At 39.9% G+C, this 126553-nt stretch overlaps 8 protein-coding genes across 28 annotated transcripts in view; 5 read left to right on the top strand and 3 right to left on the bottom strand.

Moving 5' to 3' along the window:
- znf280d (zinc finger protein 280D) overlaps positions 1 to 5951 on the top strand; it is a 24346-nt gene extending 18395 nt beyond the window's left edge. For 5 of the 6 annotated variants that reach the window (XM_046840505.1, XM_046840502.1, XM_046840504.1 and 2 more), the window contains 6 exons: positions 10 to 72; positions 1554 to 1672; positions 1756 to 1777; positions 3877 to 3901; positions 4006 to 4049; positions 4723 to 5951. In XM_046840505.1, the coding sequence (XP_046696461.1) occupies positions 10 to 72; positions 1554 to 1672; positions 1756 to 1777; positions 3877 to 3901; positions 4006 to 4049; positions 4723 to 5239 (790 nt within the window). In that variant the 3' untranslated portion in view covers positions 5240 to 5951. Of the gene's footprint in view, positions 1 to 9; positions 73 to 1553; positions 1673 to 1755; positions 1844 to 3876; positions 3902 to 4005; positions 4050 to 4722 lie in introns of all 6 variants that reach the window. The other variant, XR_006924545.1, reaches the window with a different exon arrangement.
- A 2958-nt stretch (positions 5952 to 8909) lies between these two features.
- Positions 8910 to 13856, top strand: mtfmt (mitochondrial methionyl-tRNA formyltransferase). Of its 2 annotated transcripts, XR_006924631.1 has the most exons (10): positions 8910 to 9503; positions 9590 to 9790; positions 10842 to 10964; positions 11124 to 11226; positions 11705 to 11780; positions 11873 to 11964; positions 12047 to 12125; positions 12274 to 12319; positions 13366 to 13442; positions 13521 to 13558. XR_006924631.1 is itself a non-coding variant. In XM_046841083.1 (9 exons), the coding sequence occupies exons 1-9, from the start codon at positions 9265 to 9267 to the stop codon at positions 13701 to 13703; spliced, it is 1173 nt and encodes a 390-aa protein (XP_046697039.1). In that variant the 5' UTR covers positions 8934 to 9264; the 3' UTR covers positions 13704 to 13856. The 2 variants fall into 2 exon arrangements, 1 of the variants encoding a protein (XP_046697039.1); XM_046841083.1 differs by lacking the exon at positions 12274 to 12319 and having other exon boundaries at positions 8934 to 9503; positions 13521 to 13856.
- A 1369-nt stretch (positions 13857 to 15225) lies between these two features.
- ppip5k1a (diphosphoinositol pentakisphosphate kinase 1a) lies at positions 15226 to 50025 on the top strand. Of its 9 annotated transcripts, none has more exons than XM_046840442.1 (31): positions 15227 to 15376; positions 18700 to 19068; positions 19971 to 20166; positions 20390 to 20480; positions 21226 to 21311; positions 23533 to 23687; positions 23981 to 24082; positions 24339 to 24500; positions 24584 to 24705; positions 26021 to 26122; positions 26219 to 26305; positions 26391 to 26466; positions 26594 to 26703; positions 27751 to 27836; positions 27938 to 28063; positions 29073 to 29194; positions 29673 to 29855; positions 29933 to 30074; positions 30191 to 30414; positions 31339 to 31466; positions 32183 to 32297; positions 32388 to 32495; positions 33136 to 33249; positions 33429 to 33569; positions 34393 to 34486; positions 36702 to 36827; positions 38590 to 38652; positions 45555 to 45692; positions 45777 to 45890; positions 47324 to 47868; positions 48525 to 50025. In XM_046840442.1, exons 2-31 carry the CDS (start codon positions 18919 to 18921, stop codon positions 48663 to 48665), a joined length of 4149 nt encoding a protein of 1382 aa, XP_046696398.1. In that variant the 5' UTR covers positions 15227 to 15376; positions 18700 to 18918; the 3' UTR covers positions 48666 to 50025. The 9 variants fall into 9 exon arrangements, with proteins under 9 accessions (XP_046696399.1, XP_046696398.1, XP_046696406.1 ...); XM_046840441.1 differs by having other exon boundaries at positions 15228 to 15376; positions 27935 to 28063; XM_046840443.1 differs by lacking the exons at positions 36702 to 36827; positions 38590 to 38652 and adding an exon at positions 42620 to 42799 and having other exon boundaries at positions 15226 to 15376; positions 27935 to 28063.
- Positions 50026 to 53804: 3779 nt separating this feature from the next.
- map1aa (microtubule-associated protein 1Aa) lies at positions 53805 to 86014 on the bottom strand. Of its 2 annotated transcripts, XM_046840607.1 has the most exons (7): positions 85812 to 86014; positions 84881 to 84982; positions 66243 to 66325; positions 65470 to 65610; positions 58482 to 65343; positions 58096 to 58328; positions 53805 to 57319 (listed from the first exon to the last, which is right to left on the bottom strand). In XM_046840607.1, exons 1-7 carry the CDS (start codon positions 85945 to 85947, stop codon positions 57164 to 57166), a joined length of 7713 nt encoding a protein of 2570 aa, XP_046696563.1. In that variant the 5' UTR covers positions 85948 to 86014; the 3' UTR covers positions 53805 to 57163. The 2 variants fall into 2 exon arrangements, with proteins under 2 accessions (XP_046696563.1, XP_046696564.1); XM_046840608.1 differs by lacking the exons at positions 84881 to 84982; positions 85812 to 86014 and adding an exon at positions 72746 to 72850.
- Positions 86015 to 89052: 3038 nt separating this feature from the next.
- On the top strand, positions 89053 to 107826 carry tp53bp1 (tumor protein p53 binding protein, 1). Of its 5 annotated transcripts, none has more exons than XM_046840610.1 (28): positions 89053 to 89197; positions 91887 to 92092; positions 92188 to 92269; positions 92551 to 92617; positions 92693 to 92754; positions 92837 to 93035; positions 93144 to 93304; positions 94644 to 94770; positions 95251 to 95345; positions 95447 to 95643; positions 96300 to 97539; positions 98168 to 98284; positions 98367 to 98561; positions 98742 to 98808; positions 99026 to 99115; positions 99694 to 99958; positions 100048 to 100110; positions 100422 to 100571; positions 100640 to 100860; positions 101341 to 101472; positions 102264 to 102622; positions 102705 to 102896; positions 103140 to 103313; positions 104474 to 104662; positions 105654 to 105748; positions 105826 to 106022; positions 106492 to 106628; positions 107540 to 107826. In XM_046840610.1, the coding sequence occupies exons 2-28, from the start codon at positions 91913 to 91915 to the stop codon at positions 107722 to 107724; spliced, it is 5238 nt and encodes a 1745-aa protein (XP_046696566.1). In that variant the 5' UTR covers positions 89053 to 89197; positions 91887 to 91912; the 3' UTR covers positions 107725 to 107826. The 5 variants fall into 5 exon arrangements, with proteins under 5 accessions (XP_046696566.1, XP_046696565.1, XP_046696567.1 ...); XM_046840609.1 differs by lacking the exon at positions 89053 to 89197 and adding an exon at positions 91292 to 91447; XM_046840611.1 differs by lacking the exon at positions 89053 to 89197 and adding an exon at positions 91292 to 91447 and having other exon boundaries at positions 100051 to 100110.
- tubgcp4 (tubulin, gamma complex associated protein 4) lies at positions 107809 to 116472 on the bottom strand. The gene is made up of 18 exons (XM_046840614.1): positions 116331 to 116472; positions 115925 to 116053; positions 114996 to 115118; positions 114826 to 114879; positions 114673 to 114729; positions 114499 to 114578; positions 113125 to 113326; positions 112673 to 112838; positions 112469 to 112593; positions 111719 to 111769; positions 111330 to 111435; positions 111087 to 111194; positions 110340 to 110484; positions 110012 to 110189; positions 109794 to 109928; positions 108897 to 109013; positions 108095 to 108234; positions 107809 to 107995 (listed from the first exon to the last, which is right to left on the bottom strand). Exons 1-18 carry the CDS (start codon positions 116406 to 116408, stop codon positions 107983 to 107985), a joined length of 2007 nt encoding a protein of 668 aa, XP_046696570.1. The 5' UTR covers positions 116409 to 116472; the 3' UTR covers positions 107809 to 107982.
- Positions 116473 to 116516: 44 nt separating this feature from the next.
- LOC124379961 (CDKN2A interacting protein) lies at positions 116517 to 121392 on the top strand. 2 transcript variants are annotated; one of them, XM_046840615.1, is made up of 4 exons: positions 116517 to 116664; positions 118525 to 118771; positions 118859 to 118980; positions 119295 to 121392. In XM_046840615.1, the coding sequence occupies exons 2-4, from the start codon at positions 118527 to 118529 to the stop codon at positions 119852 to 119854; spliced, it is 927 nt and encodes a 308-aa protein (XP_046696571.1). In that variant the 5' UTR covers positions 116517 to 116664; positions 118525 to 118526; the 3' UTR covers positions 119855 to 121392. The 2 variants fall into 2 exon arrangements, with proteins under 2 accessions (XP_046696571.1, XP_046696573.1); XM_046840617.1 differs by having other exon boundaries at positions 116533 to 116641.
- Positions 121393 to 123497: 2105 nt separating this feature from the next.
- On the bottom strand, positions 123498 to 125189 carry LOC124379972 (cocaine- and amphetamine-regulated transcript protein). Its single transcript, XM_046840635.1, has 3 exons — positions 125000 to 125189; positions 124797 to 124880; positions 123498 to 123790 (listed from the first exon to the last, which is right to left on the bottom strand). Exons 1-3 carry the CDS (start codon positions 125162 to 125164, stop codon positions 123683 to 123685), a joined length of 357 nt encoding a protein of 118 aa, XP_046696591.1. The 5' UTR covers positions 125165 to 125189; the 3' UTR covers positions 123498 to 123682.
- Positions 125190 to 126553: the final 1364 nt, after the last annotated feature.

The raw sequence follows: 126553 nt of genomic DNA on the forward strand, positions 1-126553 counted from the left end.
CTTCTTAAGGTTTCACAGCAGCTCTTCGAAACTGCGACTGAACAAAGTGACCAGACCTCTGCGTGGTGTACGGTAAGTTTCAGTCTGGAAAGTAGGAAGGAAGGAGGGATGGATGGGGGAAAAAAAAGAAGGAATGAAGAAAGGAAAAGAAGGAGGGATGGAAAGCAAGAGAAGGTTGGGAGGAAGGAAAGATGGAGAAAATTAAGGACAGAAAGACAAAAGGCAGGCTCTAATGGAGGAATGGAAGGAAAAAATTAAAAAAGAAAGAAGGAAAGAATCAAGGATGGAAGGAAGAAGAATGAAAGGAAATAAAGAAGGAAAACAAGGATTAGACCAAGTAATAAAAGAAGGAAGGAAATGAAGGAAGGAAAGAAAAATAATGGAAGTAAAGAAGGATGTAAGGAAGGAAAGAAAAATGAAGGAAGATTAGGAGAATGGATTAAAACTAAAGAAAGAAGGAAGGATGGATGGAAAGAAAGAAAGAGAGTGGAAGGAAGGAAAGAGAACGATGGAAGGAAGGAAAAAGCAAAGAATTGAAGCAAGGAAAGAAAGAATGAAGGAAGTTAAAAAAAAGAATGATGGAAAGAAAAATTAAGGAAGATTAGGAGAATGGATTAAAACTAAACGAAGGATGGAAGGAAGGAAAGTGAGAAGGGTGGAAGGAAGGAAAGAGAACGATGGAGGGAAGAAAAGAAGCATAGAAGGAAAGAGGGAAAGGAAGGAAGAAAAGAGGGAAAGAAAAAAATAAAGGAGAAGGATTAAAAGAAAAGAAGGATGGAAGGATGGAAAGACAGAAGGATAGAAAGAAAAAAACAAACAGGCTTCTACTTGTCACATGTACATCACAATGAAATTTTTTCCTCGTATATCCCAGTGCGCAGTGTAAACCATGTTACAGTGCATCATAATTCTGCAACAGCCCGGGTTAAGGGCCTCGCTCAGGGGCCCAACAGTGGCAGCTGGCCGGTGGTGGGACTTGAACCCCCGACCCTCTGAGCAGTAACTAGCTGAGGCTCTGGCACTAATCTGAATAACTTTAACACATTGGATTAGTTTGAATAGATGTGTCTTCCAGGAAGCAGATCATAGCCTCCATTCTCCTGGGTTGGTAGCTGTTCCATCATCTGGTTGAGCTGGAGGATGTAAACTGGCCATGAATTAATTTCAGGAGGGGATTTGGAGAGAAAGGAGATGTGTTAACACAATAACGTTATCTACAAAGCCATTATAGCTTTATAATTTCAGCACACATTAGTTTTAGGATGTTCTCGTTTCACCGGGATTTCGATGAAGAAACCTGAATGAAGCTATAAATCTAAAGCTGGAATGGACCGCATGGGTGAAGTGGAGATCTTGCTTCAGCCTTCATTTTACACTTTACAGGAAGAGGTTCTTTAGCAAATATTAATAGCACACGCCAGTCATTCTGAAACCAGAGTTTGGCAGAAAACGGCCTAAAAAAAACACGCTCATGTGGTCACAATTCGTTGGCAGTATTTTGTGCTCGTCATGGAAAGAAAAAAAAAAAAGTGTAACGATGATGTGATTTCCAGGAGTCTGACTCTTGTCTGTTTGAACTGCGAGTTCCTGGCCGACGCATCTGACGCCAACCGGATGTGTGAGCACCTGATCAGCAGACCCAATCACAGCTGCCAGGTCATTTTAGAGACAGGTAATACTCAATCTTTCACACGCTTTCTGCGTTTATACAATTCTCCGCTCGGACCTTGTGTGATTCTCTTGTACGCTTTGCAGATGCGGATGTGACGGCGGAGAGGTGAGCAGCTCGGGGCTTCTGACGCCGTTTCGTGCCGACTTCATCAAGGCTTTAATTCACTTAGCAGTAATAATTCTAGCTATTCATTTTTTTTTTTTTTTTAACATTTAAATCCTCTAAGCCTTGATGCACTTTAGGGACTAAAGTATTAGGAGGCCTGGCTTTTCCAGCCATACGTGGTTCTTCCTCAAACTGTCTCCACAAACTTGGACTCACACAATTGTATTCACTTAAATTAGGAGACCAAATTCTGGTACAGTAGTCCACAAACACAGCTCCATGAAGATATGGTCTGAAGTGGAAGATCTACTATAGAGCTCTAAACTCAATCCTGTTGAACAATGTGAACAGTGACTGCACTCCAGGACCTCCTCACCTAAATCAGTTCCTGACATTACTAACACCCTCATGTCTCCAAACAAGCACAAATCTCCAAAAATCTACATCTTTCCAGAAGAATAGAGGTTCTTATAAGAGCAAATGGAGATTCAATGTGGCATGGGATGTTTAAAAAATAATAATACACAGTATAGTGTATTTGTCTTTGGAGACTCATATCGGATCGACGCAACTTTACATGTAAATATTCAGTCAATCCAAGATTTTTTACTACATCAGGAATCTCCATAACTGAGGCAGATGCGATTCGTGTCCCGATCCATCGGCAAAGATAAGATTCATTACAGATACATCTGAAGCAGCGTCCGATACGATACAATTCACCCCCGTTACGATGCTCTGCAATTCAATATACAACAAATCCTCAATTTATTAAAGTGACAGTAAAGACAGATGAAATTTCTCCAGACTTTTTTTCCTCTACTGTCTCACGATGCATCGTGATACAAATGTGCACTTCTTTTATTTTATTATTATTTGAATTTTTTTATTTATTTATTTTACATGCTGTTTGAGACACACCTACTTCACACTCTTAGAGATCAGGCTTTTGAACGTGAAGTTTCTAACTAATTTTTAACTTCTCATATTGTACTCTTGTTAAAAATAATATTAATGACATAAAGCATTGTGATAAAATATATAATACTATAATATATAATCTAACAATATTTAATAGTTACAATTTTTCTATCGTAGTAGGAATAAGTAGTAGGTCTATCGTGTGTGTGTGTGTGTGTGTGTGTGTGTGTGTGTGTGTGTGTGTGTGTCTGCTTTGAATCATTTGTACAGTGTCATTAAGCAGGGTTGGAGCTCAGGGGAAAAATCTGTCTCTGTATGTTGTGGATTTTATTTAGATTTCTCTTGATTGTAATTGACCAGCTTCCTATTGTTGCTCAGGATTGTTAAACGTTACCTTCGAGGATTCTACCGTTCCATCACTCGGCTCTCAGCGGAGCTCCATGATGTATTGGGAGACGGTGACACCAGACGTCTGGTGCTTTTGTTAAACGTACAGGGCAGAGCAGTAAGGGACAAAAATAGAGACACTGATTCACCTCTACTGATTGAGACGAATGGGCCCTTTGTGATGAAATACGTGTGCAACTGGCAACCCGGTGACCCTGAGATTTCTCAGCGAACGCCATTCTTGTTGAAAAATCTGCGCTAATTTCATTAGACTCATTTGCTAAGCGAAGCGCCGGAGAACGCGGTGTAAATTAGGAGCGCGCTCCGGCCTTAATTAACGCAAAGAGAAGAAAGGGATGTAACTGATGTGCAGCGGTGAGAAAAGTCCTCGAGAGTCACGGTGAAGTATTGCAGGCTCGAGGTGTAAGAAAACGCACACTGCTTCCTTTTTTTTTATCCCACAAAATCGTACGCTCCCCAGGAGAGTCTTTCAGGAATCCGCCAGAGAGCTATTGTTCTGTTCTTCGGAATCTTAAAATAGATGTGCGTTCTCCGATTTCTTTATACGCTTCATCTGTTCGCACTGTGAATGCTGAGTGGTTGGTTGCCATTAGCGATCTTTTAATTGGTGGTGCGGGCGTGGCTTATTTAATTAATTAACTTGAGATCGATGTAATCAACTGTGAAATCAATTTTGTTTCATTTTTAAGTACTTGCTTTTAATTAATTGTGTGTGTGTGTGTGTGTGTGTGTGTGTGTGTGTGTGTGTGTGTGTGTGTGTGTTTATGTAGGTCAGCACTTTCTGACACTGATAAGGTGAGTGAAAATGTTCCATAGTAGTTTCCATTTTACGCATCACCCTCATCAGATTTCCGATTTCTTTGTATTATTTTTATTTATTGAATCATTTTTCCTAATAGGTCGAACCCCAAAGTCCAAAAGCAGAAGTGAGCAGTTCTGACAGGTCAGGCTTTATTTTATTTTTTTTTAATGTGTATATATACAGGACCTGTGAAAAGGTTGGAAACCCCTTGGACTTTTATGTTTTTTGTTTTTTTGAGACACATGCAGGTTCTTTGGTTTCTGTGCTCTAAATTAGGTCATGTAACAGTATGAAGTGTCCAGAAATGACCAGAATTTATTTCCAAAATTCTTTGCTGTGGCTCCTGTAGAACTTGCTAAAGATGTTTTTCACTAGTTGAAGGTTTCTGGTCATCCCAGAGCAGTTCAACAGGATTTAGGTGCAGTGACTGGGCAGGTCATTCCATTCACTTTTCTGGAACAAGTCTCCAACCTTCAGTGCTTCAAAAACATCCCAAACCATTGGTGTGTGTGGGGGTGAAGGAGTCTGATCACATCTTCTCATCTGATCTCCATCTTACACAAGTTCTTCTGTTAGAGACAAAAATGTCACAGTTGGACTCATTTGGCTTCCAGTCATTCCCTGTCCAATTCTTGTGTTTTTTCCGAGTTTGTTGCATAGAAACTCAAGGAATGTGGACGTGTCTCAAAAAGCAGATGATACTAGATGTTTCCACACCTTCGACAGGAACTGCATTACTATACATTTTCTGTTCATCCACACAGATTCTTTTACACTCATATATCTGGTCAATGTTTCTTTTTTTTATACCCAGTTCTGTTGAAACCAAAGTTCCTTCTTCACAAGCCTCCTCCATGGAACCAGGTTTGAACGAAGAGGACTCCCTGAGCATCGGAAGCGTGTGGAGCGAAGGACGTGTACCCGAGCCGGATCAGAACCAGGTCGCGCCTCAAACCGTCCACCGAGAACCCATAGCCGATACGGAGCAGCCCCGAAGCTCCGAGCCTACAGCCGAGAACGGCTCTGCGAGGACAGAACCCGAGAACGGCTCTGCGAGGACAGAACCCGAGAACGGCTCTGCGAGGACAGAACCCGAGAACGCTGACGCTCCGGTCGAGTCCTGCATCCCGACGGAAAACGGATGCACCGTGAGCGCGGACGACTTCCTGAACAAAGGCGATGAAGCGGAGTCGGTCAGCGTGCACACGCTCCTCGAGCCTCTCACTCCCTCCAAGGTCCTCGAAAGCGACCAAGCCGAAAACGGACCGGAACCGAAAAACTGTAAACGAGACGTGGAGGAGGACAACACCTCAGGCCTGATCAGCACCTAGAAGACCTTCGCTTTCCAGTAGCATAGGACAGGAACGCCTCCATTTTTACTGAAACAGATGTTTTTTTTAATCTGACTATAAAACGTACTTTTACAATCGTTACATCACGTGATCCAGAGCATTCTTCAGTTCGGAAAAAAAAGTGAAACTTCAATCGAGGAAACTCAATTACGTGAGTGTCCTTTTAAAAAAAAAAAAAAAAAAAAAGGGTTTGCCTTTTATAAAGAATCATTGCCCATTTCAGGAGCAAACTCCAAGACTGTGAAATGACCTGCAATCAGCATTGGGTTTTTTATAATAATAATAATAATAATAATAATAATATTTCCCTGTTACACACCAGGAACCTCAAAGACTTTCAGGAAGACCAGATCTTGGTCTTGGTGTCTGATAAATACAACGGATCTCCGGGGGGGGGGTTTAAGAAAAGAAAGAGAGTTTTATTGTTTTCAGTGTAAAACACTTTGATATACTTCTTTTAAATAGGAAAAGGAGGTTCTATGAGTATCAGTGACACTGTTCTAGTTATTCACGCTGGACACACAGGCTCAGAGGTAAGACTCCATCCAATGTCTTCACTCTAATTACAACCAATAAAAATGAACTTTTTTCCTTTTACTCTCTTTTACTCCATGCCTTGCATCACCGTGCTGCTCCAGGGGTTCTGAAAAATGTAAAAAGAAAATAAAAAAAATCCAAATTTTAGTCTTCACTTTTCTGTTCTCAGTTTTACATCAATTTTATCGTCATAAAAAAAAGTTGTTCTTTCTTTCCTGCATCTAAATATAATTCTGAGTACAAATGAGACCAACAGCCAATCAGCTTTCTGCTCTCTTCCCCCCCCCTTCCCCTCTCTCTCTCTCTCTCTTCCTCTCTCTTTCTCTTTCTCTCTCTCTCTCTCTCTCTCTCTCTCTTTTCCTCTCTCACTCTCTTTCTTTCTCTCTTTTCCTCTCTCTCTCTCTCTTTCTCTCTCTCTTTTCCTCTCTCTTTCTCTCTCTCTCTTTCTTTCTTTTCCTCTCTCTTCCTCTCTCTCTTTATCTCTCTCTCTCTCTCTCTCTCTCTCTCTCTCTCTCTCTCTCTCTCTCTCTATATATATATATATCTTTTCCTCTCTCTCTCTTTGTCTTTTTCTCTCTTCCTCTCTTTCTCTCTATTTTTATTTCTCTTTCTCTCTCTCTCTCTGTGTGTGTGTGTGTGTGTGTGTGTGTGTGTGTTTTTTATGTCATGATAAAAGCTCTTACATTTCGTTCTTAAAAAGATGTGAAACCTGCTGAAACCCTGTGTTTGTTTCCTCCGTCGAGATCGTTTCTTTTTTTGATCTGAAATCCTTCAGGTTTCGATGCAAACCTGCGATCACGATCCAGCTGTTCGTCCACGATTTGAAAACGATCCAAGCGAACGGTTGGTTTGATTGTAACATCACTTATGAGCACAAATGACCGGGTTCATGCGACTTTCAGTTATTTATTTATTTAGTTACATTTCATGACCCTCTGTTCCACTTCCATTTTATTTGTCTCTCTGGAGCATTAAAGTAGATGTTTATCAACCAGTGGTGGACATTCAGGAAGTAAATGTAATTCATTACTGTAATTAAGAAGCTTTTCCACGTATCTGTACTTTACTGAAGTGTTTCCATTTGGGGAGATTTTTACTGTAACTTCACTACATTTCAAAGTGAAATATTTGACTTTTTACTCAACTACATTTTGCCAAATCAGTCGTATCTTTTTATTTATAAGGATAAAAATTTAACTGTTGAAACACGCAGCGATCCACCAATCAGGATCGAGCGCTCGCTTTGTTTAGAACTCGTTTTGATCACCGCTTAGTGTATCTACTGATCACCAACATACAGTTCAGCATCAGTTCAACAGACCATTTAAAGAGGAATACATGATGATACATCTTTCCATCCATCCATCCTACTTTCTTTCTAGGATTTCTTTTTACTTAAGTGAAAGTTGAAATGGACACTTTTACTGGAGGAATATTTTATCACGTGGATCTACTTTAACTCAACTACATGCTTTGCGTACTTCATCCACCACTGATCGCAAGATGCAAACTGTACGCAATTAAATGTTTCAGATCTGAACTTTACCTTCACCTAAAGCCCATGAGCACTAATCTGATTTGACTTTACATGCAAACTCAGTGTGTTAAAACACATCAGCATCAAGATTTACATTTCTCTGCTGGAACACGTGTGTGTGTGTGTGTGTGTGTGTGTGTGTGTGTGTGTGTGTGTGTGTGTGTGTGTGTGTGTGTGTGTGTGTGTGTGTGTGTATTATTACAGCCAGTGAAATGTGGGTCTCTGGTTGCTCCTTCTTTCTATTCACAGTAAAGTCATCCAGGACTTCACACTTTTTTAGAGTAAATCAGGCTGTTTGCTGCATACCAGGTTTTCTCTCTGAGCCCTGGCATAGAAGCCTGAATCTCGCCTGAATCTCTAAATCTACGTAGCCTTACAGCCTGTTATTGACTATTTGGGGGAGAAAAAAAGGCAGATGAATGACCCTGTTTTTCTACATGTTCTTTCTTTTTTTTTTTCCAGCCAAAATCCAGTGGTTTTGTGAAAGCATTGGGCCCATGAGACTTCAAAATCAAAACCACTATATAACAAAATATATGTAAAAAAAAAAAAATAAATAAAAATAAGAATAAATAAAAGGTTTAGATTTTTTCCCCCTTTATACTTGGGATTTCTGATGCACTGGTGCCCTCTAGCGGTGATGTTTAGAATTCACCAGGGAGTATTTTGTTGTAAAGACTGCCGTCTTGTGGTTTTATTTGGAAGTGCAACCTAGTGTAGCTTTTATTACTTTTGTTTAGGTTACCCTTGTACGAACAGTGTCTGTCTGTCTGTCTATCTATCAATCAATCAATCAAATATTGGGACACATGACCTTCCCAGCCAAATGTGGTTCTGTTACCAAAAAAATATTTCGACATTCACTGTTCAAACACTTAGTGAATGAGATTAGATTTTGTGCTCGAAAAGAAACCATTACTTTGGAAGAAGAACGAGCAGAAGAGCCCTACTTGGGCCAAAAAATCGCAAGGAATGGACAATGTTAGATGTAGAGAGGTGAACGGACAGCATTTTGCAATGAATTTTGACGTCATCCCGTTTTGTTTGCACTGAGTGGGGCATCATTCAACAGAACCATGACCCCAAACACACCTCTAGGTTCTGTAAGATCTATTTCTCCAAGAAGGAGAGTGATGGAGTTCTGCTTCAAATGACCTGACCTCCATAATCATCAGCTCTAAATCCAACTCAAATGGTTTGGGATGAGTTGAACTGGAGAGTGTAGGAAAAGCAGCCAACAGGTACTCAACATATCTGGGAGCTCCTCAGGATTGTTGGCAAACCATTTCAGATGACGAGGTCATGAGAATTTGCAAAAAAGTCAAACAACCCAGAATTTTAGATTCTTCGAATTCGCCGCCTTTTGCTTTCTTAACACGTTTTGGTTTATTACCTTGGTTCCATAAGTGGTCTTTAATAATTTGGATGAAATCGGTATTAATGTACAATGTAGAACATTTGTTTTAAAAGAAAAACACTGAGGGGAAAAAGATGTGTCTCAACTATGTGTTTAAAAAGATTATTATTGTAGCTCTAACCAATTAAAACGGTGCATTACAGCTATTAGCCACTAGGGGCGCATTTCCGCATACGCTAATAAAATCCCTATTCTAGATCAGCAGTTTGACAGCGCAGCCCGTTGCCGGAAGTGACGTTAAACAAAGATGGCGGCGCACACAAGCGGTGCTAAGCTATGTTGATGTTTTTAATAACTTTTAGAAATCGCTATTTATTTCTGTTATCAGGATTTATAAACTGGTGTGAAATCAAGAGGACAACATTACGCCATGAAAAATGTTAAAACGGATTTATTTATTCACGTAAAAAAGCCGCGAGATGTTTAAGAGCAGCCTGTAGATATTGTATTAATGCTAGTAGGTCATTACACAGGCGTGTGTTTGTTTATATATAAATATTATAATAAATAAGGATGTGGAATCAACTCGTTGTGAAACTAATCCACGATGCTCCTCATTATCTTGGCGGATTTTGTCGACGATGCATCAAGTTCGCACCATGTGTTGGTCCAAATGCCAGCCCTGGAAGCTCCACACCGCTGGTGCCCTCTGGCATCCACAGCAGCTGCGTCTCAAACCGACCGTGGAGAATTTTATTCTTCGGGAGTGATGATTTCGCGGTCGAGTCTCTGAAACGGCTTCATGAGTCCCAGTAAGAACATCTGCAACACACCTTCTTCTTTTCCTTCAAACGATTGTGTGTATTGAACCAGGTGTTTTTTTTTGTTGGTGTTTCAGAACAGAAGGTCCTAATGGTGTGGTGGACTCTCTGGAGGTGGTCACCCTGCCCCGTAATGTCCCCGTGCGCAAGTTTGCTGAGCAGCACGAGCTCAGGATTCATGAGTGGCCCCAGGTGGAGTCCAGGGGGCAGTTCGATGTGGGAGTGGTGGTCTCGTTTGGCTGCCTGCTTCAGGAGCAGCTCATTAATACATTCCCATAGTAAGGCCATCAGTCCCCGTGTGGGCCAGACAGATCTTTCTCCAAACGTTCAGCTGAAACTTTCCAAAGGTGTTTTTCACTAGTTGGAGATTTTTCTTGAGATCCAGTTCATCCCAGAGCAGTCGAATTAGATTTAGGTGCAGTGACTGGGCAGGGCATTCCACGATATATATAACACTCCTAACGACTGTTTGCTCTTTAAATAAAGTTTACAATAGTGATGGTTGTTTATGAATGATTCATTTCGAACGAGTTTTTAATGTGACTCAGAAAAATGAGTCGTCTCAAAGAGTGATTCGTTTGTTTTCTACTGGAAGCACATGAACAAAGCATCTGAAAATCTCCATAGGTCATGTACAGGAAACAGAACTGAGTAGTTTATCTCTTGACTCTTCTGGTCCGAGTCGTTCGTTCTTCTGTCCTGTGACTCCCATAAACGCTATGCAGTGCGTTACACAGGAAACAGAATTGTGTTGTTCATCTCTTGAGTCCTCTGCTCCGAGCTGTATGTTCTTTTATCACATGACTTCCAAATACGCGATGCAGTTATATATACATATATTTATTATTGGAATTATAGTCAAAGTCGGTTTAGACGTGTTGAAGATCTGCTTATTGGAAATGTAACATTTTAATGGATGTAAATTACCAAAAAAAATATGTTTATTTGAGTCAATAAAATGATCCGATCTTCTCATCACTGGTTTATGGAACTTGGACGTACGATTCGGCTCATGGTCTTCTTGTATGGTGAAGTTATTTCCAATTAGATGGAATTGCATGGTGTTGAAGTATGGAATGGTAGCGATGTTGCCTTTCACGTTCCGGACAAAGTCTCCAACATTCCCTGCAAAACAACCCCAACCATTACATTTCCACCTCCATGTGTGACTGTTTTTCATCTTACACAAGTTCTTCTGTTAGGGACAAAAAATTGGCCATGTATGGACTTATTCTTCCGTTTCTGTTCTTTGTCTTTCACTGTGTTTGTTGCATAGAAACAAAAAGAAGACCGTTAATATTTCTAACTAAACTTCTTGTTTTGTTTCAGTGGGATCCTGAACGTGCACCCTAGTCTCCTTCCTCGCTGGCGTGGACCTGCACCTGTTTTTCACACAATTCTGCATGGAGACAAACTCACTGGAGTCACAATCATGCAGATCAGACCGAGGAGGTACGAGTTTCCTTCAACCCCTGTGTGAATCTGCACTAGAGATGGTTCAGGATGCGTGTCAGGATACACGTCAGAGTTCTTGTCTCTAGACTCCATGATGAAAGAAATTCCTTGCTGTGATGTTCAGTATGAATTCATTAATATTTGGCTTTGTTGCAGGTTTGACGTTGGTCCGATACTCAACCAGGGGCTGTATGAGGTTCCTGAGAAGAGCACGGCTGATGAGCTCGGAGGCACGCTGGCTGCTCTGGGAGCTCGGCTGGTAATTACTGGATTGCAAATGAATAAATAACCTTAATTCAGAGGTCACACATTGCCTCCATTAGTCCTGATCTGAAATCTGAGAAATCCACATCAAAACTGCAAGTGTCATGTGAACCTGCATTAAAGAGTCCAGGATAGACAGATGGACATGAGGATAGATAGATAGAATAGAATAGAATAGATTAGGATGGATGAAAACACAATGATAGATATAGATGGATATATAGATTAGGATAGATTAATGTGGATGGATGGATGGATGGATGGATTAGATTAAAAGATAGACGGATAGTGTATTGAGTGAATACAGAAGTGTGTTGTGGATAGTGCGAGTGTTAAGCAGAAATATGAGACACAAAAATTATATACAACAGTACCAAGATTTTCCCTGAATGATACTCTGGGTATATGTAGATAATATAAAGATTTATAGACATTAGGACATAAGTATGTATAAGTTTGTTTGTGTTTCGCAGTTAATCGACACTCTGAGAAACCTTCCAGAACGAATAGCAAATCGGACAGAGCAGGCCAGAGTGGGGGCAACATTTGGTAAGAGGAAGGTTTTTCTGTGATTAAACAGTACTCATGTGTGAGTCGTTTGAGAAGAAATAAATTGTATATGTGTGTGTTTTATATTTCAGCTCCTAAAATCAGCTCTTCCTTGAGTTGGCTTGTTTGGGAAGAGCAGACGTGTGAGCAGATCGATCGACTCTATCGGGCCATAGGGTCTCGGGTAAAACTTCTGCAGATGTTTTAATGTATACTGCTTGATTTGTGATAGTTGTGGTGAGTCAGCTGATTTTCTACATGCTTAGGTTCATTTGAGAACAATCTGGATGGGACATGCAATCAAACTGCTGGACTTTGTTGGGAATTGCGATGTGCCGTTAACGGGTAAGTACATCGTGGTGATGGTGGAGACTTGTTTAGAAATATTACTTCGGTTTTAATCTAACTCTAAAGATACACTTTTTGGACAAATCTTGGTGGACACTTGACTATTAAATCTGTGTGCCTTTTGAACATCCCTCCACTCTTCTAGGAAGATGTTCCAGCAGATTTTGTGCAACAAGGGTAAAGTAGGTGAGGTGAGGAGATCTGGGGTGCAGTCATTATTCCTTTCCATTGTTTAATACGGTTGACTTCTATAGCAGGAGATCTTCCACTTCAACCCTATATAAAGCATACAAGGTATTAGAAAACAGTTTTAAGACTAGTTTTGTAGTATGCCAGCAGATGGCAGCACAAGGCTGCACGCATAGTCACAGGGAGCGCCGACTTTCATAAGTAAGTGTGCCTAAAGACATTTGTACATTGGGAGCTGTGCTGGTGCTTTTCTGACCACCTGCATTACCACGTCTGCGATTTTATCGTGGACAAAAATTTAGAACAAAGTGCAAACGTGAAATTCTGCATGAAACTGTACGAGACGTGTGACATGATTCGGCAAGTCGTTCGAGGTGTTTCGATTGGCACGCTCGATTCAAGAGCGGAAAAACAACACTGGAAGACAACGAGAGGTCAGGAAGACTCAACCACCCGAAAACGGTAAAACCATTCGGCAACTCGTGCATGATGATCGTCGGCGAACAGTCCACAACATTCAGGCAATCTTCATGTGTGATGCCAAGATCGTCCCCAGGTTTCTGACACAGGAGCAGAAGGAACATCAAAGTCTGCCGAGAACTCGGTCAGCGGTCACCTTTATGTCGAAGATCATTTTCATTAATGAAACTTGGGTGTACTTGTACGAACCTAAGAGGAAGCAACAGCCTTTACAGCGGAAGAGCCCATCATCTCCACGACTGAACAAGGCGTTTTTTTTTATCACCTCGTATCTTCATGGAGCTGGCTTTGTGCACAGGATCACTGCCATGCTGGAACAGGTTTGGGTCTCCAAGTTCAGAGGGAATATTTAATTCTAGTGCATCCAACGACATCTTATACAATCGTGTGTCTCCAATGCGTAGTAACTGTTCAGGGATGAATCACGTATGGCTGAAAAAATTGGGTGTCCAAATAATTTTATTTGAAATAATGGTGATACATAAAGGTCGATAAAAGACTGTTACTGGGGGGTTAAAAGGAAAATCAAACCAATTGTTTTCTCTTTTTTTTTCTTTCTTTTTTTCAGAAATCTCACATTCCTCTGCAGTCCCTGGGTCCATCCACTATCACAAGGAATCGAACACGTTGTCAGTCTGCTGCAAGGTGAAGAATCCGACATCATTTTATCGTCGATTCGTTTCTATGTTTCGGAAATTTAATAGTTCTATGTTCACTTCTCAGGATGGCTGGGTTGGATTCAGAACTGTGATGTTAAAGAAAAGATTATCAGCGGCAGATTTCTTTAACGGCTACCTTCACCGGAGCGTCCTGAAAAAATCGCCGTCCCACAACGACTGCCGCTTTCAGAGCTACAGAGAAAAAACGGGTTCTGCCTCGTTTCTCCGGAACAAGACGAGTCGTTAAAGACTGTAAAGACGCATGAGAAAGTCTGTAATTTATTCATTACAGTGTTGAAATTATTGTCTGTTTTAGGACAGTGAGACAGATGTGATGGCAGATGTGTTTGCACCACTGTATTATGACTCAATAATAACACTCAGTATGTATAGAGATCAATGAATGTGTTTATTTTTATGACAATTGAACTGATTTGTGTGACTTCTTCACACAAAGATCTGCAATAACATGATGCTGGAGCAAAGGATTTTCTCACTTAATATACAGAGCCTGGGAAAAGTTTAAAAAACATCTGGACTCCTAGATCATGTAATGCAATGAAGATTTACTTTGACCAAACCAATAGAGAAATGTCCAGGCTTTTTTGTTGAAAAAAACCCAACCTGAAAATGTGCCTTTTATAAAACTTGCCAAAGATGTTCTTTACTAGTTGGAGATTTCTTTACGATCCAGTTCATCCCAGCGCAGTTCAATAAGATTTAGGTGTTGTGACTGGGCAGGTCGTTCCATGATCAAATGTTTGCTCTCTAAATAACTCCTGGAGCTCAGACATATCCGTTGCTTCGGCTCATCATCTTGTTGTACGATGAAGTCGGTTCCATTTAGATGGAATTGCATGGTGATGAAGTATGAAATGGGAGCCATGATGGTTCGGGATTTCTTTCACTTTCTGGAATAAGTCCAGCTCCATGTGTGATTGTGGGGGTGAGGGAGTCTGATCAGATCATCTCTCCTGTTCTCCGTCTTACACAAGTTCTTCTGTTCTTCTCATTTGGACTCCACAGAACTTGCTTTCACTCATTCACAGTCCACAAGTTGTTGCGTAGAAACTAAAGGAACAACCACGAGCCTCAAAAAGCCTTAGACTAGGTTACACTTTTGGTGAAAACTGTACACCAAGTTCTAGTAAGTAAGAAAGCAAATCCATACACAGTACAGAAACAAACATTTGTCAAATCACACACACAAAAAAGGAAGGAAAGAATATGTTCAAAGGCTTGTAGTCACATGACCGTCACACCCAGATTTTGGTTCTTCCCCAAACTGTAGCCACAATGTTGGAGCACACAAACGTCTAGGATGTTTTTGTTTGCTGTAGGTTGAGGATTTCGGTTCATGGGAACTAAAGGACCAAAACCTGTTCTATCATAGAAATCCCCTTACATGACCTGCATTTATTCCTGATGAACTGGAAATGAACTACATATCAGCTCTCACATATCTAATGTGCTTTATAATGAACACAAACACCTGCAGAGTCATGAAGGTACATAATAGTTTATTGGGGAAGCAGAGCATCGTTTAAGATGATACAGATTTTAGGTCAAGAGTTTTATTTGATGTTTAGATCAAACACCAGAATCCAGACAAGGTGTCTGATTGTAGAATGGCTGTTTTACATTTGTTATATATATATATATATATATATATATATATATATATATATATATATATATTTTGTTTTGTTTGTTTTTGTTTTTTTACACAATATTTTGAAACAAATAAACAATTTATTCGAACCTCGGTTGTAACGGTAAAGCTCGGCGATGACGTAACGCTTAGCTCGCCTTCCTATTGGCTGAAAGGTTGTTGTTTTTGTTAGGGCGCAGCAGGTTTGGTTTCACTCGCAACCTGTCAAACGAGGAGAACCGCTATGAGAAGCTGATAGGAAAAAGACTGTAAGTAAAATTTAATCCTGTTTACAATACAAATAACTATTGAACTGCTACAAAGTATGGATATGGAGGTCCTGATTGGCGGCTGATTTAGATTTTTATAGCAGGAGGGCTAACAGAGAACTAGCCGGGTTCATGCTAGCTTCAGGAGGTGGCTCAAAACAGGGTTTGAGTTCTGAGTCTTGCATGAAAAAGGCATAAATTAGAGTAAAATGCCGCCTAATGTCCTTATAAATTAGTGTTTGTGTGTATATACAGTATATATGTGTATATACATGTATGTATAGTGAGCACTAAGTGAGAACCTGCATGACATCCCTCAAGTCATGTTCCTCAGGGTGAAGAGAGATGATTGAGTGAAAGATCAATCCACAAACCACCTGTGGATCTCCTATCACTTCCACCCTTCCATGGAGAATTGCATTTAATACAGATCATAACAATGAATTCAACACTTGCAGATCCTGTCATTTTTTTTTTACTTCATGAAATCCATGTAAAAGTTCAGACAACATCCAGATACAACATCCAGGCACAACGTTATGGGCAATTCCAGGTGATGTGAAGAACACTGATGATCTTTTCATCTTTATATTTCATATTTATTAGACAGCAAGTCAACATTTTGTCCTCAAAGTCGATGTTAGAAGCAGGAAAAACGGAAGGATTTAAGAGTTTGACAAATTGTGATGTCTAGACGGCTGGATCAGAGCATTTCCAAAACTGCTGCTCTTGTGGGATGTTCTGGTCTGCAGTGGTCAGTATCTATCAAAAGTGCTCCAAGGAAGGAACAGTGTTGAACCGGTGGCAGGGTCGTGGGTGGTTGAGGCTCATTGGTGCACGTGGGGAGAAAAGGCTGGTCCGTGTGGTCCGATCCATCAGACGAAGCTGAAGAAGTTCATGCATTCAAAATATTAGTCAGGTGGTCGTAATTCTTTACTGTACAACACAATACACAGTAGGTTTATCGGCGACGCTATTTTGTCCTACACTGTCTTGTGTCTTCTGTCTGCAATGTCTTTGTCTGCACACGATGCACTTTTTGTGGATTGGACAACTTAGTTTAGTCCTTAATCCTCCCTGGGTTCTGTTATGTAGCTCTATGTTGTTTGTGTATATGGTTGTAAAGACTAATAAAAGCTTCTTGACTTGATAATGCCTGAACGGTGTATATGTACGCAGTTGTATAGGATGTCATTAGATGCGAGTAATGAAATTTCCCCTTCACATTAATTATGAGACCCAAACCTGCTCCAGCATGATGATATGCCTCACTAGGGATCTTGAGGAAGATCTTGAGCGGCCTTGTATGGAGCTCTGATCTCCTTTGGGATGAATTCTAACCCTGAGTGCACCCCCATCTCCACAAAATCTAGTGGGACGTTTTTTTCTCAGAAGAGTGGAGGTTACTGTGAGAGTGAATGACGACTAAATGTGGAACTGGATGTTCAAATGGACACCAATGTTATGGTCAGGTGTCCACATACTTTTGTCCATGTAGCGTGTAAGTGGTTCTATCCTTTTATTTTGTCCTCCAAGGGATCGAGTGTAGAGCACTAGCTTTCTCGCCTCACACACACACACACACACACACACACACACACACACGTGTGCTGAAAAAGGATTTCCAATCCATACTCTGTGTAAGTGAAGGATAATCTCGTTACGTCTGGTATCATCTTAACCCGAATTAAATCGTCTGCCAGAATCCCAAACATATTTACAAGCTCAAGCTGCTCTCCAGCCTGTTCAGGGGAAAAAAACACTTTTTATTGCAGTCGATCGTTGTAGTGTTTTTGAATTGCGTTTACTTCCTTGTGAACGAGGCAAAATGCAAACGATCGACTCGTCTGCTTTTCACTCACAACGTATCTTTTGTTTGATAATAATGATAAGAAATAATTTCTCAGAAATAAATTAATGTACAGAATACGACCCATGCAAACACGCGCACACTCACTAGGACCACTTTTTAGTTCCTATTTGCTAGAATATTTAAGCTCCACTCTTCTGGGAAGATGTTCCAGTAGACCTTCGTGCTCATTCAGACACAAGTGTGTCAGTAAAGTCAGGTCCTCATGTAGCCTCATTATAATTAATAGCACAGACGTCTGTCATTCACACACACACCCTCTCAGATCCATTATAATCACACACCTGGTCATAGGATTATCCTCTCACATAGGAGGTCATTTCGAGATATGTCATGAAGTCATAACGTGCCTCAAACCCAATGTTTTCTCTTTGAAGGTTTTGAATCTTCTACAGGCATCGATAAATATTTGCATTATTTAAAAACTGTCTCCTTTTTTTCCGAATCAGGCGACAATCTCGGAATATTCAGACGCCTAATCAAGCGTGTTTGTCTCGGTGTTTGTGACGATAAAACCAATGAATTCGAATTAACGAACCGATGGTTTTAGATTCTCGCGGTGACAAACCACTGGAGCTCCTTCCGCGTTTAGGATTATGGTTAAGGGTGCAAAATGTCCGGTACATTTCCAGAAACTTTCTATGTGAACTTCATCTGGGGAATTTGTGGTAATATTCCACATAATAAGTTGGAAATTTACCAGTGATTTATAGGAATTTACAGGAATTTATAGAAATTAATAAAAAATTTGGGGAAGTTTATCAACTGTATTTATTTATTTTTTGGTCATACGCTGACATGCATGCACACTAATATGGATTTTTTAATATGGATTTGATTGTCAGTATAATTGTGTCGCACATCAGCTTACACGCAGCACAAAGGAGTCTTAAACACACATGGACATGATGGACATTTTCTGACATGCATGATTGTAGAAATGATGTGTGTTATGGAGAAAAGCACAGTGTATTTAAAGGTATATTCAAATTTAGAATTCTAAAATATTAGAATTTTGTACATTTCTATGGCGCTTTTCTCAATGGACATTGTTTCAAAGCAGATTTACAGAACTTAAGAATGAAAGAGAATGATGTGTGTTTATTCCTGATGAAGCCGGGGGGCGACTGTGGTGAGGAAAAACTCCCTTAAGATGAATGAGGAAGAAACCTTGAGAGGAACCAGACTCAAAAAGGAAACCCATCCTCATATAGGTGACATCAATAGTGTGATTATAAATCTTAAAAACAAAACACCGGAGAACCACAGTGAGCACCGGAGTGTGTGATTATGAGTAATGTCCTTTTCTACAGTCTTATACTGTCAGGTGACTTTGTGGAACCAGAAGCTACTGAGCAACTCCTCAAAATCTGGTCCATAGAATTGCATGAGGTCCTTATAGTCTGTAACTGTTCATTTCTTTGTCACAGCTGACAGTTTGTTTTCTCTACAGGACCCCTGGTATGATTCAGCGTGTTCCTCGCTGCTCAGGGAAAACTTCTAAAATACCGAACAACACATTTCTCAAACAAACTCGCCCAGTCCCGGTTATCGAGTTCGGGCGAGGCTTCTCCCGCAGCCCGTGCCCTCACGACGCCCCAGCGGCGGCTCACGCTGAGTGTCGGCGTGCGATGGCGCGGCGGGACGCTGATAGTTGCCGCTGTGGACTGTGATGTCAGAGCCCAGCAGCCCGGGCGAGAGCCAGCGTGGCGCTCCCAAATTCTTCGTGGGCTGCGACGAGGATGAGAGCGAAGGCCTGGGCGGCTACGGCAGCATGACGACAGACATGGAGTTGTACGAGGACGACCTGGAGGCCGACTTGGTGAGCATCTCTTGATCCTAGCTGTTGTTTTTTTTTAAGCGCTACAGTCATGAATAAGATTTTTTTTGTAAGTATTATTTGGTCACAGAATTTCACATATACACCAGGTGGACACCTGACCATTTTTCTTTTCCACATTGAGCCCTTCCCTCTTCTAATAACTTCTCTTCTGGGAAGATGTTCCACTCGATTTTGTGCTCTTTCAGCTACAGGTACTGATGTAGGTGAGGTGAGGATTCCTGTGGTGCAGTCAGCGTTCACAATCATTGTTCAATAGGGTTGGAGCTCTATAGCAGGAGATCTTCCAATCCATGGAGTACAGCATAGTTCAGGTTGAGCTTTATGTTATATCAGGTTTCATTAATAACATGATAAATATGGGTTGAGGATAAAACACACGGTTCATGGCATTGGGAAAGTCTTCAAGGCAGAGGGTTTTGGATGTTTCCCCATCAGTAAAGCAGCCCTCTACAGTCCAACCAGTTATTAGGTTTAGGGGGCAAACACTTTTTCACATAGGGCCATGTAGTTTTGGATTTTGTTTTCCCTCAATAATAAAAACCTTCAATTAAAAACTGCATGTCGTGTTCACTTTTTACTAATATTTAAATTAGTTTAATGATCTGAAATATTAAAGTTTGACAAACATGCAAAAGAAATCAGGAAGGGGGCCAACACTTTTTCACACCACTGTACATGTTCTTACAAGTTAATGCTGTAAGTGCATTTGTTCAGCTTAATATCTTCCCACAACAACTCCTCGAGCCTGAAAGCTGGCAGCGTCAGCATCCTACAGGAACGATGCAACATGATGATAATAACCCTTCATAGATCATGACATAAGACTGACGCCACCCTTTTTTTTTCTTTCACCTCACACCACCCACGTGCTCTTTTTCCAGCCTCCGGAGCGTCAGATCGTGGTGGGGATCTGCTGTATGATGAAGAAGTCCAAGTCTAAGCCCATGACGCAGATACTGGAGCGTCTGTGCAAGTTTGAGTTCATCACCGTGGTCATCTTCCCAGAGGACGTCATACTCAACGAGCCGGTGGAGAAATGGCCTCTCTGCGACTGTCTCATCTCCTTTCACTCCAAAGGTGTGTGATGTAGAACCTTCATTTTTTATTTTTTTATTTCATTCACCATTTCCAGTGTCTAAGACCAGAATCGATCATAAATCACACACACACACACACACACACACACACACACTTCCTCCAATACTATTCAATATATAAACTTCAGACTGACTTTATAATGTGGAAGGATACAAAAATGAATGATAAAAATATAAAATTTCCTTCTGCTATCCACTGACAGGTTTCCCATTGGATAAAGCCGTGAGTTACGCCAAACTCCGTAACCCACTGCTGATCAACGACCTTAACATGCAGTATTACATACAGGACAGGTACTGAAACACCTCCCTACATAAAGGTATCACAGAGTTTCATTTGCACGTCTGAACGAAATCAAATTAAAAAAATTCACCTTGGTCTCTTATGGTTTTTGAGAGACACGTGTATGTTCCTTCGGTTTCTATGCTACAAACTCGGCCATGTAACAGCGTTCAGATTTTCTTTGACTAAACGAATATAGGAACATCCAGACGTTCCACTTTATTCTCATCGAAAAATCCTCCATTAGCATGAAGAACAGTTTTACGCGATCTCGGCATCCAGACAGTTCGGTTCTTCTAACGTGAGTTGAAGAATGGAATGGGAGCCATAATGGTTTAGGATTCCATTCACTTTGAGGAACAAGTCTCCAACCTTCAGTGCTCCAAAACAACCCCAAACCATTAAGCTTACACCTCTATGTGTGAGTGTGGGGGTGAGGGGAGTCTGATCACATCTTCTCAAATGTTTTTCGTCTTCTGTTAGAGACAAAAACGTCCCATTCGGACTCCACAGAACTACTTTTACTCGAGTAGAATATCCGGTAGCTATCTGACTAGCCTGTTTTTTTCACCCTTCTTCAGCATAAACAGGTCAGCGTTAAGTGCACATATGGCATCGAGAAAAACAGATTTGTGCTATTTGTGGACCCCAAACATTTTTTCCCTGACTTAAGTAACCCACTTCTAATCACTTAGTCGACTAGTGTGTTTATACTTCTCCTGTGAAAGCTGAAGATCTTATGTAATGTCTTTTCAGGAGGGAGGTGTATCGCATCCTGCAGGAAGAGGGAATCGACCTGCCACGCTACGCTGTGCTGAACAGGGACCCTGATAAACCCGACGGTACGTGAGTGCGAGACGTCCGGATGCCTTTATATGTTGTAAATCGTTCATCACAGTGGAAAGGGATAATAAATAATAAATAACAGAACTTCTTGGCAGAGGAACATCCTGTTCTCTGTCTGGGCTTTATTTCACCGCTTGCCTCTATAAATAGCTACTGATGTAGAGCAGTTAGGCATGGAACACATAAATTACTTAATGTGGCTGTCAGGCATCCATTAACCCCATGAGTGCTGATGTTCCTGCTCTTAGAAACACACCTTCCCACAGAGATCAATACAAAGTTCTCAGAAGAAGTGGGGTGTTAAATCTATGTGTGCTAGGTTTAAAATACATTCAATGGACACCAGAGGATCTAAGGATTTAGAACATCGCATTCCACAATGAGATGTTTCCTCTAGATTTTATGGAGATTTGTCAGTCAGCGTTTAGCTGTATAGCAGGAGATCTTCCACACCAACCCATGTAAAGCATACCTTCATGGAGCTGGAACAGGGTCTTGTCTCCCAGTCTAAGTGAAGGGAAAATTCAATTCCAGTTTTCAGAAGAACCACATGGCTGAAGTCAGGTGTCCCAGTACTTTTGTCCATGTAGTGTATATAGAATATGTATATAGTATTTTATATTATTTCCTATTGTAAGGTTCTTATAAACCATATATAATATTATTTGACTTATTTCAAGCGATTTCTACTTCCTGTTTGCTCCCTTAAAGCAAAAAGATTTCACACTGGAACTGCCCATAGTCTGCATATCCCCATACCACACCACCTTGTTGCGATGTGGTCAGATCAGACACATGAGTGTTATCAAGCTCATCTGACACCACCTCCGAACACTGCAATTATTTGGATCTTCTCTACTGTTATTACATTGACCTGGGCTTTGGAACACAGTGATTAGTGCATAATGCAGTCAGAAATCCACCCCACCCCCAACCAGAAAGCTACACAAAGCTCCATCATGGATGGTTTGGTTCTCATTTTCTTATTTTATTACCCGAGGGTTAATATTAAAGCCGTTCCCTATCTACATGTACTGTACTTGTTTATCTTTAGGCAAATGATTAGTTTGGCCATGTGATAATTCCAGCTATAATAGCAGATTGTTTATTGTACAGGGTGGTGCAGGGAAATGGGAAATTTTTGGAACTAGGAGGTCCAACCACTCCGCTGATCAGATCAAAACATCCGGATATTTATTGTTTTTGTAGATAGAGAAATAGTCTACTGTATTTTTCAGGCCAATAAGCCACTACCTTTGTCCCACGTTTAAAACCGCGGCTTAAACAACGAAGCGGCTTATTTATGAATTTTTCCTGGGTTTTTCCCGGTTTCACAAACTTCAAGCCAAAAAACTGAACCCCATAACATTAGACCAATGAAATTTCCAAACGGAAACAAAAAAACTCACCTCACCTGTGTTCTGAGCTGCACGGCATCGGGAGATTTTTATTTTTTTTTAACGCATGACGATGCCAAAAGATAAACTCCCGAGAGAAATAGTTGTGAAAGGAAGGAGGAAGACAGTGAACAATGACTTTCTTGGTCGGCTACTGTTTAGATACAAGCCGTTGTAACGTGTTGAGTCTGGGTGAAGGGAGAGCTCGCTAACTCCAGTTGCAACAGAAATCATATAAGCACAGACAGGTTTCCAAAACTTGTGATTTTTTTATTTTTCTTGGCAACAGCGTTACGGGTTAGTCAAAGAAACTTAGAAATCAGCATCAGAAAATAATAAGGACATATTCCTCGGTCTTGCACACATGCAGTAATAACGGAAAAATGCAGTGGCAGGCTATTCTCAAAATACCGCTCTGCTCCTAAAGGAAGCGCAACATATTTCACCCATTACACCGTGTGTAACATGTCTTTCGTTAAAGCCTGTGTAAAGTACATTAGTGTAGACACCTGTGGCTTATAGACAGGTGCGGCTTATTTATGTTAAAAATAAAAATATTTGTAAAATTCAGTGGGTGCGGCTTATATATGGGTGCGCTTTATAGTCCGGAAATTACGGTAATATAAAGAAAAAATGTCTAGTAGCTAGCATGAACTAAACATGCATAACAGGTGGTTATAGCCAACGAGAGCACTCCTGACAGATTGATTTTAAAAACATCAACAACGCTTACGTCTAGATATAAAAAAAAAAAATCACGTTGCCACAAGAGCCTGGCGTAAGCTCTAGAATGAAGACGATTGAATTCGATGCCTTTCAGAGTGTAACCTGGTCGAAGGCGAGGACCACGTGGAGGTGAACGGAGAGATCTTCCCCAAACCCTTCGTCGAGAAGCCAGTCTCTGCAGAAGATCACAACGTGTATATCTACTACCCGACCTCGGCTGGAGGAGGCAGCCAGCGACTCTTCAGGAAGGTTTGTTTTCAAACCCACTCCCAGATCTTACAACTTTGTGGCGTTGAAGCAGATCACTTTGTTCGGGCGAGGTTGCGGTCTCCTAGCTGCAAGAAAGAGTATACCAAATAATTTCTGCTTCACGTGATTTTATTTAGCATTTTGACATTTTTTGGTCAGTTACATTAAAGCATCACATTCTAGACACTTGTGGCATCGTTGTAATGCATGCGTGTAGTGTCGCGTAGCAAAGAAATGGACTGATGATTCATGGAAGGGTCTACGCACATTAATACATTACATTCCTCGTGCAGATCGGGAGCCGGAGCAGTGTCTATTCCCCTGAGAGCAGCGTCAGAAAAACCGGCTCCTACATCTATGAGGAATTCATGCCCACAGATGGAACAGACGTGAAGGTAACGTTTAACGAATAAACGCCAAAAAAAATCCCCTGACCTGTAAAGTTATTTTAGGCAGGAAGTGAAAATGCTTCAGAGATCAGTTTAATCAAGAAAAACAATCGCAGCATTATGTAAATAAAATCCAGATATTCTGTAAAAATTCCAACTTGAAATTTACAGCCGACTTTTTCGGAGGATTGTTCCAGCTCCGATCTGGAAAGTTTTTTCCCAGAGGCGTTTATATGTATGCGTGCGATTTTCATTCTCTCAGGTCTACACAGTCGGGCCTGATTACGCTCATGCCGAGGCTCGTAAATCTCCTGCCCTGGATGGTAAAGTGGAACGGGACAGCGAGGGAAAAGAAGTGCGCTACCCCGTCATGCTCACTGCTATGGAGAAACTGGTGGCTCGTAAAGTGTGCCTGGCTTTCAAGGTCAGTGTGCCTTCACTCCTTCACTCTTGTGCTCCAGTGTTTCTGCAGGATCCAGAATTGACATCCTTTCCAACTTCCTGCAGCAAACAGTGTGTGGGTTCGACCTGCTCCGGGCCAACGGACACTCGTACGTGTGTGACGTCAACGGCTTCAGCTTTGTAAAGAACTCAATGAAATATTACGACGATTGCGCCAAGATACTTGGGTGAGACAGAGGTTTTATTCGTTTTTATTATTTAAAATGTGATGCTACAGGAGGTGCACAGTATAATGCTCAGCCTGATCGAGAGCATGGGTTAGTGTCTGTATTAGGGATGTGCATCTCCGATTCACGTTTCACCCCTATTACGATGCAGTGAGATCCGATTTCGATTTGATCGAACACAATGCAATACGATACAATGGAAAATAAAATATGACGCTCTCTGCAATTCAATATGGTGCAGATAGTTCGCTTTTATTTCTTTGCTACAGACAGACGGCAAATCATCAATTTACTTAAGTGCCTTCTGACTTGGCCCTTTCACACACAGGTCTTTGTAGTACAAAAAAAATAAAGATTTAAAAAAATAAAAACAGACGTTCTTTTCCTGTTGTGTCTGCAGGAAGTTACAGTTTTACCTCTGCCATGTTAATCTGTATTCTATGTGACTCAGGACATGCCTCGCTCTCCGTAGTGTTGTGATACGTCATATTCACGAATATATATATTCACGGAAAATCATTCCACATATCAAGTACAGCGCATCTACTAATAATCATATTTAAATAAATCGTTTTTTTTTTACCGATCCTCATTGACATTTCTGCTTTATGTAAGTATCTTTACTAACCCAGACAGACAGACAGACAGACAGACAGACAGACAGACAGACAGGCGGCCGACAGGCAGACAGGCAGACAGGCGGACATCTATCTATCTATCTATCTATCTATCTATCTATCTATCTATCTATCTATCTATCTATTGAAGATTATATTCATATTTTTTTCTGTACTATTTTACATGGAGTGTTTCTTTAGATTCAGGATCCATACAAAACTGGATCAGTTAATTAATCGATTATTAGCAAGTACGATCCAATCTAGCTATCGACATCGGTAAAATCCACTATCGGTCGACCTCTAATTCAAATATGTTGTGATGTGGTCTCTCTCTCTCTCTCTTTCTGAATGGCCATTTTATTTAAAAAATGTGCTTTATAGGCCTTTTTATTTGCTTTAAAGTCATTTGTAAACTTCATTAGTAAGAAAAGCACTTAAAAGTTTAAAAAAAAATTTCACATCATGTATTTTTGCATTTCTCTCTCTTATTATAGAGAGTAGTGTCGGTATCGGTACCGGTATCTATAAACTGTAAACCAAACTCATCTCTAATCATATACCATGATAGTAAATTTAGAATAAAAGCATGGACTGATCTATACTGGTTTCATGGGAAAAGAATCCCACCCCACACTATGAGCGATATATTTTTGATTATAGCGTTATAGTTTTTTTTATTGTGATCTTTTTAACAGGAACATTGTGATGAGGGAGCTGGCTCCTCAGTTCCATATTCCTTGGTCTATTCCCACTGAGGCAGAGGACATTCCCATAGTCCCTACCACATCCGGCACAATGTGAGTCCTTGATGGTGGTTTCTGTGCATTTTCTTTTTTCTATCTGTATGTTTTTAATTGTGGAATAATGACCGAAGCGTTTTCTGACTCGCGCAGGATGGAGCTGCGCTGCGTGATCGCCGTGATCCGCCACGGAGACCGAACACCCAAACAGAAGATGAAAATGGAAGTCAGAAATCCCATGTGAGTTTCCTTGTGTGACTGTAAACTCTATTAAACCCATAGAGACCCACATCCTGAGGTATTTGCCCTTGTGGTCCTTCTACAGGTTTTTCGAGCTATTTGAAAAGTACGGAGGATACAAAACCAACAAGCTGAAGCTGAAGAAACCCAAACAGCTGCAGGTTAAAGCACTTATTGTTATATATCATTTCACTCCTAATGCATGGAGACATCTGCTCATTATTTCCTGTGTAGCTCTTGATAGCCGGTACACTATCATTACGTCATAGTTACTGTTTCACCCTTCAGGAAGTTCTGGATATTAGCAGGCTGCTGTTGGCAGATCTGGGGCAGCACAGTGACCGTGAGATTGAAGAGAAGAAGTCAAAACTGGAGCAGCTTAAGACTGTTCTGGAAATGTGAGTGAGAATCTGTTTCAAACTGGCACACTCAAATGGGAACATTCAGTCCCACTGGAGAATATATCAATATTGCTTTTTTTTGTGGTCTTTTATATGTAATGCAACTACAGAGCAAACAAATAGCAGCTGCCCCATAGCTGTACAGTATGATGTGGATTGTAAAAATTCAGATTTTTCTGGAACAAAAAGAAAGGTGTCCCTGTTTAAACATTCATTTAAGTACATTTTAAAAATATTTCAAATTGCATATAATGACATGTACAATTGTTTTAAGTATAGATTATATACTAAATATGTTGGCAAAGTTTAAAAATAAATAAATATATATATATATATATATATATATATATATATATATATATATATATATATATATATATATATATATATATATAATAATGTTGTATGGTTTAGAGACAGTGGCATTGAGTAAAAGACAGGAGGTGGAGCTGGAGGTAGCAGAGCCGAAGATGTTGAGGTTTTCGTTGGGAGTGATGAGGCTCGACAGGATTAAAAACCAGTTTATTTGAGGGACAGTGGATGTAGGACGTTTTGGAGACAAGGTGAGGGAGGCGAGATTGAGATGGTTTGGACATGTGCAGAGGAGGGACATGGGGTATATCAGTAGGAGAATGCTGAGGATAGAGACACCAGGAAGGAGGAAAAGAGGAAGATCAAGGAGGAGGTTTATGGATGTGGTGAAGGAAGACATGCAGGTAGTTGGGTTGAAAGAGGCAAATGAAGAGGACAGGGTGGTATGGAGACGGATGATCTGCTGTGGCGCCCCCTAATGGGAGAAGCCAAAAGAAGATGATGATTACATAAATGCACAAATGCAACAAATTGACAGATTTTTTTTTTGTAGTTGTAAATATATATATATATATAATATTTCACAATTGTAAAGGATAGGATTGTAAAATTCACAGAATCCCAACAACCACATCAAACATCTCGAGTTACACAGAAAGTTGTTTAAGATGAGATCAGTTTCGGGCTTTGATCACTGGTTTCTGTTTTCATTTATCACCATCATGCATGTAGGTATGGCCATTTCTCTGGGATAAACAGGAAAGTGCAGCTGACTTACCTTCCCCACGGCCAGCCTAAGACTTCCAGTGAGGAAGAAGGTACAGGACAACCAAAAGATTTTCACAGTGCTTTCCTGAATCGATCACATCGATTCGTCCGTGTGTTATGATGCTCTCCGTGTCATTTGTCTCACTAGCAGACGGACGTAACGAAGGTCCGTCTTTGCTGCTGGTGTTGAAGTGGGGAGGCGAGTTAACTCCTGCAGGCCGAGTCCAGGCCGAGGAGCTGGGTCGAGCTTTTCGCTGCATGTACCCTGGAGGACAAGGTACAGTATTACTTTCTTTTCTTTTACTTTCACACTCTCCCTACATCTCATTTCTATCTGTATCTTGGTCTGATAAACAGGAGCCAAGCCTCCATGGTTATGCGCATTTTTTATCATAATCATATTAATATATCAAGTAAATAAATAAATAAGCAGCTAATACAAAGTTAGAACAATTTATATTTGGAGAACTGGAATACTGAGTCAACATGGCTGCCGTTTCTTACTTCAACACCATGCAATTCTACCTGAAACAGACTTCACCACGCAACAAGACGATGAGCCGACGTGTACGTCCAAGCGTTATATAGAGAGCAAACGGTCGTCTGGAGTGATATCTATCACGGAACGACCTGCCCAGTCACCCCCACCTAAATCCTATTAAACTGGATGAACTGGATCACAAGAAAGAAATTTCCAACTAGTAAAGAACATCTTCGGCAAGGTTTTTTTCAAGAGGCACAGAAAAGTATTTCAGCCAAACGTTTGGAGAACGTTGAACATTTTTTAACGTCCACATTTAGTTCTCATTTGCCTTCATAATAAGCTCCACTGATGTGGAGATTTTGTGCTCATTCAGCCACAAGGGTGTTTGTAAAGTCAGGTACTGATGTAGGTGAGGTGAGGAGGTCTGTGGTGCAGTCAGCGTCTTCAAGCAGATCTTCATGGAGCTGGCTTATTGCACAGGAGCATTGGGATGCTGAAACAGGTTTGGGTCTCCTAGTTCAATAGAAGAGAAAATATAGTGCTCCTGCATCCAAAGACATTCTATAATTATTCGATTCCAACATTGTGGCAACAGTTTGGTGAAGAACCAAAAATGGCTGGAAAAGTCAGGTGTCTGAAAACTTGGTAAGTTAGCATTCCTGTGTGCAGAACTATACACCAGTTCCAGTCCTCTTGTGTATTTAGTATGTATTATAGTGATGAAGTGATTTACTTAGGCATGTCCGTGTTGTATTACTGTAGATATACTCTGATATACTCTTGTGTTTGTGTTTGTGTGTAGGGGATTATGCTGGCTTTCCTGGATGCGGCCTACTTCGTCTCCACAGCACCTATCGCCACGACCTGAAGATCTACGCCTCAGATGAAGGCAGGGTACAGATGACTGCAGCTGCCTTCGCTAAGGTAGTGGATAGTAGATTTTACTTGCCAATAATCAATTATTCAAACAATAGTTATTTAAGTGATACTGAATAAAACAACAAAAATAAGACTCCATGTAAAATAGAATTAAACTTTAGTGCAAAAATAAACTACTGAATCATAAAGATGTGCTAAATGGAATAAATATGAATATATTAATTATATTGATAAATACTGAGGAAAAATATAGGGCATGCATTGAAATTGAAACATTAAAATATTAAATAATTAAACATTTACATCCAAAATTAATAAAATAAAAAGACACTCAAGTAAACAGCACGTGATGTCAGTGATTCACCTCTAGAGGCCGCTCTCGTCCCGCCTAACGCAACCCAGAAAAACTATCGGTGTGGATTTTAGCCAATAGTTCGAGCAATTAACTAAATTGGAAAATCGATGAAGCGCTCGCCTTCTAGTGTCCTGTTTACAGATCTAATCTCTGTACTATGTCCGGCAGGGGCTGTTGGCACTGGAGGGCGAGCTGACGCCCATTCTGGTTCAGATGGTGAAAAGCGCTAACATGAACGGCCTGCTAGATAACGACCTCGACTCGCTGGGTGGCTGCCAGCAGCGCGTCAAAGCCCGGCTTCATGAGATCATGCAGAAAGATGAAGACTTCAGAGAGGAAGATTTCGACAAGGTGAACTCGAATTTCTCAGCACTGTAGGTTAGTATCTCTGCGTCCACGTGTTTATCGTTCTCTGTTTTTCCACTCAGCTGGCTCCAACGGGCAGCCCCTCCATGGTGAACTCTATGAAAGCTGTAGAAAATCCTGTGAGAACATGCGACAAGGTGTACAGCCTCATCCAGAGCCTCATCTGCCAAATCCAAAGGAGACTTGAAGATCCCAAATCTGCAGGTTAATTCATTTCTTTTAAACAACAGATTAGATTAGACTGAGACGGATCCGATTATAATGTTGAGGTCATTCTGGGGTTCAAAGCTCATGACATGGTTGTTTTCGTTCCCTTTCAGATCTGCAGCTGTACCACAGCGAGACTTTGGAGATGATGCTGCAGCGCTGGTCCAAACTGGAGAGGGACTTCTACATGAAGAATGGACGATACGACATTAGCAAGATCCCAGACATCTACGACTGTGTGAAGTATGATGTTCAGCACAACAGTTCCCTGGTCCTGGAGGACACCGTGGAACTGTTCACACTGTCACGAGCGCTGGCAGACATCGTCATACCACAGGTACACAACTAGCACAGCGTCATTTTTGCACAAATACACGTAGGTGTGTCCCCGACTAAGGTTTTACACATCAGAATTCTCAACTATACGAAGATATAGAAGGAAATATATAAAGACATTTTGGATCCATAAACCTAAAAAACAAATGCAGAAAGGCAGAGAATTTGCACTTTACATGTCGGCAAATGAAATGGTCTAAATTGGCGAGCAGGCTCAACAATCCTAAATTAATTAGCAAAATAAAATTAGAACAGATTAGACCTACAGGATCTCCCAGACATTGTTCATTATTTAAATCCCTGCCACCGAGATGCTCCTGTGATCTGTCACAAGGGGGTTGGATTTATTTACACACGTAAAAAATATTTATTAAAAGCTTCTTTCTTTGTTATTTACAGCAGTATAACAATGTGCTGTATATTAACTTCTTAGGAGAAAACCGATAGTTCTATGAGACTTCAGACATTGAGCACCCCCGTGTAATCAAAATGGCACAATCCTCATTTTTTCATAGCACCTCTGCGAACATCCGACTGCGAGATTTGGAGTCAAATCAGACTCCTCCTATCGAAGCATCGAATCCTCAACTATTCAGTCACCCCTAGTCACCCCTAAAGGATCTGCTCAGAATAGGACCAGTGCACAGACAACAAGCTCAAATCCATCCAACTGTAACTTCCTCAACTTCCTTTTTAAATCAACCAGATCCTATACAAAAGATTCCGTATCGGACTATCCTGTCTCACGCACTCTTTCCTGCCTAGTATTGGCTACAACACCTGAAATGTTTTGTTTTTTAATGTTTTACCCATCAGGTCTTCCTAAAGTTCCTTTAGTTGAATTAAAAATTCATAAATGCAGAACTTGTTTAAAAAAAAAAAATTCCCTCCTTTTTTTTTTTTTTTTTGTTTGATGTCCGTTCAGGAATACGGCATAAACAAGACGGAGAAGTTGGAAATAGCCTATGGATACTGCCTACCTCTGATCAAGAAGATCCAGCTGGACCTGCAGAGGACTCACGAAGACGAATCTGTCAACAAGCTCCATCCACTGTAAGCTCGGTCTGTGCATGTTAGGGTTACGATACATTGGAGATGCATATGAAGCAGCTACCGAAGCCGTGCGATCGATTCAGCCCTATTACAATGCAGTGCGATCGGATTCGACGCGATGTGACGGAAAAAATACGATGCGCTACAATTTATGGTACAAATACTTCACTTTTATTTCTTTGGTTCAGACAGACAGCAAATCGTGCATTTACAGATAATTATATAGAAATCAATCATTTTTACAGATTAGGCATAACATTATAACATCATGAGTGGTGAAGTGAAAAACACTAATTATCTCCTTATCATGGCACCTGTTATATTTATTAGGCAGCAAGTAAACAAAGTTGACGTGTTAAAAGCAGGAAAATCAGGCAAGAGTAAGGATTTAAACGAGTTTGACAAATTGGGACGTCTAGACGACTGGGTCAGAGCGTCTCCAAAACTGCAGCTCTTGTGGGATGTTCCTGTCTGCAGTGGTCTATCAAAAGTGCTCCAAAGAAGGAGCAGAGGTGAACCAGAGACAGGGTTGTGGGCTGCCGAGGCTCATCAATGCACGTGGGGTAGCAAATGCTGGTCCGTGTGGTCCGATCCAACAGACAAGCAACAGACGTTGAATTTCCATTCAATAACAAAAACTAAAATTATTTTAATACGGAGCTGCATACATTCATCCATCTGCGTTTGTTTATACAGTATGTGTCCTCTTTTTCCAGGTATTCCCGTGGTGTGCTGTCCCCAGGCAGGCACGTACGTACACGACTGTATTTCACCAGCGAGAGTCACGTTCATTCACTGCTTAGCATCTTCCGCTACGGAGGCCTGCTGGACGTGAGTCACATATAATTCAGGACTCTTGTACACAGAAACCCTTGAGATAGGCACAGCTTTACTCTAACCTGAGCTCCTGGTTTGTTCTAGGAGGACAACGACCATCAGTGGAGGAGGGCCATGGACTATCTCAGTGCCGTTCCCGAGCTCAACTACATGACCCAGATAGTTATCATGCTGTATGAGGACAACAACAAGGTATTTTATGTTTTTGCAGGCTGCAGAGACAACTTACACTATATGGACAAAAGTATTGGGACACAAGATTTTTTGAAGGCATGCAACTGAGAGCATGAAATTTTTCCTTCACTTGAACTAGGAGACTCAAACCAGTTTCAGCTCCATGAAGATATGGTTTCTATGGGTTGAAGTCGAAGAGCTTCTGCTATAGAGCTAATTGTGAATGCCTGACTGCACTCCAGGCCTCCTCACCTACATCAGTACCTGACTTTACTAACATGCTTGTAGCTGACAGCACAAAATCTCCACAATAAAATCTAGTGGAACATCTATCCAGAAGAGTGGAGCTTACTATAAGATTAAATAGGGACTACATGTGGAATGCAATGTTCTAAATTAAGCACAGACCAATCTTATGAGCAGGTGTCCACAAACCTTTGCCCGTATGGTTCAGAACTTTACAAACAAAGAATTGTGCTATGAAAGCTACTCTTAGGCTTCTAGTACAAGTGAATAAGCAAATTTCCTCAGATTATGATGATGATGATGATGATGATGATTGCCTCTATGTGGTATATGTAAAAGGTTGAAAAAATAAATTCTGAAGTATTTCCTTGAATAAATAGTTCTTTTAAATAGACTTTTATTTGCATTGCAGGACCCCTCGTCAGAGGAGCGTTTTCATGTCGAGCTACATTTCAGTCCTGGGGTAAAAGTGTGTGAAGAGGAGAATGCACCAATGGGTTTCGGCTTCCGTCCTGCATCTTCTGAGGTAGGCGGAGTTACTTTCTTTACCATAAAAGTGCTGGGTACTAATCGGTTATTATGCTTGTTGAAATGAATGTTGAAAGATACGTTTTGGTGTAATGTGTGTGTGTGTGTGTGTGTGTGTGTGTGTGTGTGTGTGTGTGTGTGTGGTTGTCATGTACGGATGATTTTTCTTTTTCTTAGAATGACCAAATGCAGACAGATCCAGGAAGTTTGGAGAATCTCATGAGGGATGAACCCGATCGATCAGTACCACTATCTGATTCAGTAGGCCCTCAGCGTAGATCTCCTCTAACTCAAAACAGGAAGACTAGCTCCATGGAGGTACAATATTCTCATCCTCATCAATTCATCATTATCTTTGTTTATAGGTGTACTTCTTAATACCCTGGCTTCTGCATGGACTGAAGTGTGTTAAATCGTATCCTGTTCCTTTTAGATCCTTTTATAAAGGTTTTTATAAAATTTATCGCGCCTATGGGAATAGATTCTGGTTTAATGCTTTGTTTTACGTCATAGAATTGCACTTTCACATATCGTCTCTTAGAGGTCGACCGATTTATCGGTTTTGCCAATTAATCAATTGCTACCAGCAAAAATGCATACATAGTTTTTCCTGGTTGCGTTTCACATTACGAGAGCGGCCTCTAGAGGCGAATCACTGATGCCGTGTGTTGTTTATTTTAAAGTGTCTTTTTTTAATAATTATAATTCATTGCTTTATATTTATTTGGAGGGATACTTTTTATTTCAGTTTGAACTCGTCTTTTATTTTTATTTTTTATATTTATAACTAGAAATAATATAGTTATTTATAGCACATTTTCATGATTCAGTATTTTTTTTTTTTTGTAATAAAGTTCAGTATTATTTAAAAAACCATTGGTCGATTTATCGGTTATCAGCAAGTGTGATCCAACCTAGCTATCGGAAAAAAATTCCCGATCGATCGACCTCTAATTGTCTGTAATAGAGAATGGACAGGAGGTGCTCACATAGTAAAAATAAGATTCTGATATCGTTGGTTTTTAAGATACAGGCTGATATTCTAAGAGTTTAGATTATTATGTATTAATTCCTGTAGTTAGACAGTTACACCAATAACAGCAGCAGTTATTTTTATTCTTTTTGTTTTGCTCTTGTGCAGTTCTTGTCAGAAACGTCGTCCTGTAAAACAGCCAGCTATCGCCTTTTCCCCTCGTGCTCACGCCAGTCTCCGGAGATGAAGCAGAGCGGATTAGGTGGGTCTCATGAGTCTGTTTGTCTCAGTTGTCCCCTGCTGAGATGTTTTGGAACATCTTAATCCACATTTAGTCCTAATTTGCTCTTATAATAAGCTCTATTCTTTCGGGGAAGATGCTCCATGATTTTGTTGAGATTTGTGCTCATTCAGAAGGGTGTTCCTGAAGTCAGGTCCTGATGTCGGTGAGGTGAGGAAGCCTGGGGTGCAGTCAGTGTTCACATTCATTGTCCAATAAGGTACAGATATACAACTGTCCAATAGAGGCATATATAACTGGAAAAGTCAGGTGTCCCAATACGTTTGTTTATATACGTAGTGTATGGAGAAATATTAATCATTTATGTTTGTATGAAGCAAAATTTAGTGGGTGCCTGACGTGCTGATTTAAATACTAACTTTGTGTGTCATCCAGTAATTTTTTACCTAAAATATATACATGTAGAAGTGTAACTGGGTTTTAGTTTGTATAATACGTTTATAACTACTATTAATAAAAATGCTACTTTTACCTTTACATTCATATAGATTTTATTTTGTGTATATATATTTTTAAACACTACTGAAACCTACCTTTCACATGTTGCATGGTAAATTCTCTATATACAGTGCATTCGGGAAAGTTTTCACACCGCCTTTTTCCAAAACGGATTAAATTCATTATTTATCATATCTTTCAACTTTCTTAAAATTTTACAAACAATACCCCCATAATGACAACGTGAAATCACATGCACATAAGTATTCACAGCCAAAATTGAGCTCCGCTGCATCCTGTTTCCACTGATCATCCTTAAGATGTTTCTGCAACTTGATTGAAGTCCACCTGTAGTACATTTAGTTGATTGGACATGATTTGGAAAGACACACACCTGTCTATATGAAGTCCCACAGTTACCAGTGCATGTCAGAGCACAAACCAAGCAGAATTCTTTGTAGACCTCCGAGACAGGACTGTATCGAGGCACAGATCTGGGGGAAGGAAAGGAAAAATTTCTGCAGCATTGAAGGTCCCAATGAGCACAATGGCCTCCATCATCCATAAATGGAAGAAGTTTGGAACTCTTCCTAGAGGGGAGCCGCCCGGGCAAACCGAGCGATCGCGCGAGAAGGTCCTTAGTCACGGAGGTGACCAAGAACCTGATAATCAGCTCCAGTGTTTTTCTGTGGAGAGAGAACCTTCCAGATGAACAACCATCTCAGCAGCACTCCACCAACGAGGCCTTTATGCAAAAGTGGCAAGACGGAAGCCACTCCTCAGTTAAAGGTACATGACAGTCCACCTGGGGTTTGCCAAAGGGCACCTGAAGGAATTTCTGACCATGTGAAACAAAAGGTTGAACTATTTTGCCTGAATGCCAAGAACCATGTCTGGAGGAAACCAGGTATCGCTCATCACCTGGTCAATACCATCCCTACAGTAAAGCATGGTGGTGGCAGCATTGTGCAGCAGTAACTGGGAGACTCATCAGGATCGAGGGAAAGATGAAAACCTGCTCCAGAGCTCTCTGGACCTCAGACTGGGGTGACGGTTTATCTTCTAACAGGACAACGACCTGCACACAGTGGTATTTGTAGAATTTTGTGTGTAAAAATTTAATCCATTTTGGAATTGGGCTCTAACAGAATAAAATGTGGAATAAGTGAAGCACTGCGAAAACTTTCCTCATACACTGTGGACAAAAGTATTGGGACACCTGACTTTTCCAGCCATATGTGATTCTCCTTCAAACTGTTTCCACAAAGCTTGAGGATCACAATTGTATAGGTCGCTCTGAATGTGGTAGCAGGGAATTTTCTCTTCACCTGAACCAGGAGACCCAAACCTGTTCCAGCCGGATGATGCCCCTGTGCACAAAGCCAGCTCCGTGAAGATCTGCTTTACATGGGTTGGAGTGGAAGATCTGCTATAGAGCTCTAAAGTCAATACTATTAAATAATGAATGTGAACGCTGACTGCACCCTGAATGAGCACAAATCTCCACGAAATCTAGTGGAACATCTTCCCAGAAGAGTGGAGGTTATTATAAGAGAAAATGGGGATTAAATGTGGAATGGGATGATGAAAAAGAAGCATATGAATCTTCTGATCAGGTGTCCACAATCTTTTGCTCATACAGCAACACGACTTTCCCATTTTGTGGGAAAATATCTGAATAACAGCATGCGGTTGTGGTGGTGACTAACTGACCTAATTCTCTAACCCTCCTCCACAGGCTCTCAGTGTGCAGGCCTCTTCAGCACCACTGTCCTTGGGGGGTCCTCTAGCGCCCCCAATCTGCAGGATTATGCCCGTACACACCGCAAAAAATTCTCCTCCGGCAGTTTGACATATAAAGATGGTATGTGCTCATACAAGCCGTTCTGATTATTCTGTTAATTTCATTCCTACTTGTTAGAAAGCAGTTCAGAACACACATTTCAAGCCCCATCTCGAAGGGTTCTTAGAAACGTTTCAGTGTTTCGTAGGTCATTAGTTAGTATTTCTGTTTCCTGGCTAATACATCAGACCTTTCTATTTTTATTTTTTTTAATTGTGCATCACAGTTGCCATTCGTTGTCTTTTATTGTATTTCATGCGTACCAGCATTGATTGGCTTCACGTTTGCTTCCTTTACTTAGTGGAATGTTCCACTTAGCTTCATCTCTATCTCATTCATCAGTGGTGAATATTATTTTTTTTTCCTAACCGTATGTTGTACTGAGAAAAGAAATTCATTTTTTATTTTGATGAAAATACCCAAAAAGCAAGTTTTTAATGATCGTAGCTTAACAAATTTACATAAATAGATTATATTATACATTTCAACAGATTCATGAATAAACTGTATGAACAAAAAAGTTTTTGGACACCTGACCATAAGCTTGGTAAGTATCTTAATCCACATTTTGTTCCCTATTTGCTCTTATAGTAAGCTCCACACTTCTAGATGTTTCACTAGATTTTGTTTAGGTTTGTGCTCATTCAGACACGAGGGTGGATAAAGCATATCTTCAAAAAGCTAGGGTGTTTTTTTTTTGCCATGCTGGAACTTTTTTTATAGGATAGAAAAATTAAATCCATGCTAGAAACACTCATGGCTGGAAAAAGTCAGGTGTCCAAATACTTTCGCCCAAATTGTGTGTCTAAATGACAGAACACATAGCTGTCATATTAAAATAAACTTGAATGACTCCTAAAATTAGAGTCACGGACCCTTTTGTTCACTTCATTTAGACAGTTTTGAGACTTGAGCCCATGGCTGTGAAAGGCTTCCAGAACATTCCTGTATGTAGAGAATATTTTTTGTGTGTCCACAAGGTGGCAATGTGTCACGAGACGCCTTTTCTCTCAAGGGCTATTTTATTAGCAAGGCTTTACACGTTCTAGTTTTCTCGTATCTACAACGTCTGTGCGTTCATCTGTCCCATGTCCACAGTCATGCTCATTCTGTGGTGAACCTCAATGTCAGTGTGAACCTTTCTGGTGTGGTGTGGCGTCTGTGGGTTTGATCTGTGTGCTTGTTTTCCTTTGTAATCGGTAGCCGTGTCCTCTGAAGGTATGAAAGGGTTAAGGTTTTGTGTGTGTGTGTGTGTGTGTGTGTGTTTGTGTGTGTGACAGTTAAATACAATTGCAATTGCCCTATTTTACTAAGTGAGTGTGACCCGAGGTTGTAAAACGTGGGAAGAGTTGGCAGAGAAAACGTTTTACACGTGAGCGAAGGTCAGCCAAAGATCTGGAGAACACATTATTGTTTCTCTGACTTGTGGGATTACGCTGATCTCCGGATCCATTACTGAAAGCAGTGTCTTATATAATCATGAAAAACGATATGGAGCTTTTTTTTTTCGTATCGTACAGAACTCCATGCTGCCCCCCCCCTCCTCCGTTTTACCTTCCTTGACTCTTTAACCGTGTCTTACAATAGCGTAGACCCCCACCACCACCCCCTCCCCTGCCCTCAATGACCTTCAGCTCTGTTCTCGCTAATGTCCTCAGAATGTCTCACGTTCAAACTTCAGCACTGTATAACCCAGACAGCTACCTCCCCACCCCCCCCCCTTATCCTCTTACAGGTGCACTCCAAAAGATGGTAACCCCAGTGACCTTTTTTATTTCCTCAGAGTTGTTGTCTATGCCGGCAGTAAAGAGATTTTCTGTGTCGTTTGCAAAGCATCCGACTAATGGTACGTCTGCTTCTCTTCAAGTATATTTCACATCTCTCCACCTTCCTTGTCTTGCATGCCCTTTCAGTGGGGAAAAAAAAGTCTTAAATCTCTTTAGTTATGAGCTTTTGTTTCAGTTTAACATGGTCACATGGGCATCTCCACCACTTCCTCCCTCTCGGCTCACCCGTTCATCTGGTCGCTCGCTCGCTCACTAACACCTCTCTCACATTGTGTTTATGACACCCTGCATAAGACTGTCACTCTCACACCTCAGTGTTGATACATTTCTGATTTTTTTTATTTGATTTTTTTATACAACTGTTTGATTGTGGGATGTGTCAAAGTGCTGGAGGTGTGTTTGTGTGTATGTGTGCATATATGTTGGTGTACATATATACATGTGATGTCGCATTAATCAATTACAGTTGGCCTGCGATTGCATGAATGTTGACCCTGTTCGCATATTTACTAGTGTAGACCCTATACAAAGCGAACACACACACTTGTATGACATATTTTTAACACTGGGTTTTTTATAAGGAAAAAAGATCTGAATTTAAGGAATATAAGATCCCTGGGGATTATTATGGATATATATTATGTGTTAATATTTATGATAAAATATTAGTTTTGTTTCATTTTGGAAGCACCTTTTGCGAATTAGGTTTGTGTGTGTGTGTGTGTGTGTGTGTGTGTGTGTGTATATATATATATATATATATATATATATATATATATATATATATCTCAAAAGAATCTCTCAAAAGTAAATATGGGTGGAGCTTCACAAACCTGTGGAAGACTGTGTCTACAAAATTGTGGAACAATTTTAGAAAAATATACCCCAATATAAAATTGCAAGGGATGAGGGCAAAAATCTTTGGGCCTTCAGGTGGCACTGCACAGTTTGCCATGTAATCCACAAATGCAGGTTAACTCTCTATCATGCAAAGAAGAAAGCATGCGTGAACATGATCCAGAAACGCTGTCATCCTCTCTGAGGCCAAAGCATATTTAAAATCTACTAAGGCATGACTTTATAGTAGCTGAGAATGGGTACTGAACTGGTCTGCCTGAAGACTAGACCTTTCACTATTTGAAAAAAATGTTATCATCATGAAGTGAAAAATACAACAAAGAACACCCAGAACTGTTGAGCAGCTAGAATCCAGTATCAGAAATCTATCGGACAACTTCCAACATGTACCAGTATTTAACCATGTTTTCCTGTTTGAGTTTCATTATATTTAAACAGTATTTATACCACAGATACTGAAAATACTTATTGGCAAGCCTGCATTAAACTCTTACATCAGGACACTGTGAATACATGTAACCATGGCGATAAGTACAAATGACCGCTTAAAATGGACAAAAATGATATTGACAAAAATATTGGGACACTTAGCTTTTCCACCTATATGTGGTTCTTCTCCAAACTGTTCCCACCAAGTTGAAGACACAATAGTATAGTTTTAATATGTAGCATGAAACTTTCCCTTTAATTAAACTAGGAGACCCAAACCTTTCCACCATGGCAATGCCCCTGTGCAACAAAACTAGCTCCACGAAGATCTGCTTTACATGGGTTGGAGTGGAAGATCTCCTGTTATAGAGCTCGGTATGTTGGATTTATAGTGACGATATGATGAGTGCAAACGTCCAACAGCTGGAAAATATACATCGTAAAAAAAATCTTAGGAATGATTTATGGATAGGAATGGTAGGAATGTGATCCTATAGCGCATAAAGCTCTGCTGCATACTACTCTTCCACACACACACACACACACACAAAAGACTGTAAACATGCACAGTATAAATACTCCACCGAGGCGATTTTATCTGCCTGCAACAGCATAACAGTCCAATACAAAATATCATTATTGGGGCATAGACTGGATTTGACACGTTTTCTGATTTAATCCTCTTTTTTTTCCCCCTGTGAATGCCTCCTAACTGGCACAACACAGAACTTGCACTTGTGATGAATCCTGCGTTTATCTCTATAAAGATTAATCTCTGTAACAGTGTGTGCATGGTCATGATGTTTGTACTGAATTAGTATCAGACATCAGTTGATGATCGAAGCTCTGAGATCAGTATCATATTAAGGCTCCATGGTATTAAGACTATTTATATTGTAGGGTTTGTGTGTGTGTGTGTGTGTGTGTGTGTGTGTGTGTGTGTGTGTGTGTGTGTGTGTGTGTGTGTGGTGTGACTGACTATGTTAGTTTTGCATGTTTCTCTGTTAGTATTTCAAAGTTTTCACAGCAGGAAAGTTACACAATCAGTAATATTAGTCTACAGATTGACAGTGATTTCGACTCTTCGGTTATAATAAAATAAATGTTGCACTGGGAGTTTTATATATATATTTGTATGGTGGCCTGAGAAAACCTTATAACAATTATTCTTTTGCATGAATCTCAACTTTAACTGATGTTACAACATTTAACATTAAAAAATTCACAATGCAAAATGAACTGAATACGTTTATTGCAGAGACTTTACCGTTTTTTGAGAGACACACGCATGTTCCTTTCGTTTCAACGCACCAAATTGGGTCATGTAACGGTATGAGGATTGACTTTGACCAAACAAATCTATAAGTTAGATTAGATTCAACTTCATTGTGCAGAGTACAAGTACAGGGCTAAGAAGTGCAAAAGCAATGGAAATAAATCAATTTCATATAAATATACAATAAAGGTATTTTGGGAGTGCAAATGTGAAGATAAACACAAAAGGTGACCATAACAATGAAAAAATAAATAAATAAATGACAACAAATGTACACACTTTTGGCATCCGGACGGTTCGTTTCTCCAAAAGTTAAATTGATATTTTTGTTTGAAAAGTTTGTGTCTCAAAAAACATAAAAGACTCCACACTTTTTTAAGCTCTGTATGTTTAACTCTGGCAAGTATCGATGCGATGTCTCAACCCAAAGTTTGACATTTATTCACAATTTCGATCAATTTGATTAGTCCTGTAGAACTTTTAGACACATTTAGCAAAACTGCTTGTGTTTACCACTTCGTTTTAATCGATTTAGATTAGAATTAGAATGAATTCAATTCAATTAGACAATCAACTTTGCAGAATTGCAGTCATTTACATGTTATTTTAGGTTAAATATTACATTACATGTATGGCATTTGGCAGACGTGAATCCATAGTGAATTTCAATGATCTCATTTATACATCTGAGCTATTGAAGGTTAAGAGCTTTGCTCAAGGGCTCAACAGTGGCAGCTTGATGGTGCTGGGATTAGAGCTCACAACCTTCTGATCAGACATCCAACATCTGAACCACTGGGCTTTTTAAAAACTAAGGTGTAAAATTAGGGTGAAGAAAGAAAATACCAACAGGCTTTTTTTTTTAGCCATCACAACATTCAACATTGTGCTATTTTAGATGTGCTACAGATATACAGTGTCTTATTTGTGTTAGAAATTTTTGTTTTTGTTTGTTTTTTTTGAGAGTATAAATTTACATTTACAGTTAAATATCTAACCATTTCAATATTCATATTGATCCTTAGTATTCACGTGATCATTTTTAGTTCAAAGATACCGGCATATAGCACACTACACTATATAGGAAAAAAGTATTGGGACACCTTGTAGCTGAATGAGCGCAAATCTCCACAAAATCTTGTGAAACATCATCTCCTACAACTCTGTTATGTTCTTAAGTGTTGGACGAAGTACACAAACCATGTAGGTGAGATATACAGATACAGTCTGTAAAATATACCGGGATAGGTGAAAAAGCTACTTAAGTACTGTAATGAATTACATTTACTTCCCTACTCTCCTTCACTGTTTCTTCATGGTTTTGTACGAGAATCTTTGCGGCTCATTGTGTGAAAATTTCTAGGGCTGAACTTTGTCATACACCCTTTTGCTCAGAATATACATGCAGGCATTATCAGGCCAACTCCCATCCTCTTCCCTGCTCTTCCACGCTTCTTCCTTAGAGCCCCTGGAGGAACAGCAGGTAGCCCAGCTGCTCCGGCGCTTCTCCACAGAACAAAATATCCGCCACTCACTTTTTCTGGACAGCACTCTGGCCCACCACCTCCACCAGTGCTACTACCACCTACGCCTCTTCCGAAACTGGCTAATCTCCGGCCAGGACCCTTTAGAGTACCTATACGGTTAGCCCTGCTGCACCATATAGCGTGCCCTGGCCTGCCTTGCACTGTGCTGCACTTAAACTGGTGTGTCATCACCAGACCAGCTTCGCCTTCCATACTGCTTGTGTTGAGCATGTGTAATGCTTGCTGTTGTGTTTTTTTTTCTTGTTGTTTTGCTTAGGAGTAATTTATCCTCATGCAGTTTAAAAGCAGCAGGTATGGTCGTGATCATGCTTTCAGACCCGGGTGGTGTTTGACAGACGTGTCATTGTGTACAAAGTCTGCATGTCGGTGGGCTTTAAACTCAGACCCAGAGGTTAAATGCTAGATCTGATACACGTACCTGGCAAGAGAATCTGTCCCATTTGATATATTTCTACACTGACAGATGCACTTATTCTGTTATAAAAATATTTCACTTAAAAACTAACCGTTTCCCCATTTTTTTTTTCCCCCAAATATAGTTAATTGTTTGAATTTTAATTTAAATTTTTAAGTTTGGCTTTTGAGCTACAGGACTAATTCTAACCAAAGTAAAGGAAATATATCGCAACCAAAATGTTTTCTACAGATACAGGGTTAGATAGATTGGCAATCTAAAGGACCCGTTTTTCTCAAAGGCTTCTAAGTAGAACATACCCTTCTGTTGGATTCTACATATAGTGGATATTAAAAGTCTACTTATTCCTCGTTAAAATTCTAGTTTTTTGGGGGGGTTTTTGTGACGTAAAAAAAAAAAAGTTAAATAACAAAAATTATGAAAAAAAAACATTCAACAGTAATTATAATGATAGTCAACAAAAAAAAAATCCAATAGTATATTATATAATAATAAAATGTATAATATAATAGATAATAATATAATGATTCTAGATACAGTGGATATTAAAAGTCTACATACCCCTGTTAAAATTGTCTTTTTTTGCGACGTGAAAAATAAAAATAAAAATAATAATATAAATTATATAAAACTAAAGAAAAAAATGTATTCAGGTTCAACAGTAATTCTGACGATCCTGTCAGTGAAGTGATTCTGATTAACCAAGAATAAGGATCTGCTGTTTCTGGAGGACTTTCTTGACATCTGCTAATTAAAACTTGCAAATCATTGTTGAAGACGTATTGATCAATACGTGTAAGAAATTAATGACGACCACGAAACTGGAGTGAAGTTACAGAAAACATGGTTTGTTTAATTATGCTAAATATCTAGAATAAGAATTATCTGAAAAGCTGCCAAAAGACTTCTGGGATTTACAGAGCGACTCTGATTCATTCACCTGAGCAGTTATGGGGTTTCGGGCCTCGCTCAAGGGCCCGGGAATGGCAGCTTGGTGAGGTTGGGATTCAACCAAATCGGGGTTCACAACCTTCAGATCCAAAGTCCAATGCTATAATGCCCTCTATGCTACCACCTCCAAATATTAGAATAGTTAAAGAAATAGCAATATACTGACCACTCTGCATCTCTCAACTCAACATGTCTGGTTTGCTGAATTTGGGGGGGTCTTTGGACAAGATTTCACTCAAAAAACACATTACTCACAGTAAAGCACGGTGGTGGCTGCATCATATAATAATGCTGCTGGCACTGGAGCTATTGTCAACTCTCAGGGAATTAGGGATAGCTCCAAATACCAGTCTATTTTGGCACAACACTTGCAGACTTTTGTTTGGCAGCTTTGAGCACAATAACGACAACCCAAAACACAAATCTCAACAAGGAAATGACTTTAAAATTAATTCTGGATAAAAAAAACACTACATGTAAAATAGTACTTAACGTTATTACAATAATAAAAACAATAGTACTTCTCTTGAAAATGGGCTAAATTAAATAAATATGCATTTACATGCAATAGATATGCATTGAAATTGAAAAAAAACTCAGATTTACATCCAAAATGAACAAAAGAAAGACCTTAACAAACAGAACGTGGCATTACTAATTCGCCTCTAGAGGCTGCTTTCATACTGTATAATGACAGCAACCTGGAAAAACTATCAGTATGGATTTTTTGCAGATAGCCGATAGTTCCAGCAATCAACTTTAGGTGCCGATTAATCGTCAAAACCTATGAATCGTTGGACCTCTAATCATTATTACTTTAAGTAAACAATTAGCCAATATAACCAAAATTTTGCTTTTATTTTGCCAATCAAATAGATGAAAACATGGCTTCATACAGAAAGTTCCCTAGCCACTTTGGGATGGTCTGTGTGATCTCCATTACAAAACAGATTTGAGGAATTCTTTTTTTTGTTTGTTTGTTTATAGAAAGGATTTTGGGTGAGATGAACTTCCCATACTGGCATGTGTAATATGTTTTCATTTTGCTATTAATTCTCACTACGTTTAAATAAATCAAGAGACTCCTAATGGGAAGCTTGTTGTGGTTGATTTCGAGTAATACTTGGCAACCGTTGTCGCTTCTACTAGTAGCGTTTAGTGAATTTTAGTAGAAATAACATGCTTGAGTGTGTGTGTGTGTGTGTGATTTTAGATAACACAATGTGTGTGTGAGTGTGTGTGTCTGTGGTGTGTGGCAGGCATCTCCTTTGGTTCTCTAACTAACCAGTATATACTAGAAAGTTACTGGTGTATGGTTTTGTGTGTGTGTGTGTGTGTGTGTGTGTGTGTGTGTGTGTGTGTGTTTGTCAGTGTGTGGTTGGGGATGGTTGTTCACTGATCTCCACACACTGCTGTGTGTCTCGCAGCTCACACAGATTGCATTATGGGTACATAGTTTTGTCGTGTGTTTTTTCTTCTCTGTAGGATTCGAAGGCTGCTCCATGGTGCCCTCTATCTACCCCCTAGAGACACTACACAACTCGCTCTCGCTCAAACAGGTGGACGAGTTTCTGACGGCGGTGTGCGAGAACGCAGGGGACTCCCACACCAGAACCACTAGAGGTAGCGGCAGTATGACCATGTGGTTTATCAGCTTTTGTCATTCCTTAATCAGCGTGGTTTCACCATGTTCGCTGTTCTCCACAGCTCTGTCAGCTATGTTTGACTCTCAGAACCAGCCCTCGGTGGACTCGTATATACCTCAGAGAGTGCTGTCCTCCTCTGCATCTCTACGCCAGCGCTCAGAGCGTCCTCCCTGGTGTGAGTACCGCACCACTTGGGTCTCGACACCTTCAGATACACTCATAGTCTTCTCACAAACATGCTCCTTTATATGTTTCGGAAAAGAACCTATGTACATTTCTCTCAATTGCTATTGACTGAAATAGAAAAAATTTTGTTTTGATAATAGCAAATATCAAAATGTGAAGCAGGGACACATCCCAAAGTTATCGATTCAAATATTTAATCACAACTTAATTGAACATACATATCTGTTTTAAATGTACCTTAAATCAATACTTTTCAAGTTTTTAATACTCTTATAAACATTTACAAATGTATGTTTATTACTGGTGAAACCAAACTCAACATAGAGCATGAAGTCAACATATTCTTGTAAATGTTTTAAAGTATTTATGGTGTTTTAAATTATGTAAATCATCAGGACACCAAATGGAACTTTTGCTGTTTCCACACGGACAGTTTTAATTGCTGGATGCGTGCGTCACGGCGGATTTTAGAGCTCGATTTGAGACTTTGTGCATCGGTAAAACGTTTAGTGATTTAAAAAAAGGTTTTTACAGTGTAGTTTATTATTATTTTTTGGATATCTGAGTAAAGTAAGGACATCATGAAGAAATATGTGTTGTGTTATAGGTTACAATTTTGCCTTTTTTAAATTCATTAATTAATATTTTGTATAAAAACTGTCAATAGAAAATGCGCGCTGCATTAATCGCACGTTAATAAAATCGGTGCAGTTAAAATGATTTTGCGTTAACGCGTTATTACGTGTTCGTTACAGACAGCTGTAATATATTTATATTCTTTTTTTATACATAATCGGGATGTGCATCTCCATGACTAAGGCGATGCGATTTCTCGATGCATAGACAACGATACGCTACATTACAGATACATATGAAGCAGTTTTGATGCAATACGATTCACATGTATTAGGATGCAGTACGATCCGATTTCAATTCCAATGAACACGACGTGATGCAATGGAAAAAATATGACGACCTGCAATTAAATATGGAACAAATAGTTCACTTTGATTTCTCTTCTACAGTTGGACAGCAAATCATCAATTTACTTACGTGTCTTCTGACTTCTAACACATGGCCCCTTTCACAAACACGCCTTTGTAGTGCAACAAAAAAGATAAAAGATAAAACCAGATGTTCTTTTCCTGTTGTGTCTGCAGGAAGTCACAGCTCTACCTCTGCCATGTTAATCTGTACTCTATGTGCCTCTCAGGACACGCGTCCGTCTCTGTGATACGTCATATTTACGTAGCAGCAGCAGTGCTGAGAGAATGAATCGATCTACATATCAAATATTGGTTATATTATTTATATATATATATATATATATATATATATATATATATATATATATATATATATATATATATATATATATATATATAAAAGAAGTAAAGGTCATTGTGTGTGTTTCCTGTGCAGATAGCAGCGGTCCCTCCAGCACAGTGTCTAGCGCAGGTCCATCATCTCCTATCACGATGGACACCTCTCCTCCTTTCAGCTTCAGCGAGAAAGCTGCTCTCACTCCGCAGAGCAGCGAGGAGTTCAACTCGTCCTCGCAAACTGCCAGCCATCACACTCCTCCGTCCTCCTCCTTTCTTCCTGAAGGCTCATCTTCTGACCCAAGCTTCGTCCACGAACCCCAAACCCAAAGTACTGACAAACCCAATGACCTCATTTTAGACAGCACATCGTCCACAGACTCTCTACCTCCGGAGGGTCCGGAACGTAAGCAGCACGAGGAGGCTCAGAGTACCACTGAAGGTGAAACAGAAAGCAGTCCCCCCGGTTCTCCTAGCGCTGGACACACCATGGAGTCCTTCTGCAATCTTTCCGGATCGGTGCCAGGCTCATTGCCGGTGCTCCTGGAGCTGCGCGAGAGCAGTTCAGAGGCTGGATCCAGTACCCAGACTCCCCTGAGCCCTGATGAGCCAGAAGACTTCTTCAACACTCAAGAGACAGTCGAGGTAGCAACATCAATGCCTTTTTACTACCAACAGCCAAAAGCAGCAGACAGCCTTTTTTAGATCCCGGCTTGTTAGGATGTTGGAGTCAGAGTGCAGGGTCAACCATGATATAGAACACCTGGAACTAGAAGGGTTAAGGGCCTTGCTCAAGGGCTCAACAGAGGCAGTTGGTTTTGTGGGGGCTTCAACTTCAGATTTGTAACCCAGAGTTTTAACGGTTTAGTCACTGCTGTCCACTTTTAATACCTAACATGCCGAACATCTGATATTCCTACACTTTCAGACCCAGTGCCAGACTGAGATCTGCTGTAGTGAGCTAATTGCATGTGTTGTTTAGATAATGTCCGCCTTATATATATACCTTGATATACGAGGTGGTTTCAAAAAGTTTTTGAGACCCTTGCACAGTAAAGCAGAGTTTTATTGCCACTTCTGGAACGTGTCCTGGAAGACTTATGAAGGTCGGTGCTCCCTGTGACCGTGCGTGCAGCCTTGTGCTGCTATCTGTTGGTGTGTTACAAAACACGACTTGAAACTTTTTTTATACCACCTCGTATGTTTTCTAGATGTTAAAAACTAGAAATTGCATTGTGTCATTAGCGTACATTTTTGAAATTTATTTGAAGAATAACGTTTCTGTTTCATGACACCCGCAGGTGGACATATGGAGGAGCGGCACGCACGGCCTCCCTCACCCCGGCACCCCCTTAGAGGTCGGCGCCCAGCGTTGGCCGAGTCCTGAAAACCCCGAACGCCCAGTCCAAGTGTGCATGCTAATCCATGCTAATCCATTCTAGTGCCTCTGTGATCTCATGTCAAGTGCTGTACACCTACTGTAGGTCTCGAAACGCCGGCGCTCAGTCGCCTGGTCAGACGTTATGGAGACAGCATTCTTGATCTGAAATGCTGCATGTCCTTTGTTTCAGTGTGAAGTCTTAGTGCTGAATCGTCCTCATCGGCTTGTTGTCGCACCGCCGGCGACTGTCTGTTAACGTGGCGATATAAAACGGCGTGATCAACTCCGTACGGTGCACCATGCTGGACGCTTTTCACGATTTCCAACATTTCATGGAGTTTTTTTGTGTTTTTTGGGATATCGGCACGTACTACTACTATCGATAAACCTCGTGCTGATGCAGTCGGCTGCTATTTAATTTGAATGCCTTTTATAGGCCCATTTTTAATGGAGATTAACATACGTGGACAAGGACAGAAGCCTGATTATAGTTTATATACGTTATAGCCTACTAATTTTTTTTTTTTTTATTACTCCTTTTTTTTTTTTTTCTCCCCTGCCAAAGCTTTCTTTCCGTACCAGTCGTAATTTATTCACTTGTAAGGAACTACACATGTACGTGTTACACAATTATTTATCAACTAATGCAAAGCGTATTTTTTAAATATAGAAACATAACGAATAAATTCTCATCTTTTATCAATTTTATATTTTTCTAAAAAATAAAGAAATAAAAAGAATCATACTGTACCACTGCAGCTCGGATCGCGGAGTAAGCTCTTATCACAGCGAGTTTATTTTTCCTTTAGCTTTACAGCTTTCCGCTCTATAAATAAATAAATAAACAAATTAATTCAAAAAAGCTCGTTTTTTTTTTTCTTTCTATTGTAGACGGCTAGATTTCGTTGACGTTCCTGACGCTGTACAATTCAAAGTTTATGAATGGGATCGAATATTATTTAATGTCGCTCGGTAGAAATGCTGCTGCTCAGATGTTTGCACAAGACGAATCAGCATTTCAAAGAAAAAAATGTAAAAAAATTTCTTTGTCGATTTGTACGCTAGCGTGTGGTCGAATTATTTTTTTTTTTTCTTTTCTCAGACTGACCTGTATGTTTGTCCAATGCTATTAGTGCACCACTGTATACAGCTGCAGAAGGGATAAGCGACTTTGCCATACCGACATTTCATTGTTACCTCCTACTAGCGAGTTTTATTATAACACGAGAGATATTATTTGGAATTTATGTATATTTGGTTCGTAATCTTCACTGACACATTCTGATCTGTTTGCAGAGTTTGTGTTGCTGCCAGTGCTGTTTACAGTTGCTGTAGTCTTTATAAATATATATATATGTGGCATTTTTCAGTGTTCCAATGCCACAATGTAATGTTCAGAATAAAATTCGAATTCCTGTCAAGTGTCACCGGTTTCTGTTAGAATCCAAGGAGAAAACGAAGTCTTAAAGTCACAATCGCGCAATTTTTCAACTTCTCTCAGTGCGAGTAGCAATGGAGCTGATTCTGAAATCCTGAGATGATAACGATGCCGGTCTCAGCTTTCTACTGATACGGTTTACGTTTACAAACATTCGGCTCTATCAGAAAATACGAGGTGGTATCGCAACAATTTTTTGGAGACTAATGGTGTAACTGGTGCTGTTTGACCGCGTCTGCAAAAAAAAAGAAAGAGCAAACTTAAAATTCTGTGTGAAACGGAGAGACGTTTGACGTGACATACGTTTTTGCTGCAACGAGTCGTCCGAGGTGTTTCGAGCTGAAGACGACGAGAAATCAGGAAGACCTCCGACGAGCAGCGGAAACCATTCGGCAACTAGTGCATAATGATCGTCGGAGAACAATCCACATGATGTTACTTCCCCACACACCCTGCTCGCCAGATTCAGCTCCTGTGGACTCCACGCTCTTTCCGAAGATGAAGTTACAGCTCAAATGTCGTGTTTTGACACCCTGGCAGAGATCCGGCAGAGATCACAGAAGGTGCTTAGGAGGCTTCATAAAGAAGACTTCTAGGATACATTCCAGAAGTGGCAGGAATGCTGGAAGCCCTGTAATGCTGTGCGATGGGACTTTTTTTGAAGGTGATTTGTGTAAGCATAGATAAATAAAGTACTTTCTTGTGAACAGAACCTTTTGATATCACCTCATACATCCTGATACTGGTTCAATAGGACACAGATCTGAGTAGCTGATGACCTCAACAGTGATGGAACTATAATGAATGGGCATTGTGTTAAACAAGAGGATGGGTTCTTCCTCAAACCATCTCAGGAGGTCAACACTCGGTCTCTCATTAGGGATAAATGTATAGGGACTAAATTGTGACCCTGAAATCAAAATTTTTTTAATGTTTATTAATGAAACTGTTACACCAAAGGTGTAGTGTCTTTTGTGAAAAGCAGTACACAAACATAATGTTGGACTGTAATACTTTTTCCCCTTTTGAGAAACGTTTTTATTCTGTGGAAAAGGTTTTAAATCCAGTTAATACAAATTTTGTCTTGAGGTTTTTAGTAAAAATTAATCCTAAACATCTTATTTAGTCTCATATTTGTATAAATAAACATGGCTGTTGCCATGAACATAGCCATTGAAGCCAACATTGAAGCCTACACAAATCGGGCTCTTCAGAAGCCTTATTGAAGCCTTTGATAGCTTCCTTTAATTTGTCTGATCATCTTCATTTTGATAATACTGCAGAGTTCCTCTCAGGAGTGTAAATTCCTAGTGTAAAGGAGTGTACATGTTAGTAAAGGTAGGTATTAATGGACATAGGTGAGGTGAGGAGGCCTGGGGTGGAGTCAGCATTTTAAATCATCGTTCACCAGGATAGGGTAAGAGTTAGTAGTTCAAATGAATCCTACATTCAAATACTGTACAATTGTATACCTCCAATTCCACAGTTGCTTCCACTTACCTTATAAACACACTTTATATCCAAAAGTCTGTTGCTCATCAAATCCATGTTGGAGTTGAAAACTCTCAACTGTATATGGTGTCTTTGTATGCTGTAGAATTTCCCTTTCCTGGAACTGAAGATGGCCTGAAATTGGCTCCTGATCTCATTGATGCTCTTGATCCTGACCACAATGCTTCAAAATCAAGTGGAGCGCCTTTGCAGAAGAGTGGAGCTTATTATAACAGCAAATGGGATGTCAATCTTGAATGGAATGTTCAACAAGCATATATGAGTGCAATTAAGGATAAAAATAAATGGATCTAATTCAACAGCGGTGTACCAAGCACCATATTCCACAAACTGTACACATCTGGAGTGTGCCAACTTCTTCATTATAATTAAACATTTCCAAAGGAAATGTATACTCTGAGACAAGCTTTTCAATATGATCCATGCTGGAGAGGGATGTAAAGAATTACTTGGTTATTTAAAATTCTACTAGAGAGGTTTCCAGTCTCCACAGGATACATACTGCTGCTTTAAGATCTTATCAGCCTGTGGTCCCAGAGTCAGACATTGGGTTTGGGTTTTACATTAGTGTTTTCAGTAGCTGTACATTACAATCCTAATTCCAAAATAATTGGGACAAAATATAAAAATAAACAGAATTTGATGATTTGCAAATAAACCCATATTTTATTCACAAAAGAACATAGAAAACATGAAATGTTTAAACTGAGGAATACGCTCATTAACACCTGCAGAAATCAGTGTCTGTGAACACAGTTTTCCATGTCATCCACAAATGCAGGGTAAATCTCGATCATGCAAAGAAGAGGGCATGCGTGAACATGATCCAGAAACGCTGCCGTCTGGGCCAAAGCTCATTTAAAATGTACTGAGGCAAAATGTAAAACAGTTCTGTGGTCAGACGAATTGAAATTTTTATTTCTTTTTGGAAACCATGGATACCACGTCCTCCGGAATAAAGAGGAGAGGGACCATCCGGGCTTGTTAGCAGCACTCAGTGTCCCAACTTTTTTGGAATTGGGGTTGTATATATATTTTTTTTACTTTTAAAGAAAATTTCCAGGCTGATATTTGTTCCCAGTTCACCCCTGATACAAACAAATCCCATCTGTGTCAATCGTATCAGCAGCTGCCAACCAAAAATGTTGTTGTTCACGGAACAGCGAGGCTCTGTTCTTGGTACCCAGCACTGAATTTGCACCCACACACAACCACTTTGTTTCTCCTTATTCATGTTCTGTAGGATGGTGGGAGGGGGGTTGGTTGGGGTGATGGGTTCGGATGAATAACAGCGATCCAGTAACCCAGATAGTACTCTTGAAGTCCTTTGTATTCAGTCTTTGCCAACTGAGATTTTGTAGTAGGTGGGAGCTGTGCTTATAAATAGGTACAGAATAATAGCACAACGTATCATCATTATCTATAGTTTGGTAGATGTTTTTTCCCTGGCTGTGGTCTTGTTTGTCTTTTTTTTTTCTGACAATCGTGGCGTTCCTGGTTTATTAAATGCTGGATAGTAATGAACATCTCACACCATTCATATAACCGAATGTATGCGATATTTCCGCATAATAATATGCGGCTCCAGGTGACATTTTCCATCATCTCGTATATAAAATAGGATTGATTACCAGCATTTGATTTGACAGTTGTGCAAATTGAATTTTCTTCCAGCTTCGGTGTCTTTTTTTTTTTTTTTCTTTTTCTAAACGTTAATATCAGTGTCTTCAACAGTCCTTTTTCATTGTGCTTGCAGAAATTACAAAAGTTTGTGGACACCTGACCATAAGATTGGTGTGTGCTTTTTTTTTTTAACATATCGTTCCTTATTTAGTTCCCCTTCACTCATAATAACTTCCACATGTCTGGGAAGATGTTCCACTAGATTTTGTGGAGATTTGTGCTCATTCAGCCACAAGGGTGTTAGTAAAGTCAGGTACTGATGTAGGTGAGGTGAGGAGGTCTGGGGTGCAGTTAGTGTTCACATTCACTGCTCACCAGGGTAGCGTTAGAGCTCTATAAAAGGAGATCTTCCACTCCAATCTTCATCCAGCTGGCTTTGTGCACAGGGGTAATATCATGCTGGGACATGTTTGGGTCTCCTAGTTCAAATGAATCCTTCATCCAAATACTGTACAATTGTGTGCCTCTAATTGTATGGTATCAGTTCGTAGAAGAAAGAAATGTGGCTTGAAGGGTCAGGTGTCCCAATACTTTTGCTACACATTCAATGTCGCAGAGGCCATGGAAAATTTTTCAACGACTGTATTTTATTGGTGATCACCAGGTTGACCCTTTTACAACAAATCTGTCGATATTCTACATTTAGAGAGATCTCGACGAAACACAATATTGCACATCGAAATAAAAGAGCAAAAGAGAAAACGTCGAAACGTAATCGGATAAATTTACCTCGAGGGGGAAAAAAACGAAAAAGCACACAGTATGTTCTTTTTAAACACCGCACAGAGTTCAACGAGAGCGTGGCCCAGTTATATATGTGCCATAGAGACCATTGAGACATTTTGATATATATATATATATATATATATATATATATATATATATATATATATATATATATATATTTTAAAATAGTACTGTATTTAATGTCATTGAACATACACGTTTAAATTGAAGATCACATGCAGAATCTAGCCAGGCTGAATGGAAAGCTGAATTCTAATCATCTATTACTGTCAAGATGTGAATTATTCAAAATGCATCTAAAGAAGGTACATTTTTTTTTTTTTTTTTTTTTTACACAGCACATCGATGAGTTCACGTTTTATTTAGTTTGTTACGTTGTTCATTAACTCGCGAGAAAAAAATAAAAAGAATGGTCACCACTTAAAAACCTCGAATATAAAATTTGATCAGTGATCTGGTCACATGATCTGGCAGTCAGATACACAAGAGCATTTTTGTTTTCGCTAAATTTTCCTTGTACGTGTCCGTCTTCACCCTCTGGTAGCGAGAAAACGTCTTCGTATGTAGCACTTGGAAATCAATACCGAGCAGCTAAAAAGTTGTTGTAAACATGAATGATAATAGATAAAGATACGGTTTAAAAAAAACAGCTGGCTATCATTTTTGGATTCCAAATAAGTAAAGTAAATAAAAATGTACATTTGGTTGTTTTAAATGAACAAATCTCACTGATTAGTGACCAAAACTATTTTTTCTTCCATCATGACATTTTCACATGATACAGAGATACAGAGAGCCACATTTCCTGCAAAAATGATACTATGCTGAATTGAATCCCACTAATTCAAACTGTTCGAGAAACTTTTTTTCCCTCTGTTATTATTATTAATATACATGCAAACTTGATCTCAAATTCGCTCTCAAAATGGGAATCCTGTCAGCTCTAATCCAGGTCGACCCTCCAGCTCCCTGCAGTTGCTACAGCAAACAAACATGGAGGACACAAACTCCAATTTCCAACAAACAAAACACACTGGTCCTCATACTACTACAGCCCAGATGTCATGTTATGAGTGATTAGCACACTGGAAAAACAGATCCAAAACGACAGGAAAGTCAAAATTGTGAAATAGGAAAGTAAGATGTTTGACATTTTTGATCGGAAGGTTGTGAGTTAAAATCCCACCACTAGTTCAAGTCCCTGTTGGACCTTTATAATGAGAATAATTGCGTCTGCCAAATGTCATGAATGTAAATAGTTGTAGCGATCAGCAAGTGACAATGCACCAGGAAAGACTACTACATTTTCGTTTAAAAACACATTTTTCTCTCCATTTTAGTTTTCCGTCCACACCGAGACGCGTTTTTAATAGACGAAAACGTAGCTTTTTAAACATGCTCTCCGAAGTGGATCAATTTGAAACCACATTTTATTTTTAAAGAAATTATTATTAAACCGCAGGGAAAATAGAGGCTTTTCAAAAACGGGGGCGTTTCAAATATTGCTGGAAAGTAAATAAACGGCAGGCGGAAATGACGCAGGTCCATCCGTAAACACGTTTTCAGAAGTTTCAGTGAGGGTGAGCAACCTTTGGGAAACGTTCGAAAACGATATTGTGGACGTGGAGCATGTTTTTCTCGATTAGCGCAGACGTTAGCCTTAATGTGTGTGTGTGTGTGTTGGGAGTCGGTGTCCTCCATGTTTGTTCGCTGTAGTCACTGCAGGGAGCTGAAAATCCTTAAAGCTGCCAGATCCTCTATTTCCGCTCAACCCTCAAACTCTATTTTTCACCGTGGTTTAAAATCACCTCTGTTCAAGACGCATCAAAATTACTAATATCGACTAATTTGGGGTTATTATTCAATAAGGTTGAAATATTTCGGCTCAATAATAAAAGAAACCGATCCACAATGTGCTTATCAACTCCCCAAACTAAGATGGTTCTGTATTAACTCCTGGGAAAAAGATGCCGGTTATTCATAGTCGTTAATTCCACCCACACTTGTGCAGGGAACACATAACCTTATCCCCGTAGCATTCACACCCCAATCTGGAGCATTTCACAGACTCATACCGGCGCTCCAGCAACGCAACATTCACAATCTTTTTTTTTTTCTTTTTTCTATTGCTTTGGCTTAGACTTTTAGATTCTTTCCCCAATTTTTCTATATTTACAAAGCATTACATAAAGCAAAAATTAAAAAAAATTAAAAAACGAAAAGGAAGAAATCATTATAAGGTGCTGATACATTTCATCTGCAATTGTCAAAATATACATGTAAAGGGTATTTTTTTGTTGTGTTTAGCTCCACTTCGACAGCACACACCGCACAAACGAATGGTCCACAGAAAACACAGACTTATCCTACATATAATCTAATTCTTCGATTTTTACGCTAAGACGGAGAAGAACGTCAGATCGATCGTGTCTCCTATTATCGGTCAGGTTGGTCTTCTCTATGCGCTTAGATACAGAGGCGGAAATGATGAAAATAAAGTAAGAAAAATCGCGTTTCTCAGCGTTAAAATATGCAGAAATATGTTGCGGTTTTGTCATTCTGACCAGGACAAACTAAAGCGTTAATATAAAGTATTTATTTTAATATTTTAAAGTATTTAAGCGTTATATAAAGCGTTGTTTTGAATGATAGTAAAATATCGCTTTCTGAAGAATAATAAATGAATCTGGTTGATAGTGATTTCGTGTGTATTGTGTGTGTGTGTGTGTGTGTGTGTGTGTGTGTGTGTGTGTGTGTGTGTATGATCATGAGAACCGAGAACATATAGGTGCGTGCAGAAGAACGATACGTGCGGAAATGAAAAGAGAAACAATAATGGGAAACTTCAAACGAGCTTGAAATGAAAAAAAATGGATGCCATTCGACACGCCAGGAAAAACTATATAAATGGGAAAGATCGTACGTGTTTCTTTCTTCGTTAAAGGGAGAAAATTAAAAATCCAAACATCAAAGGCACATCCTTTTCCGAGTCTTTCCGGATGATACCATCCTCGTTCAGGTTAGGGAATGTTGTACGAGAGAGAGAGAGAGAGAGAGAGAGAGAGAGAGAGAGAGAGATACTGACCGACTATGCACAATGTTATCTGAGGGAGTTTTTTTAACACTGAAGAAATAAGGCGTAGAACTGTAAAAGTGTGAACCTGGGAGCCGTGCCAGATTTAGAACTCGATCTTACAAGCGGGGAATGATTCATCCTGCATCACAACTGTGCTGCTGCTAGCCAGCACCATGATATTCAGCTCCTGTTGCTTCTCATGGGTCTGCTGATACCACTCCCTCATCACTTCGGTGTCATGTGTAGGAATCAGCGTCACCTAAACCAGAGCAGAGGGACGTGTTTAAGTCATCATCAGCTGATGGAAGTTTATTTTGTTCCTGAATCATTGACTACACTCCAAGAACCCTAGATGAATTGGTATTATTGGTGATGCATGTTTCCTCGACATTAAAAGTACACATATTACAGTTTTTCTCAGTTGCTTTGCAACGTTTCTCAGATGAAATTCTCAAACCTCCACATCCTGTAGTGCACATACTAAAATATACAAAAAAAATTAGAATAAAAATGTGTTGCTTTAAATAGATTGCGAACACTTTGGTATCTTCATTTAATCGATTGTGTACAATTGTCTGCTGTTTCATGATAATCAAAATTTTAATCTGGTTCTCACCTGAATAGTCTTAATCCCCAAAACATCTCAGCATCAGTTAATTGAATGCAAATTGGGTAAACTAGTTGTCATATTCTGTCAAGGAATCAAGAAACACCGAAACCGTGCGCCGTCACACTGACAACATTTCGACGATCTTGTTTGTTAACAATGACAAAAGGACCTGATGGCGATGAAATGCTCATTGACCCAAATACTTACTTTTGAGATGAAAGAAAAGAAATGTTTTTGAGAAAAGTGCAGCCTTTTGCAAGCAATCTGTGTTGTGCTGTTTGTACAAATTGTTTTGAGAAATGCACTTACTGCTTTGCAAAAATTAAGAATGATTTTGAAAAATGCTTTAAAGCAACTGAGAAAAAACTGTAAAGGACGCTTTTAGGTGTCTTTACAAACTGAGACTCGTAAAGATGTACGAGTACCTGGAGATTAGAGCCCCATTGTGCTTTTCCCTCCAGCAGTGCATCCAGGACCACACGGCTAGGCTCTCCGCTGCTGGAGTCGTTCCCGCTCACTACATAATAGGCAGAGCGAACACGTTTGAAGAACTCCTGGTCGACATTTTTAGCACTGCAGTGGTTGGGAATGTAGGCCAAGTCCACAAAGATGGGAGAAGCAGAGGGCACGGCTGAACTGGATTTTGGAGGATTTGAGCCTGATAGAAACAAGTGTATGAACAATGAAAAATCACATCGTGAGGACGCCTTGCAATGCAAATATCGGACAAGCGTCCAATACCTTTACCTTTATTGTCCAATTACCATCATTAAGATGTGTCTTCAAACATCTATTCTATCCACATACATACCTGAAATAGTTTTAATTCCGTTGACTAGGCCCTTGCCCGTGTTGTGACTTGACTTGGACAGGTCATCTTCCAGGTCCTTCTTCTTCAGCGAGGTGGTACGTGGAGAAGATTCCTTTGACGGAGACCTCTTACAAATGGCATCGGCTTTCCTGGCTGGCGACCTCGACTTACTTACTTTGCGAAGGCTCTTCGCTTTCGAATCTTTCTTTAAAGGTTTGTCGGTGAGGCTGGACATAGCATCGGGGTCTACCATGCAGACATCAGGCCGAGGTGGGTAAGGGGTTGGATCCATCATCGGTGAGGGCAGGGGATCATGACTTTTCTCAGAGCGGGATGAGGAGTGCTTTCCACTGTAGGCTCCAGATGATTTGTCTACAGGGAGGTAATCGGCATCCTCATCCGATTCTGCATTGGCTTCTGCTGTGATAGAGGGACAATCCTCTGTTCCTGGTGGAACGTCCGAGTCTGTCTGTGAGGGCAGAGATTCGCTTACTGAGGTCGGAGGTGTGTCCTCTCCAGCTAAGCCAGTTCCTGCAGCCATGGCTCCAGAGAGGCGATATGATTCACTGTCCTCTCTGTAGGACCCATGAAGTGGCTGGTTGTAGGATCGTTTCTTGCCTGCAGGGTGTTGCTGATCTGCATCCTGGCTGTTTTGTTCATCAGCTTCTTCATCACTGGACAGCTGGCAAATGCTTGGATTGATAAAAGATGGCGAGGTGTCTCCCTTTCTCTGTTTGTACTCAGAGGAAGAGTAGGCTGGGGATGAAGAGAAGGAGCTGGCACCCATGTCTGAATTGGAAGGATGATCGAAATCATCTTGCCTGCTTGAATCTTCTTTATAGAAGGAAGATGGGAAAGACTGATCGGCAGATGAAAGGGAAAGAGGACGAGGCGGATGATCAGGCTCCTTTTCCTGTTCTTCCTCATACTCATCCTCGTGACGATAATGAGGGGGCGATTCTCCTGGGTAGACGCCTCTTTGCTGCTTCATTTCCCATTCGAACGGGTTCTTTTTTTTGCAGGCTTCAAATTGCTCGCTTTTCAGTTCGGTTTTTGATGTAACCTTGCTGACATCAGCAAAGGCCTCTGGAGCTGCCATGGTGACCTCTGCAGGACCATTTGCAGTATCCGGTTTTGAAGAAGCATGAATAAGCACATCTGGAAATGTGCCCACTTTACTGGCAGAAGACACCGAAAAATGATCATCTTTCTTGTCCACTTCAGCTGTAAAAGGAGATAGTTGGAAGTGCAGTTTGTCCTGTTCAGACTCACAAATGTAGCCTTCCTCCTCTTCACTGCTCTCGGTGTCTTCGTAATATTGTTTCACGGGTAAATCAGCATGAGGTGATAAGGAAGCACCGAACAGATCTTTTTTCATCATGTCTTTCTCAGTAGACTCTGAAAGAGGATTGTAAGGTCCTGTAGCCCCATATTCAGCCTGCAGGCCTGTATCTGCCCCCCAATCTGGCTTGTAAAAGCAGGAACCCTGCGGGCCTTTTTCCAAAACACTACTGGAAGATCTGAGAAGTTCTTCTCTTTTATCCACTGAATGCGAAGTCACCGACTTGATCTCCTCAAAAGGTGATAGCGGTGAAAACCTTGCTAGGCTGGATGTGGATTCCGCTGTTATGGTGGCAGGTGTCACTTTCTCTGACACTTCCAAATAGTCATCTTTAACCAGCCCACCAGAACTGGAGAATAGTGAATCTATTACAGGTGACTGCTCATCTTTAAAAGGTGAATACTCGTATCCAACGCTGGCAGGGGTTTCTAGTTCATCTCCGAACTGACGACTTGTAGAGAGAGAGGCAGAAGCAGAGGATGAATGACTATAGGAGGATGAGGAGGAGTATGCAGTGGCTGATGTAGTTGTATAGCTGAAGCCTGGTGAAATGGTGTCTGTTGTTTTTTTCGCTAAAACATCTGGTGATTTTTGCTTTTCAAACTCAAGGTCTTTGTCATTATGGTGATATTTGTCCTCGCTTGGCTTTGTGGACATAGGGAAAAAAGACTGACCATAACTATCATCTTTGTGCTCTGGGTGGCTGGAGAGGACAGATTTTTTCACCTCATCAAAAGAATATTCATGTCCCTCATGTGATTCCGTCATGTGGCTGCCAGCAAATGGTGATGCTGCTTCCTTTTTACCTGTTTCAAAATGTTCCTCAGCATTTGTTTGACCCTTTGACAGATCGAAAGGAGGAGGAACTGGGGGCATGTCAGAGCTGACACATCCTGACCTATAGTCCTGTGAGGTGTCCTTCTTTTCCTCCTTGAACTCCGGAGGTACTATGTTGGTGGCACCAGACAACAAGTCTTTTCCTTTTTCTTTTTCCATGTCAATGTCACTGACATGTCTCCTGTAAAGATCATCATCGTCATCATCTTCGTCGGTCTCCTCTTCTTCTTCGTCGTCGTCATCCTCTCCGTGTGCTAACATCTTCATGTCTAGCGCACTTGCTCTCGCCATCTCACTGAAAGACTGAGCTGCCGCAGAGGTGCTGTTTTTTGCAGCCAAATAGCCAGAAGTAGCAAAGTCATCTTCATGATCACTTGACAGAGTTTCACCTATTGTCTTTCCAGTAGACTGCTCAAACTGGATGGAAAATAGGTCTTTTTCTGGTGAGAATGAATGAGATGATGTCTTGGTCTCCGATTTAACATCAAGGATTGTATCGGTAGATTTTTCACCTGAAATGTATCCAACATTCGATTCCATAGATGTTTTGCTTTCACCATATGATGCTGATAATGATGGCATGTCTTTTACTTGAGGAGACTCATCAAAATCAGACATTTTTGTCGTTTCAATAAAGGAATCCTTTTTCTCTATATCCTTCACAGAGTCAATACGATCATCCGACTTTTCAGCACAGTCTTTTGGTAAATTAGGAGAGTATGAATCCACTGAACTGGATTTACTGTCATATACATCAGAATAAGTAAAACTCTTCCCAACATATGGTGTATCCTGCCTTATCTCTCTCATATGGTCTTCTTTAGCATCTTTTTCAGACTCCGGGAAGGAGTACAAGTTAAAGTGAACGCTTTTATCACCATTTTTGGAAGTCACTGCAGTCTCAGAGTCGTGTCTCTCTGAGAACTCTGAGAACGTCATGTCTTTTTTGCTGTAGGCTCCTGGCACAGAGTCCAACTTGTCCTGAGGCCCTTTTATGCTCGAGTAAGTGCATTCCTCGTCTTCACTCTCTTCCTCCTCTTCAGAGCTCAGCACCTTGCCTTCTTTTTCCATATAGGTCATGTCTGGCAGTTGATCTTTCTTCTCTGTTTCCTCTTTCTCGTGTTTAATGAGCTTATCATCCTTAAACGCTTGTTCACAGGTGTCATCTTCATCAAGAAATGTGCTCTCCCTCTCTTCTTTGTATTTTGTTTTAAGACAGATCTTAAAATCTACCTTCCCCAAATAATCTTCTTCCTCTTCTACTTCGTCTTCAACATCATCTTCTTCGTCTTCCGAATCATCAAATGTTGCCCTTGTGCTTGAGAAACCAATTTTGTCTGGGTCGCCTTCATCTATGATTTTAATCATCTTTTTGTTTGCGTCACCGTCTGTTTCATGTTTAGTCAAAATTTGAACGTCGTACGTGCCTTTTTCCATTCTGTCTTCTTTCTCAATTGATAAAGACTTTGGTGCCTTTTCCTCGGTAGGTGAATAGCCAATGCTGGTAGGGCCTGACTGTGTAGGTGACGCCATCCTCATGGTGCTATCATCTGGACTTAGACATCTCTCTGAAGGTTCTGAAGCCCCACTCGCTTCTGGGGTGCCTAAGACACAGGGTGCAAAAGACAGTGTTTTCCCAGCAGCATCTGTTTTGGGCACATCTGGAGAAACTTTCTCATCCTTTTCTTGTGTGATGCAAGGGGTTTCCAAAGAGGAAAGAGTTACCATCGAGATGGGGCTTTTATCAAGCTGTTCTTTCACAGTGGCAGATGCATAACTCTCATGAAGTTTTCCGAGAGGCATGTCAACATTGGGTGTCTGGTCCTCTTCCTCTTCTTCGTCATCATCATCTTCTTCATGTGGTTGAGTGGTGGGTTTTTTGAGAGTAGTCTCTATTTCTGGAACTGTGGGTTGGCACTCTTCTGAAGGGGGTGATTTGAAGCATTTGTCTTCTTCCAAAGACGAGGTTGGAGAGATTGTACCAGCCGAATGCAGATATTCCTTTCCTTCGGTGCGACTGGACGACTGTGCACTGTTCGCGTTGTCCAGGAGTAACGAGTTTTTCCCTAGTTCCTCGGTCGGAGGTGCTGTGACAGATGCAATAGACTGATCTTCAGTAACCGACGCTGCGAAAGAGGATAATTTATCGTATTCTGTAATGGAGGTGGCTGAGGATATATGTTCTTCTTCAGCCAATGGTGCTGCAATAATATTTGCGGAATATGTAGATAAAACTGGAGCCTGGCTCATCTTTGTTGTTAAGTCTTGGGCAACAGATATTGCTGGGGGTTTTATGTCTTTCATGCCATGGAAGACAGAGTCAGGTTGATCAGGGACAGAGACATCATCATAGTGGAGATGATGGATCCTGTCCTCAGGCTCTTCGTGGATCTCCTCATCAGATATGGTCTGTTCGGTCTCTGAATATCCAGGGATGGTTTCATCTTGTATGAACAAGATGTGTTCGGTGGCTCCTGCAGGTTTGATAATTTTAGTGTCCATATGCTTGGTGTCGCAGTCTTTACTAATGTATTCCTTTTTGGGCCCCTCGGTTTTATATATCAACTCTTCCTCATGAACTATATCCTCTGCTTCTTCCAGCTCGGCTTTTTCTATAACATCCTCTTCTTCCTCGCTGTCGCTCTTTTTATGTTTCTTTTCAAGTTCTTTGTCCGTCTGGATGTCCATGCGTTTTTCGTCCTCCGCCTTCTCCGTAAGATCTGGAGTTATTTTGGTTTCGGTGTTGTATTCTTCTTCATAGTCATCCTCTGTAGCAGCGCCCTCATCCTCAAATTTGTCTGCAGTTTTGATTAGAGATTTGTCTGCCTTTTCCTCTCCATACATGTGTTTTTCCTCATGAGGTGATTCTGTCTCGTTGTCAGTAGTGGGTATTCCTTCATCTGGAGACACAATGTGTGCGTCCGGGAGAGCTGTATTTTCCAGATTTGAAAGCGCTTTGCTATTTGCAAGCTCAGAAAGTTCCTCTTGTCTCAGTGCCTCAAAATCCTTGGTGAGATCTTCTGGGGAGGATACCAGGGATCTGTCATTTTCCTGTATCTCTTTTGAAACCTGTTTTGCAGCAGGTCTGTTCTCTCGCTCTTTAATCGCTTTAGTTTTTTCAGCCTTTGGTTTGGCCTGAACCTTCGCTTTGTTAAGAGTCTTTTTGACCTCGGGGGTAAAGGGTTTTAAGTCAGGTTTGGTGATCTTCCTTAATTCCGGCTTACTTACTTCCTTCAGTTTGGATTCTTTGTTGTCATCTTTCTTAACGGAATCTTTCTTTTCTTTCTTTATCTGTTTCTTTTCTTTATCTTTCTTTTCCTCTGTTTTGGATGACTTGACATGTTTCTTAGGGGATCTCTCTCTTAACTTCTTTTTCTCCTGCTTTACTGTAATGGTTGTATCTGTGCTGGCTTTCACTGGTTTAGTGGGTTTTATACTCTCTTGCAATTTACTCGGCTTCTTTTCTGTTTTCGTTTCTTTTACCGAGTCACTTTTTGATTCGATGTCCTCGTTCGCCTCTTTCTTGCTTGCTTTGGTAGTAGCAAGTAATTTGGGTGAAGACTTAAGGCTTTCCTTGCTGTCAGTCCTCGGCTTAAGTTTGGTTTGTTTAACTGTTGAAGGGGGCCCTCCGGATGATATGTCTTTTTGAGTAGCGACCGGATAACGCAAGAAGTCAAGATGCCTTAGCTTTTCCAGTCCCTCAAAGATTTTGTTTTGTGGTGCATTTCCAGGAAACAATACCCTCACGATCTTTTCGGTAGGGCTGGCTGGAACCCAGACAACAAGTGCGGTTACTGATGTAAGGTAGGGCACAGAAATTTCTCCCTCTTTTCCGTTGGCCATCATGATACCGGTCTTGGCTTTACTGTTGCCTGCCCACTTCTGCATGAAAAATTGCATTTCTTTACTGTCCTTGACTGGATTTAGAACGTACATGTCTAATCTGCCAACACCCAATTTGTGGAAAAGGGTTACAGGCTCGATTGTGTTGCTAACAACTCGATTCAAGGGCTCAGGTTTAATACCTAATTTAGTGAGGTACTGCAATGTAAGAGATGCCTCCTCGATGCTCCGTTTAACTTTCAAAGTCGATTCAGATGTCTTTAGCTTGTCCGGGACATTAAAGAAAACCACACCAAGCTCAGGTGAAAGCAGGTTTTTCATCCATTCTCCATAGGCATTTGAGCCTTGAGAATGGTCTTCCTCTTGCTCTGCGATCTTTCTCCTCAACAGTCCGTTTATCCCAGGGAGATTGTCAGCTCCAATGTGGGTAAGCAGAACCGAATCAATCCGATCCAAGTGCCGCACCAGTTTCCAGAAGCAAGATTTCTGGTCTGAACCACCGTCGATCAAAATGTTAAAGCCATTGACTGCAAACAGGGCAGAGTCACCCCTGCCTCCAGGGAAGATATAGCAGCAGGGCTTCGACAACTTCAGAAATCCCCCCGAGCTAGGTGGCTCTAGGAGCTCAAACGGAGAAGCAATGTCTACAGTCTCAGAGACGTAATCTGTAAACTCTGTAACACCCTCCATCTCGGGCAGCACAGGGTCAGGGTTTAATCTGTAATCCAGAATGTCCTGCTCCTGCTTGAGCTTTAGGGAGCTCCAGGCCCCCTCGTCTTCACAACACACAGTCAGACACGCTCGCTCACCTGGACCTGACTGGCTCAAGAAGTTCTTAATCTGAAAAAAATGTGAAAGATAAATTGCATTACAATTTGATTTCTTGCTTGATGCATATGTTTCAATAAGAAGTGTGAGTGTGGCCTTGATTAAGCAATCGTTACTGAATTAAACTTAATGCCTTACTCTTTGATTTGTGATGATGTCGGAGAAGTTCTTCCAGTCAAACACTCCACCGTTCACGATGAGGTCACCCCCTTGTTCAGTGCTCTGACCACTCAGGACCAATAACTTGTGTTCAGATGAGTCACAGAGGAGCGTTCGGATCTGGTTGAGGACAAAAAAATATATTTTATTTACATATATACACCGATCAGGCATAACAATATGACCACCTGCGTAATATTGTGTTGGTCCCCTTTTCCTGCTAAATCAGTCGTGACCCTGTCGAGTATTAACAGCATGAACTTCTTCAGCAGTTTGAGCTACAGGAGCTCGTCTGTTGGATCGGACCACACAGACCAGCCTTCGCCTCTCACGTGCATCAATGAGTCTTGTCCTCCCGTGAGCCTGTCGCCGTTTCACCACTGTTCCTTCCTTGGAGCACTTTTAATAGATATTAACCACTGCAGACCGGAAACAGTCCACAAGAGCTGCAGTTTTGGAGATGCTCAGACCCAGTCGTCTAGACGTCACAATTTGGCCCTCGTCAAACTCACTCAAATCCTTACGCTTGCCCATTTTTCCTGCTTCTAACATCAACTTTGAGATCAAAATGTTAATTTGCTGCCTAATAAATATATTCACCCACTAACAGGTGCCATGATTAAGAGATAATCAGTGTTCTTCACTTCAAAGCTCATAATGTTATAATGTTATAATGTTATGCCATAATAATACATACAGAGAAATGTGAGCATCAGGTAGAGAAATGAATGATTTGTAGAAACCGCTATTACCTCTATTGAAATGTTGTCCACAGATGGATTCACTAATACAACTGTCTCAAGGACATTGCTCTTGTATTGCAGAATCCTTTGTCCTACAAAAAGGGGGTTAGAAATGAACAAATTACAATTGCAGAAATGCCTGAAGGAGGTATATAAACAGGAGATAAGTATGAAAGAGGTAGAATATACTGTATACAAGACAGGAGGTACATTTCAAATAAAATGCAAGCGATACATATTATTATTATTATTATTATTAATAATATTATTATTATTGTTGTGTCATTTTATTTTCAAGGCTGCAATTCTAAAAACGGCTTTGAGAAGCAGAAATCAATGCTTGTGATAGAAAAACAACATGGCATAGATCCTGTAAGCCATTCTGCCGGCTGTTGCCATGGGGACGGTGAGCTAGCGGCTGTCGCCGTTACACTGACCCAGTCTTGGAGCCGTCCGACGCATTGCAGCATTTCTGCGAGAGGGTGTAAAGGGAAAAAAAAGCTCTCGCATCTAATGCATGTAAAAAGGCGTGGCATCGCAACAGATCCGTGGCCCCACACAGAGATTTCCAGGTGGTACGTCATGATATATTAAGCATGAATCTCTCATTGGCTGTGTAAAGAGCTACAGAAGATTAATGGCTTGTTCCACAGAGTGGGGGTTATGATATATTCCCTCTGAGGTGGGGGAACGAGTTGGTATTTAAAATAACATAAATACGAGTAGCGGCGCTTTCATTACTTTCTTACATGCATAACATGCATGTGCGCAATCTGCTTGAGTCAAACCGTAAATGATGCACGTCTGCGTAAACTGCTATTACCACCATCTGAACAGGTCAAAAATCACATAAAACATGCAGAGCAAAATATAGTCATACGCTTATGTGCTCTCTCGAGCAACGTAAACTACAACCCCAGCGAGCACTATATTGACTTCTATTGTTATAGTAAGCCTTTGTCTATAAAATTAAATCACTGAACCCAGACACCAGCTTCAACTGATGCCTCAAGAGCCTTTAATTGCATCAGATTGACCTTTTTTATTTATTTATTTATTTATTTATTTATTTATTTATTTATTTATTAACCCTTGTGGCCTGTTACGGTCAAAACCATACTAATAAGTGTTTGTTTGTTTGTTTTTCCCCTGAAAATTAGGTCTTTATTTTTTGCCAATTCTGCTTAGCCTTATTTGTTTAATTTCCAGGTTACACGTGTATACAGGTTTTTTTAGGTGATAAAAAAAATACATTGCGAAAGGTGGTAAAATATCAGTCACTTTTAACACACAACAGTATTCTATAATTTCACAGCAATTACTCTGACCATCGTTTAGTAAATATAAGAGAATAGTGTATTAATCTGAAATACGAAAGCCGTGCAGTGTGGAGGCATTGCACCGTGACCTTCAAATGTGCTCCGTAAAGGAAAACAGAGACTAGAGATTGGGATGAATGACAAAGAGAGACAGCGCAGTCCCCGGTGACATTGCACATTTAGAGAGACGGCAGGCCTTAAGCCAGCAGCAGAACAGAAACTGATAATACAACAGAGGATACGGAGTGAAAAGACGAGCCGCATTCTATGCGCAAAGACACATTAACGAGTATATTACTATTCATTTAATATCTCTGCTATCAGGTTCATTTTGCAGGCCTGAACACACACATTTAAAAGTCAATGATGCTGACAATGCGGCCAAACGTCTCAACAGCATGAGATTCCCTTCTTCCTTCTCTTCCGTACTTCCTCCCTGTAGTAATACTGTACATTAAGGGGAAAGACCTTTGCATCTAATTCCAGACTGAATTCCTCACCAGCTGAGCTTGTATGCGGTGGCTAACTAATTAAACCAAGGATAAATTCTTCTAAATGTTTTTTTTATGTGCCAAAAATGATCAATGTCCTGGAAGACAGATCTGTTTAGTGATGAAAAGGCAACCTGAGATGTCTGACAGTTTACTGACAATCTTTTTTACAATTTACAATTATATATTTGATCTTATATTTTTAGTTCCTTTTTTATGCACACCTGATCAGACAATCAGGTTTTAATTTTACTGCAACTGTATTCTGTACATAAATAAATCTCAAATCTTTAAAGGAAATCACAGAAGGCTACATGATTGTGCTGTAAGATAACAAATGCTTTATTTAAATCTCATATCTGGGGAAAGAACAAAATACTAGAGAACAATAATCATTCAATAATTAACACAAAAGGAAATTAATTAAGTACTTATAGGTGTTGAGACAATAAGAATTATTTTATTACAGGGTTTGCTTAAAATATAAAATCCTAATGTGGTATAATATAATATAAAATGGTATAGGTTTGTATAGTAGATTAAAGTATAGTATAGGGTTGTATAGTATAGTAAAGTATAGTATAGGGTTGTAAATTATAGTATAGTATAGTAAAGTATAGTATAGTATAGGGTTGGATAGTAGAGTAAAGTAATGTAAAGTATAGTAGAGTAAAGTATAGTGTAGTATGGTATAGTATAAGGTTGTATAGTATAGTATAGTATAGTATAGTATAGTATAGTATAGTATAGTATAGTATAGGTTGTATAGTATAGGGTTGTATAGTATAGGGTTGTATAGTATAGTATAGTATAGTATAGTATAGTATAGTGTATAGTATAGTATAGGGTTGTATAGTATAGTATAGTATAGTATAGTATAGTATAGTATAGTATAGTATAGTATAGTATAGTATAATATAGTATAGTATAGTGTTGTATAGTATGGTATAGTATAGTATAGTATAGCATAGTATAGTATAGTATAGTTGTATAGTATAGTATAGTATAGTATAGGTTGTATAGTATAGTATAGTATAGTATAGTATAGTATAGTATAGTATAGTATAGTATAGTGTTGTATAGTATAGTATGGTATAGTATAGGGTTGTATAGTATAGTATAATATAGTATAGTATAGTATAGTATAGTATAGTATAGTATAGCATAGTATAGTATAGTATAGTATAGGGTTGTATAGTATAGTATAGTGTTGTATAGTATGGTATAGTATAGGGTTGTATAGTATAGTATAGTATAGTATAGTATAGCATAGTATAGTATAGTATGGTATAGTATAGTATAGGGTTGTATAGTATAGTATAGTATAGTATAGTATAGGGTTGTATAGTATAGTATAGTATAGTATAGTATAGTATAATATAGTATAGTATAGTGTTGTATAGTATAGTATAGTATAGTATAGTATAGTATAGTATAGTATAGTATAATATAGTATAGTATAGGGTTGTATAGTATAGTATAGTATAGTATAGGGTTGTATAGTATAGTATAGTATAGTATAGTATAGTATAGTATAGTATATAGTATAGTATAGTGTTGTATAGTATGGTATAGTATAGGGTTGTATAGTATAGTATAGTATAGTATAGTATAGTATAGTATAGTATAGTATAGTGTTGTATAGTATAGTATAGGGTTGTATAGTATAGTATAGTGTTGTATAGTATGGTATAGTATAGGGTTGTATAGTATAGTATAGTATAGTATAGTATAGTAGTATAGTATAGTATGGTATAGTATAGGGTTGTATAGTATAGTATAGTATAGTATAGTAAAGTATAGGGTTGTACAGAGTAGAAAAGGATAGGATAATTGTAAATAATACTTTGTGTCTTTAAAATAAAAGAAGACAAGAGAAACTCTCAATTTTAGTAACAAAATACACTGTAATATATTGACTAAAGTTTGTGGACACCTAACTATAAGATATGCTATGTGCATCCCATTCCACATTTAGTCCCCATTTGCTTGTTATAAAAACCTCCACTCTTTTGGGAAGAAGATGCTTCACTAGATTTTGCAGTGTGCTTGTAGAGATTTGTGGACATCCATTCAGCCAAAAGAGCGTTAGTAAAGTCTGTTATTGATGTAGGTGAGGTAAGGAGAAATTCATTGTTTAATAGGGTTAGGGTCAGAGCTCTACAGCAGAAGATCTTCATGAAGCTAGCTTTTTGTACATGAGCATTGTCATGCTGGGACAAGTTTGGGTCTCCTATTTCAAGTGAAGGGAAAATGTCATGCTGCCGCTTCCAAACACTTATATATAATTGTTTTCCTCGAAGATAGTGCTAACAGTTAGGGGAAGAAACACATGGGGCTGGAAAATCAGGACTGGTTAATTTGAGGATCGGTTTATGAATAAATTAGTTATGCTTTAAATAATCGGATTGACCATAAACCTAAAATAATAAACAAAGAATTTAAGATATTTTTCATAATGGATAAAAAATTTAAATTACTTCTTTTATTTTTAATTTTTCTAATCATGCTGAATGATGAAGATTCGCTTTGACTACTGCAATGTTTTGAGTGTTTCTCTTATTCTAAGTGTGATGAATGACTTTCATCATTAACCTCCGGATATGACATTTCTTTTGAGACTTGTTGCTTTCGTTGCCACTTTTGGGGCCTTAAGCTGCATTAAACTAAACTGTATCTCTTAATGCCTAAGATTACATTATGACTGGGTTCTTTTATATCAATTCATCTGCTTCCTGTCCATCACCACCACCACTACCCCTTCCATTAATGGAGTTATGAGTGAGGAGGCAAAATAGATAGGGGAGAAGGCGTGTGTGTGTGTGTGTGTGTGTGTGTGTGTGTGTGTATTCCAGTTAATCTATGCTTGATGATTTAGTATGCAGTGCAAGCTTCTGCCTTTTATCCTGTTAAGCCTTTTAAATCATGTCAATATAATCAATAAAATGTTCAATATTCAGGATCATTTGGAAACCAACAAACATTGCTTCATTATGCAAATTGAAAGGTTTGTTCTGTAAGGGAGGGATTGCTGGGTAAAAAAAAACAAACAAAAAAAAAAAAAACAGAGGATTGTTAATCGCTGGCCCTTTTTATTCTTAGAACAACGCAGTGATTTATTATGCAATATTATATAATACACTGACTGCCGGCTGATGTTTTGTTAATGCATAAATAACTACAGAGAATAAGCAACATTTGCAAATTTGCATTGTCATACTGTCTAAGACATACTTTTCTCTTTTCTCTTCTAGACTGAGACCGGTATACCACCCTTCAGGAAAGGTCAGGTATTTGGTGTACAGGTAAAGATCTACCATGCAGGTAAAACAGCAAAGGTGTTCTGATAAGATCGTATACTTTTTAACACCTTTTGTGCTGGTTGAAATTCAGAGGGCTTGTGAATGAAGTGTATCCTGCTGAGCTAAAAACAGAATAAACAGCACAGGAAAGATCGTTCGCTGGAGTTCAAGAAAACCATTCTGGGGGGTGGAGAATGATCAGAGTAGAAAATGTAATGGCTACAATTTTGCAGTTGATGGTTTGTGCCTATTTGCATTTGAGGTACTGTCTATAATTTTTTTTTTTTTTTTTTTTAAATTATATATTCCAGCTGTGCCCCTCTCTCTCTCTCTCTCTCTCTCTCTCTCTCTCTCTCTCTCTATATATATATATATATATATATAGAGAGAGAGAGAGAGAGAGAGAGAGAGAGAGAGAGAGAGCACAGCTGGAATATATAATAAATAAATAATATACACAGTACCCAAAAATATATAGAGATATATGAGATAGAGAGCAAGAGAGAGCACAGCTGGAATATATATTATATTACATTATATTATATTATATTATATTATATTATATTATATTATTATAATATATTATATTATATTCAGCTGTGCCCCTCTCTCTCTCTCTATACACACACACACACACACACACACACATATATATATATATATATATATATATAGAGAGAGAGAGAGAGAGAGAGAGAGAGAGAGAGAGAGAGAGAGAGGGCACAGCTGGAATATCCCATCTAGCATTGGAGCGCAGGATTAATAAGTAGGTCATCTAAGCAATGCATAACATAACTTGGATCATCAAAGCTGAGGAGCTTCCATGCATTAACAGGTAGACAAGAGACCGGTGCAACCTTCAGATGCTTCAAGGAGATCCATCACCAACCGCACACACAACAGCAACCACCAACAACTATTCCTATCATTCATACAAAAATATATTCCTATCTAATCATTAAAGAGGTTATGCATCAGGCACCAGGATCCACTGTGCTGCTCAGTAATGCACTCCATCCTTCTTTTCTGTTCCTCCGCACGCTTTTCCTTCTTTTCCATTCTGAAATCACGCGCTGTCACTATAGCAACTGATTGACATTTCAGGACACCGCGACGCTCGCGACTATAAATAGGTAACAATTAATATTGCAATTAGAATGTTGCAAATAATGAAACAGAAAATGCTGAAATATTGATGAAAACAAAATCAGCGTCGTGTAACAAACACAAGGTCCACGGCTTGTTTCCATGAGCGGGTATTAACAGGTTATTCAAGCGCTCGGGTTTTATATATAGATATTTATATAAATACAAAAAATTCTAATGATAATAATTATGAAAATAATCTTTTTCAGTACCGTAATGAAATAAAATAATAATAATAAAAAAAACAGACTCACCGGGGATGATGCTGAGAATCTCGGGCGCGCGCGTGTTTGTGCGTGCGTGTGTGTGTGTGTGTGTGTCGAGCTGAGCGCGCTCACATACACGCGAGCGTGCACGGAACAAGGGAGTGGGCGGGGCCGGAGAGCGCGGATTTGTATACACACACACACACACACTCAGACACACACTCGGACGTGACGTTGCGTTACACGTTACCAGAGGTGGCAAAAGTACACACAGCATTCACTCAAGTAGAAGTAGAGAATCTCATGTTTTAAAGAGTGATAAAAGTAAAAGTTCTACACTTTTTCACTCAAGATTAAAGTGAAGTTTGGGCTCTGACATGCATTTCAGTAAAGAGTAATCTTTACTGCTTCATGTTTTAGTGTCACCCTAATAACTGAACCTCCCATCATATTAATATATTTATACAAAAAAATGTTCTCTAATGAATGTATCGAGGATGAACATCCACCATATACACAAGATGAAGATGATGATGATCAGGAATGTGTCTGTTCTCAGTCATGTTTACATCACTGACTCCCTCTGTCTCATCCACATTAACCCCAGACTTCTTGTCGCCTTCTGCCTGATCATTGTGAGCTCCATAGTCGTGTGAGAGACAGGAAATGATGCATCAGTTGAAGGTCGAAAAAAAGCAGCACGATGACAAGAAACAGGTTGAAAACGGCGCAGTGAGAGGAACAGATGTTGATCACGTCACCAAACAGATTCAAACTAAATTCACGAGTCTGATTAAAAAATGTAAGAAGTAGAAAGTACAGATATTTGGGTAAAAAAATGTAATTGAGTGAAAGTGAAGTAAAGGTTTGATACCAGAAAAATCTAACGTGCAGTAACTAAGTATTTGTACTTCAGTACTTCCCACCTCTGCACATCACACACACACACACACACACACACACACACACACACACACACAAAAGCATGCAAATCCACCTTGCACACCTGCAATTATTTGCATATAATTGGGCGTGTGTGTGTGTGTGTGTGTGTGTGTAGCTCATGAGTCCGGATCTCTCAATAACAATATATAGGTGAGGATATACTGTGCACATGAATGCGATGAATCCACATCACCCACATTTCACACTCGATTAATACTCACGAGTGTGTTAGAGATCGAGTGAAATTGCAATATTGAATAATTACTCTTAATTTAGTTGCAATAAACTGCACAAAAATGTGGATTGAAATCAAGTCAAGTTTATTTCTATTGCGCTTTTCACAACAGACATCGTCTCAAAGCAGCTTTACAGAAATCAACAGTTAAGATGAACGATGTGTGTTTATCCCTGATGAGCAGCCATGGTGACTATGAGAATAAGACTCCTTAAGATGTTATGAGGAAGAAACCTTGAGAGGAACCAGACTCAAAAGGGGAACTCATCCTCATTTGGGTGACATCAAGAGTGTGATTATAGTCTTTAAACAATACAGAACACTGGAGAGTGAGAACTGACATGAGCACTGGAGTGTGTGATTATAAGTGATGATCTTTCTACAGTCATTGTGGTTATAAAACTAGGAAATGTGGATTTAAGGTTCACTACTGGAACATAATCACATTTACACAATGGTACCAGACCACTTGCTTTCTGAGATCATGTGTGAAGCAAATACGCATGGAACATCTCTATGGGTTTTCATCTCGGGTTTTCTTAGCTTGTTGTTTGTTGCCTTTGAGGTTCTCCAAGAAAACCCATCATTCTTAACACCACCGTGGTGAAACCAATTCACAGAGACTTTTGTTTTGGTGCCTGGACTCAATAAAATCCCACTTTTATGGTGTTTGTTTATAACGTTTTAATAATTCGCTCGTCTGGGATTAAATGCGCATACTTTTAAATATGAGTCGATTTTGTTTTATAATTCTTACATTCTGTAAAGATGCTTTGAGATGATTTCCATTGTTTAAAGTACAATAAAAATTAAAAGATCAAAGAAATGGATAAATGAGAAAAGCAGCTGTTTTCTTGCTTGTTGGAGGCTCTGTTTCTTTGTCTGCTGTTTTTTTATTTTGGTCATCCATGTAATCGTATCTGAAAACCCCGTTGGCGAAACCTCACGCCTTTTATTGATTGGCTTTAATTCCACAGAGAAGAAACGAGGACCTGGAACTAAACATGCTCTCCTCCATTAAAACTCCATCACTAGTAATCAATATTTTATCAATTCCTTAAATGATATGCATGTAGACAGGGTGAAGATAAAGATCGTGAATTTGCAGAACGAATACACAGCTGTGATTCATTGTTGCTGTTCTTTTTTATACAGGAAACTTTGAGCCACCAGGCACCTCATTAGGTTCTGCAGATATACTGCCAGAAGAAGGGAAGGCAGGGCAGGATTGGGAATTTTAATGCGTCATGTATCGAGCGCAGCAGCTGCAGGGTGTGACTGTCTGAATCCATCCCACGTAACCAGACTCCATCAGACAGGCTGGAAGACCAGAATATGGGATCTATCAAAACGACTGGTAATGGTTTTTGGTGAGAACGTTTTAGATTTTTAAGCATTTTAGTCCAAACGTCTCAGAACCTTCTTCACTTCAAACATCTCAGAACCTTTTTAACTTCAAACGTCTCAGAACATTCTACATTCCAAACATCTCAGAACCTTCTTCAATCCAAACATCTCAAAACCTTCTTCAATCCAAACATCCATCTCAGAACCTTTTTAACTTTAAACGTCTCAGAACATTCTACATTCCAAACATCTCAGAACCTTCTTCAATCCAAACATCTCAAAACCTTCTTCAATCCAAACATCCATCTCAGAACCTTCTTTACTCCAAACATCTCAGAACCTCCTTCTGGCCAAACATCTCACAACCGTCTTTACTCCAAACATCCCAAAACCTTTTTTACTTAAAACATCTCAGAACCTTTTACATTAAAAACATTTCAGAACCTTCTCAACTTCAAATGTCTCAGAACTTTCTACATTCCAAACATCTCAGAACCTTTTACACTCCAAACATCTCAGAATCCTTATACCACTCAGAGTCAGAGTCCATAACATCAAATTTAGCATGGAACTGAAACATGCCTTGTGTTCTGTAGGACATTTTCCAGCCCTCGCATGTGTTAGATCTCTTGAATATGGTATTATTACAGGAATCGCATCCCAGACGAATCCCAGACAAGTGGCTGTGGGACAAGCTGACGTTTTTTTTGATCATGTCATCATCTAATCACAAGGTTCAGGGCAGTGTCTGATCCACTGAATGTATGGTGATCATGTAGTACACCACATTTGAGAATTTATATTTTTTAATATCCACAAAAAGCTCCAGCTCCGACATGCACTCAGCTTTGGGCATCATGTTCTGACCTTGACGGTCAATGAGACCTGCTTTTCTGCACAATACAGCAAACTCTCCATTGGGCAGTGAACAGTGTGATGATCTCAGGTTTCACTGTGTCTCTGGATTTGTGTGTGTGTGTGTGTGTGTGTTTGATCGATAACAGTCTGGTGACGCCACAACCTTGTGCTGATTCTCTGTGTTCATGGAGGGATATAAAGGACCAGGATCAATAATGTGCTCTGAATTATTGATGATCTCTGAGGCACACGCCTTTTCCGAACCTCACACCGATTACATCCGAGCGCAGCTGCTACACCGCGCCTGCCGTCTCAGTCACAGGTTTTGGTGTTAATTATAATTCTAAGCAAATGTGAGAGTTTTTGGCATTACTTTATTTACACCTTAACAGTATACAAGGTGAGGAGGAGAACATCTCAGATCCTTCTTCACTCCAAACATCCATCTCAGGACCTTCTTCAGTCCAAACATCTCAGAACCTTCCTCAGTCCAAACATCTCAGAACCTTCTTCAGCCTAAACATCTCATACCCTTCTTCAGTCCAAACATCTCAGAACCTTCCTCAGTCCAAACATCTCATAACCTTCCTCAGCCCAAACATCTCAGAACCTTCTTCAGCCTAAACATCTCATACCTTCTTCAGTCCAAACATCTCAGAACCTTCTTCAGCCCAAACATTTCAAAACCTTCCTCAGTCCAAACATCTCCTAACCTTCTTCAGCCCAAACATCTCAGAACCTTCCTCAGTCCAAACATCTCAGAACCTTCTTTATTCCAAACATCCATCTCAGAACCTTCCTCAGTCCAAACATCTCAGAACCTTCCTCAGTCCAAACATTTTAGAACCTTCTTTATTCCAAACATCCATCTCAGAACTTTCTTCAGTCCAAACAGCTCAGATCCTTCTTTAGCCCAAACATCTCAAAACCTTCCTCAGTCCAAACATCTCAGAACCTTCTTCAGCCCAAACATCTCAAAACCTTCCTTAGTTCAAACATCTCATAACCTTCTTCAGTCCAAACATCTCAGAACCTCTCAGTCCAAACATCTCATTACATTCCTCAGTCCAAACATCTCAGAACCTTCTTTAGTCTAAACATCCATCTTACAACCTTCTACACTTCGAACATCTCAGAACCTTCTTCAGTCCAAACATTTTAGAACCTTCTTTAGTCCAAACATCTCAGAACCTTCTTTAGTCCATACATCCATCTTAGAACCGGTTTCAATCCAAACACCTAACTCAGAACCTTCTACACACCAAACATCTCAGCCCAAACACCTCGGAACCTTCTACACTCCAAACATCTCAGAACCTTCTTCACTCCAACAACAGTATTTGAGTTCAGGAGGAGAATTAACTCTTTCAGCGTTAAAGCGATAAATAAATTTTGGCAGTGTGCATGAATGTTCTGACCTTTACAGTGTTTCCAGTGGAAGTTGTATTGAGATGCATCATTTTGCATTGCGGTAAAAAATAATTTGTTTATATATAATCATCAGTAGATGTTCTAATTCAGAGTTGTATTGATTGTCAATGGAGCTCAAGGACTTCATTTCCTGACCGTACATTACGTATATCCATCGCAACGTATCCATCTATTAGCGAGTCCTACACCCATCACATATCATAACCTTGTGCTCCAGAACATCTGATCAAACACATGATCAACTTGAGCTTGTTAATATCATGAACAGCAGCTATGCTAATTCCTCTCCACTGCTTCTCTTTCTCTACCCATCCTAAGGCATCCGGAGGTTGCTCCAGCTCCAGTCATGTCCCACCTCATGAAGATTATAAACTTTCAAAGAATAGATGCCGCAAACATCCCGAACCTTCTAAAAATGAACCAGCGCCATTTGGATCCCACTTCATCTAGAGTTTAGACATTGGACCTCATTGAACGTTTAAAGGCTCGGGCATGTGTTGGATCTGTGATGATCTCAAATGTTGAGCTGTTTTATGAGTTGCTCAGTAGCTCCTGGTTCCACAAAGTCACCTGACAGTATAAGACTGTAGAAAGGACGTTACTCATAATCACACACTCCAGTGCTCACGGTGGTTCTCCGGTGTTTTTTATTGTTTTATGATTATGATTCCCCTTTTTAAGTCTGGTTCCTCTGAAGGTTTCTTTCTCATACCACCTCATACAGGGGAGTTTTTCCTCGCCACACTCGCCCCAGGCTCCATCATCACACATAATTCACTTATATTATAAACAACCTTAAATCCGGGCCAAACCTGTGTTTAATAAAACCACATGAAACATGAGAGAAAATTTCCAAAGAGAAGTAGATGCTGTGTAGGAAAACCATCAAGAACCTTCCAAGCTGTGATGACTTTGCATTCTACAGTGCATGATTAGTAATCTGAGCACAGCACCAAGAAAAGCAGGCGAGTCATACTGAGCATACTCCGAGCTGCTGCTTTACCTACATCATTCAACTGAGACAGGAAGGAGGAGTTTCTTACAATGTAGCAGACAGGCTCTAGACCAGCATGGTGGACAGACAGATGAGGGAGCAATGAGAGACAGAATTGAGTCTCAGTGAGGAGAAAAAAGGAAAAAAAAAAGCAGGGCATGTTTTTTCTCCTTCTGTTACACTTCCCCCTACTCTTTTTCTTTTTTCCCCCATGGACTCATTCTACAGTAACAGTCTGTCAATATACAGCGTGATGTTTTTATTACTGAGCGGCAGCACGGGTCCCAGCTGCCGGATCGTCCACTGATAAAGTCAATCTTTTCTGTTTGAGTTTAATCAGTTTCGCAGTGTTATCCAGCATAGAACAACTAAGTAAAGAACACCTACAGAAGGTTTTACAGGAGGAACAGCAAACATTTGGAGAAATGAAATGTCTGGATGCTAAAAGTGTGTAAAGTTGTTCTTCATTCTAAGAGAATAAAATGGAACATCTGGACATTTACACCGTTCAGCCATAACCACCTGCCTAATAGTGTGTCGGTCCCCCTTTCGCTGCCAAAACAGCAAAACCTATCGATCATTAACAGCATGAAATTCTTCAGCAGTTTGAGCTACAGGAGCTCGTCTGCTGGATCGGAACCACGTGGACCAGCCTTTGTTCCTCACGTGTGTCAATGAGCCTTGGCTGCCCGAGTCCCTGTCGCCGTTTCACCACTGTTCCTTCCTTGGAGCACTTTTAATAGATACTGACCACTGCAGACCAGAACATCCCACAAGAGCTGCAGTTTTGGAGAAGCTCAGACCCAGACGTCTAGACGTCACAATTTATCAAACTCTCAAATCCTTACACACATTTTTCCTGCTAGTGGTTAGGATGCGGCGCTCTCACTGCTGCGGCCCAAGTTCGAGCCCCGGTCAGGGAATCAACCCCAGCCATTAAGGTTGCACAAGCCTTAGTGCCGGTCCCGAAGCCCAGATAAATGGGGAGGGTTGCGTTAGGAAGGGCATCCAGCGTAAAAACATGTGCCAAATCAAACATGCGGATAATCCGCTGTGGCGCCCCCTAATGGGAGAAGCCGAAAAAAAGTTAATTATGATTATTATGAGTTAATTATGACACTTCTCACATTTTCAATGAAATATATTTTAACTGCTTTATACAGGTTTTCTAGGTTGTGGTGTAAAATTGCTTGCATAAATGAAAAACCAGCACACGCACTGCTCTTTTGTCCTGAAAAGCCTTTTTTATGTGCATTAACCAGATCATTTTTATGTAAATGGACTCTTTATTCAGAATGTGACTCTGCTCAGGAAGTTATCTGAGATATCAGCAAACTTTACCGTGATCCGGTTATTCAGTTTTCGGTTACTGTCAAAGTAAAGCAGAGCACACTGTCAAATCAAAAGTGATTAGATTAGACGTGATGTTGCGTCCTGTTAAAAGGGTGTTAAAGGACTCTCAGCTCTCAGATAACAAATAAAGACTTTTATTATTTTATAATATTTATTCATTTTAGCTACGTCTAATTCTTAAACATTTAGAATGCAAAAGTTCCTCGAAAGCTGGATCCCAATCCTATAAGGAATCTAGAGTCACAATAATTTCACAGCTGAAGTTTGAGCGAGCGCTAAATATGAGATTCTTTTTCCTGTCAGGGTTGTACAAAATCTGAAGCCTTTACCAGAAATGTGGTAGATGAGGGCACCACACCCCACACACGTGAACATATTTACACCAAGAGACAATATATTTCTCACAATTTACCTTTCAGCATGTTTTGGGAGATGGGAGGAAACCAGAGAAGACAGGGGAAGCCACCATGATACCGAGAGCGGGATCTATCCATGGACCTGTGAGATGTTAGTAAACGCTGAACATTGTACCAGAGTGCTGACTCTTATATTATTGATGACCTCTTAATATGTTTCATTACGAGGTGGTAAAAAAAATTCGAGTCTAGTTTCATAACACACCAACAGATGGCAGCACAAGGCTGCACGCACAGTCACAGGGAGCACCGACTTTCATTAGTCAGTGTGCCAAAAGACATCGTCCTGTGCTGTGCAGCTGGTGCTTTTCTGACTACATGCATTACCATGTCTGCTATTCAGACCACGTGGGCAAATGTCGTCGTTCTGACACCACAGTGCAAATAGCAGAGGTGCTTGTCATGCTTTGAAAAGAAGACTTTCCAGAACACCTTCTAGATAATGTGATAGTCTATAAAGATAAATAAATAAATTGTAAACAAAGTCTTTTTTATACCACATCGTATAAACCTCGTCTTCTTGGTTGGTTTAGTCAGTGCTGCCCATTTTCTTGTATTTTTGAAAGTTCAACCAGCCCGAAAATTATTTCGGAACCAGATCTTTTGAGGTCGGATCTGTACGTCCGATTTCAGCAACAAAATATCGAAAGAGCATCTCTGACATCGAATCGTTGTAGCAATGAGTCTCAGTTAACATTGCGCCTTTTTATTTCTCCATCTCCTTCCCCAGGCCTCCTCATTAACTACCTTCTCCACTCAAGCAGAATATTCCAACGTGGCCTTCAAAACTCGCCCAAGCGTTGCTATGACAGTTTGTAGCTGTTCCTCGTAACCTGTCTGCATTTACACTAATTCCTTCGAGACCTCCCACGCACTAGAACTGCGGTGTGTTTACTGTTGCCGCTGAAAGGTGATCACCTCGGAGTGAAGTATCTGTTTATTATTATTCATTGCACGCAAACGCGAGTTTTTTATTTTGTCAACTTTGAAAGACTGACAACTGAAAATGAGCTCCGATTCCCTGCTGCTTGGAACGGAGCCTCCAGGGGATCCTAACGGGATGGATTTCTGCTCCGACGCCCCTCACGCCCTTACGAGCCTCTACTACGCATCGACGGAGCCTCACGCGGACTGCATTAATGCAGGAGAGACAGGAACAGAGTGTCAGGGAAGGACTTTAGTGGAAGGAAACTACCAATGTTTTTTTATTTATGGGAAAGGATTCGGAGGTGAAAAAGGATGTATTATTTATCGCCGTACAGACAAGATGGAGGCGGTGTCAGCAGTCATAAGAGAGATGGGAAGGTGTCATTAATATTGCACTGGAAATATGGGTGTGTGTGTGAGGGCACAAGTGCATGTGTGAACACTGGTTGTTGTTGTTGCTGTTATGCCACACTGTGCAGAGAATACATTTAAAGGATTATCCCCCTAAAGCCTCATACCTGCTGAGGTGATGGATAAACTGCTCTGGTGTTATTCACTTCTGCAGAGTCAGGAATCCATTCTGCATGGCCACTAATTGGGTTAAAATCTCATGATGACAGGCCAGTCTAAATATAGCACAGCCATAGAATAGCATGTATACTGATGAAAGCGTTTTTTTTTTTTCCCAGAAATGTGAACTGTAGATATTTTACCAGTGCAAATCCATTCAAATCTAAATGTATAAAATCTAGGGGTGTAACGGTACACGTATTTACACCAAACCATTTCAGTACAGGTGTGTGGTTCAGTTCAGTACATGTGTACCGAATGCAATCCTTTTCTCAAAATCTGAGTTTCCTCACAAAGGTATTAAGTGGCTTGTTTGTTTAGTCTTCGCCTCGCCAACATTGCCAAGGGTATTAAGAAAAAAAAAAAAGAAACTAGAGTTAGCGCAGTGTCACTGTGTCCGCTCACTCCGAACCGGAAATAAGATTTGTAGTGCACTTTGTTCTGAGCATTGCGTTTTATGTCCAGCTTCAAGAAAATCCTGACAATTCCTCATATCGAGGGAGCGAATGAATGAAAGATTGGAGGAACTAATACATTTAGGTATGACAAGTATGCTGAAATAAGTAACAGTTAAGTTGAACATTTAAGTTTAACATGTTAAATGTTAAACACACACACACACACACACACACACACACACCTGTATTACCAACATGGGGTCTAACAAACACAAACTATTTAATTAGATTTTTCCATTTATTTTATTTAATTTAGTCAAATTAATTTGTGCCAATTTAATCAATTACTCAATTAAATCTACATAATAAAAGTATGTTTTTAGATATTAAATTTTTTAGAAATGACTTAAAATCCGAGGTACGTACCGAACCATAAATCATGGCAAAATCACATCAAACACCATGCCTTTATCCAGATGATCTCTTGTATACACCTGAGCAGGTAAAGAGTTTAGAGCTAAACCCAACAGTGGCGTCTTTGTTGGCGCTGGTACTCAAACTCGTGACCCATCAATCAGAAGTCCAACTCAAACCACTAAACTGCCACTTCCCAGGGGTGCAAATGCACATTTGCTGAGGGGTGTGTAAGATCATGGTTGGTGCCCCCTCCCCCTCCCAAAAAAATCGTGGTAAATTCAAGAATAAATGCACTGCATGCAATAGCGCCCCCCATCTTCCATGTGTGGCACCCATATGCACCACATACCCAATTTTTGCGCCTCTGTGACCGTATTTCATGGCTGTTTTTCCCAGATCTACTGGGATTTTTATAAATAACAGTCTCTACAGTTCACCCAGAATGGTGTGAAATGGTGTGAAAACACCCACACATTTAAAAAAAAAAAACAAGTTGAGGTCAGAGAAGGATAAATAGAGTGGTTTGAGTTAACAGAAAGGCTACAGTAACTCAAATCACTACTCATGCTGAGGAAAAACACGCCAGAATGCACAAAATATCCATAAAAACCATAAGACTTAATGAGCTACAACAATGTCAGACTTTCCGATTGTCATCCATGAACAGGGATCTAAAGCTAGACTGGGCATGTTTCACCAAAACTGGGAGGCTGAAGGTCGGGAATATGAGCAAGCAAAGATTTCTAGTGCATATTAGGGTTGTTTCACTTATAAATAATTCTCAGAAAAGTCATTCAAGCTACTTGGCGCAGCAAAGAGCGTTCTTCGATCGAGTGTAACGCTGCATCAGCATTATTGATCCAGATCGAAATACACCGCAGGTGAAACAACCACATTAATACAGTAAGTCATGTGATACAACACAATTCTGGTCGATTCTCACACACTGATGCTGCTGCAGATGGACAAAATATTGCATTATGATACAGAAATTTTATTTTTTTAGGTTATTAGAGGGAGTCACAGCTTCACAAACACCTCAGGAACGCAATCCGTTAGCTGACGAGGCTCACAGAAAAGGGCTGAAAACCCATTTTGAAGTTCGTATAACAGATACATAGGATCTTAAAAAAAGTGTGGAAACATGTAGACTTTTATGGTTTTTGTTTCTATGCAACAAAAAGGCAAAAACACACAAGAATTGTAAAGTGAATGACAATAACAAAGTTCTGTGGAGACAGTTTTGTCTTTGACAGAAGAACAAAAGGAACATCAAGGCATCTCTCAAAAAGCATAAAAAAACAGATGTTTCCAAACTTTTGACAAGCCTTTGTACATGTAGTAGCTGTACAATAAAAGAAAAAAGATCCAGGGGGTAAAATGCCACCTACATCACCTACCTATGCCGTTTGGAACACAGCCCTAAACAATATACAAGGTAATCTGCTGTGAGGATATTTTTATTATTCAATTGGTTTAACTGATTTTAATTAGAGGTCGACCAATTGTGGATTTTCCCGATACCGATAGCTAGATTGGACCGTACCTGCCGATAACCGTTTAATCAACCAATTAAAGTTTTTAAAATGGATACTGGATAAAAAACAAACATGACACTCCATGTAAAATAATAGTGAACTTTATTACAAAAACAAAATAATAACTGAATCATAAAAACATGGTAAAGTAAAAGAATTATGAATATATAAATTATATTAATAAATGTTGAGGAAATAGAAGACATGCAATTAAAGTGAAACAGAGTAACACTCCAAATAAAAAGAAAAAAGATACATCCAAAATTAATAATAATAATTTAAAAAAAGACACTTCAAATAAACAGCAGGTGGCATCACTAATTTACCTCTAGAGGCCGCTCTCGTACTGTATAACGCAACCCGGAAAAACTATCGGTATGGATTTTCTGCGAAAGTGCAATTAACTATTGGTACCAATTAATCAGCAAAACTGATGAATCGGTTGACCTCTAATTTTAAATTGTCATAGGTCTTTTTAAATATACTGAAATAAACTCTATAGAATCATCATTTATTCATTTTATTTATGAACTTATGAAATGTGACGTGTGCAAAATTGATGCAAATGAGGGGCAGAACACAAAAACACATCATGGCAATAAACCAAAGCAGGTTTAGTAAGCTTTTACATCCACACTGACAAATGTATAAAATAAAAAAAATGAATAAATTAAAAATAATGAACAATAATGTAAATTTATAAGTAGCCTAGTGATTTAGTTCTACTTTGTGCCACTCATGACTCGTGACTGACCTTTCACCTCTGAGGAGAACTGAGCTGAATGTTTAGATATGAAGAGCTGTAGCTCCTTGTTCAAATCGCAGACGGTCAGATCGATTTCCCATGAACGAAGACCTGGTGAAAAAAATACACAAAATACAACAAAATATGGGTTTAACAGGTAAAGTATTGGGCCACCTGCCAGTTCCACTAATATGTTGTACATATGAGTGGACACAGTTGTGTAGGACGTCTTTGCATGATTTAACATTAAATGTTTCCCTCACTTGAACTAGAAAAGCCAAACCTGTTCCAGCATGATGATGCCCATGTGCACAAAGCCAGCTACAAGAATATATGGATTTCATGGGTTGGAGTGGAAGATCTGCTGCTATAGAGCTCAAAACCTTGTAAAACAATAAATGTGAATCCTGAAGCATCCCAACGCCCTACCTCTGGATGAAGTTCTCTTCAACAGGAGCCCACTCTGTGCATCTGGGGATGGGTCCACATGAACAGCTTAAAGATCCATGAAGTTACTGAGCAACTCAAGAGGATTTGGACTGTAATTTATATCAGCCATCTGCTGCAATGGCTCAGGACCACAGGTTGCATAAACAGTCCTGCATTTAAGCATCTATCACTGAACAGCTCACCTCAACAGTGATGGGACTATAATGAATGAACATTCTGTGCCAACCAGATAATGATGAATCTGGTTCCTCTCAAGGTTTCTTCCTCATGCAATGTACTGTATAATTATTCGATAGTGCTATAAATAAAGAAGCAGTAACTGCAGTGAAGCTCAATACAAAAGATGTGCAAGTCCTCCAGCATCTGCTGGTTCTGTAGGACAGAGCAGGTGTGATGCTGCAGGACTGCTACAAAGGAGGCTTCATCAAAATTAATTGAACCGATCCTTTGATAATTAGGCGTAATTCACGTCACGCATGCGCAGACTCACCTTGTTTTAATTGCTCTTTCACTTTATTCAGCGCGCACTCCGCTGGAACTTCACCGATCACGACGAGCAGATAGAAGCGCGTGCTGCCGAACGTCCGAGCCTCACCGTCGCCCGCGGCACGAGCCTCTGTCTCCATGGCAACGAATGTCTCCTCAAGCGACGCGCGAGCCTGCTCGCCATTCCACGCTACGATTCTGCGCGCACGGGACAAGCTGAGCCGGGAGGCGGGGCCTAAAGAGACAAGGAGCCAACCGGAGACGGTTTGGGTGGAACGAGGCGCTCTGATTGGCGGACGCACCGTAGTGCAATCTGATGTCAGCAAATCAAGCCATTATTTTTTTTTATTATAAACTCTTATTTATTATGAACACTTTATTATAAAAATATAGCTCTGGTTGAAATAAAGACAAATCGTTTTATGTTCGAGACAAAATAATATAATACAAATATTACAATTATACAATTTTACACCACCTATAATAATAATAATAATAATAATAATAATAATAATAATCGTAATAAAAATAATCGTAATAACAATAATAATAAAACAATAATAATAATAATTCATATTATTGTTGTTTTTATATTATTATTATACGTTAATTATTAATATTATTGTTGTTATTATCATAATTGTTATTATTATTATAATTGTTATTATTATTATTATTATTATTATTATTATTATTATTATTGTTGTTGTTGTTGTTGTTGTTGTTGTTTCAGCTGCTGGATGTTGGAGCTTTTCCACCTTTCCCTTCAGGATGCCCCACAGGTTCTCAATAGTGTTCTGGTCTGGAGACAATCAATGAACCGCAGCTCCCCAGTACCAGCAGCACTCATGCATCCCCAGAACCAAACGCTACCACCACCATGTTTGACTGTAGGCAAAACACAATTTTCTTGTTATTTCTCACCAGGGCGTCGCCACACATGCTGGACATCATCTGACCAAACAAGTTTATCTTAGTCTCATCATATTATATTATATTATATTATATTATATTATATATTATATTATATTATATTATATTATATTATATTATATTATTATATTATATTATATTATATTATATTATATTATATTATATTATATTAATTATATTATATTATATTATATTATATTATATTAATTATATTATATTATATTATATTATATTAATTATATTATATTATATTATATTATATTATATTATATTATAAAACTACAATCTTTTTGCTGCAATTTAATATAATACTGCAGATTTATGCAGATTTACATTTCTTCCTGAAACATTAATGCAAATATATATTTTATTTCTTCATGTTCTTCACATATAAATTCAGCCAAATGTTAAATTTGAATGTAGATTTGCTAAATTTGGTAGAAAGAAATCACAGACCTTGACCACAGTTTGATACTCTGAATTTTATTTTAACCAAAAAACATGATAATCAATTAATATTAACATACACAAATGGTTTGTTGTATATTGTAATAAATATATTATTTATTAACTAATTCATGTATTTCTTTTCTGGATGAGGCATGAGAACAGTTTTTGTCCCAAGCCAATCCATCTCAGAAACACATCATACTCATATCAATAATCAAATTCATATGCAATGTACGTAAATACATTGAGGTGTAATATGTTCTATATATTCTATTTATTATTTATTACATTGCATACACGATTTCTGTGCATTTCTATATACCGCCCACTTGGACATGCCTGACATACAGTAATTATAAGATCTCTTTATATGTCATAATGACTGCACATTGGAAACATGAAGAACTCCTGCCCCCTGCTGGCCATCTCAGAAACAACCAACATTGATAAATATTTTGTAAAGTGACCAATAATCAATAAGATTGTGATGTTACTATGAGAATGTATTATGTCTATAAGAAGATCCATTCTTCCAAGCATTATTTACATTGTTGATGAAATGGAGCCAAGATCAGGAGCTTAATCTCCCATTAATATGGACAAGCATCAAAGCTCCAAGTAGTGGTATTATTCCCATTATCTTATCTCTCTCAGCGCTTGGAGGAATGGAACCAAAATATTTGCAGAACACGTGGATGCAGGAAATCTATCTTACAAGCTCAATATGCCGAGACAACACATTCCATATTTTTAAGCTTTATGGTTCCTTCTAGGTTCCTTGAACTACTTTTCCTCCACCTTCTCTTAAAGATCAAACTGCTCACATCATTAAAGAGATCTTGGACTCCAAATGTCTTGGAGGTAGGAGGCGGTATCTCCTGGATAAGAAGGAAGGAATATGTTCCTAAAGAGCAGTGTGCTTTGATTAAGTGGAACCCTAATGCATTACTGATCTGAAGGTTAGTGGTTCAAGACCCAGCACTACCAAGCTGCCATTGAGCTCACTGAGCATGGCTTCTAACTCCTCCTATCCTCTCTCCTTCTGTATAATGGCTGACCATGTGCTCTGACCCTGGGTTTCCTAATAATACTGGAATCTGTGAAGAAATAATTTCACCATGTTATAGCATAAATGTGTCATGTAAAAGCCTCTTTTTTTTTTTCTTTTCTTTTCCATGAGGACATTTGGGCCATTCTCATGACCTGCTGTAGTCTATTACACATACCTTGCATCAACTGAAATATCTATAATTAAATTTAATGACAATTAAATGATCAATGACTTTTGTAAATTAATTAAATCAAATTATACATCATGACTGACAATTTAAATGCAAGACACTAATTTCTGTGTAAGAAACAATTGTGCAAAACATGGCTCCTGGCTTATATTAAAACAAATAAAAAGAGTCATATAATTTATTTTAAGGGCCCAAGACATGACTAGATGTTAAACTCAGACTTACAGTATGTTAAAATATATATTTTTAAGTATATTGTGCAAAATTTAAATATTCTAGCTTTATTTGGCACATGAACCGATTCTTTTTCCAGCGAATCGACTCTGCATACCTGTCGCTTACACTTGAAGGAACCGATTCGTTTGTGAGTCACCCATCAGTATACATGGACTGAGACGAGTAGAAAAACATGGCTAGCGCTGATGTTGATGCTTTCACTCCTCCACACGCTTTATACACCACAATGGCACCATATTATAACTTATTTACTGAGATATATATAATTATGCCTATACATAATGATATAATAATGCATCCGAAATAATAATAATGCCTCCATAGGGTTTAAGGGCAGAAAGCTCCGCCTGTGTTCTGCGTCTTTAAGTGACACCAGTGGAACCATTAACACACCCTATTATCTGCCAGGAAAGAGAGGGCACATCTGAGAACATCAATGCTCCTCATCATTTCAGGGAAAATAAAACAAAAAACAAAAATCTCCCCCAAGCGCACAGAGTTTGTGCATAGGACGGATTTCACCTCTCAGGTAACAGCTGATTATTTGTAAACGCCATGGAGATCATTTTTGTGCATGAAAACAGATCAATGTGTAATAATAGATATTGGATTGGCTTATTTATTTATTTATTTATTTATTTATTTATTTATTTATTTATTTATTTATTTATTTATTCGTTGATTTATTTATTCGTTTATTCTTGTGGCTTTTCATACCTAATATTCTATTGCCAGGCTTCCTGCAGGTATGTGCTGTACATTTATTACCTTAAGAATAATGTTTCGGTTTGTAGATCAATATGCCAGATAGGGTGGGAAAAAAATAAGCTGCAGTTCATTAATACTATGGTAGGTTTTGCAATATTTGTAAAAAAAAAAAAATAATAAAAAATAAATAATAATAATAATAATAAATAAAATTAATTGAAAAATATTATATATATATATATATATATATATATATATATATATATATATATATATATATTCATTCTTCTAATTTCCATCATGATGTTAAGTCCAGGGCATATAACATATGCATGCAGATCTAGAAAGACCTTGACCTAGTCCATGGTATATGACATGCATACAGACCTAGAAAGTCCCAGACGTAGTCCACTGCATATAACATATGCAGGCAGACCTAGAAAAATCTAGACCAGGGCATATATTTCATGCATGTTAACCTAGAAAGAGCCAGACGTAACCTATTGCATATGGCATGTGCATGCAGACCTAGAAAGTCCTTGACCTAATCCATGCTATATGAATTATGCATACAGACCTAGAAAGTCCCACACATAGTCCATGACATATAACATATGTTTGCAGACCTAGCAAAATCTAGACCGAGTCCAGGGCATATATTATATGCATGTACACCTAGAAAGACCCAGAAGTAATCCATTGCATATGGCATATGCATGCACACACATCCAGCTGAAACTCATTCTAATTATTCTAAAGTCTTAGAAAATCTAAAAGCCATAGAAATTTAAAAACTGAAACGGAAAAAAAAATTGAATGAAAAAGCAGATAGCAGATGATATAAATCTTTTGCTGTATTTGCTTAACAGCTTTTGCACATTTTTCACCACTCATAGACTATTTTTTTTTTTTATTTGTTGTTCATAATTATATACAAATTTGCACAGTGCTACAATTTGCACTTTGTGCAGATGGTAGATTTCTTTGATGTGTGCTTTTGCTATGCATTGACAATAAAACCGTATGCGTGTACATTATGTACCTATGTTTATCCAATCGCCGTGCAGTTTAGTTTCAACCCTTCTAGAAGGTCATGAGTTCGAATCCCAGATATACCAAGACTTAATTGTTGAGCACTTGTGAAGGGACCCTCAGCTGCTCAGGGTATAAATGATATCTAATAGAATGCTTTAAATGTGTTAGTATTAAAAGGAATTGGTTGTTTATTTTATATTCGTAGCGGCAGAACAGCAAAGTCAGTCTATGGATGTCGTGCTAATGGATGTCCTTCAAAAAAAAAAAAAAAATATATATATATATATATATATATATATATATATATATATATATATATAAAAATAACATACAACAAAAGTCCTACGCTGATTGGTTAGATTTTTAATATTGTCCCTATCTGGTATTTTTTCTTTAAAAAAATAAAATAAAAAATGAATATATATTATATTTTTAAAAAAATTGAAAAAAATTGAAAATAATAAAAATATATTAATAAAAAAAAAAAATATATATATATATATATATATATATATATATATATATATATAAATAATATATATATATATATATATATATATATATATATATATATATATATATATATATATATATATATATAATTTTATTTTTATTTTTTAATTTAATTTAATTTTTTTTATTTTTTTGTTTATTTTTTTTTATATAATATATAAATTTTTTTATTTTATTTATTTATTTTTTTAAAGAAAAAATACCGGATAGGGACAATATTAAAAATCTAACCAATCAGCGTAGGACTTTTGTTGTTGTAAGGCGGGTTTTTGTTGATTTTCTAATCACTGATTGGTCTTTGTTTGCACGTTCAACCAATCACAGGTCTCGATTTCCTACTTCCGGGACGCGTTTTTATCCACTCACCACCGTTTTCCTTTTTTTTTCCGCTGCTGAACTGCAGAGACAGTGGGAGAGGAGGACAATACGCACTCGTTTATTTATTTATTTATTGGTGTTTTTATGTTGTTATAATGTGTATGGATTCAGTTTAAGATGATTTAACGCTCTATATGCAGCCCAGGTATATATTTTACATTGTTTATATAACAAACAGTTTTGTTCTGCATTAAATCTCTGCGTGGATGATAGCATTAGCAGGTTAGCTGTAGTTATTAGGCACTTATTTTGCAGATATTTTAAATGTTGTGCAATTTTTAAAAAAATGCATCGATTTGATATAAAGAGGTTTAGTGATTACATTGCATTTGTTTATTTTTGTGTACGGAGATAATAGCTTTATAAAATACTATAGGTGACGTTTATGGCTTGTAAATAACAATAAAAAAAAAAAATTATATTTCAGATATTTGTAATCCAGACTCCAATTATTAAATATTTGTTCAGTGTTAAAAGCTGTTATAATTGGTGTATGTAAACCCAGGCCCAGGATCCGACTGGACCACGTGACTGGACCACGTGGAGCCCCGCCCATTCACTTTTCCATCTTCACATGTATGTAGTTACCTGTTGACCCTGATGCTGCCACATGGATCCAGGTGGAAGTGATCTGGAGTTGAGTCTTTCTCAGACCGAGAATCCCTGCCTTATCGTGGAGGACTCGCAGCCTGACAGCGTGGCCTTGGAGGACGACCCCGACAGCAGTTACCGTACCCTGCTCTCCCGCCGACTCTCCAACCTCCAGCCCACATCCCACAGCCCGGTCCTGGTGAGCTCTCCGAGGTTTTCCATGACTGCCAGCCTCGTGTGATTTTACCAGTTCCCGATGCTGATATATATTTTCCTTTATTCTTTTCAATCCAGGAACTGATCGCTTCCCCTTCTAAAAGCAGATGCACTGACGTTTCGTCCCCGACTGAAAACTCGAACAGTGTAACACAGGCTGGTATGTTGAGTGATCATCTGTCTTTAGAATGGTTTCTCATCGTTTTAGCGTAGTTTACGCTCAGGGTTTGTACGCATTTCGGAAAAGTATGGAATTTGAGTTGTGATCTCCAGGTCTGGATTAGTATATGGTGGATAAAAGACCACTAAAAATTGAAGAATGTGTGTGTTTTCATACTGTTTTCATATTTGTTTTTCTAAAATATAAAATTTGTAAAATTATTTTGTATGAAATTTCCGGCTAAAAATCGGCTAAAAACTTACCTTTTTTTTCTCTTTTAGACGGGAATTCGATTTCCGCCACTTCGGAGCAGAGTCAAGTATTTGAAGTTTGCACCCTTACAAAAAGGTATTTTAATAGAAATGCTTCTTTTTTTCTGCTCCAATTCTGCATATTTTGCTTAGAGTTTCTTTATTTTTGCAGAAATAACCTGGAGGACATGGAGTCTGGAGCTGATTCTACCACTCCCTGTGCCCAAGCAGAAGGTGAGTTTTGGGAGTTTAGGGAAAACCGAAGCGAATAATAAATTGATCAAATGTTTATCGTTTTTCCTGCATCTGTGTTCAGAAGCAGTGCCTCAGTTCGGCCACCTGGAGCTGTCAGAGAGTCAGGGATTCAACACCCAGGCACAAAATGCAGAAAGTGGAGACGAGGATGTGGAGGTGACGCCTTCCAACCTCCGGGTAGCAGACAGCCAGAAAACATCCAATCAAAGAGTGAAGAGCTCCACCGGGGCATCAGATAGTCGAGAAGACAGATTAAAAAAGTAAGATGTTAATTTGAATAATGAGAAGATGGAAAGATCTACATGGTATATATATTTTCTCGATCCTGTGTCTAATTGTATTTATTAAGATGTACTCTGTCTCTTTAGTCCAGAGGTGAGCTCCAGCAGTTCCTTGGTGCCTCAGAAGAGAGAAGGCAAAGAGCTGAGTGTCCAGGCTATACTACACTCTAAAGTCTTGGAGCCTGTAGAAGCTGAAGATGAGGAAATGATGTCATCCCAGGATGATCTGTTCGATGGAGAAAGAAATGGTGAGAATCAGGCAGTGGGGGATCAACAGTTAAAGCTCTGGGTTACTGATGAGAAGGTCAGGGTCACAACCCTCTGCTCCAGGGGTGCTGTATCATGCCTGTATTACTGCTGACTCTTTATTCTGATACTGACTCTCTAACAAAGCTGGGATATGTGAAGAAAAGAGATCTACTGTCGTTTCTGTAAGACGTCTTTTTGAGGTAAATACATTTGAAACACACGGGGGAAAAAAATGTCAGTTTTAGTGGATGTGGTTGTAAACATGGATGGATGGCTGGATTGGAAGAGTGGATGGATGTTAGATATATGGATTTATACAGTGGATGAATAGATAGATGGGTATATGGATGGATAGATAGATGTATACAGTGAATGAACGATGGATAGATACATATATACAGTAGATGGATGGATTGATAGATGGATTTATACAGTGGCTGGATGAATGGATGGTTCGATAGATATCTGGATAGATACGATGGATGGATGGATAGATGTTTACTGTGGATGATTGATGGATAGATATATGTATACAGTAGATGGATGGATGGATGGATGGATGGATTGATTGATAGATATATATATACAGTGGATGGATGGATGGATAGATATCTGGGTAGATACGATAGATGGATAGATAGATGTTTACTGTGGATGATTGATGGATAGATATATGTATACAGTGGATGGATGGATGGATTGATAGATGGATTTATACAGTGGCTGGATGGATGGAGGGATGGATAGATATCTGGATAAATACGATGGATGGATGGATAGATGTTTACTGTGGATGATTGATAGATAAATAGATATATGTATACAGTAGATGGATGGATGTATACAGTGGCTGGATGGATGGATAGATATATGAATAGATACAGTGGGTGGATAGATGGATGGATAGATGTATATAGTGGCTGATCGGTGGATAGATATATGTAGATGGGTGGGTGGGTGTTTGGATGGATGGATGCATAGTTGTATGGATGTATATAGTGGATGGATGGATGGAAAGGTAGATAAAATAATCGATAGCTGTAGCCCTACATTATATATAGCGATATATATACCCAGTGTGTTTTCAGCCTCTGATCGAAGGTAATTGCATATAAATGCTTGGTGGAAATGGAAGATGATGTGTAGACCACATAGACTTTTATTCTAATTAGACAGTTTGATTGTGTAATTTATTTAAAGGATTGTTGTTCAGCAGCTGGAACGAGTCATTTGGCATTTGGAAATAAATGAATGTATCAGGGTGTGTCTGTATTGACTATTAGCATGTGCATGTGCTTTATCCTGTGTGTGTTTAATTGTTTATTCTCTGCTCCTCAGGTTCTAAGGTTGAGAGCACCGTAGCGGATGAGACTCAGAAGCAGGATCCAGTATGCACTCCTGCTCATAGCCTTGGTCTGCTGCATCTGTCTGGCCAAGGAACGTTGGTGCAAGAGAGCCTGTCTCAGTAAGATAAATTAATCCTAAATCATGCTTTTTTTAGTGTCGTTCAGGCAAAAATAATAAAATGATGGGGTTTAAAATGTTGGCCTTGTGGTCAGAAGGTTGTGAGTTCAACTCCCAGCACCACCAAGCTGTCACTTCTGGGCTATTGATCTAGCCCTCAACTGCTAAAGAAATAGTATAATTGTAATCACTCTGAAAAAGGGCATCTGCTAAAAGACCATAAACGTGTAGCTCAGTGGTTAAGATGTTGAAGAACATGAGTTCAAATCCCAGCACTGCTAAGCTGCCGTAGTTGTAAGTTGTTTAGGATAAGGGTGTTACAGGAAATGCCATAAACGTGGGAGAAGGGGTAGTCGTTAAGATGTTAGATTTCTTATCAGTAGGTTGTGAGTTCAAATCCCAGCAATTCTAAGTTGCTCTGGACAAGGGGCGTTTGCCGTAATGCCATAACTGTAAGTGGTTCTTGTTTCTTATGCAATAGGCAGTCTGTTGATTACGTGCCAGCCACCCAGGACAACTTGGACCAAGCCCCGCTTATAGTCCCCAATTCACCCACAGGACAGGAGAACGAGCGAGGTAAGACCTCATATAGGGAGACACGGTTTATATCAAGGATACAAAACATCAGAAATTCAACGACGTCTAATCAGTTTTCCGCATATCTACATTGTTTTTAGATTTTAACCAGGCTGCAGAACCAGCAGAGGACATCTCTGGGACACCTCATGATCAAGCACAACAAAAAGGCCAGGAAGAACCAATGGATGTGGATCCTGTCCCAAAGTCTGCAGTGTCGAATGTAGTGTCCCAGAATTCCCCCAGTTGTGCTTCGGAGAAAAGCCTTTCCTTGCCAACGCAGCCTGAATTATCACATGTACATATTTCTGATCAGATAAAATCTGTTTTGTATTCATTTTTTGAATTGAATTTGCCAGTGATTGCATTTGAATATTAAATTAATACCTGACGTGTAATACGTTTATGGACAAAAGTATTTGGACACCACACGATATGTGGTTCTTCCCCAAACTGTTACCACAAACCTGTACACAATTGTATCAGATTATTTTTTATTAATGTGGAAGCACAAAAAATTCCCAAAAGCTGTTCCGGTTTGACAATGCCCCGGTGCACAAAGCCAGCTCCATGAAGATCTGCTTTACATTGGGTTGGAGTGGAAGTTCTTGAATGGCCTGCTATAGAACTGTAAACCCGATTGAAGACCTTTGGGATGAATGTGAACGCTGTCTGCACTTCAGGCTTCCTCACCTCACCTACATCTGTACCTGACTTTACTAACACGCTTGTGGATGAATGAATCTCCACAAATCTCCACAAAATCTAGAGGAACATCTTCCTAGAAGAGTGGAGCTTATTATAAGAGCAAATAGGAAATAATGTGGAATGCGATGGGAATCATAGTAAGGTGTCCACTAACTTTTGTCCGTATAATGTGTATACACACACACACACACGTTATGGTGTATAAAATTTTCTGTCATTGCTCACATGCTATAAATCTTCTTTTAGGATGTGTTTATGTCTACACCATCCTTGGAATCTGGGGCCTGCAGTTCAAGTCCAGATGTTTTAAAGAGAAAGGAAGCAACAAAGGAAAGTCCGTCTGCAATTTTTGGTTCTGAAGAGTTCAAAAAAACAGCCTGCAGTAGTTCAGCTTCTCAGGTGGCTACGGGTTTGAAATTGGAGCTGGACAACACTGAAAACAGTGTATTTGAAAAGAAAACTCAAGCGTTTATTGAGGGTGATGATGATGATGATGATGATGATGATGAAGATAGTCAGGCCACACAGATCGAGGAAATACAAGATTCTGTCAAAGCGGATGAGAGAGACTCTGTCCCTGTGCTTCACAATGAGAAAACGGAGAAAAGCATCACGGATTGTGGCCTTAATAACGCTTCCAATTTGCAAGGGGTTTCCCAGGAGCCTGACCTGAAAGCTACAGCGAATGAAGAAAAGTCGTCCTCGCAGTCTTCCAAAGGGCAGAACGGAAAAATAAAGGACAGCGTGGAAAACTCTCCGGAGATCCGGCGTATTCCGAACGCCGTAGCCTCGCCGCAGATGGATGAAGGTGGATCGGGGAAAGATCAGACCTTGAGAAGTTGCTCACAAAGCAAAGAACAAGCCACGCAACCCACTAGCACAACTCCCGTTCCATCTCAATCCCAATCTGTCATCTTCTCCCACAAGAGTCCTCCAGGAGAACAGGAACAGGGAGTCGACGGAGACCAAAGATCGAGCCAGCCCGTGTCTCAAAGCCACCAAATTGACAGCATTCGCAGCATTAAGGATGTCGACGAGGAAGATCAGGACAGAACGGATGAAGCAGAAGTTCAAAGCACAAGCATGAACGAATCTTCCGGATTTGGTTTGGCTCTTTCTCAGAGTCAGACCGAAATGCCGGAGCCGATGGACGATGGAGAGGAAGTCGCCCAATCTGCAGCAAGCAAGGACGAGGAGAGCCTTGAGGTCATCGTCCTGGAGGAGAGCGAGAGAGTCTCACAGGAGCGAGACCGTATCGAGAGGTCGCCGGCGTTTAGAAGTTCTTCACAACCAGTCAGAGGATCCCCGAAGGAGAAATTCGAGCCTGGCAGAAAAGTCACAGGCTCCCAGCCAAACAGCTCGGGCCAGAATTCACAGGTGGCTGCTAGAACTGGTGCCAGTATGGCACAGGCCAGCGACGGAGCAACCGGTGCAGGATCGCAGGTCCTGAATTTGGCCAACAAAAGTCTGAGTGACAGCTCTGGAGGTAGGATTTATACAGAATTAGTATTTATTAAAAATTTCCCTAAAATGATCGAGGAACTGTTTGGATTGTGGGATGGATCCAAACAGGATTACAGTCAGACTCGAACCTCTGAAATAGTTATTTTTCTGTATCTCCCTGCATGTTTGTGGTGTATTTTAAGGGTATTTCAGTTGTACAAATTGCTTACATGACTGATTAGACTTGAGAAACCTTGAGAGGAAACCAGACTCAAAAGGAAACCCATCTACATCTAGGTGGCTCCACTCCGATGCTCAGTTATTACTAAGGTCCAGGGGCTTTAAACAATTGGTGTCCTTCGTCTTTGCCAGGTTTGTCACATGACTGTATTTTGCAACATCTGTTTTAAAATGGTCGTATTATATTTGATGATGCAGATCTGAATGGAAGGTTGTAGTAGACGTTCTGCTGCTGCCTCCTGGGAAGTGGCTAAACAGTTACAGCTCTCTTGAACCCCTGAGCAAGGCCATTGACCCTCTCTCTGCTCTATGGGCGCTGCATCATAGCTGACTTCCTATGGGATATGAGAAGAAGGAATCTCACTGTGTATACAAAATGTGAGAAGTAATACACTCTCTCAATAAATTGAAATACAGGCTTGTTTCTGCAGATCTGCCATTCCACTTCACACTTCCCAGAGAAGGGGAGATGATTGGGCCTGCTGCGAGCGCAACTCCTCCACACGTCAGGCTGCTGAAGAACACGCCGCTCCACAGCACTCCTATCGGTGGGCATCCCTGTTGTAGATCATTTTACTAACGGTCAAAGAAATGCATTTTGACCTTTTTTTTTCTTTTTTTTCTTTTCAGAAACGAGTACGTTCCGAGAGCGGACTGAGGCCGACGTTACCAGGGAGACGACGATGGCGGCCAGTGAGATCTCCATGGAGGAGAGCGGAGATGGAGAGGAGCTGGCTGCACAGGGGGGTGATGGGAAACTGAGTCTCAGAATGAAGGTGGTGACTCCTATAGAAGAGGGAAGCTCTCAGCATTTCAGCCTACAAAGTAAGAACATGTTCTCCTCTCTCTTTCTTTTTCCTCTCACTCAATCCTTTCCTCTATGGGTTTAATTAATGTCACTCAAACACTCGATACGGATCTTCTCTTCTGAAAAGATGGAAAGAAAACTGCCTTTATTGTAGAAACTATTCCCAATTGCTGATTTCTCTACAAATGTTTCATCAGAGCCATCCTTATCTGATGAAGAAAGCTCCGTTTCCAAGGATACCGCTGTTGCCAAGGCTGTTACCAGGTAATGACTGCTGGTTGCTATGTGAGGAACATCGTTTGAGGCTCATTTCTAACGGGAAAAAAAAGCTTGTTAGAATTTTGATTGAAAAGTATTTCTAAAAAATTGTTTTTGTTTTTTTGATTACTTATACTTATTTGCTCATTTTCAGCGACTAAACAAATCTTCTCTGAATCCGTATGACTGTAATTAATTCCCACTTTTTTTTTAATCTTCCCAGCCCTCAATCCATCTTCACTCGGGTTCGTGAGGTTCACAGACAGCTCCAGGTGGAGGAAGACGCCAAGGAGCCGAGCGATCTGTCACTCAGGTGCCCCTGCTCTCCTGCGCACTGTTCATACATCAGCACCTTTCAGGCGTTTGACCTTGATTGTTGCTTATGTGTTGTGTTGTATAAGGCAAGCCAGAGGGTTTCTCCATGATTCTCTTCCTGGTGTCTGGAGTGTCGTTGACCTTCAGAGTTATTGTACGGGGTTATAAATAGAGCTCCCTCGGTACAGGGTATTTCTGGAGACCATTAAATTGGATTCACGGTGGCCTGTTTGCTTAGAGTGATGGTATGTAGTGAGATTGTATGCGTGCCCTACTTACACCATCTGAAGTGCCTTAGGGAGGTGATTATGGGTTCTAAATCTGTAGACAAATGTGGAAAAGAGATATGAGGCTGTCAGCCTGTACACAATTGTACAGGATGTCTTTGGATGCAGACTCGCCTACATCATCACCTGACTTTATTAACATTCCTGTAGCTGAATGAGCACAAAATCTGGTGGTGGAGTTTCATATAAGGGAAATGGGATGTTAAAAAATATGTACATATGTATCTCTTTTTTTTTTTTGAGATTTAATATTGAATCCCATCTGCTCTTCTCTCTTCTGAACTGCCAGACCTCTAAGCCAAACCGACCTCCCGAACCGCGAGAACCCTGATCCACCTCCCGAGGCAGTAGGTAATGGTACACCAAAGCAGCAGACCAACGGCACCACCATGCACTCTGAACCTCTGTCAGAAATTCCGTCCTCCTCGGCTAAAGAACATGAAGCTCCCAGCACTTCTTCCAAACTAGCACCTCTTCAGTCACCCCAAGGCCAGAGACCTGTGTGTCAGCAAACCAGTGTGGACTTGTCCTCAACTGCAAGTCCTCTCAGCAAGGTAAATCTTTCACCATAGTTAAAAATCGGAGGGAAATTATGAAATTATGAGCGTAATAGTATTCTGTTTTTTTTTTTTTTTTTCTCCAGCAGAGGGCAGTATCACAGCAGACCAGCTTTGATGCCTCTGGACCGCAACACTCATCAGGCAGGGTAAGAGACTGTGGTAGATCAGATGTTCATTAAACCTTCCTCCGTTACTTCTGACAATTTCTCACAATTCGGATTATTTATAGTAATTGCGAGTTTATATCGCGCACTTTTTCTAACATGCTGGAAAAAATCGAATCGGCTAAATTGCCCGTGTGAGCACGCTCTCAGTACAGCGCAACATCGATGCACCAAAAAACAATAACAAATCAATTGACGCAATAAAAATATAAAAATCGGCGTATTAAAGAAATTGTACGAATTGAAAGCTACCAGGTGTATAGCAACACCAACGTATTTTTCTTCCTCTAAAGGCGGAGCCAGTCACTCCGACCCGCTCGCAGTCAGGGCCTTCTCACCGCAGACACGTCCGCACCATACAGGAAGTGCGCACTACCATCACTCGCATCATCACCGACGTGTACTACGAAGACGGCAAGGAGGTGGATCGTAAGGTCGTAGAGGTGAGTGCGTCCTATAACCAGCTTCATCGACGTGAAACATCTTAATCCATGATTCGTTTCTTCTCCAGGAATCCGAGGAGCCGGTGGTGGATCGCTGCGTCATGGACAGCGACATCTCTCCTTCCCGTACAGGAAGCTCCATGACCTCAGGAGACCTGGCGGATGTCAGCTCACTTTCCTCCAAGGCTGCGTCTCATTTCAGCTCCAGCGGGACCAGCAGTGGAGGTCCGGCTCCTAGCAGGATGATTGATTTCATCATGCCTCCCGGTCGGGGAGTGAATACCAGCAGGTGAGCGGCTGTGGAGTCTTTCCTATGACCACCTGCATGCACCCTTCCTAACACTAATACCACTGAGCGTTCCTTTATGCTGAAGGTTGCGTACATGACTACTGACACGGATATAGTGTCGATTTATTGTTTGTTCGTGTGGTGGTTACTTCTGATCGAAAGGTCATCAGTTCTAATCCCAGCACCACAAAGCTTCCACTGCTGGTCACTTGAAGAAAGGCCCTTGATCCTCAAAAGCTCAGGTGTATAAGTGAAAGGATGTAAATTTATTAGAATCTAGGGTTAGGCATGTACGCAGCTCTCAGCAGCACTTAATACTCCAGTCTCTCTCACACACACACACACACACACATATGCACAAATACACACTCATGGCCTGTACAGCTACTTCCCCCACTGCTGCTGCTACACACTTGCTGGCTGAGGGCGCGTCTTCTGACCGCTCCGTCTGTGTGTGTGCGTATGTGTGTGTGTTCTCAGCCCCAGGCGAGGGGGTAGACAGGCAGTGGGGTCAGAGCTAACAGGCATTTGGGGGTCTCCACCCGCTGTCCCGCTAAGCCCCCGAGGCCACGGGCGTCGAGGAAGACCCCCCTCACGTGGTCCACTGTCCAGGTGAGGGCTCTTGGACTCTCTTTTCATGCACGATCCGATTTTCTTCGGTGAAACACGACGGGAACGATGGATTCGCATCCAAATGTTTTGAAAAGGGTTTGCTGACGAGCCCAAAAACAAGCCATCGAAACGATCGTTTTATTCGTATTAGTGTTGCACCGTATACCAGCACGCCGCTTCAACGCCACATCCAGCAATTCGTGTTGTTTTTTTTGGTTTTCGTTTTAAAGTTCTGTCAAAAAAATTTCGATTGTGAACCAGTGCTTATTTAAACAAAGCTCTCAATCTCAGCAGCTGCAACCATTTTATATAAAAACACTTTTATAATTAATGTTATTGAGATGTTTATTGTTTTAGCTTAAACAGTTCTACTCTGTTAAGCAGACAGCAAAGACTGTGTTTATTTATAAATAAAAACAAAGTTCTATAATTCTATACAAAAATCTTTTGCCATAGTATCGTTTGGTATCGTATCGCGATATTTATTTTTGGTATCGTATCGTGGCAACACTAATTCATATAGGATAAATGGTAAAAATGTATTTATTTTTTAATTGATCGAATTTATTTATTATATCAGAAAAGACACTGATTGTTTTTCTAACGTTCCTTCCGTGGAAACTTAAACACAAACATGTGGATGGAACCTCTTCCAATCTTCTCGTCTTGTTCTCCCCCTTTTTCCTTCAAATTCTTACTAACCCTTCTATCTCTCCGAAATCCCTCTGAACCGCCGTCGCCTTTCCGCCTCTCTGTCTCTCTCGCTGATCGTTGCTGATGCTCTCGCTCAGAGGTGGAAGGTCAGCACAGAGAGGAGGTGCCCATGCCCCGGCTGTGTCCTCGTCAGAAGATGAGCACCTGGCTCGTTCGAATGCCCGCATCCCCTCGAACCGTTTGGAGGCGATGTCCCCTGAGAACAGCTTGGGGAACGCAAGCAGCTTCGTCGGACTGCGCGTGATGGCCAAGTGGTCGTCCAACTCGTTTTTCTACTCCGGGACCATCACTCGGGACCTGGGAGAGAACCGCTTCCGGCTGCTGTTCGACGACAATCAGGAGTGTGAGGCACAGGGGAAGGACATCCTGCTGTGCGATCCCATTCCGCTGGAGGCCGAGGTCACGTCGCTGACCGAGGAGGAGTACTTCAACCCAGGTAGCAGGAGGAGGAGATGAGACAAAAATCATTCATCTTCGCATGTTTTCCACTGAATCATTTGTGTGTGTTTTGCTGGCAGGTATCGTGAAGGCACATAAGCGCCAAGGTGCCGAGTTGCTGTACTGCGTAGAGAAAGACGGCCAGAGCACGTGGTACAGCAGGACTGCCGTGATCCTCACCATGGAGCAGGGAAACCGCCTGAGGGAACAATACGGCCTCGGGCCTTATGAACCCTCCACTCCTCATAACATGGCATCCGATATCAGCCTCGGTGCGTCCCGTTTTTACTTCTGTCCCATTACTTTTGAACAGTGGTGGAAGTTTTTTCGTGTATCTGCACTTTACTTAAGTGTTTCCATTTGGAGAGACTTCAGCCCATAGTTTCGACTTTATTCTCAAAATATTTGATTATTATTATTTTTTACGTGCCACTAAAACACTGTGCTAGCTTTGAGAGGGGTGGGTGTTTGAGAGAAACAGAAACGTAAGTTAAAAGTTCCTGACGTCTCTGTAGATAACCTCGTGGAAGGAAAGCGGAGGCGTCGAGGAAACGGGCCTGGGCCTGAAACGCCAAACAGCAGCTCCACAAACAGCCCCAGAACCCCGGCGAAACGGAAACTCGCAAGCTCCACGGAGGAAGATCGGACCCCGGCGAAGAGAGGGCGCAGAGGGGGCGGGGCCAGATCGGGTACGGTGTCCGCGTGCAGTCCGGACAGGGAATAATGACGTGCAGAAACCGCAGAACGGCCCGATCTGAGGACTTTTTTTTACCCTTTTAGAGCTGAATTTTCTTTTAACGCTTTTAATAATGGATTCATGAATTTGTTTTATTTGAACCTTCATTTTATTGTGACATTTTAAACTCATTCTTTAAAGATGAATTAGGTTTTAATTGCTTTTTTCTGTACATTTTAGACACGCATATACTCTGCTTTTTTAGTGTTTGAACAAATCCTTATTATCTGATATAAATTTGTGATTTTTAAACCGTTTACAAGCACGAATCAAGATCTCTTGATTTCCTTGATATGTAACGAGCAACAGATCCTGCGCTCTCTTATGGATATTGGTATGTAGGTGGTTTTTTTGGGTGCACTTGGTGTGTGTGTGTGTGTGTGTGTGTGTGTGTGTAATCGCACGGTGATGGTTTATTCTCCACTGCAAATGAACGGCTCTAAATATGGTGTACGGTGTTAAAAAATTGCCTCAGCAAAAGTTTTTTTTTTTTTTTTGCTCTAAAGTAGTTTCGCGTTGATTTTTTGCGTCTTTTACGCAGCATAAATACATGCTCAAGTCTTTGTGTATAAGGTATGAAATTGAATAATATTGTCCGTGTTAATCGATGAAATTTGAGCCTTGATTTGGAAATTCTATACAATTTATTTCAACAGGATGGAATTAAAAAAAATAATTCCTATAATTTGATTGTCAAATTATGTACTGCATATTATATTACTAAGCTTTTATGGGGAAAAAATGACACACAGAGGCTTTAACTTGTCATGCAATTCTTTTTTCACATCTGAGCTCAGGGTCAGCACTAATACAGCGTCCCTGGGGTCGAGATGGTTAAGGGCCCTGCTCAAGGGCCCGACAGTGGAAGTGCTTAAACCCCCGACCTTCTGCTCGGTAACCCGGGGTTTTAACCATTCAGCCACCTCTTCATATAACTTCATATAACTTTATGAAGATTTGGGCATGAATTTATCCAAAACAATTAATAAAATTTGAAGTTTTTGGAAAAAAATCTCCATTATTTATTATCTACATATAGTTTTTCCTCTGGAAATGACCAGTCCTTTATAATCACACCATGTATTTTACTGTTCTACATGATTGTGGGTTTAGCTTTGAGACCGGCTCCATGCGACACCTCTGGAAGCGGAGCCGAGCTGCCTTCGGTCCCCGGCGACGTCCTGGTGACCCACGGGCCTCTCCCCGAGAGCACGTCTCTCTTCATGGGCTTTGTCTTCATGCTCACTGCGTCCTCTGACAAAGACGGGAAATCCAACCAGACTACCAGTGACGGAGAGGAAGGTAAAAAAAAAAACTTCTCATAGCTTCTCATCACAGCTCGATGCATTAATTCAAGCTTCGTCTGACTATAGAAACCATCAATATCATAGAAAAACGCGATATAACACCATGTGGCATTAGAGAGAGAGGAATTTCACATGGAGGGTGAAAACCATTTTTTACTAAAGCAACAAACCCAGTTAAGACTCCAAACCTCTACAATACAACCGCAACTGTGCACCTTCATCATCTGGAGCAGTTCAGAATCAATATTTGTCTGAGAACAACATGAGAAAAACGTAAAAATGTAAATAAAATACAACCTACTCTCCAGGGATGCAGACTCATAATTTCCAGCGCCCCCCAGAGGCTGTAATCCAATGGTACCACTTGTATTCACCGGTCTGGATGTGGTAATCAAACCCTTTCCCGGGCTGAGACAAGCTAGCTAGCTTCGGGGTTGTCCGACCTCCTCACAATGTTTAGCTTTTCTGGAAAATGGATTTTTAAGTATGTCCAAGACCAAATTAATTTCTCTTCCTCCGTAGGTGTAAAAGAAATCTAACTCTGATGTATTAACGTGTACACACGTGTTTTGCCAGTCGATTTTGGCTGTAACAGTTTCCCTCTGACCAACCAATCAGAGGACGGTAAAATGCTGACGCTATTCTGGGCCAGCTAGCTGCCCTGTGAGCGAATATGAAATCTGATTGGTTAAAGAAACAGAGCTCTTTATTAAGGTGGTAAAAAAAAAAAGTCCAGCAGTACTGACTGTATAGGCTCTGGACAGATTAGATTGACATGGCAGCACATAGAGGCTGAAATCTGATTGGACAAAAAAATCTAACATCCACAGACACGTACTGGAAGCAGTGCAGCCGAGAGAAACACTACGAAATAAAGAGAATGGGGCAAATGGGGAAAATATTGTCGAATTATCTTTATTGCTAAAATATTTTTTTGTCAACATCGCACACCCTTACGTCCGACTCCTGTTTGTTTTTTCTGTTAGAATGCGTGCCGACAGCTCCGTATAACAAGCAGTACACCGAGAGGCAGTTAGAGGCTGGAGGAGGAATGATCCTGCCTGAATTTAATGAAGAACAGGTAAGACCTCGATCGCATTCCGAATGATTTCTGAAGCACTTGAAACGTCACGAGACGAACGGTTCTTGTGTGTTCAGTGTAAAGCAGCCTACCAGAGCCTGTTGATCGCGGATAAACATTGCCGAACGCAGACGTACCTGCTGTGTGTGGCGGGAGGGGTTCCCTGCGTCTCTCAGATCTGGGTGCGGGACTGCTGTCAAGAGAAGAAGCTCATGAACTACAGGAACTACCTTCTTCCTGCCGGAGTCGGACCCGAGACACGGATCATAGAATGGTAATTAAGCGGAAGCTGCCACTGCTGGGGGGCCTTGAGAAGGCCCTTAACTGCTCAAGTTGTTTGAATGAGATAATTGTTGTAGCAATGACCAAAATCTATTCCGGAGTGTGTTTGTGAGATTCAGCCAGTTAGTAATGTCAGATAATGATGGAGGTGAGGTGAGGAGCCCTGGGGTGCAGTGTTCACATTCATTCGTTCAATAGGAATTATAGCTCTTTAGCAGGAGATCTTCCACTCCATCGCTTGTAAGCAGATCGTCATGATGGAACAGGTTCAGGTCTCCTAGTTGAAGTGAAGGGAATCCAAAAAAATGCTCGTGTTCAGGGAGGAACCACGTAATGCCAGGGGAAAATCAGGTGTCCCAATACTTTTGTTGATGTAGTGTAAATGTGGCTCAGTGGTGATGTTCTGCACGATTCTAAGATACAAAAACAGGAGTTTAACCGTGCGTTCTTTCCCCACACAGGCATGCTCGCTGTAACCCTTTCAAAGCGTTGAAAGTCCTGCTGCTGGCAGAGGATCGTATACATTTATGGACCTCCTTACTCACTATGTGTGGAGCTACAAAGGTCCAGCAACATACACTAAGCAACAATTCTTCTGGTAGGTTCTGCCTGCTTCATATCACTATTCCACACATTTGTTTCTAAATCAGACGCTGCATATTTCTCAGTGCTATTAAACAAAAATTGCTAAATCCCACCGCTCATTCACTATACACCAGTCAGGCATAACATTATGACATGTGGTGACGTGAAGAACACTGATCATCTCTTCATCACAGCACCTGTTAGTGTGTGGATTTATTATTAGACAGAAAGGGAACATGTTGTCCTCAAAATTGACGTGTTAAAAGCAGGAAAAATGGGCGTCTAGACGACTGGGTCGGAGCATCTCCAAACCTGCAGCTCTTGTGGTATGTTCCTGGTCTGCAGTGGTCAGAATCTGTTAAAAGTGCTCCAAGAAATGAACAGGGGTGAACCGGAGACGTGGTCACAGACAGCAGAGGCTCATTTATTACACGTGTGGAGCAAAGGCTGGTCCGTGTGGTCCATTCTTCTACTCATAGAGTGTATACCAGTGATGAGTCGTTCACGAACGATCTGTTCATTTTAAACGATTCTTTAATGTGACTCAAAAGAACGAGTCGTCTCCAAGAGTGATTTTTTATTAATTTTTTTACTGCATGAGCAAAGCATCGCAGAAATCTCTGTACAGGAAACCGTATTGAGTAGTTCATCTCTCGGCTTTCGTTACGTGACTCCCATAGACGCTACGCAGTTATATTATGGTGTATGTACACGTGTTGGGGATCTGCTTATTGAAACTGTGGCATTTTATTTCTGATCAAAGAAACAAAATTAATTAAAAGACTAAAAAAAACAAAGAATTTAAAGAACCAGGTCTAAAAAGATCTGCTCTTCTCATCACGTGTGTATTAGGATTATTGCAGTGCAATGCACGTAATAGATTTATTTATTTTTTCTCTTTCAACAAACTTGTCTGCTTTCCAGATATTCCAGCTGAGGAATTCGACCTGGTGGTGTCTGCGTCTCAGTGTCCTGCAGCGCTGCTCAAGAGTGTGACATCCACCAGCACTCCTGCAGTGTCTCTGGAATGGTTGGTTCAGTGTGTGATCTGCGGCGAGCGTCTGGCCTACGACAGCCAGCCGGAATATCGTCCTGATCGCTCTTCTTAAAAGTTTTTTTTTTTTCACATCCTGTACTGTTTTAGCACATGCCTGCTTTTACTGTATATAGTTTTAAACGGTTTTTTGACATAATAAATGGCGTCTCCTTTTTTTTTTTCTCTTGGGGTTTATTATTTGTTTTTAATTCGGGTTGCGGTATTTACAAGCAAAGCAACGGGTCTGGGAAACACGGGCAGATGTAAAATATCATTACGTCTCACGATCTGAGCGTCTGTCGAGATGTAAGAATTCGTCCTCAGGTTCTGTTCACAGCCCGAAACTGCCAGACAAAAAAAAAAAGAAAAAAAAATGCAAGTCTTTTATTACTTTTGCTGTAATTAACAAACAATGTGACTATAAACTCCTTCACCACACCTACCTCCCCAGCGTTCCTCCTGACTGGGTGTAGTATTTGTTGTAGTCGAGACGCAGCAGTAGCTGAGCTAGGTCTGGATTGATTTGGTGGTTACGCACACTGGAGAGGATCTTGAACAGCAGGAACGACTGGCGGCTAAAACCCTGTTTTTTTGCAAAACACATGGACAAATCAAAATTCCTGATTTTTGTCACCAGTTAACATTTTATATGAATAAGTCCGTATTTGCAGGCTTCAAACACAAGACGCTCCCCAGAAACATTCCCCTGTCTCGACGCCTTCATCAGGCATCTCTCACTATCTTCTGCCTCCATGTACTCTTCTGGGAAGATGTTCTATCAGATTTTGGAGGGTGCTTGTGGCAGAATAAATCTCCAAAAGCACCCTCCAAAATCTGATTGAACATCTTCCCAGAAGAGTGGAGGTTTTTATTAGAGTAAATGGGATGTTCAAAAAGAACATAAATGATATGGTCGGGTGTCCAGAAACTTTTTTTCATTTAGTGTACGTGAACATGCGCACTAAGAATCTTGCGATACAGTTACGCTTCCATTTTTTTATATTTTTGGAAACTTTGGCCAATTTATTTAAAATAGCCATGTAGTTTATTCATTTATAAAAATAAAACTACGAGTTTGTGGGTTTTTTTTAATGTCATTAGAAGCTGATATGAGATCCGATCCGGTTGGTACGACCCGGTGTAAATGATCGCGAGATTTCTAGAAACCTTCCTGTGTTCGGAAACCTTTCAAGAGGACAAATGTGCTCTGGCTACAATATGAATCCATTAACACAGTCGACTGACCTTCACCATAATGTCCAACTGAGCTGCTCCTCGCTCGTCCAGTGGCCCCAGGTTCTGACTTACCAGCAAGCAGAAATTGTGGCAAAGATCCAGAATCTCATTCAAACAATGAAACACCTACAGAAATCAGATATTGCAAAACTTGAATGGGGGAAACAATTCCAGACTTCTACAGTATAGGGACACCCGACTTTTCCAGCCATATGTGGTTCTTACCTAAACTATTGCCACAATCCTGGGGGTATAAGAAGATGATCTGCTACAGCGGTATAAATCCTAGTAAACATTGAAGGTAAATGCTGACTGCACCCCAGACCTTCTCACCTCGCCTACATCAGTATCTGACTTTACTAAGAATTTACTGAGAATGTGGTCTGGGATGTTCATGCACATATCAATCTGATGGTCAGGTGTCCACAAACTTTCGTCCATATAACGTGTATATATACACCGATCAGACATAACATTGATATTATATAATTATGAGTGTTGAACACTGATGGTCTCTTCATCATGGCACCTGTTAGTGGGTGGAAATATTTATTAGGCAAAAAAGTTGATGTTAAAAGCAGGAAAAATGGGTGAGCGTAAGAATTTGTGTTGAGTTTGACGAGGGCCAAATTGTGACGTCTAGACGTCTGGGTCAGAGCATCTCCAAAACAGCCCTTGTGGGATGTTCTGGTCTGCAGAGGTCAGAATCTATCAAAAGTGCTCCAAGGAAGGAACAGTGGTGAACCAGCGACAGGGTCGTGGGCGGACGAGGCTCATTGATGCACGTGAGGAGCGAAGGCTGGTCCATGTGGTCCGCTTCAACAGACGAGCTCCTGTAGCTCAAACTGCTGAAGAAGTTCATGTTAAAGAGGGTAATAATATATCCGAGGAGCTTCTCAGACTTACCGGCTTGAGAAGGATGAACGACTGGGCTAAGAGGTTACTAAGGAAATGGTCATGAGCCAGACGAATACTCTCGAAATCTCTGGTCGAGTTGATCTGCTGCAAAAGCTGCGAAAACTGCGACTCCAAGACGTCCACCTGAGTGAGACACAAATTTAATACAGAAATGATCAATTCCAATAAAAAAAGGTACGATGACCGTACTCGGGTTGCGCTCGTACCTGCAGGTAATACTGCAGGTTGTCTACCAGGAAGGCCATGTGGTTGCGCAGCCTCCATTTGACCGCGTCCGTCTTGTTGGACTTTAAGTGCTTGCGCTGCATCTGCAGGGCCCAGCAGTGCTGCAGCTCCGACTGCACCCGGCGCACGCTGAGCAGGTAGCGGAACACCACGTTATACCTAAAAGAGAATACAATCAGAACCTACAGATCAAAACAAATAGGTTTTCACAGCACTGTACATATACAGTATATATATCAATTCTCGTCCAGTATGTTCACAGGTGTCTCCACGCTTAGAGTAGTATAGTGACTCAAAGGCATGTTTTACTTCTCCAACACTGCAGGTGTGAAGAGAATGTGCAGGGGCCACTGCACTTTGTAGGCCAGTCCCAGTGCAGCCCAGCCTGTAGCAGGAGGCTCTCGAGGAGAAGAATCCTGAGGAGGTGTGGTGCCTTCTCTAGTCCCAGGCGCCTCTGCAAACACGCAGGCATAACATATTAACACTTCACGCTGATCAGCTTTGTAGTTTTTCTATAGACAGGGTGTTTTTTTGGGTTTTTTTGGTAGAATTAAATCAAATATCAAAAAGTATTTGGACACCTGACTTTTCCATCCATTGGTGCTTCTTCTGCTAACTGTTACCACAAACTTAGAGGCACACAATAGTCGGATGCATGGCATTTTTTCTTTACTTCACACTTGTATACTTGAACTTGTGACAATGTGGAGTGAAAGATCTCCAGGACTAAATGTGGACTGTGATGTTTTTTTTTTTTAAAAAAAAGCACATGCGAGGTGGCATCAAAAAAACGATTGGTGCTAACTGGTGCTGTTCTGGTGACCACGTGGGGGCGCTGTTTCGCTATTGAAGGGGACTATTTTGCACTTTCTTGTAAATAGAGCTCGTCTAGAAACTTTAAAACCACCTCGTACGAATCTTATAGTCTGGTGTCCACAATACTTTAATACAATACTGCATTTTGAAGCTACAGATGTGTAAAAGAGCTGCTTCTAAGCACACATCAGTGCGTATAGCAGATAAGCAGGCAAATCAATAATAGAGTTAGACGAGTACCTTTGTTGTCTTTTCCTTGATAGTCAACCGTGAGATGCAGGAGTGGTAACAGGTTGTCGTCGTCAAGCAGGACCTTGTGAGCGGCTTGCTGAAAGGCCACGTTCACGTCTGAAAAATGTAAACGGCAGCAGTGATGATTTCTACATTTTTTTGGATGATCTGGACATCGAATCAAAGTACAGTTACTCTGACACAGTTTATGAGAGGTGCTAGTTAGCTCATATTACACACTCAGACACACACCGTGTTCTGTCACAGCTGATGGAGGGGTTTTAAGCATGTGCTGGGCGAGGTCTATGAAGACTTGATAGAGTTCACCACGTCCCAATAAATAAAAATCCTTTATGATCTACGAGGGGAAATAAAAACACTTATGACAAAGATAATCACAATATACAAATATTTCTCTCACACACACACACACACACACACACACACACACACACACACACACACACACAGCAATACACATAAATGCATTCTGAAAAATATTAATGTAGTATCTGGGTACCAGCAATTATTTTCATTATAGTGTATTAGTTATTTTTTTATTATTAGATCAAGACGATACAGCTGCATCATCATCATCATCATCATCATCATCATCAGTATCATATCCTCCTCCTGTTTACCTTAAGTTGTCCCAAAAGATCAGATTCTTCCACCATCAAAGTCCAAAGATGCTATTAGATAAAAAAATAAATTAATTAATAAAAAAAAAAAAGACAAAATAGTAACTCTGACTCCCAGGAACCCACATGGCCTACTGACATGTCCTCACTTGATCTGGGATTTTTTTTTGTTTGTTTGTTTGTTTTTGTTTCTTCAAAATTCATCCTGGAGTTGTAAATATTGCTCAGGATCAGGATTATTTAGTGTAAACAGGATTAGATCATGTCTTTATAAACGGAGATGATAAGAAAAGTCTCTCCATGATCTTGATTTGTAGTGTCTGTCCGTCCATCTCTCTGTCTCTCTGTCTGTCTGTCTATCTATCTATCTATCTATCTATCTATCTGTCTGTCTGTCTGTCTGTCTGTCTGTCTGTCTATCTATCTGTCCGTCCGTCCATCCGTCTATCTCTCTGTCTGTCTGTCTGTCTGTCTCTATCTATTTATCTGTCGGTCTCTGTCTGTCTTATGTATATGTCTATCCATCACAGACAGATAGATATCATGATTAGATGATCTTGGACGTGTCGTTTAATCTCAGATGTAGTCAGAGATGTATGAAAAACAGGCTCCACCTTTCAAACTGACTTGAACTTGACTTTTGGCTTTCTAAATATTCTATTGGATTATTTCTGGACCCATTAAATGACAGTTACTGTGAATGATCATGAGCATCAAGAGCAAAAAAAACCCCACAGGCCCATAACCAACCTCAGCGACTGTGCTCCGAATCCCATCGATTACATTCTCAAAGTCCACCAGGCTGAAAAGCGAGTGCTGCTTGAGTCTGTGGAGCTCTGCAGCAAACGTGTCCTCTTGGTGTTTCAGTATGGAACCTGCATTAGGAAGATTAGAAGGTCAGTAAGCTTACATAAACAACACAGAACCATCATGTCTGATCCGCTGTGGTCCTACCAGCTCTGGAGGGACTATGGTTGTGGTTCTCAAACATTTGGACCGATTCTCCGACAAAGAGGATTTTTTCAGCCACCCGGACCGGAATGTAGGAGGGAAGCATCTCGACACGCAGGGAGAACTGCTGAAGAGATGGGGCGAGCATGTTCTCCTCTTCGATCAGCCTCTGAAATGGGGAAGATCTGAAAAGCTCAGAACAGCCAACATTTATAATTTATTCGGCAAAATGATTTGGAAAGGCTCAAGATTCATCCAGAGAAAAGAGTCAGGCTCGTGTTTCTGAATACAAAAATCACACAAAATCGATCAATTTCACTTTGCTATTCCAGTCTGTATTTCTGGTTCCTCCAGAAACTTTTTTCCTCTCATACATTACATTGTTAATCACATCATCACGGTGGTACAGACCTACAGTTATATATCCTATGTAGTAAAGCAGGGTGATTTCTCACCCAGTCCTGCAGCTCCCGAAGTTGTTTCCCGCTCAGCCCCCCGATGCCGAGATCCTCCTCCTCTTCTTCCTGTGCCGCTGCGGCTCCTCCGGCGCTGGGGCCCTGCCTCACAAAGAACTCCTCGCTCTGGTCCAGGAGCAAGCCGTGCAGCATCCATGCAGCCAGCTGCTTATACATCACTCCGTGGCACACTGCAAGAATCCTGCACCAGCAAACACCAGTGGGGTGTAACGGTACACGCATTCGAAATTTAAATAAATGTAAAACACACACACACTTATATACACATCTGTATTACCTGAATGAGGTCAAACAAATATAAAGTATTGAATTTAATTTTGACAGTTTAATCGAGTATTAAATTTAATCAGTATAACAAAAAAATGTATTGCATTCATTTGATTTATTCTATTTTATTTTTATTTATTTTCTTTGTATAAAATATTATTATTTATTAATATCTTAAACTGTTCATGTGCACAAATCTTAATAATAAATGACGTTAACAAAAAATGATTTTGTTTCACATTTCTTTCCCCAAACTGTAGAGAAATTGACCCAAACTGTGACTTTAAAACGAGGTAGTGGTCAAAATGCAGATGTTTGATCTCAGTATTATATTGAGAAAAGGGGCCCTGTACATCCCTAGTTGAAACATTTTGACAATACAATTGCTCTACATTGGACTTGATAGACATGATCTACAGTATGTGTAGCTCTATGAAGTGCTCGCTTATAGATCTTTCATAAGACGTTGGCCTTCTGATCAGGTCATAACACCACTGCTGGACCCTTGAGCAAGGACCTTATCCCTCAACCAGAGGTCGATCAATTCATCAGTTTTGTCAATTATTCTGCACCGATATTTGATTGCCGGAACTACTGACAATAACCCATACCGATAGTTTTTCTGGGTTGCTGGAGTGGCTACGGTCTACTCTCATTAAGCAGAACGAGAGCGGCCTCTAGAGGTGAATCACTGACACCACGTGCTGTTTATTTGTAGTGTATTTTAAATTCCTCTTTGAATGTAACTGTTTTTAATTATTTGGAGTTTTACTTTTTTATTTCAATTTGAATGCATGTCTCACTTGTTATAGTCATCATTACTTATTAATATAATTAACATATTTATATTCATTTAACACATTTTCATGAATCAGTCCTGTTTTATTATATTTTAATTTAATAAAATTCAGTACTATCTTACAAAGTGTTAAATTTGTTTGCTTTTTTATCCATTGTCCATTTTAAAGACTATTGGTTTATTAATTGTTATCAGCAATGAGATCCAACCTTGATATCTCTATCGTTAAAATCCACTATCGCTTGAAATCATAAGTATAGGACGTGTGGATTTTGTACAACACTCACTTATCCAAGGCCATCCGAACAGGCGGAAGTCCTCCACAGCTGTGCTTATAAACAGTCTCCAGGATCTGACAGCCATGGATCTGATCAGAAAGGAAAAGTGTCACATATTTCATTCACATACCCTTGCGATTACTCGCGTATGTGTGTAGAAAACACAAAGCCACCTTGACCTACCTTTTGAGATTTGATGGTCTCCATGACAACCATCACAGAGGGGAAAAGTAATTGAAACTGATTGAGGGAAAGAGCACAGAACGGGGAGGAATGTTATCTTATTTAAGTTGAGAAGTAAAGGGGATCGAATGAAACGTTTTAGCTTTAACGCACCTGTTCCAGCTTGTAGTTCACATGGGAAATCGAGAGATGCGGATCACTGAGAAACTTCAAAACAAAAACAAAACATTTCAATGGATTACATTTATTCTTTGATGTGATATTTAAAAGGAATGATATTTAAACAGTCATTTATATTTTATTTATTTCAGATCGGATCAGACCTCTTGTTCGAGATCTAGTAGTGCTTGGCGGTAAGGCTGTAATATGGAGTGCAGGCCGGTACAGAAAGCCCTCAAGTATATCCCGTGTAATCCACTTTGGCTCGGCTGGCTCATGTGGTGCTCCTGGAAACGACAAATTAGACACCACAGACAGAGAAAAGGCTTAAGATGTTATTTTGAACTATTAAAGCAGCAATCAGATATAGAATGTGGAGTTCAGGTCCATCCTGGCTTGATTAACCCACTCAAACCAGCCCAGATATACTTATATACTGCTAACTTATAAAACAACTTGACAGAATTGGTAGACAGTAACGAAGTAAACGTAATTAATTACTGTACCTAAGTAGCTTTTTTGTGTATATGTACTTAACTGAAGTGTTTTTTAACTTCACTACATTTCAAAGTCATGTATATTCAACTAAATTGAGCAAAATCTGTCGTTCCTTTTTATTTATGAGCGAATAAAAAAAAAACGTAACTGTTCAAACACGCAGCAAACCACCAATCAGGGTAGAGCGCACGCTCCGTTTTTAACTTTTTTGAACCACAACACTCGTGGTCTTATTTGCAGGAAGTAGTTTAATAGAAGGTTTAGGGTCTCATCATAATTTTCATCGAAATCAATCAGTTTTTGACTCATTAATATCATCCTATTAATGTGCTAAGAGTAACAGAGTCTTTTTTTAACAGTTTAAACAGTTTAATCATAGTACTTTGAAAACTTAATTACATTGAAGGCAAATACTTTTGTTTGTTTTTTTACTCAAGTTAATGTTTAAAGGAAGAACTTTTATCGGAGTCATATTTTACCTACTGTATCTCTACTTTAACTCAAGTACATACATGTTTGTCTACTTCGTCCAACACAGATTTTTATCAGTATGTTATGAAGAAAAAGGATATTTCGATAATAAAATTGCTCCTACTTGTTGGTGAACATGTCCCGTGTGTTGCTCTATAAACTCTGTGAAACGCACATAATCTGTGCCCATCTTACACAACCGGTTCAGGACACTGGTTTCACTGGGATGGAGAAAGGGGAGATCTTGGGAGACCTGCAACAAGGAAGACACAGTGATTCAACTTCTCTATGCTGGAAATATTGAGCACTATGCAGTAATGAGACTGTAAACAACTGCTTTTAATTACAAATACACCACGTATACATGTTATAACTAGTTATAATGCACCATGCATACCTGTTACAATAATAATCGACATGTTATTCTTAATTATTGCAAAAAAAAATGTATTGTTTACTACTATTAAGTAAGGAAGTATCCACAGCATGGGTGAAGATGCGGTTATAAAATGACACCTAACGATAATTACCTGCAAACCATTTCGTTTATTCCAGGTAATTATGGTTCCTGGATACCCGCTTAAAGCAAGAAGAAGTTCGTGGATCATTGTTACATAAGTGTTTATTCTAACAAACCTCCCAACAACGCGATATCCATTCAAACCCTACCCGCTGTCTATCATAAACACCGCCAAACGCGCGTCGCATTCTGATGACGCCTAGAGCACCAGCCTCGCATGCGCACGTTAATGACGTATGCGGAAGTGGCGTTCTCCCCGTATTATTGTTGATATTGTAGCAAGCGCTGCCTGACGAGCCCTACTTGGTTATGTAGAAATTGGTAAAAAAAGGGACCGTTTGACGGTCAGTTTTTTTTATCTCTATCTTTTTCTCTTTTTTGTAATCGTAATAAAAGTATTAGTTTATTTTAATAACACGAGACGGACGAATAGCTGCTAATTCTGCTCGAATACTGCACGTGGCTTTCGATAATAGTATTTGCAGAGATCATTAGGATCGATATTATTTATTATTTATGGTCATAAATAAAAAATATCGATTTGATCTATCGTAAAATAAATTAAAAATAGCACAAAGCGTGTTTGTTGTGGGATCAAGGTACTGTCAGGTACTGAAGTAGGTATGATGAGGAGGCCTGTGGCGCTTTTAGCGTTCCAATGTATTCTTCAGTAGAGTTAAGGTCTGAGGAGATCTTCCACACACTTCCAAAACCATGTGAAGCACATCTTCACGGATCTGGATTTGTGCACAGGAGCATTTTTATGCTGGAACAGGTTTGGGTCTCCTAGTTGTGGGAATTTTCATGCTACCAAAGACGTTCTATACAGTTGTGCTCCTCTGTAGATGTGGAGAAGAAGCACATATGGGTGTCCCAGCACTTTTGGCATATCGTGTAACATCAAATGAGTATCTCATGTTAGGGCTGGGCGATATAGCAAAACAAATTTAAATCTCAAGAGGTTTTTTTTTTTATGTTTCTCCATTTTTTTTTATGTGAAACTAGTAAACTAAAAACATAACAACATGATTGAAGTAGCATTCTCTTTATTAGTAATTAGAAAAATCATCTGGTTAAGGAACATTGTATTTTTGGTTTTAATAAATGTAAAACAAATTCGCCAGCAAAATATTTTTGCATGATCTATTCTTGGCATAAGAAAATGATACCGGGGGGGAGGTCGTAGCTCAGTGGTTAAGGCATTGGGCTTTGGATCAGAAGATCACAGGTTCAAATCCCACCACCAAGCTGCCACTGCTGGGCCTTTGAGCAAAGCCCTAAAACCATCCCCTGCTCAGTTGTAAGTCGCTCTGGATAAGGGCGTCTGCCAAATGCCGCGAATGTAATGTATACCGCTACTGACTCTGATCATTGCGTTTTTAAGTGGATCTGTTTCACTTCTGGTGGAGATCCACCCTGTAAAATATGACTTCAGTAAAAGTGTCCCTTTAAACTTTCATTTGAGTAAAAATGCAAAGTTTGTGCCTTCAAACGTTTCCTTTAAACTGCTTAAGACTCCAAAGTACTATGCTTTATTACGTCTGCAATGTTCCTATTATCATATTTATCACAGGACTCTTCACTTAATCAACTCAGTTTATGTGAAAAGACTCGAATGTGACTCTCAGCACACTGATCTATTAATAGAATGATATTAATGACTCAAACACTGATTGATTTCTATTACAATTATCTTGAGCCCAAAACACTTTTCAACTAGTTAAAAAAACGAATGTAAATAACGAATGAAAATAACGAGTCTGGCGTTTCTTCATCATTTATTTCTCTCTAAATGTTCTGATGAACTGTATGTTGGTGATCAGTAGATTGCAATCAAAACAAGTTCAAAACAGACCGTGCGCTCCACACTGATAAATGGCTTCTGAAATCCGAACCGCTTCCAGACCACAGAGGAAACGTTGCTACCTTTCTTTGGCACAAGGTCACCCTGAGGTATATAGCCATCCGTCTCCATGATGTTAGACGCTATTTCTACAATACATTCCTTCATCACAGGTCAATCCGGCGCGCCATCGTGTGTTCGGAAGATATCGTCTTTTAATTATTCTGCCGTCGGTGCAACGACAGTGTGTCAGATTGGATCAAAATCTTACCTCGATTTAGGATCAAATAAAATCGCTTTAAAAATGAATTAAATTCAAATTCAGACCTATCATGTTATTGATTGTTCTGTTTTATTGCAGTGATGGCAGAGGAGAGTGGACAGGATGTTGTTTCTGAGTACCTTCAGCAGAACCCTCACCTGGCGCACTGGGTGGAATCGTTAAGAGAGCTCTCCGAGACGAATAAGCACTGGAGCGCCAGGCGAGAGTTCGTTCTGCGCAATATGGAGGTCTTTCCTACAATCCAACCAGGGGTCACAACTCCCAGTCTGGACAGGCTCCTTTCTCTGTCTAAGGTTTGGGCCAACCACGCGTTTCTAGGCTGTCGGTACGTGTTCTGTCCTCACTCGCACACCCGTGTGTTTTCCTTTTGCTCGAGTCGATTTTGACTTTCGCTCTTTCGCTTTTATTGTAGATATCCTCAGGCTGTAATGGACAAGGTGAATGAGATGGCAGAAGGGATTGGTGTGAATGAAGGTTCTGGTCAAAACAAGAAAGATGGAGTCGTAGGAAAAGGAAAGAGGCCGTCTGTTTCAGGTGTGAGAGTGCAGTAATATTAGGGGTCAAATTTTATTTGTTTGGAGATTGTAAGGAAAAGCTGAAATCTGAATAAAAAATTTTTTAATGCAAAAATGTACCCAGTAGACTAACGTATATAATAAATAAATGAACAATAACCTGAATATAGTTTTTTATTTTATTTTGGCCAAAAAGTTAGAAAAAGACACCTGTTTTCATTGTTTTTATTGTTTTCTTTAATTTTTTTCTTTTTTTTAAACATCAAAATAAACATCACCGCAACATTCACAATCACTGAGTGCTTTTCACTTCTATTCCCAACTTCTGTGCAGCCGCGGATGGTGAGAGCTGCGGTAAGAAACTCAAAACCGTTTCATCTGAGTGTAAAGGCGGCGAGCCAAAAACCGACCGTCCGAACGCTGCTGCTGTCAAATCGGTTCTCCTTCCCGAGGCCCCTGCAGAACATCAGCCCTTCTTTAACCGCCTTTATAAAACCGTGGTCTGGAAATTAGTGTCTGCAGGAGGCTTCGGCCCCAACCTGGATCACTTTGAGATCCTGCGCACCTGCGTGGAGTCCTGCAAGGCCAGCCTTAGTTGTGTATTCGTGCCTCTCAAAGACATTCCTGACCTGCCTGCCGGCTGCACCCAGAGAGAGGGCCAGGTGTGTGAACTGCGCTGCCACGCCGTCTACGTGGGCACGGGATACGGTCGAGACGAATGCGCGGCGAGGGCCATGGCCTCGAAAGAAGCCCTGAAAATATTCCAGGGGAGGAAAGTGACCGTGAAGATCACCCGTCGCAGATTCCAGGGTCGAGATGTAGAAGATTTAGTCTTGTTAGATGAACAGCCCAGAAGCTCAATTTTGCCTCCTGCTCTGAGCTATCCTTTTTAGGCCTGTCTCTCTCTCTCTCTCTCTCTCTCTCTCTCTCTCTCTCTCTCTCTCTCTCTGTACTCTACAATTTCTATATATACAGTATATATATATAGACATTTCACTGTAACAGTCTGGTCCATAAGTATTTGGACAACACCGTTTTCGCCGTAATTAGCCTCTGTACTCTACCACTATGGATTTCAGATTCTAGACTTTCGGCTTTCTTTGAACCAAAATAGCAAATGTATTGGTTTGGGAATTACAGACGTTGGGTCCCTTGATTTTCACAGAAATAATTGTCTGGTATTTATTTGTTTTGTCCGCCTTCAATTTAGTCTTCAGTAAATGAAAATCAGGTCATCTTGGGCATTTAAGAACTTTTTACTTTCTTCATCTGAGGAAGCTCTTGGGCTGCTTTTTGGGTTCGTCATTCCTCCGTATTGTATCAGTTTTAGGGGCATTTGACCGAATCTGAGCGGAAACCCCGTCCAGAATTCATCCTGTTCCTTCTCTCAGTGGTCGCATCATCAATAAATACCAATGTCCCATTTTGTTCTAACAATGAATCTGTTTGTCAGGTGACATTGGTATGCTTTGGATCGTAAGCACTTCCTTTTCTTCTCCACACTCTTAGTTTTCCAGCCTTTCAGTGTTGCTCAGCTCTTAAATGCATTCCAGAGTTTTAAGAACGTCTACAATTGTCGATTGGGCCACCTTAAAGTTTCTGTTCGTTTTTTTCCAGGTAGTATTTGTTTCCTTTATTTGCCTTGATATGTATTTGGACCATGTAGTAAAAGATTTTTATGAACATCTACCAAATGCAAATTCAAACACATTAAATCAATTCCAGATTTTGTTTTTAATATGCCGATGTCATAAAATAAGAAGGACCACATCTGGCCACAAATGACTTGCGGGGCTGTGAAAATCAAGGGATTATGTCGGTAAGTCTCGAATTAAAGCTGAAAGCCCACACTTCAGTCACACAAGGATCACTTCATTACAAATCCATTTTGTCATTATACTTTTTTTTTTACATTTTTATTTTTCTTATTTTTACATTGTGCACCGCTGTCCGAATACTTATGGACCCGGGTGTATAAGGTCATGTTGATGTTGGAAGGTTCCAGGTTGTAGTGATCCAGTTTTCTACACAAAATTTGGGAGGTTTGTTTCATGTTCCAGACCTGATTATTATTATTTAGGTTTTTATTTTTACTAGAAGAGTCTTTTAGTTGTCATTAGTTGATTTATGATTTCACCTTTTGAAAGAAGTTCTTGAGAAGTCATCTCGATCTTTATATATGTTCATGTTCAGTGGATTATTTAAATACCTTTATTGATGATTATAAGGTTTTGATTTGATTGTTCTTCTTGTTAAAGCAGATAGCAGACTTTATCATTTCCTCGTTGTAGATGAAACATCGGCTTGATTTTTTTAAAAATACATTCTTTTTTGTTCACGTCTGTTTTTGACAGCAACGTAAAAACGATATCACATAACTGAAATCAAAGCCCTTGTGTTCTCTATGTACTAAATAAAATATCTCACAAAATGTGGTCTACTTTTTTTTTTTTTCTCTCTTTATACACACAGACGAAAGTGTTCGGTCGTCTGACTTTTCCAGCTGTATGTATAGGATGTGGTTGCACCTGCCTTTACTAACACCCATGTGACTGAATGGGGACGAATCCCTACAACCAAAATCTAAAGAACAGCTTTCCAAAAGAAGTTTTTATAACAGCAAACTGTGAAATAAGTTTCAAATGTAAAATGATATGTTCAAAAAGCAGATGGTCAGCATTTCACAAACTTTTGTGTTCATTTGCTAATGGGGCGCACTTACTTATTATCAATAATGAATTCATTAACCATATTCCAGCTCTGATTGTAATGAAAACGAATTCAAAACAGAACTATAACTCAGTCTAGATTAGAGACCTGGGAGTAAGTATGGGTGCAAAAGTTTCTGCACCCTGAGAAATATAAGCATAAACATGTTATGTTTTATTTATTTTATATATATATATATATATATATATATATATATATATATATATATATATATATATATATATATATACACACACACAAAACCCATATAACATATAACAGAATTCAATAATTTGCAAATCTCATAAATCCATTAAAAAATTTGTTGAACATTATTCTGAAATTGTTCCACAATTTGTAGCCTTCAACAGATTGGTAAAGCTCTGCCCATCTTAAATTCTAAGAGACACTGCCTTTCCAAGATACACCTTGTAGTAACTATAGATTAAACAATTTCAAACCACATTTTACCTCCCACTCGCACTTATCAAAAAACTCAACATGTTGGAATTTCGCTGCTTTTTACTGACTCAAGGTTCAACACGTCTACATTTTGCTTCCTGTTTTCCGTGACCTTTCATTCTGGTGTCAATTCAACAGCTTTGAATCTTCATCTTAATTGGTCATGTGACATTTCCGGAGGTATAAATGCGAGTTCTTGGTCACTGGTGTGTCAAAACATTATGAGATTCTCCAGCACTTCATTAAAACCTGCCACCTGTATATATATACACACACACACACACACACACACACACACAGAGCTTTAAGCGACAACGTTTGTTCTTTGCATTTGAATGCAGCTTGTGAGATACTTGTGTATCTGGCGTGTGCACGCATGCCCTCAGGATTCCTCCTAATATTAATAAACCCGAGTGAAACTAATCTGAAGTGAAAGCACACAGTCAGAGGCCTGAGCTGAAGGACAGTCAACACAATTTGGACGTGTAGACGTGAAGGATGTTTTTTTTGCTGACATCTATTAAGGGCTAGTTTTGAAGGGACGCTCGATGTACCCAGGGGACATGTTCCTCCGCCTTTCTCTCTTCACCTCCCCTCTGGGATGCTACATCATGAGTTTAGACTCAGTTAAAGCTTTCACAAGCAAATCATTTCTGGTGACTGGACAAAAAAAAGAGAGGTCTCTACAAAGACATAACCCTGATTACATAAGATTATAAGCATCAGATCTGGACATGACACATCAGTCAGAATGTCCTAGATGTGTCATGACGGTGTCTCGCGTTCACGCATTCTCGTGTCCCTTTTCACGCTGCGTGGTTTAGTTTCATCCTCTTTAAATTCGACACTATTCAGACAAAAGTATTGGGACGCTTGAATTTTCCAGCCATATATGGTTCTGCTGTGACAAAGTTGGAATAACACGATTGGATAAGATGTCTCTAGGGGGCAGTAGCATGAAAACCTGAACGAGAAAAACTAAACTTGTTCCAGCATGACATTGCCCCTGTGCACAAAGTGAGCTTTATAAAGATATGCTTTATATGAGTTGGAGTGGAAGATCTTGAGTGGCCTGCTTGGAATGACCTGACTTTACTAACACCCTCGTGTTTTTGAATGAGCGCAAATCTCCACATTCCAAAAACACATCTTCCCAAAAAGAGTGGAGGTTATTATAAGGGAAAATGTGGATCAAATGCGGAATGTGATGCACATGAAATCTTATGGTCAGGTGTCCTCAAACTTTTGTCTAAGCAGTGTATATCCACTTAGGTGGATGAATGATTTCATGATGACTCAGTTGTATTAATATTATCAATAGTTACATCACTTATGACAAAGATTGCACAGGTATTTGCAACTCAGTCCCACATAAATAACTTTATTATATTTTTATGCAATAAATTAATAAATTAACTGATATTGTGCTTCTTCAAAACAATGCCAACAGGCCGCCTGGAGACAAAATGTGCATATGTACATCACAAACTCGAAAATAAAATCGATTATAACTCAATGGATTTGTTTCCAAAGTAGACGTGATGAAATGATTATAAGCACTTAAGCAGGTAGGTGTTGCACGACGCTCCGGACGGACAGTCGCACATTCTGCCGATCCGTGAACCTTTCCGCACGGCACACTGCTGCCCGACCCCACACTGCAATTACACAATGAGAAAAAAAAAATCTATTTCATGTACAGCAGAGGAAATAAAGTTTGCATCCACTGTCTTGATGCAGCCTAACATATATATAGAACATATGTACATTGATATAAAATGTGTATAAAAGAAAGCAACAATTCAAGATATAAGGAAATAATAATAATAATAATAATAATAATAATAATAATAATAATAATAATAATAATAATGGAGAGAAAATAGTGTGCAATTGCTGACTTTTCTGGCAGTGTATGAAATCTTATAGTTTTAACAGAGATATATAATACTCAAAAATCCTGTTTAGAAAATATATAATATAATAAAGGATATAAAGGCAAACAATAGTTAAAGCACAACCAGAAACGAAGATAAAATTGTATAAATATATATATATAAATATGTGTGTGTGTGTGTGTGTGTGTGTGTGTGTGTGTGTGTGTGTGTGTGTGTGTGTGTGTGTGTTTATTTATTATCATAAATGTGTGAAAGACTCTACAAATTGTGTAACAATTTCAGAATAATGTTCAACATCAAATAGTTTTTTTTTGTTTTTTTATGGATTTATGGGATTTGCAAATCATTGAATTCAGTTTTTATCTTTTTTTTCATAGTTTCCTAACTTTTTTTGGAATATGGGTTGTGTGTGTGTGTATGTATATATGTATTTATAAAATAACATATTTATGTTTATATTTCTTGGGGTGCACAAACTTTTGCACCCATACTTAGTGTGTAGGTTTCTAATCCAGACCGAGTTATGGTTCTTGTTAGGATTTGTTTTTAATTATAATCATATAATCAGAGCTGGAATATGGATTTATGAATTCATTGTTGATAATAAGTAAGTACACCCCATTAACAAATAAACACCTGCTGTGTGGATTTAGTCTATAGATTTCTGATCCGGTATTGCACCTGGTATTACACATTAAACCACTTTATATGAATAATATTACACATATTTGTGTTCTATGTAAATATCTGTGATGATTTGACTCACCGTGGGAACTCGGCTGAACTTCTTTTCCCAAAGTGAGATCCGTTTGCTCTGCAGCTTTTCCAAAACATCATGCAGAGCCCCAAGCTGTGAAGATGATGCAGTGATTTAATTCAACCCCATACACCTCATTTTTCCATCACTAACCAACGAGACATATTAGCATATCATTTTTCTGCATTATGCACAACAAGATTTGAGCTTACAAGCTCTTTCTGGCTGGTTAAATTAGGCTCTTTACTGTAGAAGTTCCTCAAGGCTCTTCTGTCCAAGTCCGCCACCTCCTCGTCATCCAGTTGGTAAATTTGGTCTCCAAAGGCGCAGGAGAGCAGCACGGCGCACACCATCACGCACACTCTGCAGCTCTCCATGCTCTTCAGCTTCTCACAAGCTTCTCAGTGACGCCATCAGTTTATATCCGTCTCTGTCGGGGGTTTCTTTTTGCTCCACCTTTCTCCATCGATGGAGTTCATGCGTAAAGGAAACGCCCAATGTGACTCATTTTGCAAAAGTTGCTGGGGAGGGCTGTTGCATCTGAGTCTTAAAACATTTGTTCTCTCGCACTTGATGGAATTTGTTGCGAAGGCAAATAAAATATGCAGGACTCAATGATGTTGTTTGCTCAGAAGGCTGCTGTAATAAAATCCTGAAGATAAATGAAAACCTGATTCATAGATTTGGGCAGACAGACAGACAGACAGACAGACAGACAGACAGACAGACAGACAGATAGACAGATAGATAGATAGATAGATAGATAGATAGATAGATAGATAGATAGATAGATAGATAGATAGATAGATAGATGATAGACAGACACACACAGACAGACAGACAGACACACACACAGACAGACACACACACAGACAAACAGACAGACAGACAGACAGACAGACAGACAGACAGACAGATAGATAGATAGATAGATAGATAGATAGATAGACAGACAGACAGACAGACACAGACACACACAGACAGACAGACAGACAGACAGACAGACAGACAGACAGACAGATAGATAGATAGATAGATAGATAGATAGATAGACACACACAGACAGACAGACAGACAGACACACACACACACAGACAGACAGACAGACAGACAGACAGACAGACAGACAGACAGACAGACAGACAGACAGATAGATAGATAGATAGATAGATAGATAGACAGACAGACAGACACAGACAGACAGACAGACAGACACACACACAGACAGACAGACAGACAGACAGACAGACAGACAGATAGATAGATAGATAGATAGATAGATAGATAGACAGACAGACAGACAGACAGACAGACAGACAGATAGACAGACAGATAGATAGATATCACTATTGATATATATAGGTACAGATATAGATATAGAAATAGAAATAGATATAGAAATAGATATACTGCACGTGTTTCAACGACCTTTTGTTATTTGACTTAATCACTTATTTCGGATTGACGGTCTTCTTGCGAGTTTACTCAGGAACATTGTTCCAAATCAGCGTTTCCCAAAATAAAATAAAATTCTGCCTTTTTTTTCCGTCTTGGATCACTTTTCCGTTAGGTACGTTCACAGCCATTTTCAGCTACAAACAAGTGACCCTGTTTGCAAAACTCTTCAACATGAGTCATCAAGCTCCAATTATTTTCCTGAAACACAGCACAAACAAGAACACGTTACCCCCCCCACCCCACCAGCACGAGTTTGTTCCAGCCGCTGTAATAATGTGTTTCACCTGCTTAACACAATTCACTGTTCG

Source organism: Silurus meridionalis, chromosome 26 (assembly GCF_014805685.1).
Source record: "Silurus meridionalis isolate SWU-2019-XX chromosome 26, ASM1480568v1, whole genome shotgun sequence".
Lineage (NCBI taxonomy): Eukaryota > Metazoa > Chordata > Actinopteri > Siluriformes > Siluridae > Silurus > Silurus meridionalis.

Bases quoted from the DNA above. Each gene is read 5' to 3' on its own strand.
- mtfmt (XM_046841083.1), top strand. From the start codon at position 9,265: ATGTGGAATCAACTCGTTGTGAAACTAATCCACGATGCTCCTCATTAT. The intron at 11,781-11,872 runs GTAAGAGGAAGG...TTTATATTTCAG, and splicing joins CAGAGTGGGGGCAACATTTG to CTCCTAAAATCAGCTCTTCC. The intron at 11,965-12,046 runs GTAAAACTTCTG...CTACATGCTTAG, and splicing joins ATCGGGCCATAGGGTCTCGG to GTTCATTTGAGAACAATCTG.
- ppip5k1a (XM_046840441.1), top strand. From the start codon at position 18,919: ATGTCAGAGCCCAGCAGCCCGGGCGAGAGCCAGCGTGGCGCTCCCAAA. The intron at 26,123-26,218 runs GTGAGTCCTTGA...TGACTCGCGCAG, and splicing joins CCTACCACATCCGGCACAAT to GATGGAGCTGCGCTGCGTGA. The intron at 47,869-48,524 runs GTAGCAACATCA...TGACACCCGCAG, and splicing joins ACACTCAAGAGACAGTCGAG to GTGGACATATGGAGGAGCGG.
- tp53bp1 (XM_046840610.1), top strand. From the start codon at position 91,913: ATGGATCCAGGTGGAAGTGATCTGGAGTTGAGTCTTTCTCAGACCGAG. The intron at 100,572-100,639 runs GTGAGTGCGTCC...TTTCTTCTCCAG, and splicing joins TGGATCGTAAGGTCGTAGAG to GAATCCGAGGAGCCGGTGGT. The intron at 104,663-105,653 runs GTAAAAAAAAAA...TTTTTCTGTTAG, and splicing joins TACCAGTGACGGAGAGGAAG to AATGCGTGCCGACAGCTCCG.
- map1aa (XM_046840607.1), bottom strand. From the start codon at position 85,947: ATGGAGACAGAGGCTCGTGCCGCGGGCGACGGTGAGGCTCGGACGTTC. The intron at 65,611-66,242 runs GTAATAGCGGTT...GTCCTCAACCAG, and splicing joins TGGACAACATTTCAATAGAG to ATCCGAACGCTCCTCTGTGA. The intron at 65,344-65,469 runs GTAAGGCATTAA...CATTTTTTTCAG, and splicing joins ACATCATCACAAATCAAAGA to ATTAAGAACTTCTTGAGCCA.
- LOC124379961 (XM_046840615.1), top strand. From the start codon at position 118,527: ATGGCAGAGGAGAGTGGACAGGATGTTGTTTCTGAGTACCTTCAGCAG. The intron at 118,772-118,858 runs GTACGTGTTCTG...CTTTTATTGTAG, and splicing joins CACGCGTTTCTAGGCTGTCG to ATATCCTCAGGCTGTAATGG. The intron at 118,981-119,294 runs GTGTGAGAGTGC...ACTTCTGTGCAG, and splicing joins AAAGAGGCCGTCTGTTTCAG to CCGCGGATGGTGAGAGCTGC.
- tubgcp4 (XM_046840614.1), bottom strand. From the start codon at position 116,408: ATGATCCACGAACTTCTTCTTGCTTTAAGCGGGTATCCAGGAACCATA. The intron at 112,839-113,124 runs GTGAGAAATCAC...TCCCCATTTCAG, and splicing joins TTCGGGAGCTGCAGGACTGG to AGGCTGATCGAAGAGGAGAA. The intron at 111,436-111,718 runs GTAAACAGGAGG...TTCCCCTCGTAG, and splicing joins ATCTTTTGGGACAACTTAAG to ATCATAAAGGATTTTTATTT.
- LOC124379972 (XM_046840635.1), bottom strand. From the start codon at position 125,164: ATGGAGAGCTGCAGAGTGTGCGTGATGGTGTGCGCCGTGCTGCTCTCC. The intron at 124,881-124,999 runs GTAAGCTCAAAT...TCATCTTCACAG, and splicing joins TAACCAGCCAGAAAGAGCTT to CTTGGGGCTCTGCATGATGT. The intron at 123,791-124,796 runs GTGAGTCAAATC...GTGTAATTGCAG, and splicing joins AGTTCAGCCGAGTTCCCACG to TGTGGGGTCGGGCAGCAGTG.